We start from the raw sequence: 144179 nt of genomic DNA, 5'->3' as shown, positions 1-144179 counted from the left end.
CTATTGATCTTTTTTGGTGGCATAACATCATTCAATAAACAGTTTTAAGCTTTCATTAAACAGCTTTGAACTATTACTCACGAAAACATGCTGTTAATCTACTAAATTGTACTCTAGAAGTGTAAGTTCGTTTATTACTAATTTAATTTACTTCTTTAATCATGCATTTAACTACGTTAGCTATAGAAAAAGATAAGTTTACTATTTTAGCGTAAATCAAACTAAATGACTTTAGCGAAAAACAATTAGTTTAGAATATTTTACTTTACACTTAGTTCAAAACTTAGAATAAAATAATTTACCTAAAATTTCAATAATGTTTTCTATTATTCTCATGAGATTATAAAATCATCAAGAAATAAGTCTATTTCAAAATATTTAATTCTTTATTTTACATGCTAGTTTGTTTTGTATTTAATTTTTATACCATGTTTGGTTTTAATATTTTACCAAAGTGAAGAAAAATTTTTTACAGGTTCTAACTATAGAAGTAAGAAACCTCAAACATGTGTTATTAACTTTACAAATACTTTTTAGAAACATATAAACACATTGCTATAAATAACATTAACCTTTTAAAGTGAATTAAGAAAAATAAAATAACATTATCTTATTTAAAATTACAAGAATTGATATCTTTTAACTTTTAATGCTTTTTTTTAAACTTTACTTAACAGAACTATAAAATCAATTAAAGAAATGAAATTAAATTCAGCTTTATTTATACGAGTATTAAGTTTTATAAGTTTGTTTGAATTGGAAAAATATTTAACCTACTAAAATTTTCAAGGTAATCTGTTGTGTTGTATCTAGAAAAAAACAATTTTTTGTTGTTACTTAAAAGCACTTCTTCTAAGTACAAGAGCTTGAGAAAAATTTAAACAAAGTTAAAAAAGAGTGATTAATCTCATGTGTAGTATATAAAAAAAAGTTTTTGATTTTCAAATTATGTTATGAAAAACTATGTTAAAAATGTTGTACTATAGTTTAAGTTAACTAAATGGTGAAGTTTAAAAAAGAAAACTGTATACTTTAATTTTTAGCAACAGTTACTGACTTAACAAAGTTCGTACATTCTTAACCGCTGAATAATACAGTTAAGTTAGTATAAAAATATATTAAAACTTTTTTTTCATAGCTTTAAGTTTAAAAACTGCTAATAACAATTGAAGCTTAAAACCGTATAATAATTTTAGTGTTTGTATTTATTTAAAATACATTGTAAACACTTTGAAGAGAATTAATTTCCAAGCATCTATATTTATAACTGATTATAAAAAGCTTTAAAAATAAGCGTTTTTTTATCAACTTTGTTTAAGGTACCAAAAATATAAGGATTTTATTAAAAAACTGTTTTTAGAAACACAAAAAAAGAACCTTTATTGTGTAAATAAAACACGCTGCTAAGTAGCAAAGACCTGCAACCGTTCAAGTTTGTGTTGAAGTAGCAGCTGAGTCAACAACATCGAACGAGAACCTCCTACACCTCACCAATGATCAAAATATTTCCTCTTTATCGTAACCAACTTACGTTCGAGTGCATGTTATACAAAACATTCGAGCTTCTAAAGTGTACTTAAGCTCGAACAGATAACATTTCATGACAGCTCTATGCACTGCTGCTTGGCGTTTTTGTGATGTGGTAATGTGTTTTTAATTAAACAAACCTGATGGTTTTTTCTAATGATTGAATGCTGAAGCTCTAAAGACATTTTATTAATAATTGAAACTTACGGAACTTTTATTTACGAAAATTAGTTTTAATGCTTAATTTAATAAAAAATATATTTTAGTACTTATAATTTTATACTAATAGTATTAAACTACTTATAAATACATAAAAGCAATTAATACGTTTTAAAAAGAAAACATAATATACTAAAACCTTTGTTTTTAATAACTAGTAACTTTTTGCTAAAAAATACACTCCCTATTTATTTTTCAACAACCTTAATTTATATGAAAGTATTTTAACTTAATAATCTGAATGAATTAATCAAAGATTAGCCGAAAAAATTCAAAGTTTAGATGTTTTCATAAAGCACAAAGCTCTAAAGAGTTTTGTTTATTTTCAATTTGGATTAACTAATGTTTTTGGAAATTATGTAAAAGAGTGAGAGATAAAATTTATTTTAAATTTGTTAGGTTAATCTTATTAATCTTAATAAACTATGTTGACTAAAAAAAGTGCTAAAATAATTTTAAAAATGTGTTAGTTAATTTTTTAAATAGATTTTCAAATAAGCTTCAACTTTTTCAATGTTCCACTTTTAGTACGAAAAATTATTAACATCTAGAGATTTTTCTAGATTCAAGTCTTTTAAATAGTTTTTTTATTATACACTCTCTATAGAATTGTTTAATTTTTATGCTTATTATCTTATTTACGACAAATAGTATGTTAAAGCCGTTTGAGCTCGAAACAATTTTACAAATGTTTAGTATTTTAAAAAGTATTTATTACAACTTAGTTTGATTAGTGTTTTGTCCCTTTAGTTTAGTTAGAAAATAAACTTTAATTTCGCGGTTATTTAAGTGTTAGAAAAATATTGTTCTTGAAAGTTGTGACTGAACAATTTTTTTTTTGCTTGTTAGCTGGCCTAGTATGAAAAAAGTTTTTGAAAATTTATAAATTCATAAAATTTCTACTAATTCACAATACTTACTAATGAACTTGTTTTACTTAAAATTTTACATAAATGATTATTTTTAGCCATCAACACTGCTTACATAAGATTTAAATAATGACAAAAAACTGTTAATGTATTATAATCACATAATGGTTTAAACTTATGATTTATTATGTTAAATGTTTTTTAATGTGTGTGTCTAAAACAGTTAAAATGAATGAATGGTTTTAAACTCGATAAACGAAAGATCTGTTTTTACATAAGGTTTATAAACTATATTTGTTTAATTATATTTTTGAGTTATTTTTATCTTTTTTTTTAAATAATAATTTTCTTTCTTTTAGTGTTTATTAGCATTAGTTGTTTAATAAGGTGCTTCTAAAAAAGTTAAATAAAAAAATCTTATCTTGTTTTTCTAAAGAATTTTATTTTATGGTATAAAAATTTTAAGATTAAATGTTTTTGTGCGTTTTTATAGTATAAGCTAAGACACTTTTGAAGTTTTATTGTTTTGTTTTATGTATTTAATTTAAAAGATAAAATTTTTTGGGTGAAATCTAAGTTATAAAAAAATCAGATAAAATTACGACAAAACTTAATTTAGCTATAGTTGTCAGCTAACTATGTGGAAAAAAATCATATGTACAAAAGCTTCAAAAAGTAGTTTTATAATTTTAATACAGTAGTTTGTAAAATGAAAATATTTAAATATTGATGAAACTCACAAAAGTTAGTAAATTAGTAAAGCAATCGATATATGCTATTTTTCAAATCTTTTTTTGCTTAAATTGAAACAACCATAAAACTTTTGTGTATTTTGTTGCACAGTATTTTATGACTGAAAACTAATATTTTTATATCTACTTGTTTTGAATAACTTTTGAAGGACTATCTCTTTTTTTACAACAAATATTAGTTTATGCGATTAGACAATTTGTAACATTTTTAGTTGTAAAGAGTAAATGAAATTAAAAGTTAAGCAATAAATAAATTTAATTTTTTATACAGTATAAATTAAGTTCTTTACGTCACGTGATAAAGTTACATGTGACAAACACGTGTCTTATGTGATGTTTTTAATTTATTTTAAAATAAAATATTTTATAAGCAAAAAGTTTATAAAAGCTTTCAGCTATATTAGCCAGTTTACTTTATTTTAAAAGTTTATACTTTTAGTTATAAAAAACATGTATAATTTTATTTATATTTATTTATATAGCTAAGTTAATCTTAAACGTTGCTAGTACTGGCAAACGCTAAACACAAGTACTAACAATTAGTTAATGTTTCATGTATAACAGTAGTTTTATTTTAGGGAAATATAAAATAAAATCATACATAAAACATTTAATCTTAAGCTGTAAAAAAATATAATCAGAAATTTGTAAAACAAACAACTGTTTAGGATATAAGCAGTTTATTAGGCAGTGAAATGAAATATAAAAGTAAGAGAAAACTAAATATGATTTGTTTATATCAAAATAGTATGTCAAACGATTAAAAAAAAAACTTTTGTATCTTAAAATCGAAAAGTACTTTTAGATATATGAAACTATATTTTTCCTGAACTACATACCTATTGAGATTTAAAGCTATTATAAATAGCTTATCGTTTGCTTTAAAGAAAAAACTTTTTCGAAAACTAATTGAAGAAACTTAAAAAAAAAGCTTTTTTTAAGTAGCAGCAAACTAAATAAATAACACGAGTATATTTTAAATCTAAATTAAACAATTAACTAATTAGGCCTATAATACTTTTAAAAACTAAAGGCAGTTTCTATAAACTTTAACAGTTTAACTTTCGTCAGAAAATAATATTTAAAATATGTTGTTAAAAATTTTAGCAAGTTTTGATACTTTCAGTATACAAAAGGCTTAAAGTGTCATAACTTAAAACTACCATCTACAGTTTCATGCTATCTAAGTAAAGTAAAGTGAAGTTATATAAACAAAATATGCTAACAATATTTTTGGGTCAGTCCTATAGAATAAAAATTAAAACTAAAAGTAATTAAAATTTTCCCTGCACCCTCACAAGATTTTCGCTGCAGGGGATTCTGTTGCATGGGGCGGAAACTGGAGGCCGTTCCGTCGCTAGGCAACGCCCCCTGGCGGTCTGCTTCGGCCTGCCCTTGTAATAGCAGCCAAGAATTCTCGTTTTTATGCCATGACTGCCGCAAGTTGCCGAGCAAACGGACCAGGGACTCGGTCTCCAAACTGGCTGACATCGGAAATTTGGACAGCTTTGTTTTCTGGTGAAAAATGCATTTCTATAGGTTTTTTGGTTATAAAAGTAATGTATTAAGAAGAAATTATGTAGATGCAATGAATTAAACTCAAATTGTCTAATAAATTATTTTTAATCGTTAATAAATGACAAGTTGCTTGTGCAGCTTTATTATCAAACTTTTCTAGTCTCGGCAGGTTTTTGCAGTGGGACTTTTGGACGATTGTGCCGTTGTTAGCTACGCAAAGGACCTGCCTCAGTTGAATTCCAATTCCGTTTCCGTAACACTTCTTGCTACACTGTTGGTTTGTTACTTACGTTTAATAAAAAAGCTACTTAGTTTGTTTGTTGAAAAAAATAGAACATAAAAATGATTTTAGAGTTTTTTACTAAAACTGTATTAAAATTTAATTTGAGACAGCAGGTGAGTACATTATTTAAAATTCTTCAAAAAATCACCGAATCTAACCTGTTTCCATGGTTTTGGTTTCCACTCAGGGCACGAGTTACTGAAGCAGGTTTCTTTTCGGGGCGGAAGTTGCTGGTTGCTACGGCAACTTTCCATGGCAACCTGACGAACAGTTCCGTCTGACATGAGAACCACGCAGGATATTTTTCTGAATCTTGTTCCATTTCCGCAAGCAACTGAACATTTGCTCCATTCGTTTGCGTAATACCTGTTATAATATATGTTAAAGTTAGATCGTTTCTAATAAAGTGGAATCAAACGGTTTTGTAGTTATTGTTAAAGATTTAATATAACAAATATTGATATAATTGCTGAACACAAAACTTTTAGATTAAAATAAATAAATAGTTATGCAATAATGTAATGCAATAATTATGTAACTAATTCTCTGCATTTTGTAAAAAGTCTAAAATTGGCTATAAAGTTTAAACTTAAATTTTAAAGATATTAAGAAAACTTTTATTCAAAAACTTCTAAAAATTAGTTCAAAGACTTTGTTTAAAAAGGAAAAGGGTTTAAAAGCGCTAAAAGTAAAATAAAAGTCAGATATGAGTGATTAAAAAGACAGCACTTGACATTAAAAACCAATTATTTCCTGTAAAACTTTTAAATAATATGTTTGAACTCTAATCCGCCTAATCTAGGTAACAATTTCTATGACCTAATTTAGCTGAAAAATGTACAAAATGCTTTCATTGTTTGTCTAGCTTCTACTTTACTTTTCATAAATGTTTTTATAGTATTGTAATCACAAATGGCACAATGCAACCGTACGTAACTTTATACATACATATTTATCGATTTTTTATTTAAACACAAATAAGTTGTTTAGATATTTTATTTCACGACGAAGAAACGCTAAAAGCTTGGTCTAAGAACCTGGTGTACAAATAATATTTCGGTAATCGAGTCATACAGCTTAATGTGTTGCCTAAGTTTTGCCTTGATTTTTGTTAATTAACCAACAACAACATTAAAGTACTAACTGTGGCGGACAGTCTTTTCTGTTGCAGGACCGGGTTTCAACTTGCGGCTTGGCCACTCCTTTGCAGTACCAATCGTCCACCGTCCTCAATCCGTCTTCTATGCACACCAGCTTGTCAGTGATGGTTCCTGCGTTCCCGCACTTTGCACTGCATTCCGTCAACCCCTCCTTTCGGTACTTGTATACTAAAAATAAATAAAAAAGCTGATAGCAAAGCTGTTTTGAGACTTTTTCATAACAATTTGTGTTTTTGATCGAAAGTTTTATAGTTTTTTACAGCTAATTTAAAACTTTAAAAGCAAAAAGTATATGTACGCATCTTAAAATAAGAAATAATTTTGTGTGTTATAAAGCGTACCATGAATGTTTAATACTATCAACAAATTTTACTGTTGTTTTTATAATTTTAATTTACTACATAAATAGAAGAATACTTTCATATGTAGCTTTAAAAGTATGAAGCTTCAAAGTAAACTTACTGGTAATTTTTAGCTGAAGACTGGCATCAGCCGATCCTGCCATGTTTGTTCCCTTGCAAGAGTAATCGCCAACTGAAACGTTGTTGAAATTGCTGATTGAAAGAACTTTGTTGTTGTGCATCAGTCTATATTTTATCGAATTGTTTGTTGTTTCTATGGCGTTTCCTTTGAACATCCATTCTATTGTTAGTTCCGGATACCCAGTCAATGGACAACCTTTATGTGTCATTAACTAAATTATTTATCTTTATTATTTGTTTAACAAGTTTAGTGAATAATAAAACCTACCCATCATTACAGTGGTGCTCGCTTTAACTCTGTAAATTGGGCTATTATAATCGCTTAATAAAAGTTCTGGAAGTCCACTCATTTCATTTGAGTTTAAAATTACTCCATCAATTGAAATATGAGGCGGGTCTGTATATTTTATTTTAAAAAATTTGAAGAAAACTTTAATTTTATTTTGAAAATTTACTAAAACTTAAGCATATTAGAATGAACTTTAACTTTTACAGTACTAAAAGAGACGAAATACTCTACATATACAACAGACTCTATTTTTTATTTAAGCGTACATTACGTGCTCTTAATAATATAACTATACAATTGAAACTAGTAAAAGAAAATTGAGAGAGAATTATTAAGTCATAAAAACTTTATTCATATCGAACTACGGTTTAATTTCTGACAATTTGTTTTAGTAGAACTGTAATTAGATGTAGCTATTCAAAATATAAGCTTTAAATATTTTCTTTTTTTAAAATAAATTAATTTCAGTTTAGATTGTGAAAACTAATAAAAACTTATACTTAATAATGGTTTTACTTTATAGTGATTTTAAAGATTTCTAAACACTTACAAGTTTTAAGGTATTTAAAATTTATACTTACCTACAATTTCTAGTATGGTTGCTTGGTAAGAGCTACCAAAAGGATTTGTTGCTAAGCAACTGAAATGTCCCGTATCAGCCAAAGTGGTGGGAAATATTTCCAAAGAATTATCGATTAAAATTTGCGAGTTTCTTTGAAGACCGTTGACGTCTTTGTTCCATTGAACAAATGGTTCTGGTGAGCCTGTAATGTTTATTTATAATAAAACATAAAACTTGTAATGAAATGAAAATTTTGTCTTTTAGACCTTCAACAAATTTTAAAGTTAATCATTGTTTCTTCTGTATAAACTTAAGAAAACATCTTTGTTTGATAATTCAATGTTACATGCACAAATTAGATATTAATTTGATTTTAAACACCATAGCAGCTGCTTTTGGTGTAACTTTCATTATAGTTTGACGTAATGTAAAAAATGAAAACTCGTAACGTCTATACAATACAACTTGCATTATTTTTTATTAATTATAGTCTAGTGGAAGTTTTGTAATGCTTTGAATTAATTTTTAAATCTTGTAAGTTTGCACACGTAATTTAATTACGTGAAAGTATGATTTAAATTATGAAGTATTAAGTTTAATCAAAAGCTTTAAGTTAATACATATATTAGCAGTTGTTTGCATAAAAACATGCGGTAAATATTTTTTTAAATGAAAGTTTTTATCAATACTAGTGTATTAAAAAGAAAGATTAAATTCTTATGAATTACATAATTATTGATTTACTTTACTAACCTCTAGTGGGGCACCTGATAACAACGCGGGCCCCTAATCTCGCCCTGACATGGGACCCAACTGTCACTGTCAAGTCCATGGACACGAAATCGTCAACATCTCTGGTCGTGGACACAACTGTTGGTTTGTTGGTGACAGACAATGAAACCATTCGGCTGTCGTTTCCCCACTGATTGGTTGCCATGCAAATGTAGTTACCAGCATCTGATGTTTCAGGGTTAAAAATTCTCAGGGATCCATCACCGAGCTTGATCATTCTGTTTTAACATACAATATTTTCTTTCTATGTTAAACTCTGAACAATTGATATTAAAACAATTGAATACTAGTTAATAGACCATAACTTCAAAAATAAATTTCAGTTAAAAAAAAGCTTATTTAGTTATAATAGCTCTAATTGATAAAATTTTAGTTGCAAACAAATTGCATAATTATCAAGTAAAAAAAATTAAGCAACCCAACAAACATATTTTAGTAAACTCTAAAACTGCTTCTAGCCCTCTCTCAAAAATAAAATAATTTTAAACAAATCAAAATGTGCATGTAGGTCTTATTAATTACATTAAAACAATAAAAAAAAATAACTAAAATCTAAATTCAAAAAAACTACAAGTTATAAGAACTACAGATGTCGGAGTTTGTAATGTTAGAAATTGAATAGTCGTGAACTCATTTCATGTAGTGTAGATAAAATTTGAACAAAAAAGCTATGTAACTAATAAATCAAACCTGTCATTATTTATAATTTCTTGCCCGTCTTTCATCCATTTCATCTTAATAGGGTATTCCCCTATAACCTCGCACAAAATGGTCACCCGTCGGGACCCAACGACCACCACCGATCCTCCAACGTTGACTATGACGTCATCATTGTACTGAAGGGGGTCGATTGTCGGTGCAACATGGATAGATGGCGCCTTTTTCACCCCGTTTTCGTCGGTAGGGGGAGGCGTTGTCGTGACAACCACAGTAGATTGTTTCGAGTCCAACGGAAGGTGCTTTCGTTCTCTGTAGCCTGAAATTACATTTTAATTTAAGAAAAAGAATTAAAATAAATGCATGTCTTGTTAAATGTGTTTAATGAAACTGAGAGAAACTTAAAAAAGTTTTTCAGATTTTACCAAACTTATTGATTCTTCAGAAAGTAAATCATTTCAAAAGTATAAACAAAATACTTTATAACTTTAAATAGTATAAAGAATCTAATAGCATATCTACTTAAATAACCTAAAAAGTCAGTTTTAGCTGGCACAATATCTTGTAGTTGGACGACTTTGTAGTCGTTGACTATGTGAGGTTTCTTTCTAATTACCTTCTTGTTCACAGCTTTAGTTCCAGCTGCGAGCTTCAAATGCTGCAAAAGTTTAAAGTTGAAACGCGAAGTTGTGTGTATACTTGGAATTTTAATACAATTAACTTGTACAATGGAAGTCCCTCCTATGCTAAGTCTTTACTGAACAGATATTTTAATTTATTGGGTCGTGTTGTTACAAACTTTAAAAATAAAAATTACCTAATGATTTTTGAAATTGAATTAAAAATTTTTATTAGTATTTTGATGCAAATGTTTAATAATTCAAGGAAGTTTTTTAAGTTTGTATGTAAATTTCGTAAACGTAAAATGTGACAAACTTTTCTGTCTATGTACTTGGTAATGGATTGTTGAAAAGCTTGACCCCCTTCTTGCGAGTGGTTCTCTTTGACTTGCACTAAACCTTTATGTGGTCCGCTGGCAGCTCCTAAAGGTTAATTAGATACAAAGTTAATCTTTAAAGTTTTTAATTAGTTACTTTTCATGTTCATACACGCGTTGTCATGCAATTTAAAGCTGTTATATGTAAAGAAACATTATTATTTGCTTTTCAACTACAGCAAACTTTTATAAAGTTAAGCTTTATTATTATTTTTTGTCAATAATAGCTAAGAAAAATACTATACAGTTTATATTTAAGCCAAACGTTTTAACGGAATGTGAAAACTTTTACAACCATAAGTTTTTATAGACCTTTTGTTGAACTTGTGTTACAAATAAAGTTAATTTTTAAAGCTTTATTAGTCTACAAAGGGTTACGTAATTCAAAAGCTCATTCAAATCATGTTAAGTGAATGAACTTAAACAAAAAAAACTAGTAATGAATTTTTAAAAACGTTTTTACGAACCCGCTTTAAACAACTCTTTGATTTCAATTTATAATGCAGTTCTCATTAAAAACATTGTACATTATATATCAGATTATAAACTACGTTTTTAATTAAATTATTAAGTTTGAGAAATTGCTGTTTGTTTCAATTGAACACAAAATTACAATTGACGTAATTTATAAACACAAAAATATGTATTCAGAAAAATACAAAAGTCAAACTTTGGTTTTTCAAAATCTTTAACTTAATTCACTACTCAGTTTTCAAGCTGATTTTATTTTTACTTATTATACAACATTTTAACAACGTTAAAACAGTTTAAACTTTTAAAGTAACACATTGTATAGTAACAAAATTTAAAATTTAAATGAAATTTTATTTTACTAACTCAGTCCTAAAACGCTAAAACAGTCATGTTTTTTAATTAAATGTGTTAACATATTATTTTAATATTTAGAATTACTTGAAATAAAATAAAATTTAAACTTTTGTTGATGAGAACGAGCAGCCTGCTCCTGCCCTGTCCTCCCTGGCACTTCACCATCTGCCTCCTCCTCATCCTGATCTTGCTCATCTTCAGGTTGCCCCCCTTCGTCACCATCACCTTCCCCCGCCTGCTCTTCACCCTCCGCTTGTTGACAAACCACGCGTGTTTTGATGGCGCACCGCTGAGTAAAAATAGAACTAATTAGCTGAAAGAAATAACATTTAGGACCGCCGCAATGTAAAAATAGCCTTAATTAGCTTCGAAAAGAAGACTGATGTCCGAAAACATTAACGAAACATTACAAAATTCGCACAGTAATACAATTATAGCGCGACAAACTATCTGTGACTCTTTGAAGCCAAAATATAAAAATTGTTTGCAAATATTTGTTTATTTTTTAACGTAAAACTAGGCCATTGTCTGAAGTTTTTGGGCAAACAGGAGGCAAAACTTCCTCTGATTGATGTCACCTTGTTAGCCCACTTGCCATCAAATCATCAAATGAGCAAACAAAGCGGCAGATAATCAAAGCTAATTGCCTTCATCGTTCTCTCCCATTTCCCGATAAGCAAATTTTATTTTGTAGCGCATTGACCTTGTGCGTGACGGTGTTTATTGTTTGCATTAGAACTCACTTTTTGAAGCTGCACTTGGCGATGATGGTGGTTCCAGGAATGACGAAGGCCTTTAGCGGGAGGGTCAGTTGGAGGGGGATTTTTCTGGCCGATTTTTGCACGAATACTCTCAGCCCTCCGTTGATCTTGGTCGGGTTGGGCCTCCTTTGGATCGTGCTTTGCCCTTCTTGATTGGCAGCTTTAATTACAGCATTATACAAATTACTTAGACGTAAAAGACGTTAAAAAAATTAACTATTTTTAAATGTAACAAACGGTTGACTCACCCAAGCTGGACATACATTTCCTGTGCAGTGAGCAACTCCTTCTGACCGGAAGTGGTTTCAAGTTTTTGCAGTATTTCGAATTCGCACTAGTTTTGTGCCAATTTCCGTTTTTCATGAACATGCAGACAACTTTTCTTGTTTGCCAACCTTTTCGTGACTTTGTGCAGTCACCTTTACACTAAAAAACGAGTTTAGCTGTGCATTTTTGTATTTCAAAAAGTCATCAACAAAGTATATTAACAAAGATAATATTATTTATAAGTTATAGTAATAAATGCCTAGTAATAACGTTCTTATATACAAAATTTTAATTTGTTTAAATTGTTTTAATTGTTGCTAACTATGTCAATTACAGGCAAGATACTTATAAATTGAAAGATATATATACTTCACTCCAATCTTCCGCAGTGAATTTCGGTTCGCACTCATTAATTTTGCACTTTCTCCTTGTTAATCGATACGGTTTGTTCTGCGAACAATATTTTGAAGGCACCTGGATCAATTTGCCAGTTCCTATTCTTGGTTTGCACAAGAAAGAAATTTCACGAAACCCGTTACCGCATTGCTCAGAACACTAAAAAGTTTTTTTAATGAAAAAGTTTTCCTTAAAGTAGATGACTAGGCTCAATTACTAGGCTAAGCTCAATGAATGGTCTTAAGCTTATAAAATTGTTAAATGTTTAAACCTTGCTTAAATTGGTTCAATAATCTAAGAAAAAAATCTTACTATCAAGAATATATTTTGGTATGTCAATAGGTTTTTTAAAACTAACCTTCCCGAGACCAGACTTCATCCAGACAGGGGGACAGGTGGCGAACCCGCAAGGTTCAACCGACTGAGGTTTCGGGTTGGGGCACATGATTTCAGGCATGACGTCATTGTTGGTGACGTGGTGAGTGGAGTTTTCAGGCATGAACTTGCACGTGACAGATCTTTTTCTGATCCCTCTGCCGCATATTTTCGAACACGAACCGTACTGACCTATTTCCCATCTGAAATATTTTTGGATATTTTTAATTTTTTTAAGTTTTCGCTATAAATTTAATGTAAAGATAAGTAGAGCCTATTTAAAATACTAAAAATTGTTTTAAATCAACCTACATTTTTCTTCTACTTAGTAAAAATGTTACCGGAAAGGCTATGGTTTATACTGTCAGAGTTTTTAAAGAAACTAGTATAATACATAGTTGGTTTATAATAAAAATCTGTAAGTTAGCTTTTTTATATAATTTTCTAATCAAGTTTAAATATAACATTATAGTTATGTTTAGACAAAAGAAAAAAACCTACTTTGTATAAACATACCAATACAGAAGTCGTTATTTTAATTCGACTAAATGGGTAAAACAATATAGTAAAACAGCAAGATTTAATGATATAAAAATATACTTAGAACAGGTAAACTTGGTCTAAAATTATTAAAAACTTTATTACACTATCTATTGGCTTTTCTTTGTAGCTTATGCAAATTTTGAGTTTTTAATAAGAATTTTAAAGTTCAATGAGTTTATACGAAACAAACATTTAAAAGTTTACTGAAATTAATCTTCAATATAAACAAGTTGTGAAGTGTGTTTTTTCTCATGTACTAATTTACTGGTTATTATTATTTTTTGCTCTACTAAAGACTTGAAACTTTTATATTAAGCGTATAACCTTTCTCATTTATAACACTAGGCTTAAATGATATCACAGTAAAACGTTTTCACTTGATATTATAAAAACCTTGTAGAAATCATGTTTTCATTAGGTACAACATAACTATTTTTAAATTGTTTAGTTATGACAACTTTAAAAACTATTAAGAATTGCTTCTTAAAGGTACTAACCTAATTGGTATACTTTGACAGGGTCCAATAGCAACTAAAAATACTGCTAAGTAACAATAATAAGTACTTAAAAAGATTATGTTTGTTTTATACATAACATTCCGAAACTGTTAAATACAAGTAAAGTTAGTTTGTTTTATTTTCAACTAAAACTTTGATTTGAAGTAAAAAAAGTTGAAATAAGTTAAAAATTTGAATGGTAATCTGAGTTGAATAGTAGTTAGAAAACAACTTCTAATAATGGTTTTTATTCTAAACGTTTAAAAGTATCAAGCTGTATTATAGTGCGATAAAAAAGTAAAAATAATCAAAAACTTTAAAAAAATATTGCTTTAAATTATAAAATACGAACTTAAAATACAAACCAAAACAAACAAATTTGTTTTTAGTAAAAAAAGAATCATTTTTCTGATCTTGTTATCAACAAACTTAACAGTATTTAGTGTAAATATTAATTTTGTGTTTTTTTTCAGCTAAAGCTTCTTTGTTTACAATCCTTATATAGACTGACTGCATCTTTTACTGCAGAAAGCTTAAACTAAAGTTTTCATAAAATTTACCTTATATACTGAAATTGAATTGACATCATAATATGAATATGCTTTCGTGTTTATACAATTTTATAAACACATTCAAAACAAAATTTTATTGTCTTTAGTCTCGCGTAAACAGCTTACACCACTATGTTCATGTAGTTGTCATTGAAAAATGTATAAACAAAGATTTTCGTTAAAAAACGCGACAAAGTTTTGAAAAGGTCAGTTGAAAATATTATGAAATATGAGTAAGTTTTTCTAATTAGAAGGTATTTATATTTAGATTTCAAACTTTTCACACGAAATTGTAATGTTGACAGAAAACAAAAACATTGACGAATACAATGTGTTATTAAGTTTGTCTGTCATAAACTTCAGCTTTAAAGCAAATTGTTTCACCTTAAGTATGGTTCAAAGGGTAAATGCTATTTTTAGACCTGAAGCAATAAATTTGATTGAAAAATTTAAAAGTAAAACGTAGTTACTAAAAAAATTCTCTGATGAAGTTTCAACTTTTCATAATTTTCTTTTATATCTTGGAAACAAAAACAACTAAACTATAAGTATAATAAGCAGTATAAAGTTTATTTCTTAAATATGAATACACAAAATACGTTTACATTATACTAAATAGTCTTTTTTAAAGAACAAATTACCTACGAAACTTTTGAAGTGAAACCACTTCACTGCCTACGATTAAAATTTTCAAAGCTTTTCACGGGTTTCTGTAAACGGTTAATTCTGCGTAGAATCACAAGCACAGGGCTGTTTGTACAGCAAAGCCGTCTTGACTGGGCTTAATGCCGGAAACGCCTTTTTTGTTTGGTTAGGAAAGTGCGCATTTGGTGTCGTAAATGTGCCTTTTATTTTTGTTTGGAAAATTCGACGGGTCGCATTTATATGCTCGTGAAGCGTTTGTTGTATACGCTTTTCAATATGTAAAAGAAATTTACCTACGAAAACAATTTTTATGTGTAGAACTTAAATTCTCTGCTCATGAAAGAAGCTCTATTTATACTTTGGAAATGTCATACAATTTCAAAATTTAGTATGAGCGCTAACATTTAATAACCTTTCAGAAAGCACAAAAAGTTGAAAGAAGTTTTAGAGAAAAAAGAAGCAAAATCATATATTTAGTCCTAATTATGATTTAAGTTTAAAATTGTTAATAGTTTTAAATGACTTTTATATACTATATGCAAATAACTAAAATTAAACTGCTGTACCATCAGTTTAGTAAAAACAAAATTCATCATCAACAATTCGGCTTATTCATTCTTTATCCTGACAGTTTTGTACAGCAGTTTCAAAACTTTTTAGAACCGGAGAGCGCATTAGAATATTAGCGAGCGCAGCCAACCGAATCGAGTTGTGAAATCAAAAACTCTCACGTCGATCCGCATGAGCGGTCACCGGCGCAAACACAAAGTGGTGGTGATTTGCTCTCGATGGTGTCAGAACAGCGTCTCGTCGGTTGATTAAGCCGCGCTTATTCGTTGCACTGGAGTGATGGATTACATCAGTATAAATACATCATACCGTTTCCTATACAACCGAAATCGACCTTATATGCCACAATACAGTTGTAATACTGCCGTCCATAAACAGTATCCTGCGCGTGACAGTTTAGTGATAAACAAACTGTATTCGTAATAACTTAATGGATGTAATTTTGTTGCTGAGTTTGAAACAGATAAGAGCGTCGTTGCTGGCGATTTAATTGTGAATAAAATGATTTTATCAAATCAGTGGTTTTTAGTATTTTAAAAAGCAATTAAAATTCAATTTTTTGTAAAAAAATTGCACGACGATTTATCATTATCAGTAATATAAATATTTCTAATACTATATAACAGTGCGGTAACCATCTTTTTGGAAATTTTAATTATTTTGCTAGTATTTATAAACTTTCTTTTTTATGGTAGTCTTTATAGTATAATTTCGTATAGAAGTAAGCATCTTAAAAAAAGTTGCTTTACTTTTAAATGTATCACACTGGTATAAATTTTGAATTTCTAAGCTTAGAAATTTAGCTGTGAACAAGATATAATTTAAAGTATTCATTTATTCACCTACAAAATGCGAAAAAAAAAACTGAAAATACTTCTATTCATTATAAACAATTGACGTTATTTATTCTTATAGCTAAATAATAGATATTCAAAGTAAAGTATTATAAAAAATTACTTGAAACCAATCCCTAACTATCAAGATATTTTTTGTTTCAAAAAACTTGTTTTTAGTTCTAGCTATTTAAAATATTATGGATACTGGTAAAGCTTCTTATACTTGAAACTATATAACTATTGTTTAGTTATTTATTTATCATAATTTACAACCTTTAAAATAAACTTAAACATCTACGTGAAACAAAACAAAAATAAAACAGTTTCTAAATTTTAAACTGACTTAAAAATACCTCAAAAACCTGTTAACTTCCAATTACCTAAACCTAATCTAGTCTTTGCAGCGACTTAAAAAAATGTGAACACAAGTTGTTTGAGCTCGTGTCTTTTGTCGAGTAGCTACTGTAAACACATAGCGCAGCCATCGCACTATTGTGCTACAACAGAGCCTGCGACAAAAACAAAAAAGAAAAAAGGTTTTTGTGTGTCGGGGTGGTCGTAGTACAACAAAATGTTGAAGTGGCACAGAAGTGCAACTCGTTGTTTTTTCATGACAATAGACCACCAATGAGTTTTTATACGAACTTGTGTGTATTATTGTCGCAACACGATTAATTTACTACGAGTTGGTCTATGACGTAACTTTTTTAAAAATTTGGGAGAAATGAGACTTTTTTTCGGTTTTTTCGCACAAAAAAGACGCTTATTTATCAATTTTTTTTTACTATATTTATATATTTAGTTATAAACTTTTCATAATGTAAGCATTGTAATGATGATGCCTGCTTTCTAAGTTTGGAATTGTCGAACCAAGGTGCTTTTGATCAAAAAAGAAGATCCATTAATTAAGTCTGCTTTTCATGTTATTAATAAATATTTGTAACATCTAAGAGCCTTGTGAAAACACATAAAAAACTTTTACAAATGCAAGGTTGTTTAGCCGAAAACTTTAGTGTATTAGCAGCACAATGCGTTATGGGATTAATGTCGTTTTAAAACAACATAAATACAAATTTTCATAAGATCTGACACCGGGCCATATTAAATGTGTGCCGACGATCAAAGCTAAAAACCTCAAAATTTAATAACCAAGAGAAACTTTCGCGTTATCACTAAACCCTTAAATCATCATTTTTTGTTTTCGCTTGGGGTTTTAGAGTTATTAACTTGTAACTTTCTGTTATGTTCTGAAGTTAGCAAAGGTCTTTAGTGCTAATTTCGATACAAAACCGTATTATTATAAAATCTTGATAAAGTTGTTTAAAGATAAATGCTTTAATAGTTGTTAGCAGTTTATTTGCTGTTATTTATAATCGTTCTTTTACTTATTCTCATTATTATAGTAAGATCTTAAAAAAATACACAACGTTCTCATTGTTTAAAAAAATCATCAATAAACTTTGGTGATTAAAGAATTAACATTTAAATAAATTAGTGTCTAAAAAGTATTACCAGAAGTGATAAAAGCATTTAAAATTTTAAAAACTAATAATCAATTAATGTTTATTTTTAGATGATCTGTATCAACTTTTAGCTTGAGATACTTTGAAAACTAAGTTATATTGTTAATCTCACATTTCATTATATAGTGAAATAAATAGCTTACGCAATCATATTACATAATCTTTTATTATCCAACGATGTTTTTTGTCAAACACAATTAATACTGGTTTAGGGTTGTAAAATAATGTTGTTTCATCTCATAAACATTACTTTTATTAGATAAAATAAAACTTAAGCTCCTAAAAACTTCAAAGAAAGGTTTATTAACGACTATTAAACAAAAACCTCAAGCTTTTATTTCATTCAAAAAATACTTGTCAAGAAAAATTTATCTTTGATCTTTAATAAAAAATAAACATACTATTAGCGAACAACTAAATAACATTTTAAAATAAACTTGATAGTTTATAGCTCTTTGTAAACAGAGACTATTTTTTTATAAAGATTGTATCGAAAAAAAAATTGTAGTATTTCATTCTAGACATTACAAAATATAGTACCATATAACTTCATAATAATAGTAATAGTACTTTTAAGCTATGAATTTATGAAAAGACAACTATTTTAGGGTCTATTATCAGTATGATATTTTTTTCTAGAACTATTTAAAGTTTAAAGTTTTAATGATTTATTGTAACTTAAAGGCTTATCATTAACTTGTTTTTGAAAACTGTTTTTGTTACTAATGTGAAAAGTTTTTACACTTAATTTTACTTAACAACAAAGATGATACTAGCTTTTTGTTTGTAGAAGTCCTTTTGAAGTGTTAACTGACAAAATGCAAATAAAAACCAATAAGTTATCTTGACAGTTATAACTAAACAAATAGTACTAATCTATTTCTGCTTAGTGACAAAAAAATATTTTGTTTAAAATAAATGTTCGCACATTAATGAATAAGCAAACACAAAATTTTCACAATAACTATTTTTAAACCGTGTAATTTTAACTTCAAATACGTTTCTTAGGAAACAAATTCTCTTGCACGTGTTAAAAATTTAAACAACAGTGAAAATTTACTTACTTTTTTATAACATCATAGATTAATTTTATTTATTTTTGTATTATTAGACTTATTAAGAAAATTAAATATAAAGTTTTAGACTAATTAAGTAAAAGCAAATAAAATTACTACAAAAAGATCACGTAAGCATATTAAAATATTTAAAATTTTCATCAAAGTAAAATCACAAAGTTATCTCAACAATTTAGCTCTCAAAAATTTCCACATCTTATTTTGCGTTACTTTCAACCGTTCATATCTTTTATGATATTTTTAAACCAAACTTTGTAATCGATAGATGTCAATTATAGAAACGTGTTAATTTGATTATAACACTCTGCCGTGCAGAGCTAATAGATGATATTGACGAGTGTTTAAGTGTTAAATGATAGAAATAGACCAAAAAGCAAAAACACATAAGAAACGCTGTGCGAAGGCCAAGTAACCCGCTTTAAAAGGTTTTGTTATGCAAATATTTACATTTTGCTATCTGTTTGCAAGGATTTGTAGCTAAAGCTCGCTCTAGTAATCTAATCACAAAAAAAATGCTCTTTGTTTTTTTAATTTTTTGTTGCAGTTTGTTAAACCATTTTTTTTAACATACAGTAACCTCCCGCTTATTTACGCACATTGTGTCCACAGAAAAAGTGCGTAAAGATATGAGAGATCGTAAAGATACGAGAGGTACCAAATATACTTACTATAATGGCTGTTTTTTGATATTGCTTCTAGTTAAAAACAGACTGGAGACTTTTCCACTTTTAAAAATTTGTTTACTTTATTTATAAATATGAAAATGAAAGATAAAACTATACTTATACTAAAAAAAAGGATTTAAATCTATATAAAATAATAAAACTTGTAGAAAATTTTTACTAATTTTATTAATAATAATAAACAACTGAGATTTGTGTTAATTGTAAGCTCTATATTTATTAAGTATCACTGCTACTTTTTGCTAGGAAGTTTCATTAGATTTCTTTTTTAAATTTTTATTCATATATAGGGCAAAAGTGCTGTATTATTTATTTGTGTTTTAAACTCTCATTATTTCATTATACTTTCATTATTTAACAAAGTCATATTTTTTAAGGATTTTAATTTAATCTCTTGTTGTTAACAAAATTTCTGATATACTGAGATATTATAAATGTTTATTAGTTAGTCAAGGAACATAATTTTACAAAGTCTAAAGATAAAGAGAGGTGAGTTAGCATTTAAAAACATATTTTAAGTTAAAAATATACAATATACCTAATTTGTGCAATATTAAAGCTAATTAATATTATATTTTCAGAATTTTTTAGAATTCTAAAATGCGTAACTAAACGAGAGTGCGTAACGTCATGAGTGCGTAAAGATCCGAGAGGTTACTGTAATTGTCTAAATTAAATATTAGAAAAGCAGTCTATATTCAAAACTTTTTATGAATCGACCAACCTAAGTAAATTTTAGATAATTAATAAGCAAAAAAACAATCAGACATTTTCAAATGATATATTTCAACTTATAAGTTCAATAACAAGTTTTTTTGTAAAAAAATTATTTAATTTTTAAATATTTTTTAAACTAGTCTTAAATTTACTGTTTTGTAACACCATTAACGATAATTTTTTGTAAACATTTTTTTCAAGCAACATCGAACTATTTAAAACTCGGTTATATTTTTTTTTCTTATTTAGAAAGTGTTTCTTATAGTATTTCTTTTTGAACGTAAAACAATAATTAATAAAAACAAAATATATTTTTCATCTTAAAAACAACAAACTAACTGGGCTCTGACTTCACGCGATGCCTCGTTAACAAATTCAACAGACCTCCTTTTATTATTAAGCGGGAAACTACTTTCTAATGGAAGCCTTGTACCTGCATTCCCGCTTTCAACCCCCGAGCCGTTTGATAGCGGCTTGTTAGCCGTGGAACAATCGCCGGTTGGTTGCCAAGAAACGACGGCGACAATAAGGTTGCCGTGGAGACGCGGTTCGAGCGAAATGACAAAAACGATGACAAATTTGTGAAAGAAAATTTTGCTGCTACTTCTAGCTGTTTACATTGTTTTCAACTTTTTGATATCATCTGACTACTTGAACAATTACTCGGTGCTCTGCTTTGCTGGAGCTCTGCCTCATAATTTGTTGATAAGCATGCTCGTATACTTTTTTACATTCAACAAGGTTTTAATCGTTGAAATGGTGATTTTGATTGTAGATAATTAATTAGTAACCAGTTGGGCAGAGTCCAAGTTTTTATGCTTTTTTCTAATTATGTTACATTGTTAATAGATTTGATAAAGCAGGAAGCTAATGAGATTAAAATTGACTACACTTTATTCTTTGTTTATTGACGTCTAGTCGTTAATCTACAATGGAAAATTTATTAATTGTTTAATTGTTTTTTGTACCTCGCTTTGCGATCGGTTTTAATAAGTGCAAAATTGCACATTGTCTAATGTACACTTTCATAGGTATTGATGTGTCAGCAGTTATTTGTACTTGATGCTATCAGTTCTACTTAGATTTACAAAAACTTTTATTGCAAGTAAAGCTTGCATATAAAAAGGTAAATTAATTTACTTTTAAACTGTAGTCAAACACACTTAAAGTAAAAAAATATAATTTAAGTCATTCTAGGTAAAAAAAGGTCTAAATTATTAAAACTTTTAATAAAAAAGCTTACTAACATATTATAAACTACTTGTGTTTTTATTTTGTCTTACTGTTTTTAAACAGTTAAAATCTGATAAATACATAATTTGATAGAAAATTTTACTGGTGTTGTGATTTTACCTTTTTGGTAGTTTTATTAATATAAATTCGCCTTAAAGTAGTTATAAGAAAGTTTCTTAACTAATATTTATTTATCCGGCTTTACTTAACAAATAACACTAAAACAATACTGGTTTTGTTTGCACTATATAAACATATTACCGCCCCTAAATTTCATTTACAGTCTGAAATAAACTTAAAACAAAAATGCAATTATCAGCTGAGAAAAAAATGTTTTACTCGAAAATTATCTTGTCTAACTCGGCTCGTACACAAATTCCTATGCAAAGCCTTACATACTCAAAATAATTTGTGAGCAAAGAAGTTCTAGCCTTTTTCCTTTACATGGAAAGTTATCTCATGAGCAATATTATCCTGTACTACTACAAATGCTGTGTTTTTTCTACAACTTTTCGTCAAAAGTTTTAGAAAGTTTTAATCGTGTTGTTGAATTATAAAGAAACTTTTGTTCACAAAGTTGTTCTGTTTAGTGTTTTTAGAAAAATTCTATGTACTTAGCTGTCTTAGTATCATAAAAAAATAGTTTTAACACGAAAGTAATTCAAGTATACCACTAAAATCCGTTACATTATACAATGTTAAAATAAAAGAGTTAATTATTTACTATAAAAGGATTGCCGTTTTAATTTTTAATTTACAAAAGTTTTTTGTTTTGTTAAATAGCTTTTATTACTCATTAAAATATCTAAAATTTTAGTTTGTCTTAAATATATTTTTTTACTTCTTTTTTTTTATTTTATCAAGTCAATTAAGTGAATTAAGAATATATATTTTATTGTTTACTATTTTTTTTGTAAACGTAGTGTTCTTAAGCAAAGTTGAATGTTTTGTATCGAAAAACTTTAAGTTCAGCATTAATCCTCTTGTCAAAGATTAAAGTGTTAGACTTTAGTTTATAACTATTATAACTGGTTACGTTTTTCAAAATAATTTTCCTTGTTAAAAACTTTAAACGTAAAAATAAACATAAAAAACCCCGCTAAACTGGTGTAAATTAAAAAAAAACATCAAATAAATTTTAAATTGCCTTCAAAACCTTACCAGCAGCTTTTTAAACATTATCAGCTGACTCAAGTGAAAACTGTTTCAAAAGAAAACCTTTATCCCTGCTTTGCCGAACAAAAGATATCTAAATTGCCTACATAAAAGGTATCGTTTCGAGGCATGAATACATTGAGGTGCAACACTTCAAAAGGGTGCTTGAGAAAAGTTTTGAGTGATTGAGTTTTACCAGTTTTGAACTCCTCTTGGCGTTGACAGATTCTTACGTATTAGAGGTGCTCGATAAGAGTCCCTAAAAGAGCGAGATAAGATCTCAACAACATCAATCATAAGAGTTGAAAGTCCTGATCAAAGAAGCTTTACTCAAGCATATTAACGTCTATACTTCATCATGTCTAAAAGTCAGTAAATTTCTAATACAAGTTGCGTACACTTTATAAATATTTTTATCAATATTTGTTCAATAGTCTTTAAGAGCTTAGTTTTACATCTTTTTTGCTAATTCTAGACTTAGCTAAAAATAGTATTTGTTAGAATTTTCGATAAAAACTAATGAGTGTGTCAAAGTAAAGGTATTTTAACTTGATTTCATATGGTTTATTCTCACTATTTAACTTTTGAGTTACTTTTTAAAGAAATATTCGTGTTGCTTTCCCTTGCTTTTTATTGATTCAACTGCGTTTCACTTGAATTAATTTGGTCGTAACGAAAGCTAATTTAATTTTAGTAAGGTTTAGAGTGATATATGATACCTGAATACTGTTACTTAGGCAGTGCGCGTTGAAAACAGGCCAATTACACGGCTCTTTTGTTCCCATCAGAACACTTCTACAACAAATTAAGTCATATTTTACCAAATTTCAATTTTTGACAGGCAACCCAGTAAACCTTACTAACATTTCTCATGCAATTTTGCTTTAAAAAACAGAAAAACCGCCATCAAATAATAAATTCAACGCAAATAAAAGTTACCTGGTCTCGTTTTCAGTTTTGGGTGGAACGGGACAGGGGTCCCTCTTGCAGGTGGCCAGCTTCGGAAGGGGATGTTTAGATTGGTCGCATCTGCTGTCTGCTGCCAGGCGATTTGTAAGGTTGTCGTAGCAGAACGGTATTGATACGGACATTCCTGAGAAAATACATTAAATGAAATTTTATAATTTTTGATAAAGCTGTTTTTCAGTTAGACGTAATTTAAACATTATTTCAAGTTCTAATATTTGCATATAAAATATTTAATTTTTTTACAGCCTAATGCATGCTCCTAAAAACTACAACTTTCGTAATGCGTTGTTTACAAACAAAAACTTTTTAATAACGCTGTAATTTCAGATAAAACCTTCAATATCCAAGTAAAATTGTGTTGACAGTGTCAATTCACCGTCATTCCTAGCATACTTTTACGGTATGAAAACAGGTTATGGGCTTCATCCTTTTAAAGTCGGATCAAAGCCGCGATGTGTTTGCAACCCGATACGATGGACGTATTTTTGCAGGTGCCGGCCCAACAACAAACAGGTGCCAGCGTATCGAGTTGTGCCGAAAATATCGAATTATCCGCTCGTAATTGCCTCGCTCCATGCCGCCAAAAACGCCAATTTGTCCGAACGACAAACGTTTTCGAATATCTGCAAATCCCTTTTCGCCCGCTCTAAGCTCTTAAACTAAGGTTTTAATTTCACGTTGCCGGGGAGTGTTTGTCTGAAATTGTGCTAAAGTTTAAGTACCACAGTCGACAATTCGGTGTCTGGATACGCAAAGTTGGGTACAGACAAAAGGTGATGGCGCGAAGAAAAAGTGATAATTGTATAATTTGTTGGCTGTTAGAAAAAATTGCTGGCTTTCTATCTTTTTTTACAACTAATGGCGCAATAAACTTTTTTAAGTTATAACTAAAAATAGCATTTAAATGTCTTGTAGTAGTTTTCATAGTGCAAATTTACATAATAGAAAACAGTATTTATGTATAAATTAAAGTTTCAAAGCTAGTCTTCATCATAAGCTTAAATATAAAAATTACATTTTTATAGAACAACACAAAATAAAGTTTGAGATAGAATTATTTATAGTATTTAAAAGTGATAAAGTTTATGTTACTTATTTTTCTGATAAAAAAACTTTAAAGATAAATTTTTGGCCATACTATTCAAATTCAATTATGGTAAGAAAACGTTATAGAGTTTATAAGTGTTTACTTAATAGTTTTAGTTATACACGTATTTCTGATCAAATAAGTATTAGTAAGAAGTTTCTAGGTGATTAAAAGCTACTATAAAGTTAACTTAGTTTAAGGTTATCTCAACAAGTAAAAATTTACTAACAAATGCAAAATATTACATCTATAAAAATTTTTAACTAATATTAATTTCTAAAGTAAACAATTAGGGTACTTTAAAAGTTAAAATTAACCTATATGGCAGCTAAGTAGGCTATTAGTGTTTAATCTTCCAAAATCCTTTTTTAATGTGTGATAAAAATTAACAAGTTAAGCTGTATGCTACAAGCTAGTTTTTTAATTAACACTTGACTTTAGTCATATATATTGATGATTAACGATTACAATAAACTTAAGATCAAACAAGTTTTTTGCTTAGTAATTACAACTACTAAACAGATTTATAAAATCTAAATTCTAAAATATATGTCCATTTTAAGTATTTAAAACACTTGTTTTATTTAGAAACTAAATAAATCTAAAAAAACAAAAGTTTACAATGTAACACATTTACATATTGAACAGAAATTGCTAAAAAACAATTTTGTTGTTTTCTTATCAATCTTAATCAATTAAAGTGTGAACTATTTAAATATATTTAATTTACGCTTTTTGAAATTGAAATTTGATAAACACAAGTAAATAACTATTGTGTGTATACTTATGATATACTTACTTGTGTAGTAGTTTTATTTGTTACACCATAAACTTTTAAAGAAAATTTGTTAACTAATTCTTACCTAAGGAATATTAAACTCAAAACTTTTTTTGACAATTAATACGTAAAAATATTTATTGTCGATTACTCATATAAAATATTCCTATTTTATCCATACATATAAAAAAGATACACATGTAGTCATACTTTTTACATTTTTTTTGTTGGCTGTAATGAATAGTTGTGCTTTTTTTCGAAAAAACAGAGACAGACTATATTTTAGCAAAAATATTTGGTGGCCAAAATGAATTTGTTCGCAGTCAATAAGAATTAGGAAAAAGTTGACTTTAGATAAATTTAAAATAATGAAGTATATTTAATCTGTGAAAGCTTACAGAAGATTACTGATAAATATTTTAACTAGTAACACGCGTAGCTTGCACGCGAACAATACTAAAGTATTTTTATATCTTAATGATTAAATTTAACAGAACACCAGTCCACCTAATTTTGTTAAACCCATAGTGTTGAGAATAAAATTGATAAGAATAATATAAATAATACAATAACAATATGTATAGGACCTTTTCAAGTATTTACAAACCTTAAATAAATTATTTATATTTTTTTAGTTTAACTTACTTAAAAAAGAAAATGATGACTTAATTAACTGTTTTTAGAAAAAAAATAAAATTAAAAACAATTACCAAATCCACAAGTGACGCTGCAGCTTGTCCACTTGACAAACCTCCACACAAACTCCTCCTTGACGACCACCACCTCATTCTCGATCACCCTGACAACCGATATCGGCGACCCCATCGCCTCATTCACCCGTCGATGCGTGTCGAAGGGGCACAAACCCAAAAAGCATTTCTGCAAGTAAAAACATTGTACAAATTTTCTTTTCTGAATAAATTTCAAGAATTTTTTAAATATAAAACTTAAAAAAACTATCACTTTAAATTAATTTTCGAGTAAAGGAGTAACTCAGTCACATTTAGACTAAAATAGGTAGCATCAAAGTAATCTTTAAAGTACTTGAGCGGTATAAGCGAAGCCCCCTTTTCAACTTTTTGATGTTTAACTCGCGCTTGTAAAATCACCCTCGTTCGAAAAGCCGGCCACAAACTACAAAGCCAACAAAATGCGAAGCAAACATTATAAACTGTAGTTTGTTTAATCAAGAGGTCACAACCCAACTACAACACGAAAGAAACATTTGGGGTATCGGCTCTTATCGCAACAGATAATCCAAAGTCAAACTCGGATGACTTTTAAAATTCAACTTAACTCATTAATGCTACCGTTTATTAATAGGAAAAATTCTTTGTAACAAAAGTTTTTTTGTAATTAGATTGTTGCATTTCATTTGATATATCAGTCGATAAAATCAGTCAAAATACTCTGAACATTTTAGACTTAAATACGGCCTACCTAAAACTGTAGTTTATGTGTTATACTTTTTAGTACTACATATATTTTGAACTTTATAAAAACAGTTTATACTTGTATAACAAACTGTTAAGTCTATTAAATAAAAACAAAAGCTAAATTAGATAACAGTTTTACACCAGCAAAACAATTTAAAAATTAAAAAAACGAAAAGTCTAAAACTAGAAAATTCCGAAAAAGAGTAAGCAAAAATACTAAACTAGGTTATTTTTAAACTATAAATAAAAAATAAAAAGATTAAACCAGCTAATGTCAAACTAATTTAAAAATCTAAACTATATAATTTGTTATAGTAATTCAGTCTGTCCTAATAGAATATATACATTTACCAATAAGTACCTTTTTCCTAACAAAACTTTATTATATTTTTATCTTAACTTTCTGATAACTAAGTTTTAATTTTTTTATACAAAGCTATCATTAGATTTTCAACATCACAAATACTTAAAATTATATTTAATTTACTTAAATAACTTCTATTTTACAAACCTCGGTGTGAACGGGAGCCGGTCCCCTGCACCCGAGTTCGCTCTTGTACAATTCCTCCTCTTTAGTGATCCCCTCCTCCACGCATTCCACCCTCCTCGTCCTGAATCCTCCCATCCCGCAAGATTTCGAACATGCGCTCCACTCCCTCGCCTTCCATCTGTTTGTATTTAGTTAAACTTAAAAATTTATCACAGATGTTTGTGTAAAAGAGTTTTTGTTTGGTACCAAAAAAATAGTTAGTCAGGTACAATGTAACTGCTAACTTTTTTGTTCTCTGACAGCTAGCAAGCTAAAGAAGACTTAATTTGAATGAATTAAATAAAGTTTTCTTTTCTTCATTGAAATAAAGTTAACTTAAAGTCTAACTAATAGTTTAGTTTAGGTTTTAATAATAAAACAATCAATATTAAAAATACTTAACTTTAATCATTTAGTTTAAGAGCAAATTTCTAACGACTTAATTTTATTAGCATAATTAAACGGACTTTAAAATTTAAAACTTACTTGGCAACTGGAGTGAATTTCAGAATAGGTTTTTTTATTTGGTTTGTTTTCTGTTTCCTTTTCTTTGATTTAGTTTTCTTCGTGATTTTACTGCCGTTCTTACCTTGGAAAAATCATTCTATTTGCTACAGTAGAAGTTGTTTTTAGATAATTTCAAATATATTTTTAGTGGTGTTTAAAAAATAATCATTTAGAAACCTACTTTAATCCAACAAGCACAATAAGGTATGACTAAAAGAAAGCTATAAAATATTTTTATCACATTTTTTACTCACTTAGGCAAACGCTACATCCGCAATAATGCGTCATAGAAACAAAGTTAACAATTAAGCTATGAATGACTAGAATATTTTCTAGTTAAAATAACCTTTGTACGTTTAAACTGTATACTGAACTACCATTATTTATGTTAAAAGCAACAGACTTATTAATTTATAAAACACAAAACTGATTAAAAGTTAGACTAATCGAAATTATAATAAAGCTCTATAACTCACCAATTCTATAAACATGTTTCAAAAAGCATAATTTTACGAAATTATAGAAGTTACTAACTCTTCTTGCAGACTTTGTTGCACTCCATCACAGTGTTGGGTTGTCGTCTTGTGTCACAATTTATTGTAGGAGTCGCTCTGTTGTCGCATATGATGTACCTATTTCGCACTCCACTACCGCAACTAACACTACACTGTTCATTTAAGTAAATAGGCTAAGTAAAAATAGGATCTGTGTCAATAGAGTAACTAAAAAAAGTTTTGTGGTTGTTCAAGACTATATTATTGAATACAATTGAAGTAATCAACTAACAACTGTGTTTTTATAAAATGTCTATTTATACATCAGTATTGAAAAAAAAATTTAAGCTAATGCTTCTTCTTTTTAATTTGGTTTTTAAATTTTTTGAAACAATCTCAAAAATCTTATCTTAAAAAAGTGTGTAGTAAATAAAATCTCAGCCAGCTTACATCGGACCAGTTTCCAACGATCCACTTCGGGCACTCGAACGTGTTGCACGCTTCAATGCTTTCCGGTTTCACGAAGTTCCCGCACTTCGACTCGTCCTCATGGATCCTGATCACATCTCCGCTGTACTTCTCTTCCACGCATCTGATCGTCCTTTGCAGCGTCCCGTTCCCGCAACTCACGCTGCACGCTCCCTTCTCGATCGTCCTCCAGCTACAAAATTGAGTATTTAGCGCCTCGAAGCGGAAAAATAAAACGATTACACGCAACATCATGTAATATTTCGTTTTTGGTATTTTTAAAGAGCTATAGCGCGCCCTAGCGGTAAACGTAAACAAGAAATAACTCACGTGTGTATGCTCGAATATTCGTAGTGTTGCTCTGGGTACTTGTAAAATCTGTTGTGATTAATTGATAAATAACTACAACTATAGTTTCTAAAATGTATACTTTTTAAAAACGTTAAAGTAGACAACTGACAAGTTATATATAGTACTTATTTAGTTTACAATACTTAGACACTTTCATTAAGAAAATAACTACTTTAAATCTAAAATTAAGAATGTTGTTTATTTTTAAAAAAAAGATAAATGGCTAAGCTTCAGTTTATTAAAAAATGTCTGAAAAGGTATTTTTTATTTTTTGCATGTTTATTCATTCAAAAACCAGACTTTGTTAATAAAGTATTTTGAATTTTGTAATATAATATTTGTTTAAAACCCGAACAACTAGTAAGTAATAATTTATTTAAATATAAAAATTTAGCTTTAAGCAAACTTTCACCATGAGCAACATACCTGGTGCCATTGATAGAGGGGCGCGCTTCCTTGCATAGGGGTAGCACGCATTTCACCCGGCGAATTTTCGCCTCACCCAATCCCTCCTCAATGCATCTGGAATCTGGAAAAACTTCTGAGCTATTCGAAGATTTGCACACTGGCCTTATTTCTTTGTAGCCTAAAATATATTGGAGTAGTGTAAAAACAAGTATATTGACTTATTTTTTTTATTTTGATATGGAACTTCAGATAAATTTTGATCTAAAATCATTACTATAAGCAAAAACAGAGGAAAATTTTCAATAAAAGGAAAGTTTTTTAAAAAGCGCTTTGATTGTAAGTGTACATCAGGCAGGTTTTGTTTTTATGCAATAGCAGAAGTTTCCATATGCTTGTAAAAATTAATTAAGTAAATTAAAACTTTCAGTGAATTTTACAGTAAATACAAAAATATATGACATGATTTTATTCAAATCCAATTAATCCATTTTTTATGAAATATATTCTGCTTAAATTGAACTAAGTAGTTGAATTATAGGTTTTAGAGGTGCCTGCAGCTTTAAAACTTTACAAAATTTAATTTAAGCCACAATAGTTTTATATAAGTTTGGTTCACAAACCGCATTGACCATTTTCAACATTTCAGTGAAAATAATGTTCTTTAATTGAAACCGAAAGCAGAAATTAAACTTAATTTAATCAGGTTTTTAGTTTTCAGATTTTGTCTGTTGTTTATATCGAAAATAAAAACTAAAAATTAAGTTATAAACCTATAACAATGTTTTAACCGCTTTAGAGAATGAAACTAGAAAGATTTTTAGTTGCATTCATCTAATTTTTTTTTAAACTTGGCAATTGATTTCAACACTAGACTGTGATAAGTTTGTGATTAGCAGTTTTTATTTTAATTGTTAATATTTATTACTAATGAATAGTTTGGTTTTAATACCGGTTTTAACTAAAAAATTTAAACATAAGTTCTTCATTTTCAAAAAGGTTTATTAATTAATTTCGCTTAGCTCTTCATCAGAACATACTTTCTAAAAACTAATTATAATGTAGTTATAGACCAGGGGTCGGCAAACTGCGGCCCGCGGGCCAAATGCGGCCCGCGAGCACGTTTTTTTTTTGAATGGAATGCGGCCCGCGAAAGAATATTTTGCGGCCCGCGAGCATGTAAATGTGGCCCGCTAAGCAAAAATATATTTAAAGTTAAATTTGTTCGATAAATTTAGTTTTGAGTTTCTGTATAACATTTTAAAACAACTAAAAGAATTTGCTGATTTAGCTAAAAAATGTGAAAAAGACAGGTTAGCATTCTACCAGGTTTTTTTATCAATTTCATAATAACTTTCTTCTTACAACAGCAAATTATTTTCTAAAAAAACAGTGTAAAAAATTCTTTGAATTAATAAGATAGTTATATAATACCTATTTGGTAAAAACAAAAAGCAAATGTTTTCCGTTCTGTACAAAAGTAATGCACAGTAATTACGTAAAATGTTATTTTTTTACTGTTTAATTTTTTTTATTCGTTTTTTATACCTAAGTTTCTATTACAGATGTTTTATTTCTAAATGTTAAATTCTAGTTTACACAAAAACATTTAAAACAAGATAATAATAATAACAACAATAATAATAATAATAAGAAGAAGAAGAAATAAGGTTAATTTTATTTTAGTATTGACACCTTTGATTTTTTAGAAGTTTTCTTTGCATTTTGAATTAATAAATTAATTCCTATGCACACCAATGAACAAAGATGCTCATATTTTAAACCACTTTTTATTTAATACTTAACGAGATATAATTTTGTTTATGCATAATTTTCTAACATTATTGTTTCTACATGTAACATCTAAGTTTGTACAGACACATTTAAAATATATATTACATAAATTAAAAAAAGTTTTTGTTAGTATACTTTTTGATTTTTCAAACCATGTTTTTTAGCAAAATAAGTTAATTTTTATGCGTTGCATACTAATATAAACAGTTGCTGTTTTTTGGAACTACCTTTTTAATACAAACTAGATTGAGAAATGGTAATTTATTAAGTTGTACATTTTTTATCAAAATACTTCAAATTCGATCAAATAAACAAGTAAAAATTTCCACACACTCAGACTATGACTATTTGAAGACTTCAAATCTCAGGCCAATTAAGTTACTTCCAGTTTTTGGCTTAAAATGCTTTTTGTATGAAAAAATATCAGGCTAGTTTTGGTCACTCGAACTGACTTTTTTTCTTTAAAGAGTGGTAAATTGAATTTATGGTGTATGTTTCGTTCAATGCAAGTGTTGGTTTTGAATTAAAATATATTTTTAATTTTACGTCTTTCAGCTGATATAATTTGAATTATTATTTATACTAATTTATACATATAAGAGTGAACAATTAGTGTTGTCAAACAATCACGGAAAAGCTTGGAATTTAACAATTTATACTTAAAAATCTGAAAAAGCCTTGAATTTGAGAATTATCGAAAACACCTGGAATTTTAAACAATTTTTACATGTAAAGTAATGAAATTTCGCTTTGACAGAAAAAATCAATCATATAAATATATTTTATTAAAAAACACATTTAAAGTATCTTAACTTTATCTTTTAAAATTTTCTACATTATTCAAGACGTTTTTTTACCTTTAACTTAATTATATACTAAACATAGAAGCAAAAAGTTGTACTTTTGAAAACTTCATATTGGTGCATTGCAACTTTGCTTTTAAATTGTCTTTACCTATTGTTGTGCTTTGTATTAGGACTAAACCTAAAAATTCTTCTAAAATGTCAAAATTAGTAAAATCACCCTTAATAAAAACTCTAAAATTAGCAATATCTATTGTTTCAGTTCTCGCATCTTAACAGATTGATTTAAATCCTAATTTGGTTTATGCGGCTTTATAATCTTTCAGAAATTTCCTAAATACGACTTCTTGTTGATATTGTAGAAATAAACAAACATATTTTACTAATGCAAACACAATTTATTTAAATAAGTTTTCAACTTTCAACGGTATCTTTTTTTATTAATTACTTTTGCTACTTTATAACTTGCCTAAACAGTTTTTTCTGATCAGTCTGTAGTAACTGAAAATAATTACATGCGTTGTTGTAACAGAATTAAGCAATTTGTTTTTTTTGTTTCTTGCAATAACTCCAAACTAACGTATTATAGTTCTTATGACTCGTCTTTTAATTCACATTTGCTCTTTTTAAATGCAATATTTTTATTGCAAATAAAGAATTGCTATAATGCTCAATAAAAAATAGGTTTTTATAATTCATTAATAGCTTAATAATTTTATATACATTTGTTTAAAGTTTTAAAATAATTTAATTGTCTATTCAAGCTAAATTACAATAACATTTTGAGTTATGTAATTAATTCTTTGTTAATAAACTTCTGTATTTCTTTATTTCGTGAACTTTATTTTAAACAGGGTTGCCAAACAATAAGGCTAGTTTAAATTTTTTTTAATTAAGACTAGGTTAAAGTTGTTTAAGAAGTTTTTATAAAACTCAGGTGTATCTAAAACTTTTATTTCAAACACTTTGAATAAATTTTTAAATTCTCAAAATATATTTTTTGACTGTTGTGTAGTTTATCAACTGTATTTTTTGTTTATTTACATATTGTGCTTTTTATAATATTGATATTTTAGTTATCTATTTAAGCGTGATTAACAGAAAGGTTTAGATTTTTAACTTTTGGTAAACTTTTTAGTATAATTTAGACATTTTTGCTTTAAAAGTTGTAACCTTGTAAAAGACTAATTAATTACTAATAAGGTATTTTATTAAAGTATTCCAGCATTAAATATGCTAAACATTTTGATTTAGCTTATTTACAGTATAAATAGGTACTAATTTTATTTAATTAACTAATTACTGAATTAATAGTGTAAGCTATTTAAGACGCAAAAAAAATTCTAGAATTAACATTTTTTAAGGTATGAAAAGGTGGTTCATAATATAAAAAATGTCTAAAAGTGACCCATAAATGTTCTTCAATTTCGGTTTTTAAAGACAGTTAGGTTGTAAATAAAACATTAAAAGTATTTTATTAAGGTTAACTTATTAAGTATCTAAGAAAGTACATATTTTGCTAAGACTTAAGTATATTAAACAATATAAATTCTATTACAATAGATATTTATATATTAAACAGGCATTTTATGTGTAGCTAAAAGTCATTTAAAGTAATTAAGTGAACAAAAGTAAAACTATCTCCGTTGTGACCAAAACTAAAGCCAAAAGATTATTAAAACATCACTAAAACTGTGGCCCGCGAAGATTTTGAAAACTTGAAATTTGGCCCGCGAGCACCAACTAACTGCCGATCCCTGTTATAGACAGTAATTTTGAAATACGTAGCTAAAAATAGTTACGTCATAAAGCATAAAAGTCTGTAAAAAATGTTTGAATTAGAATTGAATTATACTTAGCTGATTTGAAGTTGCCTGTAAACAAAACTATTAAAACAAAAAAAATTAAGATAATAAAAATTTTACCTGAAACAAAATTAAATAAAAAGTACATTACAAAAATTAGACAATAAACGACAACAATAATACTAAAATAATGCTATTTATAAAGTTTTAAATTGTAAAAATCTCTTTGTTTGCAAATTTTCGGCTCACGAGTTCTAATAAACAAAGAATCTAGAACTGAGAGATGGTAAGTGTTTCTCGCTCTATAAAGAACTTTGAACCTAGTATCCAGGTAGTTCTCAGCACAAACAGGGTTGTTGAGGAGGTGCTCTTGGATAGATGACTGTTCACCTTTCGGCATAACGTCGTCATTAAAAATATTTTTTATTAGTTTTTTCATGACATGCTGCTCTCGCCTGAGGTGGAAATGCTGAGATGTTCGACCTACGTAGTCATTTCCGCAATGACATTTAAATATGTATACTACATTACTTAAATCATGGATAGGTGTGACATCTTTCACAATTCCGTTAAGAGGGCGGTTGGTGTTGTACACAACACGTAGCGAAACGCTATTAAAGGTGGATTTTACAGCTAATGAAGCTTGCTTAGCCAGTCTTATTGAGTTTTCACTCCTATAAGGTGAAAACTCGTGAGCCGAAAACTTGCAAACAAAAAGATTTAAACAAATAGCATTTTTTAGTATTATTGTTGTCGTTTATTGTCGTATTTTTGTAATGTACTTTTTATTTAATTTTGTTTCAGGTAAAATTTCTACTATCTTAAATGCTTTTGTTTTAATAGTTTTGTTTTACAGGCAGCTTCAAATCAGCTAAGTATAATTTAATTGTAATTTAACATTTTAAACAGACTTATATGCTTTCTGACGTAACAACTTTTAGCTACGTATTTTAAAATTAATGTTTATAACTACATTTATACTACATTATTATCAGTTTTTAACAAGTATATTCTGATAAAGAGCTATACGAAATTAATTAATTGATTTATGTTTAATTTTATTACTAAAAATTACTGGTTTTTGGAAATGATACTGGATGTTTTATTTTCAAAGGTTTGCATATTTTTTTTGTTTTTATTAAAAGTTTAACCATTTTTTTAGGCAGCTGAAAATATACTTTTTGTAATTCATAGTTGCACAAAATGATTAATGTTACATATAAAAACTAAAATACTGGAGTGTTTAATTTTGAAACTTAGTTAAGTGGTAGAACGAATTCTTAAATAATACATGTATATATCATAATCTTCAAATGGTATGCAACATAGATAACTTAATTAAACCGCAAAAAAAATCATTCTTTTTAGTATACATTTTTCTATTTTTGGCCTATGTTTGTAGAAATTGTTTAAAAGTTGTTTAAAACTATGTTAAATTACTTTCAAACTACCGTATAAAGAAAAAAATATTTTTCGTAAAGTGTTTTTTACAAAATTTTCTGTTCAAGGTTTAAATATATGCATATATATTACAATTGTCAACTAAATATTTTAAAAATACATTTATTTGTATAATATTTTTTGTTTTGTTTTTTCGAAAACAAATACAAAGATCTCAACTTTTGAAGAAGAAAAAATACTTTTTCGGTCAAAGACCTCGTCAGTAATTATATAAAAAACCTTGTTCAAATAGAATCTTGTGTGTATAATTTAAAATACTTAAGTAAGGAGAAAACAAAATATTTACTATTTTTTAATCGGTTTGTACAGAAGTTTGCAATGTTACTTTAAACTCAAATGTAAAAAGTAAAAGATAATTAAAAGTGTTTAAAAGCTTCTGTAAAGAAACAAATTTACTAACAAAAACAACCAATATAAACAAACTGAAAAACAACAAGTTAGTTACTAATTGTTACAACTGCTAATTATTAAAACATGCAAATGACTCACCATCGCCGCAAGTGGCCGAACAAGGAGCGTGGTTGCCAGTAGCAACGGGCAGCGACCAGATGACAGGTTTCAGTTTGTAGTATTTGTATCTGATGGTTCTGGCGCCCTCGTGCGGATGCTTGCATCCCTGAATGAACGGGCACATTCTGTTGACCAACATCGTCTGTCGTTTTACCTACAGTATTTTTAAAATTTTAATTCGTTTTTAATTTTTTTTAAAAAGCTTTGATAATTTACTCAACCTAAAATAGAAAATAAAGACACTGTAGCAGAGAAACAACTTGCTTCATTGCAAGACTCGAATTTATTGTATTTATTTTAAATACTTTGTTAGTAGTTTGTAAATGTTAATTTATTTCTATTGAACTTGTTATAATATAACTTTGATTATTTTTGAATAAAAAGTTCAACATATTTTGTTGTGAGACTGTTAAAACAGTAAGTACAAATAATATTTACAAGTATGAACACAAACTATATTCGTACTGCTCTTTTTCTACATTTATAAAAAATTATTGACAAAATTTTTTTCTGCCTTTTGTGGGTACACATTTATTAATTTATTTTAGTAGTAAAACTATTTTTATGTGGACTTTTTTGTATGAAAATGCATGATAAACTACAATTATGAAATGACACGAGCTCGTATTATGCTTGAACATATTCTTTAAAATTTGGCTATTGTACTGATAAATTTACTTCGTAAGGCTTATGGGAGCTTGTACAAAGTATGAATTATTCAATTACTGGTTTTTGTTGGATAATCTTTTTGGCATTTTACATTCAACCTACAAAATATTTCTACAATTTATTGTCTAGAAACTTGTGCTTTATTTTTTTAAATAACTTGAGATTTTTTGAAATTCTAGCGCAAATACTTAAAACTAATATACCTAAAAACATATTTTTCATGTGTTAAATCTTATTAACTTGTTTAACTTGTTAACTATTACCAAACAAAGTATACTAACAGCTTTTAAAACAAATACCTAGTTTTGTTTATTTTTTAATAATCGTTGACAGTGAAACAACATTTAAGAACTTATGTAATAAAGTTTATGTAAACTTTTTTTTTTTAATTTTATACTTATAAGCTGATTAAGAATAAAAGGTTTCCTAATAGAAATACTTTATTTACATTTAAAACTAGTTTTTTGTATGGTTTAACAAATAATCATATCAGCTGAAGTTTCTTAAAAAAAAGCTATTTTAAATTTAGTTAAATTAATTTAGACTAAAATTATAGAATTTCAAATACTCAAACATAATTTTACTTTAGGAAATTAACTATTAACTAATCATTTTAAAAGCAACAAACATAAAAATTTTATTTATTTATTTTTTATTTCAGATGTTCTAAAGTTTAACACTTGCGATGTTTAGTAAATTTAAAAACTAAACAGCAAGTTTTATGTTTTCTATAGTTTAAGTTTTCTTTTTACTTTTATTAATATCTTTTGTGTTTTTTGTATGGGTATAAGTATAAGATTTGTAGATTTTGAAAGGAAAACTTATACTTAGTTTATTGTTGTATAGATATTTGCCTTAACTTAAAAAGTCTATCTGTTTATTATTATATAAATACTTTTAAAGTAAAAATAAGTAAAAACTTAACTTAAACTAACGTTTTTAAAGATTTAAAATTTACAAATAAAAACAATTGTTTCACAAAATTCAGGTGATATTTTAATTACCTAAATGAAAGAGTGTTTATTAAAAATGGAAAAAATATAAAGAACATAAATTGAAAAATTGTGAAAGAGAAAAGTATTAAAGTTACTAGTAATACATCATGCAAACTTACTACAACTTTCGCGTTTTCTTTAATCGGCCCTGCGAGAGAGTAAACAAAGTCGTCTAAATTTGACAGCTCTTCGGCGTCAGCTAGCGGTTGTTTTACTTCTTCGTTCACTTCTATCAAGCTGAGGTTTTTCTCCTCAGATACTATATCTGCAATGAAGTTTGTTATGTAAGCCGAACATAGTTGTCATGTATTTGTAAAATCAAGAAGCATAGATTTGTTGTTTTTGGTTTTATTTATGACTACGTATTTTAATTAAATATGAACATAGAGCTGTTAAAAAATTAAAACGTAATAAATAGTATTTGTAATGTAAGTGAGCGATAAAAAATTTTTTTTTAATTTTAATAACGACAAGAAGCTTAAGTAAAATATAAATTGCTATCAATATAATATTATGTATAAAAATTAAACTAATTTACCGAAGCTAACATCCGCGGAAACTATAATGTTTGTGCTTGATGCTGGAATCTCAGTAATTGTTTCTGAAAAGTTATTGATTTACTTAAATTAAAGTTTATAAAATGTAACAAATAGTTACCTCTGGTTATTTTTTTTTATTATTTAGCAATATAATAGATTCTAAGAAAAACTAGCATCTGAACTACTGACGAAAAGTTATAAAAAACTATAATTGTATTCTAAAATTTTTGTTATAACACATGATACTAAAAGAAATAAGCAAACTATCTAATTCTAAGTACTTATGATAGGTTTTTTTACATATCAAAGTTTCAATTTCAATAAGTTATAACTGTTTTTTTACTAATCTGTTTAAATATTTACATACGAGTAAAATGCAGTGCATTAAAAAATAGAACATTGTTTTAATTTTGTGTTAACTATATTTAACGGGTTGCTGTCAAATTTGCACGATGGGACCAAGTTGCACGAGTGCACAAAATTATACGAGGATTAATATTCACCACGATGACACTTTTGCACGAGGGGGTAAAATTGCACGAAGATGAAATTGCACGAAGGGTCACTTTTTCACGAGCAGAAAATTTTGCACGGAGACTTTTTTAAATGGGTTAAATATTTATTTTTCAGTTTTTTTATTTTTTTTAATTTTGTTTTTGTTTTTTAATTTTTTTTTTTTATATTTATTTTACCTCTAATCTTTACCCTCGGTCGGTAAGTTAAATATTTTTTATTTTTTTATTTTATTTTTGTGTTTTATTTCTTATTTTAATTTTATTTATTTTTATATTTATCTTATTTTACTATCACTGTTACCCCTAACCCTTACCCTCGGTCGGTAGCTTTTTTATTTTTTTTAATTAGTTATTTTTTTTTTAATTTTACTATCACTGTTAACCCTAACCCAAACCGCGGTCAGTAACTTTAATTTTCAATTTTTTTCATTAAATTATTTCTCAGTTTTTTTTTTTTTTTTTAATTCTTTTCTGTAGTTTTTTACTCTCGTGCAAAAATGTAACTTGTATAATTTTGTGCACTCGTGAAATTTTGTTCTCGTGCAATTTTGTCCCCTCGTACAATAAAGTAACCTCGTGCAATATTGTATTCGTGTAGTTTAGACCCGTTCCCATGTTTAACAGCTATAATTCATAAAAAACAAAAAAAATAGTTTGTCAACTTAAACGCGTGAAAACTGAATTTTTGGTATTTTTAAATTTAAAGCAGCGATATAACGTATAAATTCATTAAATGATCAATCTTTAGATTAAAATATTTTTGTAAATGTCAATTGCAGTAACGTCCACAATTTAATATATATATGATTTATTACAGATATTAAGTCAGCACAGATAAAATATCAACTTTATTTAGATCTAAATTAAAAAGGTATTAAAATATTTAGAAAACTATTTACAATTAAAAAGTGCATCTTACGATTATTAAGGAGTTGAATACAGTTTAATAGCCTTTTAAACTGATTCAAAATTCAACTTAAGTATTTTCTCAGAGAGCACTTCGTAAAACATTATTAATCATTAGATTTATAATTTTTATACAATTGTAAACACATTAACTTTGCATTACTGTCTCAGTGATTTAGCAATAAGTGTTTTTTTAGTTTATTATCTGTTATAACTTTTTATTTTTTAAGAGACTGAGAAAAATTGTTTGCATTTGCAACTTACATATATTGTTTTCTATTTTTAGCAATATTACGCTCTTTTGATATTTCAAGTTACATTTGAAAAAATAAAGTTAATTAAATCCATGCAAAAATTGTCTTGCACAACATTTAAAAATATTTCTCTGTAACTAACAATTATAATAAGTACTAACGATACAGTGTTTTTTATTTTCAATACTGATAAATAGGCTTTTATTGAATACTTGTTTTTTTTTTCTAATTTTTGATCACACTTTCTTTTGAAACCTATGTACATAAGAGCAAGAACGTTTTTCCAAGAACAACAAGCATTTTTTTATAATTAGGTACCGTTATCACTTGATGACGTCACAATACCGCTGATCAATCTGCATGAACTTCCGTCTCCTCCGCAAACTCCGCATTTGTCATAAACTTCTCCTCCGTACAACACTCCGTCGCATCCCGCTCGCTGTGGAGTAGAAGGATTTTGCTTTGTTTTTTTTTTGTATCAAAAAGTTTTAAGCGTGCTATAAATAGCTTGTTGTGTTAATTAATGTAAAAAACAAATTTACAAATTAATTAGAGATTTTTTTTAACTTTTATGTTCTAAATATTTTTTTAAAATAAAAACTGATAAAATACAATAGTAATTAAACTTATATTTATTTTCATACTTTAACTTTTTTCTTATAAATTTTATATATTTTGCAAAAATAATTCCTTGAAAAAAACATCCTGAACACAAATGCTCAGAACATTTGTTTATGGCTATCAAGTTTCTGTGTGATTCAAGATGACTACAACAGGAAAGTCTTCAGCAAACAAACTAGAAGACACAAACAAAAATATCCGATTATGCTATATTTTAACAACTTGCGCAAATAATATTGTTTGAACAGCATTCGATTTTGTTTAGTTAGAATTACTCAGAAACAGCTTCTTGCTAAACTGTGCTTTTTTCTCACTGTATTTTTTACATAATTTTTTCAGCTACTACTGAAGTTATACACAAGAATAATTGCGTCTTGTGATTACAAAATGAAAAAACATGACATCGGTATGTATGATAAACACACACCAGTAGAAATGTTTTTTTTCTGTTCCCAACTTGGCTATGGCTTATTCCGAATAATTTAATTTCGACCTTTGTAACACGTTTTAAACCGTGTTAAAGCGAAAAAATCTCAACTCAATGCAATTGTTTCTGAATTTCCGTATAAGAGAATTTCAGTTCACGACTTAATAAAGCAAACATTTACATTAACAAATCACATATGCAGACCACATAGACATATAAATTGCAAAATAACATGATTATTATCCCATTTATGTAAAACAAACGATTTAGCAAACGAGCCAAAAAAGTTTTGTTTTAATTACAGTTTTTCATTTGTTTTTTGTAATTTTCGCTGAGAACCGAGTTTTACTTTTTGTCATTTGTTTAAAATTGTAAGTTACTACAACTCTTTTCGGATATTTCTATAGCGTAATGATAAAGTAATGTACTACTTTTTTACTTTGTGAACCATATAAGGTTAAACAAATCATATGACAAACAAAAGTTAATGATGGGAACAGTAATCACGTGAATGAAGCGATTTATTATATTTATAACTTTCACCAAACAAGATATAGCAATCTCCTTATGAACGCTGTATTATTGCTCATTATTCGCAACCACAACTTTTTTCAAACAACGAAAAGAAAAGGAAATCTAACAATGGATATTACAGTTGTCAAGTTTATTTAAAGCAAAGATGCACAGAGCAGGCTAATTAAACGGATGGAATTTTTGGCAGAATTACGAAAATCCAAACGTTGATCAAGAAAGTTGCGGTTTTGTGCTTTGAAATAAAACCCTCAGAAATTTCTCACACCAACCCAACTTGATATAAAAAGACGAATTTTTTGTTTCAAGTGCGCAAGGAAATTTCAGCGTTTTAAAACAAACTGTTTTCATAATTGATAAAGCACTAAATGCCAAAGGAGAAAATGTGAATTTTATACTCAATTTAATCTAGACAATTAAAAATTTAGATGGAAATATGTTGGTTTCTGTCATGAGGCTGATTAAGAAACTCGTTTGTCCTTTTACTATTTCAAGTTCAAGAAAAAAACAAACCACACAATTTAAAAAAAAATATTTTCATCCATTGTTTAATGTTTTCATGAGAAGCTTTTTTGAACCTATATTAAATTATTTTTAAAAAGAGAAAATATTAAAGCCTATCCTATTTATTCACTCACTTCACATTTTCCTTCGATGCAAACCCCCAGACTCTCTTTCGCCTGGCAACGGGTTCCGTCAACTACCTTTTCGGTTACCATGGCAACCTTGCCCGTCACGCTCGACCTGCAGTGGAGGGAGCAGTGGGAATTGAGGTCATTCTGCAGCATGTGGTCGATGAGGTCGGAGGCGGTCAGCACGGGAAGCGTCCACTTTTGAGTTGCCGAGTTGAAACTTTCGCACTGGCGTTGTCTGAAGCTTACAGAGAACTGCGGGCAGTCCTGCAATTTATTTTTTGATAATGAAATTTGCTTATGTTTTTTTATAAAAAATATATAAAAAATGATTTTTTGTTCTACATGTAGAAACTAAATAAAATGAAGTGTTTTAAATAAGATGGTCTTTTTAATTGTATGTTATACCAATCCAGCTAATAAAGTTAATTTAGAATTAAAAGTAGCTTCCTTTTTATATATGTTTTCTTTAAGTTTTGATAAAAGAAGACTGCAAATTTAACTTTTTTGTCTGCATGTAGTTTATAAGATTTTTTTTATAAGAATTTTATTTCTTATATGTTATTATATCAACAACCTCAAACTATTTTTATGGTATTTAACTGTATCTTAACAATTATTTTTTACAACTAGTTAATACAAAAAGACTTCATGATTTAATTACATTTTTCAACTATTACCTTAAAATAACAATTAACTTAAAATTTTTCCTCAATCTATGTTTTTACATTACGAACACCATGACTAATTAAAGAGTAGCAGTGTAACAATTACGTTATAAGGCTGAAAGCTTGGCAGTTTGGCACCATTATACATAAAACTAATCTGGTAAAAACTTCAATGGACGCCAGCATAATAAACTTTATTGATGCAAGGATTTGGTAAAACTTCTACAAACAAAACGTTGTGAAACTTTAAACTTTACTTAAACCCGGCTACTGTTTTCAAGCACCGCAGTTATCAAGAAACTTGCAAATACTTTAATACCCTTATTGGGCCCCAACACACTGGAAAGTGTTTGCTTTGTGCTTATGAATGCTTTTCTACAAACAACATAACTGACCTTATTATGACCAAATAGTTTATATTAGTAACTTGTTGGTAAAATACGTACCTCAGTCGAGCATAGTTTGTATCTATAATTTTCTCCAATGCATGTTCTGCAAAACACTTGCGTTAAATAATTTTAAAACTAAATAAAAACGAACCTTTTTAAATCTTAACTTATTTTATTAAAAATTTTATAACATAACAAGCAAACCTATTTAAAGCTTTCATTTTACAGAATAACTTACGTTTTATGATATTTGAAAACATTGCAAAATTTAAAGTGTTGCATACAAAATGTTTTATTCAAAAATTACACCAAACTTTATGTTTTTAGATGAATTTGCTTTTTTCTTAGATCAAACAGTTTGTAAAGATCAAACACTTTTATTGAACGGGAATTTTATTGTTTTTATTGTATTTTGGATCTTTAATTACGGAAAAAATTTTCTAAAAAAAGTTTAATAATTCACCACAACTAAAGAAATTTAAAATCAAAAAAAAAACTAACCCATTCAAACAAGATCTTGAAGACTTAGAAATTCCAAAACCACAGGTTTTTGTACAATCTGACCAATTTGACCATTCTGACCAAAGAGTGCGCACCTGTTGGTGTTTAACATTTAAATTTAATTAATTTCTAAAAATTTTAATAAAACTTTAGTTTATAGATATAATTAAAAATTTGAACAAACTTTCATGACTTTATAAACGTAATTGTCAACAATGTTGTATGAGAAACTAAATACATGAAATATAATTAATGCAATTTACAAACACTATAAACATTTCAATTAAAATAAAATAATAAATACCTACTAGTAGGTCAATAAACAATTTCTGAGTGCTCAAAAACTAAACAATAATTGATATTTGAAATTAATTAATCATAATAATAGATGTGTTACAATGATAAATCGACATGTAAAGATCCAATTATACGAAAAACAACAAATTATAAAAAAGAAAAACATGTTCTTAGATACTTTTAAATCATTTATACTTCGAAAAGTTTTGAAAATTTTCAATCTTACATGTTTGACTGCGCTGTGCCACGATTCGTCATCGCCGCTTCCCCCTGTCACGTCATAATCCTCGTCGTCTGACGTCACAAATTCATCTGCCTTGACTAATATCTGCAAAAAATTAAAATTAAAATACAAGGGGTATCATGATCACAACGATTCGTCTCGAATGGATTAATAAAAACTTGCCATTTAAATCAAATAAAATTGAATTCGCCGCTAAGCTCATGTTACACTTGCCGAAGAAAATAAGTTTTGTACTTTAAAACATTTTAATTGTTTATGGTCAGTACTATAAGTTTATTTTCTATAAAAAACCATCACTTATAAGCTATCAAAAAATACCTTAGCTTTGCATAAACCTTCTTGTAACTCAGTTATAAGTTTTTTAATTAATTTAATTTATGGTTTTAAGTAAAGTTTTTATTATTTTAATTTTTTTTATAATTCTAGTTTAAAAAATGTGCAAAAATATTTAAACAAGGAATTTTTATTTCCCTGTCGTTTGAAAAGTGGTCATTTAAAACCATTCAAACGTTATAAAACACTTGAAATCAACGTAAACAACAAAAAGGAAAGTTGCACAGGCACACAATAATCTCATAAATTTCAAACTTATCAAAATTAAAACAAATTGCTGAACAAAAGGAGCAAGTGGCAAAAATAAAAGCTCTAACAAACAAAAACTTGCGTGACTGCGCGCACAAACCTCCACTGCTGCTGGGGTTTGGCGAGCAAACAGCACGTGGTGAGAAGTTGTTACGTCACAAAGACCTGCCAAAAGTCGCTGTTTGTGACGTCACTGTTTTGTATCGAAGACGGTAGGACTTTTTATGTGTACTATTTTATGGGCACTATTTTATGTGTAGAATTGCTGCAATCAATTCTGCCTATAATTTTATGTGATGTCATTAACATTATGTGTAGTATTTACATGTTGCTGCAATTAAGTTGCTGCAATTAAATGAAAAATAAAATACTGTCCAGGCCTTGCTTTATATAAATATTATGGATAGATTTTGTAGTTTTAAATTTATAAACAAACAAATAAAAAAAACTTGAATACACATAAACCAATAGTTTGATTTATTTGTACATTTATTTAAATTATAATTTGTAAACTAAAAAAAGTAGTGGCTAGACTTATTAAAAGATTATGGATAATTTTTTTCTAAGATTTAATAAAGAAAAAAAAAACTTGAATACACTTAAACCAATTGTTTGATATAAAATTATATTTATGTAATTTATATTTTTTATATTAACAGAAGCAATGGCTTGGCATATTATAAATATTTTGAAATTTTTATTTATTTAACATTTTGTAAACAAAATAAAAAAATTACAACTGAACGCTCATAAACCAATAGTTTGATTTGTAGTTGTATATATGTAATTTATATTTAGTAAACTTATAAAAGTAGTGGTATGCTCTTATGTGTACTATTTTATGGGCACTATTTTATGTGTAGAATTGCTTCAATCAATTATATTCAATGGGTAGTATTTAGATGTTGCTGCAACTAAATGAAAAATAAAATATTGTCCAGGCCTTATATAAATATTATGGATAGTTTTTGAGTTTTAAATTTATAAACAAACAAAAAAAAAAAAAACTTGAATACACATAAACCAACAGTTTGATTTATTTGTACATTTATTTGAATTGTGTTTTGTAAATTAACAGAAGTAGTGGATAGACTTATTAAAAGATTATGGATATTTTTTTTGTGTAATATTTAATAAAAAAAAGCTTGAATACACTTAAACCAATTGTTTGATTTAAAAGTAGACAGTATCTTATTTTTACTTAATTGCAGCAACATCTAAATACTACCCATAATTTAAATGAAATCACATAAGTTAATTGAAGCAATTCTACACATAAAGAGTGCCCTTAAAACAGTACACATAAGGCCAAACCACTACTTCTATAAGTTTACTAAATTAAATTACATATATACAACTATAAATCAAACTATTGGTTTATGTGTGTTAAATTTTTATTTTGTTTTCAAAATCTTAAATAAAGAAATATCCAAAATATTTATAATATGCCAAGCCATTACTTCTGGTAGTATAAAAAATATAAATTACATAAATATAATTTTAAATCAAACAATTGGTTATTTGTAATCAAGCTTTTTTTTTCTTTATTAAATCTTAAATAGAAAAATTATCCATAATCTTTTAATAAGTCTAGCCACTACTTTTTTTAGTTTACAAATTATAATTTAAATAAATGTACAAATAAATCAAACTATTGGTTTATGTGTATTCAAGTTTTTTTTATTTGTTTGTTTATAAATTTAAAACTACAAAATCTATCCATAATATTTATATAAAGCAAGGCCTGGACAGTATTTTATTTTTCATTTAATTGCAGCAACTTTATTGCAGCAACATGTAAATACTACACATAATGTTAATGACATCACATAAAATTATAGGCAGAATTGATTGCAGCAATTCTACACATAAAAGAGTGCCCATAAAATAGTACACATAAAAAGACCTACCCTATCGAAGACAAGTTTTGTTTACGGCGACGTTGACCGCGCAACCGACTTTGTTTTGTTTTTTGTCGGGCAATTAGCGACATAGTGTTTACCTTCAATAAACGAGCAAATTACGCGCGAATTACAAAATTAAAATTTGTGTGTTTATCTGCGCGCTTTAACTTGATTTAGCGGATTATCTTGTTTACTGATTGTTAATTGTTTATGAAGATTAATGACTTGTCTGAATTTAATTTTGCGTTTCAATGTAAACTAATGCTTGCTTGTTATAATTAATCACGCAATGTTTTATTTACACCATGCAATAAAGTACATCAATCTACTGAGCCAGTTCATAACTTAGAACCCAATTAATTTTGTTTACAAAAACTTGATGTGTTTGATAAATTTTTTGTTTAGGGTCCCATTAGTGCAGCATTAAATTTCTGCAAATGAGCACGAAAAATTTCAATTATTCAGACATATAAAATCAGGTACCTTTTAACAATCTATCAATCATTTAACATGTACTGACAGATGAGCTTATGATACCACAAAGATATTTTAACATATTTACTCTTTTAAAACTGATGTAAATTAAAGATACTTTCAAGCTTTTAAGTATGAAAACATCGAAAACCGAAACTTTAACTTTCAATTTTCTGAACTGTGGTTATTTTTAAATTTAAAAGCATTAAATTAATCCACAAAGAATCATTTTAGTGAAGTTAAAACAAAAATTTTACCAATTCAAGTTATTACTGATAATTACCGATTATTAAAAGACCTACTTTCAAACATAACATAATGTGTATTATCTCATCAAAGCATGGGAACATGTCAAAATTTCACCATTGTCTTTCAGACTTAAGCTGTTTCACTATATACAACAAAGCGAGTGTCATGTAATATCTTGTCATTTTGCTCAGTCACTAAACAGCAGACGCTGTTATCTTGAACACAGTTATTAGATGCTGTAATTAGGAGCACGTTTTATTTGAAGAGCAATTACTTTCGGTTGGCTTAGTCGCTACAGAAAATTAAGATAGCAGCTAATATACAGCTGTTAGTCATTAAGAAAAAATGAGAAACTCAAAAATTAATAAATAAAATTAAAAAAAGTTGTAAATTATTACTTAGATGTAATTTTAAGTGAGTATGAAAAAAGAAGTCTTATCCGTTGGAAATTTAATCTGAATTAGTCGTTGTAAAAATATTTCTAAAGAAACAAATTCCAGAAACAAATAAATTTTATTTTAAGCTCGACAGAACTTTTTTCCGGTATACAATATGACAAGCGTAGGCGTTACACGAACAGTCACAAGTTTACAGCGAAATGACAAATGTTTATTTGAACTTTATTTGAATTTTATTTGAGTTTTATTCGCTTGCAACCGCACAATCCTTCTCTGTTACAACTCGAGTGCCTTCTAAACAGTTCACTTTTTATTTTTAAAATTTTGCGTTTAAGCCCAAAGAACGCCAGCAGTTTACATTATAAATTACCATCCAAGCACTTAAGATTTTTCCCATCAGAGATTTTTTTTGTTTTGGGTTTGTCTGCCTCTGCTTGGAAAACATGAAACGTCTGGGAAATGTTTTGAAGCAGAAAAATATTCTTTGACCCTGAAAGAATCTTAGAAAAAGTTTTTGAAAGATGGCGTTGTGAAAATTTTTAAGAAGCTGTTAAGCGAAATTTGAAAGAATGGCGTAAATTTTTCTTCGAGTAACGCCCCACAGATAAATAAAAAAAGTTTTTGAAAAAACACAGAAATGAGTGCACTTCAAACCGTACTACCCACTAAAATGAACAATAAATTTAAAAGTTTAATCACGCCATTCCTTTCGCTTTCGCCGAGAGCTACTTCACAATATGCTAGTGTTGCAATTAAATACAGATCAAAATTATATCTGGCATTAAGAACCGTTTCGAAATAAAGTAGCTAAGTAGCACAACAGAGAGTTAAAGCGGTAGAGTTTATATGAGGTGATGAGAAAAAGTTAGCTCGTAGGTGGCTCGCTGATTTAATCACTGTGGAAAGTAATTGTAAATAAAATCTGACAAGCAGATAACCTTGGCTGACTTGCGTGGTGCTAATAACACGATTTCACTGCAAATTTCAGCGTAATTAGCTGCCAAACTGCTGTTTTGTAAACATCAGGCGTCCTAGGTGGCTTTGAAGTTGCTGTGTTTCCAAAGAAAAGTATTTGTTTAATTGTGGTTAATTGTTTAGAAATAGCTTTAAATCTTTTAAAAAACTCAGAAACAATTCATGTGAGTGCACAAAAAAAGTAATTAATATCAAATTAAACTTGTTTGCCCCTAAAAATTCTTTAGGTAAGTTTTTTTTTAAGACTTGAGTACAAGGACAAATTTTTTATTTTATCAAATAGAAAAAAATCAAAATATTAATAGAAAGCCAACAACATGCTAGGCATGAGCTCGGGATTAAGCGAAATCCGGAGCACGGCAAAAATCCTGAATAAAATTATACCTTAAAAAAAAAGTAAAAATAAACCAACTTAAAATTGCGCGCGTGCCTTGACAGGCAACTGCTGCTCATGCTGCTGAATTTTAAAATTAAGTTAGAAATTCGTGCCATGAACTTGCCGCGAACGGAAACATTCGAAGGTCGAGTATCACGGAGTGAATGATTTTTGACCAGAAAAAAATTAAACTTTGCTTATAAAGCGCGCTGTAAACAAAAAGCGTGGTATGAATGCGCGATGCTAAAAATAAAGATTTCTTTGTTTTATTGAACTTCTTACTATGTTTTTCTTTCAACATCTGTTGTATTTTTTTTTTGTGTTTTTGTAACCTGTGCAGTTTCATTCACTGTTAAATATTTGCTTGCTACCTGTTTAAGCAAACAAGTTTTCGGGACAAAAGCGGTTTATATATAAAACTGTTCTTTTATTTCTCGGCAAAAAATTAATTTGCATGCAAATAACGTTTATTCTTATTTAATCCCTGTGTTATGCATTTGTTTCACTCAAACCGCAGTAGGCAAGCTTGAATTTCGAGCAATGAAAAAACTGTAAATATGCTCACATATTGCACGTGTTTCGCTGTATTAACGTTCAAACTGCAAAACAAGTCAGCTGAGCACAATGGGCTCCTTTACATCAGTTTAACCTGGCAATTTCTCTTTTGTGAGCGAGATACTACGGCCTCAATAAAAATCAACACAATCAAATACTTTGCATATTTTTATCTGTGTGTGCTTTTTTTATAGAAAAAGACATATGGCATGATCGGTTTTTCGTCGTGCACACACGAAGAAATGAAGCTTTGTAACGAACTTTTTAAGTGTTCACGAGCTTTTTGTTTCAGCTAGGTGTTTGTTAATTAGAAAATATTTTCGTACGCTTTTGTTTACAAAATAGTTAACACAAACATTTAATTAGCTTCTCGTAAAAGCCGGTTAGAAACTCAAAAATTTCTCGAAATCCATTTAAGGTAATGGTAATTTGATTTTAACGAAGATGCGCAAAAGTTGAAATAAGATCTTAAGTAAGTGATAAATTCGATATGAAATGCTTCTGAGAGGTAAAAGGGTATACTGTGAAACTGAATACTATAATTTAAAATGTCTGAAACCAGTTGGTATTAAGGTAACAAATATTTTTGTGGTATCTTTTTCTAAATTGTTTTATAGCACTAAAGTGTGTTATGAAACTTAAAATATTTGTATGAGGAATACATTTACTATTTATTTTATTTTACAAAATTCAATTATGAAAATACGTATTTTAAGCATTTCGTAAGTTTTGTTTTAAACTTTGATACAAAATATAGTCGTCCATACTTAACCATTAAGATGTTTAAAATATTTTTTTATAAACGTGTTTTACAACTTGTACGACATATTTATAAAACAAAATCTAGAAAAAATAACCATAACAATTTTCTGGCACTTTTAAATGCAATTACTTTAGTAATGTAAAATGTTTTAAAGCTATAATTTTTAAAGATTAAAGTTTGAACACAGCTTAGAAATGTCCAATCAGAAATCGAACCTTCCTTTAAAACTGTTCTCAATTATTCTTGTACTTTTCTTATTTATCTAATAAGTTCTTTTATTGATAGAAGTTTTCAAAAATAATTTTGTCTAAATACAACCAACAAAAACTATAATTAACTTTTTTATCAACGAAATGCATATATTTGAATGAGTCTAAAGTTTTTTGCAAGTTTTATAATTTATAGTTTTAGTTTTATATGCGAATTTTCTTTGTTTTTATTTTCAACTAACATGCTAACTTTTCTTTTTTTTTTTTGTTCCCAGCCTAAATGTTTGTATTTATGCCAATGTTATCAACACTTAAAACTGAGTATTCCATAACACAAACTATTAAGATAAGTAACCACTTGTTTAAAAGTATTTTTTGGAAAAACGTCAAAATGTTTGCAGCAAACAAAACATGAGTGAATTAAACTGTAAAATAAATTTATTGCATAACACATTTTTATAGCAGCAGATTGTGAAATTCAAACTGCTTATAAATTATTTGTGTGTGCATACTTCAATAAGATTTTCAATAAAATTGTTTCAAACAAAGTCACTTTCAGGCTTCATTTATTGATTAAAACTTGTATATGTTAAAACTTAAATCTGAAAGCTTTACTGATTAGAAAACAATATTTGTTTATAAAATATCAAATCTGACTTTTTAATAAAAACCCAGAGCTTAATCAAAAGTACTAAAACAAAACTTATCGGCCACAAAAGCCACTAAAGGCATTAAATGAGATTTGATGTTTACGTTTCAAAGAATAAAAACTTCGACATTGTTCATGCGTAACGCTTTTAATTGATTTATGTTTGCAGTTACCATGTTTTAGAATTCTTCAGCACAAAGTTGAAGGGAAAATAAGCAGCGTTTTTATTTTTTATCTTATTTGTGCTGTTTGTACGCACATCAACAAAAAACGCAAACATGCAAACTGTTTAAAAAAAGTAATTGTTATCAGCTTGCTGTTTACAAAACAAATAAGAGTGTTGCCGAAACAAAACAAAAACATTTCCTATTTTGTTCCGATCACGTCTTTGTGCAGAATTTCGCTGGAATTCGTTAATTAATTTGCCATGCTTAGTCGTTTAAGTTTAACACAAGACTAACCACGCAAAAGACAGTTTTCAGGTTGAATAATTTGATTTTAATGTTTAGAAGCATTAATTATTCGCCGTTAAATTCGCTGTTTTGACGGATTTGGAACTTCCTTGAACCTGAGTGTGGAGGTTCAACGTCAGTAAAGAAATACCGAAAACAAACGGAATGTATTGAGAAACGCTCTCACCTTTTTCGACCCACTCTTAACATTGAACGGCTTAACATGCACCTTCTCAGTTAGCGATTGTTGCGTCATAAAGTTTGGACAAGAGTTTAATTCCTAAACCTCTCAGCGTTCTGAGAAGTTGACCGGTGGGTGCAATATGACACTGTTCCACATGATTTCAGGGTAAAGGGCAAAGTGCTTGGTTGCCAAGCGACCAGGGGATTTGCTGACGTCTGAGAGACTTTTGAGAGCAATTTGTGATGCGATTTGAATGGATTGTGATGTAATTTCGCCGTAATCTTTATCCCTCTCAAGCCCCCATTAAAACAAAAGCAGAGGAGATAAACGACAAAAGTGATGTTTGCGACTGAGGTCGGGAAATTCTTCAGACATGCAGATCTCAGAGATTAAATTACTGGCGAAAGACAACAGTCGCTTCAATAAAGAAAGAGACAGGTTAAGACAGTTTTTATATTTAGCTTGTTCGTTTAAATATTTAGTACTTTCATTGTATTTTGAGCATCTTGATTTTGTATATAGTTTTTATTGTGAGGACTGTGCTTATAGTAATATGTGTCAAACATAAACCTTAACGTAACTTTAAGCTAGCTTTAGTTAGACACAAAAGTTGATCAAAGTTTCAACGTAGTTTTAGTTTTAATTAAAACTTTGATGGATGTACAAATAAACGGGTATTAATTTTATGTGTTATTTTAAGTATCTTAATAAATCTATAAAAAAAGTTTCTGATAAATACGAAGTTTTGAGCTCTTTTGTAGATGATAAAGTTTGATTAAGTAAAATATATTTCACTAAATTAGTCTATACAAGCACTGTTTGAGAGTTCAACTTAAAACTCTAACAAGTTATATCAAAAATATACTCAAAAAATTTCAAAATACATATTTTTACCAAACCATTTCAAGCTGTTAAAATTTCTCAGAAAGAAATCAGCATTACAAAGTGATGACAAATAAATCATACCAAACTCGCTATTACGAAGAGTTATTTCTACACACTGTATGTAATTAGAAACAAGCCAGGCAGGCCACATGAAAAAAGGCTCAGCTGTGCAGCCAATAACAAGCAGGCAGAGCTGCCTGTCAAGTAACAATATAGTGGGCTCTTTGTTCTGCCATCTCGCCGAATAGCCGGTGCTTGTGACTGACGTTTGATTACAAGATAATTGTGTTGGATGGCGAGTGTGTTGAGAAACTATCAAGACGACGCAAGCGGACGTCAAATACAAAGCAACAGTGTTTTGAGGACCAGGGGTCAGCCAGGGTGCAAGGCGACGCCGAATAATTTACCGAGGGCCGCGCTCTGATAGGAAGGCTTAACTCGCTTGCTACATAAACATAAAAGTGCTACTGTTCGCAGCAGATTACCATTGTGATACGAGGATAACCATCAGAAAAACTAACTAAATTCAAATCGCGCTCGAGCTCAAAACAAGATAAAAGCTGTCGAGTATTGAACAAACACCTCACAGCAGCGGTGGCCACCTCATACAAAGTGAAACGTTTAAACGTGCAAAAGCGACGCCGAGCAAACTTTCAGCAGCAGAGAAAAACCTTTTCGCTTTTTCTTTTCAATGTGTGTGTAAACGCTGCCTGCCCGAAAGAATGCTTCCAAGATAATCGATTAAAGTTGAACTTGAAGCTATTTGCTCGCCTCATGTTATGCCGCTATATATATATTTGGTTGCTAGGTGTGACTTTTATTAGAGCAAATCGGTGGACTTGGCCTCGTTTTATGATATTGATATAGCGTTGCAGAATTCGCGTGGACTTTCACTGACCTGTTTTCCAGTCTTTCCAGATATTCTTAAGCCAAGTTTTTTATCTTTCCCCTGGTAAACATAGAAGAGGAATTTAAAGTAAAAAAACTTTTTTTATATTTTTATTAAAATAGATAATTTGTGAGTTTTGTAAAGCACTCTTAAAAAACTTATAACCTATATACTTATAAAACAACAATTTAATTTTTAACTTTTGTCTCAAATGTTTAAAAATTAGTGTTTAAAATTAATGTTTAAAAACCAACACAGCAATAGAGTTCAAGTTTAAATTAACATTATGGCATACGTGCGTAATCAATTCTAATGTAAATATTTACCAAAACTAATCGATACAAAAGGGTAAAAATAGACGCTGGAAAAGTTTGATAAGTCATTCCACATTGGCGGAGAGTTTAACAGCCAGAAGTTTAAATTACTGCGTATTTTTTGTATATGTTTTTGTTAAGTAACGGTAAAATGCAAGTTGTTGCGACGGCTGTGCAAGCAATTTGGTTGCCATAAAAAGCGCTGAACAAAGTCTGCGGTGTTTTGTTTTGCATTCAAATGTGTGTTTTTATTTTATTTTAATGAGCAACTTTTGTTTAGGTGTTTATTCTCAGTAAAAAAGCAAAAATAAACATTTGTGCTTTCTTCAACCGTATTGTACTGAAACTTGCACACAAACTCTCAGCTACTAAATGTTACTTACTGTTACAAAACTTGGGAAAAGTCCCACGTGAATTAGTAATGAAGCACTTACCAGCAGCAAGAGGAGGCAACAGCAGCAGTGATGTGTTTTCGTGTAAATACTCGCAACCCGAGTCATTCCAATTTATCAACTTAACTCTTCGTGTTCGTCTTTTTGTTGTTTTCCACTGCACAAATTTTATTCCCAGCAAAAAAGTTTCAGTTTCCAGTTTGATAGCTGTTAATCTCTTTTATTTCAAAAGTTTAAATGACTACACGGCGTCTGAAAAGTTGATAATAAAGCGGTTAATCTGTTAATTCGCGTGCCTTCATGACGGGCTATTTGGGACGCGAAGGCAATTAATAACAATGATATAAAATATTTTATTGTCCAATAAAAAACAATGCGGTGACCCGTGTTGCGGTCATAAAACATAAAATTGATATTTTAATTTGTTTTTATTGCATTGTGAACCTAGAAATAATGTTTGCAACTAAGATAACAAAAACTAGTGTGTTACGAAATTTTTCTTGAAAAAAAACGTAAACGTTATTACGGACCGCATTAACTTAAGCTTATTTTTAATTAGTTAGCAAATGAATAAAGTAAAGCAAAAAATTTTTTTTAAACACTACTGAGTTTATAAAAGTTTAAAACAATAAGTAAATAAACTCACAAGGATAGTCTGCAAAAACTTTTATTGCTTTTTAAACCAAACAAACTTTAACAACTGAGCTCTAAAAATTTTAGCTGCAACTCAAAACGAGATCTTGAAATAAACTGTTTAAATAACTAAACAACTAATAAAACTGTAAACAAAAACGTAATAAAACAAAGCTCTGCATAAACAACCAAAGTTTTCTATTTAAAAAACACTTCAAACTTCACTTCAAGCAATGAATCTTAAACAGCTCACACACACGTTACAAATCTTATTAAAACTAATAGCCTGCAGGTTGTCATACATTGCGGGCAATTAAGCGTTCGTACAAAGTATAAACGCACTACTACTACTATGTGCTATACTTATGCCTTAATAACATCTCGAGCTGCTATACGCGTTTCTTTTACTTTGTTTGAAAACTTCTCTCTTTTTGTTTTTACCCCGAGCAGCGTTCTCTCGTTTTAGATTTGAGCTGACCGAAGCTCAGTGCGTTTAATATATATTTAGCAAAAAATGTTTTTCTTTCGGTGCTAAGTAATTGCTGGTTGTTTTTTTTTTATGGCGTGACCACTTTGTTTTATCGCGGCTTTTGTACTTTTTAAGTTGACTGTAAACAAAAATTGAAATTGTTTTTCTATCGCTGTATCTTTACGTATTGAAAAAAAAAACAGAGATTGACTTTCGTTTCAGAAAACTATCATAGTGTTTTTAGCTAAACAAGTACTGAAAAATGTCACAAACATTAAATAAAAAAAAGTAGTTTATTGCTTTATTTAGATTTTTGATCTATGAATTCTTTTAAAAGTACAATACACGTTTAAACTCACAAAACTTGAAGTATAAAACGCTGTTTAGAGAAGTACTAGAACCAGGGGCGTCTAAAACTAAATATTGACTTCAAAGCCCAATAGCTTAAAAAATAAAAAGTAGTTTTGAGTTGACATTGCAAGTAAAATTAATATATGAACTAATTTCTTTAATTGAAAGAATATATACGCACTGCTAAAAATAAAATGCAATTTTTTTAATCTGCTTTAATTGAACAATCTTTTTTGGTTTAAAAACATTTTCATGTCTGCTTGTTTATTAATGATTGTAATAAACAAGCAAGGAAATTTTACTCAAAACTTGACATTTTATACTTATTTTTTACTTCCTCATTGCATAAATGATTAAAATAATAAGCACGCTTTTAAGATTTCAACAGACACAATTGAAATTTTATTTCCTTATCAAGCGGTATTGATCGAAAATTTCGAAACAAAAGAAAGCTTCTTTTTCAGACCAGGTTTACAAAACACACTGAAATAATTAATCAAACATTTCAGACTGGAAAAATCATTTATATGTGTCTGTAACGCGTTCAATATTTCGCTGAATCGACGGCATGACATTGACCTTATCACCAGCCTGTTCGGCTAATTACCGCTGAAATCCTCTTGAAATGCCATCGCTGATTAGCGACTTTCCGCGAAAATCCATCAGATTTACAGCAACAACAGCGTGTTCATGGAGGCTGTTTCGGCAAGTGGCAAATTGAAACAATGGCCTCGTTCTTATTCGCCATCTGAATAAACTGGAAATCTCGGCAACCGCCATGGCGAAAAATAGCAGACTGCCGCAACACCTGCAAAAAAAAGGAGCTTGTTTGTCGAAACAAAACAATTTAATAGCGGCACGTGCTGCTCATGAAAGGGGTTTCCCCGACCAAAAACCGTTATTCTTGCCACCATCGGAGTGTCAGTCGCGCTAACGAGACCTCTAACGCGTTTAAAACTGAGTAATTGGGTGGAAGCGGTGTGGAAGTTTGTAGGAATTAATTTCTAATTTGATTTTCAGCTCGTAACTACCTTCTACAGTTTCATATTCAGACGTCTGAATTCACAATATGCAAAGTTTCGTGTAAATCAGCTTTGAAAAAGTTTAAAAAGAAATTCAATTATAGTTGCTTGTCATTTAACAAAAGTTGTATAACGTTTGCTCGTATAAACTTTTGTTTATTAAGTGAATTTTTAAGGACTTTTTTTAATTACAGTATAGTAATCTTTTTTTTATAATGGAGTTATTTAAAATTAGTTAAGAATGTTTAGTAATTGTGTTTTTAGAACTCTGAATAAACTAAATTATAAAATCAGCCTAGAGATAAAAAGCTAAAAATATTTCATTAGAAAAGAAGGCTTTTGTTATTATGCACTTAATTACTTATCTATATATGAGTATACTTGTAAATGGTAACATGCCTATATATAGTATTTAAACCTACAGTATATATGATAATTGTCACTCTATTTGTGCATAGTCTGTTTTATGAAGTATATTAAACCGCTAATTAGCTAATTGTGTTATTAAGATTTTATGGTAAGATAGTCTTATGAGCATCAATATTTTTGTTTTAATTAATCTTAGACTATTAAAATTTCATATAAAATGTTCGGATAAACGTTTGGACCGTTAAATCTTTCTTTTTTGTATGGAATAAATAATTATTGGAACGTTTTTTAATTAATGATTTTTTTTCCTATAATTTAAAGCTAAGCAGTCTAAATGTGTGAAACTTTAAATTATAATTAAATCAAACCATTATTTTGGTATTTAACTTTTGGTTATTTTTTTCTTGATAATTATATAATTTTTTGTGTTACGAAAAAAAAAAATTAAATTAATTTTAATTAAGTTGAGCGAAGCTTAAAAACGAAATATAGTTCAAAAGTTAATAAAGTTATATCAAATTTACTAATAAGAATTTTTCGGTCATTTAATTCTTTCACACTCACACAATGAAGTATGTGGAATTTTAAAAGCACATATTGACAAATATGATTAAAATTCACAACACCACTTGTTTGCACAATTCAAACAAAATTATTAGTGATATAAATGTCGAATTTATTTATCTTTATGCCATTAAGTAAATAGTTCGAAGGCTAATACGTTTTAACGAGGCTATTTTCTACTAAGTTTATTTATTTGAACAATAAAAAAGCTATGTATAAATTTGAAAGCTGTAAATTTTTGTGTAAAACTTTATCTACAGTTGTTTATGCGTTCAACAATGGCTTGCTTGTTCGACAAATTTTCATTTGCACTTGTCAAATATAATTTAGAATTGTTAGTGCTATTGTTAGTGGTCATACTAATGATGAAATTATGAACGAAACCTAACGTAAAGAACATAATTTAATTTATTTATTCTAACAAATTATCCGAACTAGATCGTTTAAGTACGAGTTGATTTAAGTTTTCATTTGTATAACCTGTCAAACAAAGTTTTTTGAGCATTCTTGATGTGTTTAGTGATACTTGAAGTTGTTTGCAATACTTTAATTTGCTGTCTGCACGCCAAAGTAAACGTGCAAGTTTATAAATTCAAAATCAGCTGATTAAAAACACATTGTCAAAGGGAAACAAACGACTTTCAGAGAAATCAGAAACCACTAAAACAGCTGAAATTTCATACTTGTTTTTGTTGAATTCCATTAGAAAGTCTTATTTAGCACTGCCAGTGTTATTTCGGGCATTGTCTGGAATAATTGTTTGATTTAATTTAAAGATAAGGAAAGCGCCTCGTGAGTTGAACGTACGAAATATTTGTCACACATTCGTGCCTTTAAATGGCTTAAAATTTTAGGGTTTAAGACAATGATCTTAATAAAGATTCTTGGCATTCTTATTGCAAGGCAGATAACTTGCTCTTAAAATAATTTACATAGAAATAAAAAGCGTTCATTTAATTTGTACGGTGTTGTTGTCGCAAAAAGTTTTAAAATGTTGAAAATGTTGTATAACTTTTATAGTAGGTTTGCTTTGAACAATACTAGTTTAATGTGAGCTTTTAAAGCTGCTAAAAATAGAACTTAATGAGATTTTATAAACAGTAATGGAATCAACTTTTGCTATGTTTAGAAGTATATAGTAGTAGGAAAACAACAGTTTTAATCTTGTTAAAACTATACCAGCTAGTATTATAATTTGTGTACATGTTTATTTTGTTACCAAACTATTTTTTTTTACTACTTAAAAATGCTGTTTAAATTTTAAATATATAACCATAAGTAGTGAAAAAAGTAAAATGTTTGTAATAGAAATCAAAAACTGAAATTGGTTTTCAGTTATTCAATACATTTTGTTTTAAGTAGCAGTAATTGATTAAATAAAAACAAAACAAACACTATCTTAAGACCGTTTTTATGATAAAATCCAAACTGCTACTAAGTTGTAAAGAATCGAAATACTGAAAATTTTATTCTAGAAGGTAATAAAGCTTCAATAATTTAAAACTTCAAGCTAATAAACTATTCTCATAGTAAAAAGATTAAAACAATTAAACACTTTCTTAAAACTTGTCTTTAAAAACAATACAAATATTGTGATTAAAATTGCCAGTATTACAATATTATTTGAAATTTAAATAAAGAATACAAATATTTTATAGTTCACATGAGCTTTTATTTTAAGACTTTTTTTGTTTATTCAAATACAAAAACTTGAATTTTTAAGGTAATTACGTGACAAACACATGTACTGTCATTGTTGATTAGCTTTAAATAAGATTTTAAATACATTTGTTTATTTATAGATTAAAGTGTTGTTTACAACCTTTCAATTCAGAATGAAAGTAATTGTTATTGCTTATTAGTTTGATAACAACAACATTTAAAGAAAAGTTTGTTCAAAAAGTAATATAAATCGCTTTAATCTAATTTGTGCTAAAAAAAGCTTTATAATAGACTTTTTGTCTTTAGAAAATAAAATGTATTAAATTAAGTTTATTTGCTTAAATGTAACTGAAATAGTTTTACTGTAAAGCTTTGTATAAAGATTTTTGATTTGAATAAGACTAAATTTTAAATAATTTTATTGTTTTATGCTTGCATTTATCCTAATTAACAGGTTTTGAATAAATCTATTTTTATTTAAAAGAAGAACTTACAGTTTTCCTTTTCAACTTATATTTATTTAACAGTTTGAATTTATACAAGCTCAACTTAAGAAACATACTTATTGGTTAATCAAGCAAGTTTTAAGTTGTGCTGTACCAACAAAAGAACTGTGTAGGAAATTTTTAAAATTTTGCAAAAAAAAAAAAAAAATTTATCGACTAACAAACAAACAAAACTTTCGTTTTTGAAAGACCTTAACAATAAAAAAAGTTTTTTATTTATTTTATCAAGAATCTTTACAATAAGTTCTGAAAATGGAAAACTTTTGTTAAAATTAAATTATTTTTAAATGTTATGTAGTATGTTAGGTTATATACATTTATAGCCAAACAACAGTTTACCAAGTGCTTTATTTAAAAATCTTAGTTTAAATAAAATTAAGTTTGTGTTTTAAAACTGCAATGTTTTAAAACAAAAAGTAGAAGTTTTTTTTAAGTACTACTGTATTTAAAGTTTACAATAACTTTTTAGAAAATATTACAATGAATGGTTTTAATACAACACTGTTTTTGTATATTATGTAAAGCTGTTGTGAAATTTGAAAATGTTTTTTCAAAAAATCTTAAATGATATAGAAAGTTATTTGTTTGAAAAAATCTAAACAACAAGAAAAGTGTTTTTAACATTATAAAAAAGCTTATAAGTAATAGGTACTGTAATACAAAAATTTAAACACAAGAAACAATGAACAAAACAAATAGTGTCAGATAACGGATGTTAAAACGTTACTCTTTAAGGCTTTGAAATCAGAATGCAAATGAGTTTCAGGAATTTAATTGTATCGTTTCTTTATTTGATAATTTTTAAATCGTTATAATTAACAATTTTACAGTAATTAATACTATCGGTTAGTGCTTTTATTATTATTAAGTTTATTGTCCAACGAAGGACCTAGGCATTAAAACCTAAGCCACTTAAACTGAAAGACATTAACATAAAAAGAAATAAAAACAAATTACAGTGATTAAATAAACATAAACATAAAACTTATACAAGACACAAACTAAATAAATTAAAACTTTCACAACCAAAATATTCAACGATTCCAAAGTCACCAATCTCCAATTATACATTCCAAAGCAACAAATCCCTGTAACAAGCATCTCCTGTCAAAATTCTTCAGAACCTGTCTTCATCTTGCAGAACATTGATCTTAGCTACTATTTGCCATTCGTCATGTTTTCAAAGTTTCACCACGGCAAATTCAGTCAAAAATCACTTCAAAAATGTGGCAGCAACAATTCACAAATCTAGCTTAGGAATCAACTGAGTATCTAATAATTTCAAAATCTAAAGCCCCAAGCACATTAAAAGTAGACCTTTCAAAAAATCAAAATTGAAAAGTACCTAAAACCTAAAAGGGGAAGGTGTAGTTTACAGATTAAACTACCAATAAACTACATACCACACAACAAATCAATGGCTAAAGAGATGAACAAAACTAATTACTTATAATTTTTACTGGTAAATATTTTATTTAAATCAAATCTTTTTAAGTTTAATCGAAAATGTTTAAGATTTTTGCACGATACTAGTTCATTTGGAAGCTTGTTCCACATTTTTACCGAATGATAGAAAAAATATTTGTGCCAACCAACATAGTTGGAATGATATTTGCATGTATATTTTCTATTATTACCTCTGAGTGAGTAATTATTTTTATAAGGTTTAAAGAAAGTTTGAGAATCAATATTAGTTTCATTGTTAATCAGTTTAGAAAAAGTAATGAGATCAAATTAAAGTCTTCTGTACTGTAAAGTTTTTATATCTAACTTTACTAGTCTGTCTATGTAAGACGTATATGAAAAGTTGCACCGATTAAAGATTAATCTCGTAAATTTTCTTTGAATAGATTCTAGTTGGTTGATGTCTTTTATAGAATATGGAGACCATAAAGGTGTGTTGTATTCCATCTTAGGACAGTTTTAAACTAGATACAGTTTTTTAAGAATTACCAAATCCGTAGATATAAAGCTTTTTAGAATTTGAAAAGATAAAATTGATGCAGTACGGTAAATATAGTTAATATGATGGTTCTATTTTCAATTATATGATATAAAAATTCCAAGGTCTTTGAATACTTCAGTTTTAGGTAAGATTGCATTGTTTATTTTAAAATCAAACGTTGGAATAGGTGTACTTTTGCGAATATTCAAAACATGACATTTTCTGGGATTTAGGTTTAATCTCCTTTCTTTTAACCATTTTTTTTGTTAAATTAAAAAAGGCTATTCTTCAAACTAACTTATAAAGTATTTTTTCTTACTGTCATAAGCAGCCCAAACACATAAGCAAATTTTACCCTGAATTATGAAACTTTACAGTACATTATTCAAAACAACTATTTAATCTATAACTAATAGTGTTTAGACTCCTTAAACACTAATACATTAAAATTAGTATTAAAAATAAACATTAGTCACCTAAAAGCTTATTGTAAGCTTATTGCGAGGTAAACTTTGAAAACTTTAACACAAAACAAGTTTGTTTACACGAATATTTTTCTTTTCAATTTAAAAAGAACAATTCTAAAAATATTAGTTTTAGGTTTAGAGCTAAATTTTTGTAAAACTTTCGATATGAAACAAATGTACTTACTTAGGGTTTCACTAAAAGGTGACATGGTCCATTTTAGATAGTTTTAACACGTAAATAGAAAAATATGGAGAAATTTTTATTTTATAGGGAATAGCGAGCAATACTTACGTTTGATTTATTAAAACACTATACACTTTAGTTTGATAAGAATTTAAAAAAAATATTTAGAATTATTAAATGTTAAAACTAATAATATATCTTATTAAAAACCTTTACTGAAGTTCCTTTTTAAGTAAAAGTTATTGCAACTGTTAACGATTCACTCTATAGTATAAGAATGGGAACGGGTCTAAATTGCACGAAGACAAAAATGCACGAGGTTACTAAATTGAACGAGAAAAAAATTGAACGAGTGCACAAACATGCACGAAGCCAAATTTGCACGAGGGCACACAATTGCACGAAGGAACAAAATTTCACGAAGACGATTTTGCACCAACAGTCAATTTTTCACTTGTTACATTTTTCACGGGAGTAAAAAATACAGATAATAGAAAATAATAAAAATCAGTAAAAAAAAAAAAAAAATTACTGACCGACGGTAAGGGCTAGGGGTAACGCTGATAGTAAAAAAAAAAGCTACTAATAAAATAGTTATGAAAAAAAAATTAAAAAAATGCTACCGACCGAGAGTAAGGATTAGGGGTAACAGTGATAGTGAAAAATAAAAAAATTAAAAGATTTTTTTATTAATAAAAAAAATAACTTACCGACCGAGGGTAAGGTTTAGGGATAACAGTGATAGTAAAAAAAAACTAAATTAAAAAAAGACATTAAAACTAATACAGAAACTAAAAATGTAAAAAAAAATAACCCGTGCAAAGATGTCTCCGTGCGAAATTGTCTGCTCGTGTAAAAGTATCTTCGTACAATTTTATCTTTGTGTAATTTTGTGCCCTCGTGCAAATTAGTCTTCGTGCAATTTTTTTCCTTCGTGCAATTTTGTACACTCGTGCAAATTTGACATCTACCTTATAAAAATATATACAAATAACAACAATCGTAAACGGTTGTTAAATTACTACACTGCTGTAAACTTATATTAAAATTTAACTACTAATTTTTTACTATAGAAAATTGTTCTATAAGTATGCCTTGTGTTTCAAAATTTTTAAAAAATGGTCTTTAATTTGAAAAAATAATAAGTTTTTTGTATAGATTATTTTTATGTCTCACCACTTATGCTAACCAGGTAGTGTAATAGCTAAACTTTTAAACCTTTTTACACTTCTTAAACTTCGTTAATTTGAATTTTTTAAGCTTTAAAATTTTAAATAAAACTTATTGATAGGATAAACTCAAGTAAAGAAAAAGTAAATATTTATAATAAAATACCGTTCATAGCATTAAGAGAATATGCTAAAAATAAACTATTGACACTACTGCTTTAGACATGAAATTGTACAATATTTTTCAGAGACTTACTTTTGAAAATGTTTTCTACAACAATATGGAACATAGATTAGTTTTTCACTTATAGTTAATATTTTCTTCGAAAATTATAACCATTAATTTAACCCCATGTAAAAAATTTCCCCTAAAGTTATATTCGGAAACTACTGTTTCCATAACCAGACTTTTATCTTTAACTTAATATGTGTTATAATAGAAACTTTAATCAATACTTACCTTAAAAATATTACTAAATTTGTTTAGAGCGCAAACGTGGTATACTATAAATACAGGACGACGAATACCTACTGTTGTTTAGGTGTATCAATATTGAAATTTTCAATAATTGATTAAGTATACTTTATAGTCACTTTAAGTTTAAGCCTCAAAAATGTTTTGCGCTTTCAAACTTTAGACAAAAGGGAACCCTCTTTTTTATTTGTTTCATCATTATCTAAACAATACTTAATCAAAATACTTTAGTTTTACAATTCGTTAGTAGGTTTCAAATGTTAAGAATACTTTCTATAGAAATGTTTCTACTAAATAAAAACAACTTTTGAAAAGCAAAACTAACAAATAGGTACATAATCAGTTTTAACTTAGTTTAAACTATGATTCTTAAAGTATTTTACAAGAACAAACATTTTTTTTTCTTGTATAAACCCATTTAAAAAAATAATTTGATAATCTTATGATTAGAAATTTCCTTCAAACGTTTTATAAAAGCTATATAATTTCCAATAAACTTTATTCTGTGTTCAAATTTAAGGAAATATAATGGTTTAGTATAGAAATAACGCAGCACTGATAGCATTACAAATTTTCACAAATTACCTAATCGCTTAAAAATGAGATACATTATAAATCATAAACTTAAGCTTATTTTAAGATTCAAACATTATCATCTAAATTAAAAAAAAGGCAGGAATAACAGTTTGTGTAAATGTATATAGGTGGTAAATTATATGAATTTGTATTAATGTTAGAAATAAAGTATAAAATTCATAGTTTTAGAAAAACTGAATTATTCTTAAAACAAAATTTTGTTGTCTATGATAATAAATAAATATTTAATAAACAAACATTTAAAAATAGTTTAGTTTTTCCATTAGTAACTTCATATATAACAAATAAGCAACATTATCGTTCAAAAGAGTGTTAATGAAATGAAAAAAACTATAAAATAAGTTTCAAAAACTTTTTTTTTCTCAATACAGGTAGACCAGTTTAAATTACTTAACTATATGTGAGTTTTAATAGTGTGTGATAGAAAATACCCAAAACTAGCTCTCAACTAGCTAATTCAAACGTATAATCAAGAACAACTTGTTTGTCTTTGAATGTAAATATTGTTGGGACTTACTTTAGATTTCATATACCTTTATAGACATAAAATTAAGTAGTTGTTTTCACTGATATAAAACTTTTCATACTGGTTTTGTATACTATTTTAATTTGTTTAACTCAATATTATAACTAAATTTCAAAGAAGATATTTAAATACACTTTTAATAAATATTTATCTGTATAATTAATCAGGGGACAAAATCGTTTCAGAACCAGACAAAACAGCGATTAGTAGATAAGTTTGAAAAAAGCTGTACTAAATGTATAATTCAGTAAAAAAATTATTAGAAATACTTTAAAAGTACAAAGCAAAACAGCATACACTTTATCAATGGTAAACAACATCCTTATTTTAAACAATTAACAATGAAATCTTTCGCACTTATGGTGTTTTATTAAGATATACAAACATACGTTTATGTGTTTACACATGTGTTTATGTACGAATAAAATGAGGGGGATGTTGTTTTTATTTGTACCAAAGCGTAGCTTTTGAACAAAATTTTATCAATTTATCACGTTTTCACTTTACAAAAAGTTTTGCTGTTTTTAAAACAGATGAATTTTTTAAGTAAATAAGAAGTGACAGTTTTCATAAATCTTTATAGAAGTACTTTAATCTATATCATTATTTTACCAAAAAAAACTATTTAGTTTTTATAACTTATACGTTTATGCATTTCACTAACCTTAAATATATTTTGATTTATTAGCAACAAAACTTTGTTTTTTTTATTTTGCTTATATTTAAGATGACATATTCGAATAATTCAAATCTACATAGTACAAGTATTCTGTAAGATGTATAGATTTACATACAAATATGTTTACTTTTTTCTCAACCAATATTAAGTATTTAATTTATATATACAAATTGTTAAATTAAAATAAACTTGATTAATATTTAAAATTTAGAAATCCTTTAAAAGTTTTTCTAAGTAATTCTTGTGATAAAAGTTAAAAAAAAAACCAAACCATAGATTCACTAATCATGTTAAAACAAAGACTTTAATTTTTAAGCAATATTATAAAACAAATGTATAATCTTAATTTGTACCAAAACTAAAGCTAATTTAATCAACTTATTAAAAAAATCGAAAGTTACACTGTATATTTTAGTTCCGTTATGAAAAGTAAAATTTAGAGCATCGGCCCGCGAATACTTTTTTTTTACAAATTCGGAACGTGACCACCAAATGCCTACCGATCCCTGACTTACTGTTTTTGAGTTAATTTTTAGAAAAAATATTCACTGAGCTTATTAATAATAGCAAAAGCATTCAATAAACTAAAGTATTTCATGACTCTAAATATTTGCGTCAATATTTTATTTTTTCACTCTATATAATTTTTCCACCATCAGTCCATCCACCGATTACGTAGACGAGGTTTTTGATTTTGTAAGAAACGAATTCAAGCAGCTTTTACTTAAGTCATCTTAAAAAGGTGTGAATATTCTATTAAATTTTATCTACACATAACTTCAACAGCTATATTTTCGATCAGTGCGTTTTACTTTCTTTAATCAAGTTCACAATTAAACCATAAATGCAAAAATTTTTATTATAGTGATCATAAAAAATGAAAAAAATTAGCTTTTAAATCAGGGCAAATTTGTTTAAAAACCTTTTTTAAACACGAAATCAAATAAGTCTAAAAATTTTATTTTTAAACTAAGTTATATGTAGAAATTTATTTTTAAACGTCCAAGAGTGTTTAATAAATTAGAAGCAAGTCAAAGAATTAAATTTAAAAATTTTAACTACGGATATCTGCTTAAACACACAAAAAAAAGTATGTTTGAGGTTACGTCTAATAAGTATTAAGACTAAAAATAAACTACTTTTGCTCATTATTATTGTGACTTATACTTTGAATAAGAATTCCGAGTTCTTTGAAGTATGACTTGACAACTAAAAAGTTTTCTCGTACTCCGGGTCTTTAGACAAAATTTTTTGAGCGCCTTTTTGTCGTAAGCCGAAAAAAAATAGTTAAAGGTGCTTGTACTAATATTTTAATAAGTTAAACGGTTAAAATTTAGTCTAATTCAATATAATAACTCTGGGAAAAAGCATTTTTTCGGCACTGCACAACAAAAGTGCAGAATAAATACTTTTTGTATATCTTTGAGAAAATTACAACAAAACTAATTGAGCAGTTATTTAGAATTCTTTATTTATGCAATCCTGCAATCCTGCTACTCAAATGCTTTTTTATCAAAATGCTACCTTCACGTTAATACAGGATACAACGTTTATAGATTGAGAATTAGAGGAATTTGCGGTTACGACTGACTGAAAAGTCTAGAAACGAAACTCGAGTATTAGTCTACCGAGAGCTTGTAGTCTGATGAAATAAGTGGTATGATCAATCCTTTATGTTAATTTTATAATTATAAAGAGTCAGAAATAAGCTGAATATGGTTATTATAAAGTAAGGTTAAGTTTTGATGTTACGTTGATTATATTTAAATAATCTAGCTTAAAGTTTATATTTGTGCTTAGTTTTTGTTATTTTATTCTGTTTTTTAAACTAATTGATTTTTTCAAAGCTTTGTATAAAGTTTTACTAGTGTAGGTTTAGCATTTGGTAAATCAACTTATAAAAACTTTGCTAAATTTCGTATTAGTACATGTAATTTAACAACAAAATACTTAAACATACAAAAACAGTTAATTTATTGTGTAAAAATAATAATATTCTATAAAGAAAAAATTATTTAATTAAAAACAAGATGAATTGTCAAAATTAGAATGCTAAAGTATGAGTAAAAACTGTATACAAGGCAATTTATGTTGCTCTTGACTCCTGTGCCACTTGTGTAAATCGATAAAAACTTTGAATCTAAATAAGTATAAGAAAATCATAACTAAACTCAAAAATAAATATGATAAGTCTAAAAGTTTAAATTTTTTATAAAATTTCTCGCAATTCAGAAGTAATTTGCAAAATTTATTACATTTATTTGATGAACATTTTAAACTTTTAGGACTTTACCAAAAAGCAGAAGAGATTTACAAAAATAAAGTTCAACACATTTATTGATACTGTTTAATTTATAACAACTTAAAATCTTGACATTTTCAACAAATCTTATTTCTGATTTTTGCCTCAATTTTACTAAACATTTAAGTTTTAAGCAGTAACATTGTTAACTTTACAGCACTCAGAATTTGTAGAATTAAAAAAAATCAAACATTTAAAGTATTCAGCACAAAAGCATCATTAAATTATGCAAACTTTTGTAACTTATAGTTGTATGATTTTGAAGAAAAGACTAAAGATATTATTAGAATAAAACTTGTAATTCATAGCTTTTTGATAAAATGAATCTACATGAGATAAATGTATACAATCGCTTAAAAAGTTTGATCCTAAGACCCGGTGCACGAAAAAATCTTTCGGTTATCTGGTCGCACACTACTCGGATACCTTTTAACGTTTTGTACAGGACAAGTTAGATGTGTTTACTTCATTTAACTTTTACGACACTAAAAGTGCTAAAGAGGAGATATATGTCTAAATTATCTCTTAGGAGTAAACGAGTACTAAAAGCTGATTTCTGCAGATTTGCAGACATGTACCAAGCTACGTACCTAGCTCTTTGTGTCTAAAGAATAATTCATATATTACTAAAAACCATAACTTTAAGCATTATATTTAAACATCTAGAAATTGTTAAATTTTTCAATTCAACTTTTTTTTTCATTTTGATGATTAAAAATTTAGAAGAACACTAAAAAATTACCAACTAAAATAGATAAAACCTTTAAAACTTTGTAATACTATTTGCAATACAAACAACATTTAAAGGTAAAAAAATAGACAACATAATAAAAATAATACCATAAAGATAGCAACAAAATTTTCTCATTTTAATTTATTTTAACTCATTCTAATCTCTTTGTGAATCTGTTTTAATTGTTTATTTTATACTTGATATAAACAAAGAGACTCTTTGTTAATTGAAGATTGGATTTCTGCAAATTTTGAAAAAGCTTGCGATAATTTAAAATGCTATCAACTAACTTGTATTTCATTTTAATTATGGTAATTATTAAGTTATTTTATAGTATTATACACAAAAATCGAATTCAAGCATATTTAACTTAAATACAATTGTTTTAAATAGAATAACTTTAAAATCAAGTTTTAAAGTATTAGCGGCTATCTTTAAAATTCAATTTAACTTTTTTATACATTTTGTAAGATTTATATACATAAACTGATTTAAAAATTTTAGTAAAAAATCGGATATTTTAGCATATAAACAGATAAAAGGTAATATAAAAAGTACCATAAGCATTACAAATGTTTAAATTATTAATAATTACTGGCTAATCTAATTTGTTAGAGGATGAACTAGTTACAAAGCTCCTTTTGAAAAACCTAAGAAACCCATATAAAAATAGTACTCATTTAATACCAACGTTGTTATCGATTTTCAAATTGTTAAACTCTTCCGCAAGGTGGCGGTTATCTGCATGTTTTCCCGCCAAAGTTGCGGTGAGCCGCCTCATTTCCTTCTTGTTGCTTTTAAGTTCAAACTGTAGCTCTTCTTATTCTGAGTTCAATTTGCTGTCTGCACTACACGAATCTTGTTTCCATCTGTGATAGTGAAATGTAATAAACTAATTAAAAGTGTGTTGTAGTAAATAATAAATTGATAACTTACGGATATCGTTTTAGTGTATTGACATAATAATCAAGTTCAGCTTTTTTTACTAAAGATAGATTTACTGATTAAAACAATGTGTTTTTGTTTTAATACAAAAAATGTTCACTGTTTTTCACATAAGTAAACTTTAAGAGTATTAAAGACAATAGCTTTTAGACAATAAGTTATTTTGTAACCAAAATGTTAATTTTGTTGTTCTAAAATGACCGACAGGGTGCGTTCGACGATTGTTTATCAAATCAACACAATAAAACTATAACAATGTTTGTTATTGCGCTCAGTTAAGCCACAAGACCGTGCGAGAGGCACACTAATTAATTATAAGAACTTTTTTATTATTTTCATTTAACAAGAATTTGATGTTTATTTGCATTATTGAACTATATTGTGCTTAGTTCAACCATAAGATCGTGCAAGAAGCACATAACAATTTAAGACTTTGAGTAACTAGTAAGACCTATTTTTGTATTTAAGATTGTGACATTCAAACACTTTAAGAACATTTATATTTGTAAAACTTTGTGTTTATTTGTTGTGTTTATTTTCGCAGTTTTATTCTGCTGATATATTGGCTGCTTTATCACTTCTACTTTCTTTTATATTAAAATCACATGTTCAATAAACTCACTTCATTAAAGAAATTATTTATATTAAGTTTATTAAATACTTAAAAATTATAAATTTAAAACAAATGAGTGAGGTAAATTCAGTAAAAGCTTTAAGAGCTAAACGCGGTAAGCGTTTAGCACAAAAAAAGGACTTCCTGCTATTAAAGTTGTTCCTACCACAGGCCCTCGAGGACTACATTTTTTTGTATACAACTTAGAAATGCAGTATGACAAACATAAAAAAAATTATAGTTGAATTTTATCTTGTTTAAAAATATAACCTTTAATTTACTTTTCTGAGTAAAGTCAAACTTTTCTATGAAATATTTTATTTTTTTAGGGAATAAAATTAATTTTTAGGGAACTTAGTCTTTTTCTTTCTTTTCTAAAATATAATTTCAAGATTATCTAGATAATAAAAGTATGTTCATTAGCGAAATATAACTATTCTTTTAAATCAACACCATTTCAAAAAATATTGTTTAAGCTAGTAAAAAATTGTAAACTATTTGCTTTGATATAGCTTAATATTTTACGTCATATAGTTCGACTTCCTATTTTTACTATTTAATTTACAGTTGTAAAGAAAAAAAAAATCATTCAATTTTTTTCAATTGAATTTAGGTTATCTACTGTAATAAAGTTTTTAAACTTTTAATACTTAAAAAGTTTAAACAGTTAAACTAAAAGTTTTTAATTTTGTTTTCGTTTTTATAGGTTAGAGTTAACACGAAAAAATGTATAACTTTGTTCATTTTCACATGTTAATTTCAGAACAATAGTTTAAAGATTTTAAGAATATTTTTATCTAAGATAGCACTATTTAAGATATTATTAAAAGTATAGATGTATAATTTATAACCAATAATATTTCAAAAATGTAGTTTGATTTCTTTGAGTTTAATCACTGTAATACTCAAAGAAGTTTAATATAAACTTGTATACATAATAGCATTAAATGTAATTTTAGAAATTAAAAACCAAGTTGTTGCTACGTTCAGTTTAAGTTTGTTTAGAGTTTAATACAAAATAGAACACAATTGTGGTTTAGTAAGGTTTTATTTTCATTAAACTTTAAACTAGTTTTCATCATATTTTTTAGGTTTTTTATTTTTCAGCTTCAAAGTATTATCTAATATAAAAAAATTATTTAAATTCGCAATTACTCTGGTTATTTTTGTATTATACTAATTTGGTTTTAATTTTAGATAACTTTAAAATAGGTTTAATTTAGATTCAAATAAATATTTATTTAAGTTAAATGTACGCTGGCAAGTATTATGTATCAAACAAAATATATTTGTCTACAAATACATAGTAATAATGACCTTTAGATTTTAGTTATGTATGACGTATTAATGTGAGTTTTAGTTCACGAAACAAAAATATTTGTTTTTCCCAATTTTTTTTAAATTAAACAACAAATTTGTTTAAATAACTTTAAGTTAACACTATCATTAAGACTCTCTAAGTTATTTTGAACTTATTAAAAACTAAGCTAGTTAGTTCATTGCATATCCTGGAATTTAAAAGGTTACTAAATTGCTTTAAAATAAAAAAAAAATGAAACGTTTTAGTTTGGACTTTAAAAATATGTTTTGTTGTAAAAAAATTAATTTCTTATTGATAAGCTAAAAAGCTTAAATGATAATTACTAAGCAAAAATAGTTATATAACTTGTAATGTAAGTAGTCAAATTGAATAAATTAAAATTAGATTACTTACTATGTATTTTACTATAAACGATATAATGATTTAACTCTAAATTATGTTATATGATATTCAAAATATATATTAAAGTTTTTTAAACGAAACGGATAATTTATAAACTTTCAATTTATTTACAGTATAGTAGTTTGTCATCCCTTAAGATGATTGATAATAACAAGATTTCACTTATTTTTAGAATAGTGTATTTGTTGACTTGGTAAGAAACAAGACCTAGAGAACCGTTTACCAGAACGTGTTTCGGGTCTAATTGTGAACGTCACTTAGGTTGTAATTTAGCTAACATATGCGCTCAGCTTTCGGTGTTATTGGCGACTTTTACTAAGCATTGCACTTATATTATAGTCCACTGATTTCAGTAAAATCGCTAAGAAACGAAAACAAGTGTATCTCAATACACTTTTTAGCTTTCGTTGATCGCTTACAACCGTTTTTTCGATTAACCCTGTAAGACCGCCGAAAAACTAAAAAAAAAGTGTATATTGATTTGTATGTACGTCCAGTTTTCGTTTGTTTTTTGACAGCTTTTTCTAAAGTAGAAACTTCTATTGTAGTTCAACCAAAGCAGAATTTTAGACTATTTTTACGCTTCAGGTCTTAGCTTGGCTCGGACTTCAGTAAGAATTGCTGAGAACTGTAAAGAAACGCTAAGACTTTTAATAAAAGTTGCCCTGCAAACAAACCGTCGAGCTCTGACTTGCACGTTTGTGAATGTTATTTTTATTGTTTTATGGTAGAATTATAAAATAAATTTTTAGTGCTGAATCTATATTTTTAGTATTATCGGTAGAACGTAGTTAAGTAATTTTTTTTTATATTGATAGTATCAGTATTTAATCCACTGGCAATGCATTCCTGATAATAAGTAGTTTCTTGAATATCAACATGAAACTGAACGGCCAATAATTAATCAAGAAGTTTGGTCACTTGTAATTAATTTTTAAATGCGTTGTTCCTGATGTAAAATAATTAATAAAATTCTATTTTTATACTTGCAGTCAATTCACTGTTTATTGGAACACAGGTTGTAGACTTGGCTTTGAGTAGTTAAAGCAGTTCACTTATAACTAATTTGTGTTTGATTTTGCTGCTTGTTTGAACACAGGTTGTGCATTTGGTTCTGAGTGGTCGAAGCAGTTCACTTATAACTGATTTGAATTTGCTGCTTGATGGAACACAACTTTTGTATTTTACTTTGAGTAGTTGAGTTGGAACCCAGCAGTTTGTTTCTGTTTAACCTAAAACAACATTTCTAACTTCTTTTATACAAATTTCAATTATTACATTGCTAAGTTTTATATTTGACTAATTTGCCAATTTTCTAGAATTGTATTTATTTATATTGATTTTAAACCTGAATAAAATCAGTATTTAAAATTGCTGCTTGTCTTGATTTTTTTTATTATTTGAAGTTATCTTCGACTCAAAGCCATATCTAACATGGACCCTAATTATAAAGCCCCTACAGTCTAGATGTAGCTAAACTACCTTTTAGAAAACCTTCATCGCGGTTCAGCATGGCAATTTATGTGACTACCACTCCGGGGCATTCCCCTCGTAGTTTTAAAGTACATGGTATTTTGTTCTGTATTAAGTTTATAAAGTAAGGTGTACGTTGAAGTCAATAAGGTTAAATTAAAGATTTACTTTCTAGGCTATATTAAGATAGTATATCCGGTTATTTATTACAATTATGATAGATATATATTAGACGTTACATTAAATCATATCTTGACCACTAGTTAAACTTAAATATCTACTGCCAATCGGCTGAAAAGACGTCAGATAACAGTAGGCATGCTCGTAAAAGTACTTACCAACACAATGTGTTATCAGACGATAATGTAATAGCAGAAGATTTTAACATTTTATAAAATTCTTAAAAACTAGTAAAGTTGCATTTGGGTTTTCAAAGCTCATTTTCATAATTGCCTCTTTGACATAAAAAAAAAATTATTAGATATCGCCTATTTACTGAGTTGCTTGGTTCATATTTATTTCCACCGAATGACAAAAAGCCCCAAAAATGGATAATATTTATTACTTTGGTTAATTCAGTAACAAATGACTGCTACAACTTTGTTTTTGTTTATTTACACATAAAGTCTAATCATTGCTTTTTTTTACAGTTGCTTTACTTGTCTTAAAAGAAATACCAGTGAAGAACGTCCTTTGTTTGGATTAAACTTCAGTAAAAATGAAAGCAGAAAAACATTCAATAACAGAATTGTAGATAGCTGTAAAACCGTAAGCTTCAAAAACATATAGATACAATAGACTATAAAAATCATTAGCTAGATAATAGTAGAGTGCTCAAATAAACGTGAGCGATTATAAAATGATATAAATTCTTTACGGTTGAGTGTCTCTTTTATTGTGTTTTAAAGTTTATATAACTAAAGTTTTTGATCTTTTTTGATTTTTTTTTTTTCAATTTAAGCTAATTAATAGATATCAACAACTAGTTGCAACCCCAAAACTGAATTTGAATGCACATCTGGCAGTATAAAGTGCATTCTAAGAAGTTCTGTAAACGACCACGTGAGAGATTGCAGTGATGGATCAAACGAAAATGTTACAAACTTTGACAGTTTTGAGTTGGAGTTTAAGTGTAGAATTAATAGATGTATTTCTTATGATAAGGTAAAAGATGGTAAACAAGATTGTTTAAGTAACAAAGACGAAAATACATAACTGCTCTCATAGTCAGTTATTTTTGTGTTTAGACCAAAGCAGATGCTTACCAAAAAGATTACAGTGTAATGGAGTTATAAACTGCATTGATGGATCTGATGAAATAGAAGTGTGTAAAAACTATACAACTTTTGGACGATATTTTTTATTAAACGGAACTATTGTATACGATTTGTCTAATTTGTAGTTATTTTTACAAATGAAAGCTTCACTGATATAATAAATGTCGACCAAAGTAAAATGTTAAAGAGAAGTAAATTGTTTTTAAAAGTAATAACTTTGGTTTAAAATGCAAAACAATGATGTTTAACGAATTATTTTCAAAACGTGAAGCTGACTTTATAACACCCCACCTTAATATAGTACCTCAACCAACTCAAAGACTATCTAATAAATCGTTCTGTACTAATGAGGAAGACAAGTGTTTTGATAAAACTGGAAATTTCTACTGTTTTCGATGTTTTGATGGCGTAATTATTCTTAAACGTCAAGTATGTGATGGAGTAATAGATTGCCCTGACTTATCTGATGAATGCACTTGTGAAGCATCTGAAGTTAAACAGCAGCTATGTGACGTGTTTTACAGCAACAACAGGTTGTACAACAAAAATTTGATTTTGATATCATTTTTAATTTAGAGATTGTTTTGCCAGGTGGTATTGATGAAAAATTTGCAATACCGCAATTAAAGTTAAAAGGTCGAGTGTGGTAAAGTGTGCTCATGGTAAAACAGCTTTTAATAGTTCAGTAAAAGTTTTATCAAACAATTATTTTCTTGAAGCTATATTTTTTTCCGGCCTTTTTTCAAATTCTGGTCCAAATCGTTGCTATCACTCAAATAAAAACAAATATATGTTTAAAAGTCAAAAATTGTATACTTTATCAAATGAATACGGATCCTCAAATGCTAATTTTGAGTGCCCTTACTTAGAAAATGAGTGCTCACAGGAACACTTTCTTACTTCTATATTCGTAAAACATAAATGTTATTACACTAAGTTGTATCGTTTCATTAGGTGTTTTAATTTTCTTTTCAAAAACTTAGAAGTATTTTCTATTACCGGTATAACTAAACGAAGATGGTTTAGCTTCTGACAAAATATTTTATTTTAATAATTTAGTTTTGTACAATATTCCTCTGAGTAATGCTAAAATAGCAGCCGATATTAAAGTATCTTTGAATAAACAAAGTTTCATGTTTTCATTCACAAACAAACTACGAAACTTGAGTTTTGTATTTGATGAAAAAGATTTGTACGGAACATGCAAAAATAACTTACTGGACTGCCCATGGTTTTTCAGGTGTGAATCTAACGAACTTATTGACATTCAAAAAGTATGTGATTTAGTGTATGACTGTAAAGATCAGTCTGATGAAAAATGTTGTTCTAATTTAACTCATTTTAATTGTACTGAAGGCTTTTCCGTTTCAATAGACAGAAAAAAAGTCAATGATGATAAGTTAGATTGTGAAGATTATTCCGACGAGTGTAAGGAAAATCCGATTAGTTCATTAAAAGAAATGATAAAAAACTCAGTTTTTAAACAAATTTATTTGGTATACTTTAACAGGAATACTTCTATTTTATACAGTAGTAATACTTGAAAATTTAAAGATATCAAGTTGTATTGGTAATAAGCTTTCAGCAAAGTATTACAATTTGGTATTTATTTTAAACTTATCGTTTTCTGACATTATTTTTGGATTTGTTCCTAGTGCAGTAGCAGTCTCATCACACAAGTTTTCAGGAGTTTTTTGCACAAAAGATCTTGAATGGCGATCAAATTTAAGTTGTAACGGAATAGGGGTTTTAACATTAATCTCTTTTCAGACTTCTTTAAACATTCTAGTAGCAATGAAAGGCTTTAGGCTGTATACTGTTTATAAACCTGTTAGAATTTTAGACGTTAGAAATACCAGAGTGATATTTATCATGATAGTTTGTCCAGTTTTTCCAATATTTATATCGTTAATACCAATAACTTTTAAAAAGGAATTGACGCAGGATTTTATTATATCAAACAATTTATTATTTCCCAACAAATTTGTTAACCGAATTATTAAACCAAACGAGTTATTCAAACTAGCTGAAAACATTGAGAATGTTTGGACAGCTTCCCATACAAACGATAAACCACCTTTAATAGCATTTATAAAATCAGCGATTTGAATAAATTGTATTTCAATTCAGAAACGTTTAAAAATCAGTATCCAAACACCAGAATTGATATCAAAAAAGTTTTTTGATTTTATAGCTCTTATGTTGTGTGCCTACTTGACTTTTAAATACATTCTTCTTTTATTTCAAAGTTTAATGTAACTTTGATGAATTTTAATTTGCTGCTAGTTACTTTTATCTCAATCGGGTACGTCTTGATTTTTATAAAAATAAAGTAAACTAACACTGAGAAACTTTCTAAAAACAACTCTAAAAAAGAAAAAAACTATGCTCTGGAGAGTATCTCTAATTGTAGCAACAGGCATAAATTGCTGGCTACCTATAATTTTATTTTCTTTTAGAAGTTTTCTTGGATACCAAATTCCTGACATTGTACATTCAATTACATCAATAGTTCTCCTACCAATCAACAGTTTACTTAATCCGGTTATCTATTCAAAACTAGATGTTCTTTTGGTCAAAACTGTTAAGAGTCTGATTACAAAATTTAATACACAAAAATAAACAACTAAAAAAGTAAACAAGTTCTAGTGAAAAAGTTACAACTGTTTCAAGCTTATAATATTTCAATAAAGTTCTAAACTTTTTTGTCATAGAGGTATATTTCCATACGTGTTATTCTTATTTTGAAATTACTCTAAAAATTAAGCTGAAAACTGTTAAGAAAAACTTTCATAGTAGTTAGATTTTTACCTTGGCTTTTAATTTGTATTACAATTAGTAATTATTTTTTTGATTTATTCTTGTCTTACAAACTTATGTCTAATAACTTAAAATGAAAATATTTTATTAAAATACTAAGAGTTTTTTTTTTTGAAAATGTTTAAGGATTTTATTGTTTAAGTTGGAAAGAAACACTTTACAAAAAATAAAATTTAGTATTACAAACATTAAATTAAATCAAATAATTCTATTATGATAACATAATTTTTTTTAGTAATTAATTTTTCAAATATTTTCAGTCATTGATTGTGTTAAAGTTATGAATTGTTATAAAATGAGATCATTTTAAACGATATAACTTACGTTTTTAGTGCTTTACAAATAACAACTTAACCAAGTTTAAAACATGTTAGAAAAAAATTGTAAATAAAATACTTTAAATTATAGTACGGTATTAAAATGTAACTTTTGTACTTTTTTCTGTCAGACGTTTATACTCTATTTTAAAAACCTTTTGAAATCGTTAAATGTCATACTTTTAGTTAGTTTAATTATGTTAAAATTTATGTTATATTCAATTAAGCACTTAAGTCTGATCTTAACAATAAGTAAAAAGATTAAAATAATTTATAACTGTATTTTTAAATAACATTATTTATTGCTGTTTTTTCCTACCTTTTTCATTGAAATATAAATAAAGTTTAGTAGTTGACGCTTTTTTTGACTAAATATCAATACTAAAGTTATTAAAAAAACCTTACTGATGTATTTTTTAAAGTTATATTGCAAAACAAAACTAGAAATGAATAAACATGGTAATTTTTAATTTCCTTTTAACTAAAAAAACGCAACAGCAAAGTGTATTTTTTTATTTAAAATTGAAATAATAACTAATACTTCTAAATACCAAATGAAGTAAATAGGAAATAAAATGCTTTTTATCATTTCGAATATGTTAATTAAGGTTGATATAAAATTAAATTGCAAATAACAGTTTCGATAAATTTCCTTTAACAAATTTATAATTTAGCTATCAAGCGTAAAATAATATTTTTTTTCTTGTTTACTCTAGCAAAAAGTTAAATATCTGTGAACTAAAGCTTTAAATATTTTTCAACTTGTTGAAAACAAATAAAACATTATTGATAAACAAAGTTTTTTTCGGTACTTAAAAAGTAACCAAATGTAATTTTTTTGTTTAAGTCTTAAAATATATTTTTTATTTAAATTCTTCTGGCTTTAAGTATTTAAAAAGTTATTAGTATTATAGTTCAACTTGGTTAAGGTTAATTTGTATAAAGCGCGTTATTTAATCTTTTAATCAAGTTTTTCAAAGCCATTAGCGTTCTTTAAATGAATTTCTTTGTTTCTTATGAGGATGTATAAACATTTTATTGTTTAAAAATTTAAGATGTACAGTATAACAAATTTTGAAGTTTAGTTGTATCTCAACAAAATTTAAACTAATTTTAATTAATAAAATAATCTTTTTTTTTTAAATACATATTAATAAAAGAACTTTTTTTTCAATGATAGCACTCCCAAAAAACATGACTTTTGTTTCAAATCTGTCAAAAAATTCGAAATGTAAATTAAAATTAAAAAACATGGAAAATAGCATATAAAGCTTTAGTTTCAAAGTTCGTTAACTAATTTTTACAGCACCAACATATATACAAAATTAATATTTTTGTTCTGTCCAAAAATTTACTTTTAGTACAAATTTTACTAACCTTCAATAAAAATTTTTATAGATTTTTAAACGTTGTAAATTTTTTTTTCTAAAGTCATGTTTTAAAACAAATATTATTAACAAGTTTTTTGTGATTTAGTTGAAAATCGTTACAAAAATTTATAATTACCAATAACATTAGTTATATTTTCAAGCAACTTGTACTTAAATTTATGAGTACAATATGCAATTTTAGATCTATAACTAATTATTAAAAAATTTAAAGTCTGATATTTAAACAAGTGTACAATTAAAAAGTTGTAGTATTATCAACATCAAATTAAAACTTATGTTTTTTTTAATACTATAAAATTAAAAATATTACGATATTTGTTTTTTAATTAGATTTTGTCTGGGCAGCATACGAACAGGTAAATTGAAAAATAAATTGTGTGTAAAAATCAATAAAAACTCACCTTAAAAATTGTTTGTAAATATAAATAAAACATAAGTAAACATAAACAAGACTTCAGTTTAAGAATAACTAAAATCTGATTAATTGTTCATAAAATCATCAAAAGCAACTTCACTTTTCGTTTAACATTTTCCTCTTAAGATTTATTATTGAATAAAAGTTTTAGAAACTTCTTTCTCTTTAAATTTATAAACTTGCTTTCATCTTGAATAATTATGCGCATATAAATTTTAAAAAATTTCAAGTTTTCTTTTCTTATTGTTTTACTTCTTTGCTTTACACTAGCACATCAACAATTTTTGAAAAATAAATTACTAGCATTAGTATAATTATGAGAATTAGCAACATAATTTGATTTAAGTTTGTTAGTTGATAAATGCGTAAATTTATAAAGTATTCATTTTAGATAGTTACATGTAGTCGTAGCAGTGGCGTAGCGTGGTATTTTGATCAGGGGATGCGCAAATTTTTTTCTCAAAAAATCCCCTAAAATAAAAATTTTGTAATTAGCTATAAAAAGATCTTTTTATAAGTAATATAATTCAATTAAATTCATTAAGTAAAATAAGTAAGTTCAAAGTAACTGTTTCAAAAAATACTTATATATTACAAATTAAACAATTTAAAAATACTATAAATTTCATTAAAATTACTTATACTTGCACAAATGTAAACTTACTAAATAAAAATTGTTTTTACTACTTACAATAAACTTTATATGTTTAAAAATGAATATATTCAATAAAACGAAAATATCTGCTTTATTTATGAAAAATTATCAATCTCTTTAATATACAATACAACAGTGATAACAACACCTCATTGCACATAAGTTAAATAAATTTACACAGAAGTTGAAATAGACCGATTTTATAACTATTATTAAAATTTATTACAACTTTTAAAAATAGTTAAAAGTATACTTTTCAAATTTAATTCATCTGATTGTATTTGTTTAAAATAAAAATCACAAACAAAATTTATTTTCATTGGCCGAAACGCTTTTTCTTGTATTTTTACAAAAAAAAGTTCAGAAAACTAGCAGTTGTCTTAACATTTATTGTAACATAAAAAAGAATTGTAAAATTGTTTAATTTTCCTTTATGCGTGACGTATTTTTGTAAACTTTTTGTACAAAAATCTGCCATAAGGTTATACTACAGCGGTGCACTAATTAGTTGCGTACTTTTTGAGTCTAAATTCTTATGAAATCAATAAAGTTATTAACTTTTTCCTTATGGAGTTTTACATCAACATCAGTGCGCACTTTCGTTTGCGCACCGAATCAGTACATTGAGAAATTTTCCTAACTTGTCACTAATTGGTATTCAAAATTTCGTTTAACTTTTTCAATACTAGATAAACATACTTGAAAAAAGGCAAGTTAAGCAAAAAAAAAAAACAATAAAGGATAAAGATATTACATTCTTTTTTTTTACTTCTTTTCTTTTTTTGGGTAGCACGCATGCGCCAGTGTCCCTCCCCACGCTACGCCCCTGAATCGTAGTGATAACCAGGTTGGTACGTTTCTGCAAATCTGCCTTACGTTGGTGTCTTGCAAATACATGCTTTTATACGAAAACTACTCTATCCTAGAGCTGTTCCTCGAATTTTTAAGAGACGGAGGCAGTTGCTAGACTTTTATAGCTATATATTGCCCTTCTATCAGTTTTATAGGAAGTTTAACGTACAAAACATTATAATCGTTTAGTGTCTCCACAGAGTTAATTTTGACTGTCTTTGACTAGGCATAGTTGCAAGACTTTTATAGCAAATGAATTACCAAATGATTTAGCTACAGTTAAAAGATGTAGTATAGTAATTTTCCCTTATTTTTTAGTTTAAAAAAGTCAACATTTTCATAACTTTATATTTAAACTACAGCTTTTGCAACCGAGCAGAACTGATACTGTTTTTTTAGGTAATTGAAAAGTCACTTTCAAAAACCGTTTTTTTTTATTAAATTGCTTATGATTTCCAATTGCAGTAGACTGTCAGTTGGATTCATACTTCGTGAAGTAGCACAGTCGGTTAATTTTGCAAAATATGAGTTCAGACTGCTGCTTAAGCTCGCATTTTAAACAAAAAGTTTGTGTTCAAAATATATAACTAATTTTAATTTTAAGTAAGGTAAACTATTCTTATTATATATATTACTTTAAATATAATTATTTCTTATTTATTAATTTTTGTTTAGTGTATGTAAATTAAATTATATTAAACAGTCAAATCAACAAAACTATTCGTTAGTTGCTACTTTTAGTGGCTTTTTGTAAATTCTATCTCATTAAAAAAGTAACGAATACTTAAAACTATAAAAATAAAAGTACACATTCTGGTTTTAAAATCTTTATTAAAAACTTACCCCATCAAAAAGCTGTGAAAGATATTGTATCCAATGTTTAGATTATATTTCATACTAAAGTAGTTTTACAGTAGTTATAACATAAATAACTTTTTTATAAAAACAATTTTTATTTCAATTAACATGTTTAAAACATATTAAATTCTATATAAAAGTTAGAATTAGTTCACTATTTAAATCATAGCAAAATTAGAAAGCGTGAATTTAATGTATAAACAGTAAAATTTACTTCAAAACAAAAAAGTAAATAAAAGCATTTTTATTTAAATTTAGCTGGTCTTATAATCTTTTTTGTTAATCATAATAATAAAAATGAAAACGATTAAAGCTATCAAAAGTACAATGCTTCTATTGGTACTTCATAAAAATAATTTATAAAAAATAGAAGTTAATGTTATTTAACTTTATTTATAAAAGTTATTTAGTTATTAATTTAGATATAAATTTAAAAAAAAAAATCATAATCTTTATGTTTACCACTGTTTTTACAACATACAACTATTTTGCGATTAGATAATTTGTATTATTTTCGGTTGTTATGTGTTAATAAAAATAAAAGTCAAGCACTAAACAAATTTAAGGTTATGTAAACGTCACGTGATAAAGTTACATGTGACAAGCACGTGTTGTATGTGTTGTTCTTAATCTATTTTATAATAAAATATTTTATTATATGCTTTGGTTTAAAAAAAAACAAATAAAGAAATCTTAACTACTCAAGGAGAAATAATGAATTTATTCTTTCAAGAATTTATTTTACAAACTAAGTTTTGGTCAAAGACCTCGTCAGTGCTTAAATAAATCTTATTCAAATAGATATTTTTCAAATTCAAATAAAATATTTTATAAGAAAACAGTTTATACAAATTGATATTTTTTAAATCTATTTCAGTCAAAACATTTGACTTTTAATAGTTTATACATGTAGTTATAACAAAAATTTACAACCTTATTTATAAGATGTAACGTTATAAGGCGTTAAATCCTGGAGATCCTGATAAGCTAAGCTTATCGGAATGTATATCACAGATGTTCTTGTGCTAAAACTTTATTTCAACTAACGGCGTTTCACTGCTCTCAAATAAATTTAAGAACAGATCTACGGAGTCTATAAAATGTTAACACACATTAGAAAAAAAGCAGAAAAAAGCATGTATAATTATGTATAGTGTTTATCTAGGTAGTAACTATAAATGGACTTTATGGTTTAAAAACAAAGTTTGGGATAAAAGCATAAAATTATAAAATTATCTACAAAAAAAACAAATTTAATAAAAGTAGGCACTAACCTCAAAAAGCTCTAAGAATAGGCAGGTTTTAAAAATTAAAATTAAATTGAGTTGTGCAGAAATGTTACGTCATAATAATTTTAAGAAATTGTTCAATAATTTATACAGCTTGAAAACATGAAGTATTAAACTTGCAAGTATATGTAAGTTTTGTGAAATAAATTAGTACATAAGCAATACAGAAAGAGCAGTAATTGCAGCAGAAGATAAAGACCTACTTCTGAATAAGCGGCAAGATTTATCGAATATCTGTCCCCATAACCGACGATTCTACTTTAAATAACTCTGTCTACTTATGTACTAATTTATTTCACAAAACTTACATATACTTGCAAGTTTAATACTTCATGTTTTCAAGCTGTATAAATTATTGAACAATTTCTTAAAATTATTATGACGTAACATTTCTGCACAACTCAATTTAATTTTAATTTTTAAAACCTGCCTATTCTTAGAGCTTTTTGAGGTTAGTGCCTACTTTTATTAAATTTGTTTTTTTTGTAGATATTTTTATAATTTTATGCTTTTATCCCAAACTTTGTTTTTAAACCATAAAGTCCATTTATAGTTACTACCTAGATAAACACTATACATAATTATACATGCTTTTTTCTGCTTTTTTTCTAATGTGTGTTAACATTTTATAGACTCCGTAGATCTGTTCTTAAATTTATTTGAGAGCAACCTTATTTATATCAATTTATATAGCGAAGTTCAGCTTAAATGTTGTTAATACAGTAACCTGCAAAATAAGTACGCACTTAATAGGTACGAACTGCCAATACGGTACGCTTTTTTAGCCGAAAAACGCTATGTTCAAAACACTTATTGTATTTTAGATTTTAAAAATAAACCTAAGACTACTAAATAAGATTATTAAATCATAACATAAACTATACTGAATAAAATTAAATTCAATTAAAACTAAATTAGCCAGAAAAATATTATAGACATAAATGTTGTATATCAATTCCGAATTTTAAACCAAACATACTGCAGTCATTTTATTTAGCAACAATAACGAACAGGGCAATCTAATCTTTCATACCCCATGTAAAGTTAAGGAATAAAAATAATTAAATAAATGAAAATAATGAACACTTCAATTGGCATTTACATATCCAATGATTAAAGCATAAATGTAAAAAACATATAAAAATAAAACCTAAAATAAAATCTAAATAAGTCAAAACGATGAACAGTGCAATTTGACATTTATTTACCTATGATTACAAAATAAATGTAAAAAGCGTATAAAAAGGCGAAGTTAACGAATATAAAGAACACACCGATTAAAATTTTTATAACTTATGATTGAAATATTTAGTTTCAAAGATTTTGCTTTAGTAGTCGTTTGTAAACTTCAGTGGTTTTAAACATGTTTGTATAAGGCTTAATGTTAGTAATTAAAGAAAAAAATTTCCTAGGTACGCATTTTTGCGCTGTGTTCAATACCTACTTAGTTGGCAAACATTAATGTTTAAAGTATAACAGTAGTTTGATTTAAAAAATATAACATAAAACAAAATCAAAGTAAAACCTACAATTGTATGTTTTTCAAAATCATAAGAAGTACTTTAAACAATACACAAATGTTTAGGATATAAGCAGTTTATTAGGCAGTGAATGAAAAGTAAAAGTAAAATAAAACTAAATATGATTTGTTTAAATCGAAACAGTATGCTAAACAAAAAAAAAGATTTTTTTTTTTCGTAAAAAAAAAAGTTCTTTTAGATGTACGAAAGTAAATATTTTCCTAATTCCATAACTACTTAGACTTAAAGCAAATTTAATTAGCTTATCGTTTGCTTTGATAGAAAAGGCTGTCTCGAAGAAGGAATTTGAAAAAAGATTTCTTTTTAAATAGCAGCAAGCTAAACATGAAAAACAAGTAAATTTCTAAACTAATTAATATAAGAAACTAATTAGGACTATAATACCTTTTAAAAATTAAAAGCAGTTTTTAGAAACTTTTAAAGTTTAATTTTCGTCAGAATAAAATCCTTAAAATGTATTGTTATAAGTTTCACCAAGTTTTAATGCTTTCATTAAATAAAGGCTTAAAGTGTCATAGCTTAAAACTACCATCAACTACAGTTTCATAAACTTATGTAAATAAAAGTCAAGTAAATTTATATAAAAAAATTATGCTAAGAAGATATTTTTGGGTCTTTCCTACAAAAAAAAAATTTAAATAAAATCTAAATTTTTCCCTGCACTCTCACAAGATTTTCGCTGCAGGGGATTCTGTTGCAGGGGGCGGAAACCTGAGGCCGTTTCGTCGCTAGGCAACGCCCCCTGGCGGTCTGCTTTGGCCTGCCCTTGTAGTAGCAGGCAAGAATTCTCGTTTTTATGCCTTGGCTGCCGCAAGTTGCCGAGCAAACGGACCAGGTACTCGGTCTCCAAATTGGCTTACATCGGATGTTTAGACAGCTTTGTTTTCTGGTGAAATTTTTAATATAAGTACAGTGAGATCAATTAGAAATAAAAAATGCTTTGTGATAACATTTTCAATTATTACTTATAAAAATAATGTGTTATAAAGAAAAATGTGTAAATTCAATGAAATAAACTCAAGTTGTCTGATAAATTATTTTTAATCGTTAATAAATGACAAGTTGCTTGTGCAGCTTTATTATCAAACTTTTCTAGTCTCGGCAGGTTTTTGCAGTGGGACTTTTGGATGATTGTGCCGTTGTTAGCCACGCAGTGGACCTGCCTCAGTTGAATTCCAATTCCGTCTCCGTAACACTTCTTGCTACACTGCTGGTTTGTTACTTAAGTTTAGCAAAAATGTTTTAATTTGTTTGTTGATAAAAAAGAAAAAAACAAACATACTTATATGATTAATTAACCAGATTTTTAGAACTTTTATACTGAAGCTTTAACAAAAGTAGAATTCTAAAAATCTTGTGAGTACAATAATTTTAACCCTCCAAAAAATCACCGAATCTAACCTGTTTCCATGGTTTGGGCTTCCACTCAGGACACGAGTTACTGAAGCAGGTTTCTTTTTGTGGCGGAAGTTGCTGGTTGCTACGGCAACTTTCCATGGCAACCTGACGAACAGTTCCGTCTGACATGAGAACCACGCAGGATATTTTTCTGAATCTTGTTCCATTTCCGCAATCAACTGAACATTTGCTCCATTCGTTTGCGTAATATCTGTTATATTATTTCTTGTAATTAGTTTGATTCTAATATAGAGGTTTTTAATGGTTGTTATAGTACTTGTTAAAGACATTGATATGATGAATTTTTATGTTACTGCTGTTTACAGCATTTGTAAATTAAATTAAGTTAAAAAGTACACAACAATATACAGTATAAATTTTTGTGGTTTAAAAAACTTATTGTATGTAAATTTTCTGTAATTTGTGAAAAGCCTAAAATTGGTTACAAAATTTAAACGTAATGCTTATTGCTTAAATTTTTTTTTTTTTATGAGACAAATTGTAGTTTTAGTTCAAATTCAAAGTATTCTTTTTAATATAAGGATTTTAATGCGCTAAAAGTTAAATAAAAGCCAGATATGAGTGATTAAGAAGTCAGCACTTGACATTAAAGACCAATTATTTCCTGTAAAATTTTTAAATAACATGTTTGAACTCTAATCCGCCTAATCTAGGTAAAAACTTCTATGACCTAAATTTGTTGAAAAATGTAAAAAGTGCTTTTATTGCTTGTTTAGCTTCTATTTTATTTTCATAAGTGTTTCCATAATTCAGTATTGATATAGGCATAAAGAAATCGCTTACATTTACTCGTCATTTTATACGTATTGTATAGGCATGTTTATCAAAAACTTTTATCTAGACATAAATAAAACTTGTTTGTATACTGTTGTAGAACAAAAAATAAAAATATTTTTTTGTAATGTACTTGTTTGTATTTTGTTTTAATAAATTTAAAAAAGTACCAACTGTGGCGGGCAGTCTCTTCTGTTGCAGGACCGGGTTTCAACTTGCGGCTTGGCCACTCCTTTGCAGTACCAATCGTCCACCGTCCTCGCCCCGTCTTCTATGCACACCAGCTTGTCAGTGATGGTTCCCGTGTTCCCGCACTTTGCACTGCATTCCGTCAACCCCTCCTTTCGGTACTTGTATACTGAAAATAAATAAGAAGGTTGAATGCAAGGCTGTGTTTTAAAAAGCTAACACAAAACTTTAAAAGCAAAAGTATACATTGATGTAAGTTAACATCAGAAATAATATTGAGTGTTATAAAGTTAGTCATGAATATTTAACACAATCAACAAATTTTACTGTTTTTTTATAATGTTTAATGTACAACATAAATAGAAGAATACTTTGATATATAGCCTTAAAAGTATGAAGCTTCAAAGTAAACTTACTGATAATTTTCAGTTGAAGACTAGCATCTGCCGATCCTGCTGTGTTTGTTCCCTTGCAAGAGTAATCGCCAACTGAAACGTTGTTGAAGTTGCTGATTGAAAGAACTTTGTTGTTGTGCATCAGTCTGTATTTTGTCGAATTGTTTGTTGTTTCTATGGCACTTCCTTTGAACATCCATTCTACTGTTAGTTCCGGATACCCACTCAGTGGACAACCTATATGTGTCATTAACTAAATTATTTATGTTTTTTATTTAATTAATAAGTTTAGTTAATAATAAAACTTACCCATTATTATAGTAGTGTTTGCTTTAACTCTGTAAATTGGATTAGTATAATCGGTTAATAAAAGTTCTGGAAGTCCGTTCATTTCATTTTGTTTGAGTATCACTCCATCATTTGAAATATGAGGTGGGTCTGTTTGTTTTATAAAGTATAACTTTTACCTTGAAGGAGCAATTCTTAAGTTAAATGCAATCAAATTACATTCAAAATTTAAATTATTTAAAGAAATAAATACTCTACAGGTATTGTACAGAGTTTATATATTGTAATAAGTGTTGTAATCTATTGTTTAAGGTTACAACATGAACTCTTACTGACATAAATACTTAATTAAAAACTTGTTAAGTGGAAGTAAGAGAGAAGTTTCGGGCCATAAAAAACTTTGTTCAAACCTAACTACTATTTAATTTGTGATGATTGATGCAATGGTTTAACAATATTTAAATGCTTCATTTCTTAGTTTAAAATATAACTGCTTTTTTTTAAATTAATTAGTTCTCGTTTAGATATTGTAAAACTTATAACAACTTACACTTAGTTATGGTTTTACATTTCTGTGTTTTAAAAAAGTTATTAATAATTACAACTTTTAAAAGTTAATTTAAGAGCTAAAAATTTTACGTACCGACAATTTCTAGTATGGTTGCTTGGTAAGAGCTACCAAAAGGGTTTGTTGCTAAGCAACTGAAATGTCCCGTGTCAGCTAAAGTGGTGGGAAATATTTCCAAAGAGTTGTCGATTAAAATTTGCGAGTTTCTTTGAAGACCGTTGACGTCTTTGTTCCATTGAACAAATGGTTCTGGTGAGCCTGTAATGTTTATTTTTAATAAAACATAAAACTTTTCATAAATGAAAATTTTATCTTTTATACCTTCAAAAAACTTTGAAATTAATCAATGTTTCTACTGTGTGATTTTAATAAAACACCACTGTTAAAAATTCAACGTTGCTATACATTCAATGTACAAATTAATTAATCTAATTTTAAACTACAGTAGCAGCTGCTTTGGGTGTAATTTTCATTATTTTTGACGTAATGCACAAAATAAAAACTCGTAACATATATATATTACAACTCGCGTAATTTTTTTTATTAAATATAGTCTGGCGGAAGTTTTGTAATGCTCTGACTTAATGTTTAAATATTACAAGTTTGCAGACGTAATTCAACTACGTGAGAGTATGATTTGAATTATGAAGTATTTAGTGTAAACAGAAAGCTCAAAATTATTGTAAGTTTTAGTAGTTGTCTGATTAAAACATGTTGTACACACTATAAAAAAGATAATTATTATCCGAATTAAAGTTAAAGATGAAATTTTTATGAATTATAAATTAAATACTTCACTTTACTAACCTCTAGTCGGGCACCTGATAACAACGCGGGCTCCTAATCTCGCCCTGACATGGGACCCAACTGTCACTGTCAAGTCCATGGACACAAAATCGTCAACATCTCTGGTCGTGGACACAACTGTTGGTTTGTTGGTGACTGTCAGTGAAACCATTCGGCTGTCGTTTCCCCACTGATTGGTTGCCATGCAAACGTAGTTACCAGCGTCTGATGTTTCCGGGTTGAAAATTCTCAGGGATCCATCACCAAGCTTGATCATTCTGTTTTAAGATATAATATTTTCTTTATGTGTTTAACTATGAATGTTTATAAACTAGAACCTATTTCAAGTGTCTACATTACTGTTCAAATTTCGACAACGCTAGTTTTTACAAAAAATGTAAGGGGCCATAACTTCAAAAAATATTTTTAGTTAAAAAAAGGCCAACTTAGTTATAATAACTCAAATAAATAAAATTATAATTGTGAATAGATTGAAAAGTTGTTAAGGGAAAAAAATTAAGTAATAAAAACAAGTATATTTTAATAAAATCTAAAGCTGCTTTTAACCCTATCTCAAAAATTAAATAATAAAACAAATAAAATGTGAATGTAAGTCTTATTAATTACATTACAACTATAAAAAAATAAAAATCAATCTTCATTAATAGATATAATTTGAAATAACTACAAGTTATAAGAACTTCAGTTGTCGGAATTTGAATTGTCAGAAACTAAACAGTCGTGCACCCATTTCAAGTAGTGTAAATGAAATTTGAACAAAAAACTATGTAACAAATAAATCAAACCTGTCATTATTTTTTATTTCTTGTCCGTCTTTCATCCATTTCACCTTAATAGGGTATTCCCCTGTAACCTCGCACAAAATGGTCACCCGCCGTGACCCAACGACCACCACCGACCCTCCGACGTTGACTATGACGTCATCATTGTACTGAAGGGGGTCGATAGTCGGCTCAACATGGATAGATGGCGCCTTTTTCACCCCGTTTTCGTCGGTAGGGGGAGGAGTTATCGTGACAACCACAGTGGATTGTTTCGAGTCCAACGGAAGGTGCTTTCGTTCTCTGTAGCCTTAAAGTACATTTTAATTTAGGAAACAGAATTTAAAGTACAATACATGTTTCGTCGAAAACTTGTTAATGAAACCAAGATTTTTTTTTAAACTACATAACCTTGATTTTTTTATGAAAGGTTGTTAACGGATGTTATATTAGCATAAAGCTATTAAGTCATTAAAAAACAACTAATTCCTAAATTTAATAAAATAAAATATATAAGCAATCAATAGTTTTGAAAATATCTATGTATATTACTAGAAATACCTAAAAAGTCAGTTTTAGCAGCCACAATTTCTTGTAGTTGGACGACTTTGTAATCGTTGATTATGTGAGGTTTCTTTCTAATTACCTTCTTGTTCACAGCTTTAGTTCCAGTTGCGAGCTTCAAATGCTGCAAATGTTAGAGTTGAAACGCGAAGTTGTGTGTATACTTGGAATTTTAATACAATTAACTTGTACGATGGAAGTCACTCCTATGCCAAGAATTTACTGAACAAATATTTAAACTTATTCGGTCTTGTTGTTACAAACTCAATTAAAAATTACCTGATGATTATAAAATTTTAAATAATTTAATAGTAATTTAACTAGTTCAAGTCTTTTAAAATTAAAGGCAGCTTTTTATATTTTATGTAAAATTTGCACGTGAAAAATTGACAAACTTTTCTGTCGCTGTACTTGGTAATGGATTGTTGAAAAGCTTGACCCCCTTCTTTCAAATGGTTCTCTTTAACTTGCACTAAACCTTTATGCGATCCGCTGGCAGCTCCTAAAGGTTAATTAAATACAAATTTAATCTTTAAAATTTTTAATTAGTTGCTTTTAATGTTCTTACACGCGTTGTCATGCAATGTAAAGCTGTTATACGTAAAAAGACAGTATTATTTGATTTTGAACTACTTCAAACTTTTATAAAGCTAAGCTTTTTCATAATTTTCTACTAATTATAGCTGAGAAAAATACTATACAGTTCTTATTTAAAACAAAAGTTTTAACGGAATGTGAAAATTTTTACAACCATATATTTTTTTAAAACCTTTTGTTGAAATTGTGTTACAAATAAAGTTAAATTTTAAAGCTTTATTAGCCTACAAAGGATTACGTAATTCAAAAGCTCATTCAAAACATGTTCAGTGGATAAATTTAAAGAGAAAATAAACTGGTAATAAATTTTCAAGAACTCTTATTTCGAACCTGCTTTGCAAAGTTTTTTGTTTTTTAATTTTTAATGCACTTCTCATTACAAACATTGTACATTATTTATCAGCATATAAATCACGTTTTTAATTAAAAAATTAAGTTTGAGAAATTGCTATTTATTTTAATTGAACCGTAAATAAAATTAAAAGTGACGTAATTTGTAAACACAAAGAGCTGTATTCAGAAAAACACAAAAATCAAACTTTTTTTCCAAATCTTTAATTCAATTAACTACTGAAGTTCAAGCTGATTTGAATTTGTTACTTATTACACACACATCATCTAAACAGCATTTAAACTAATTGAACTTGAGCTTCAAAGCAACACATTGTATAGTTTAGTATTAAGGTTGTATAGTAACACAATTTAAAATTAAAATAAATTTTGTTTTACTAACTCAGTTCTCAAACGCTACAACAGTCTTAATTTTTAATTAAACCAGTTAACATATTCTTTTGGTAATTAGGATTATTTGAAATAAAATAAAAATTAAACTTTTGTTGATGAGAACGAGCAGCCTGCTCCTGCCCTGTCCTCCCTGGCACTTCACCATCTGCCTCCTCCTCATCCTGATCTTGCTCATCTTCAGGTTGCCCCCCTTCGTCACCATCACCTTCCCCCGCCTGCTCTTCACCCTCCGCTTGTTGACAAACCACGCGTGTTTTGATGGCGCACCGCTGAGCAAAAATAGAGCTAATTAGCTGGAAGAAATAACATTTAGGACCGCCGCAATGTAAAAATAGCGTTAATTAGCTCCAAAAGGAAGATTAATGTCCGAAAATATCTCCCATTAACGAAACATCACAAAATTCGCACTGCAATACTCATTATAGCGCGCCAAAACTATCTGTGACTCTTTGAAGCCAAAATAGCAAAAGTTGTTTGCAGATATTTGTTTATTTTTTAATGTAAAACTAGGCCATTGTCTGAAGTTTTTGGGCAAACAGGAGGCAAAACTTCCTCTGATTGATGTAACCTTGTTTGCCCACTTGCCATCAAATCGTCAAATGAGCAAGCAAAGCAGCAGATAATCAAAGCTAATTGCCTTCATCATTCTCTCCCACTTGCCGATAAGCAAACTTTATTTTGTAGCGCATTGACCTTGCACATGACGTTATTGTTTGCATTAAAACTCACTTTTTGAAGCTGCACTTGACGATGATGGTGGTTCCAGGGATGACGAAGGCCTTCAGCGGGAGGGTCAATTGGAGGGGGATTTTTCTGGCGCTCTTCTGCACGAATACTCTCAGCCCTCCGTTGATCTTGGTCGGGTTGGGCCTCCTTTGGATCGTGGAATGCTCTTCTTGATTGGCAGCTTTAATTACAGCATTATACAAATTACTTAGACGTAAAAGACGTTAAAAAAAATTAACTATTTTTAAATGTAACAAACGGTTGACTCACCCAAGCTGGACATACATTTCCTGTGCAGTGAGCAACTTCTTCTGACCGGAAGTGGTTTCAAGTTTTTGCAGTATTTCGAATTCGCACTAGTTTTGTGCCAATTTCCGTTTTTCATGTACATGCAGACAACTTTTCTTGTTTGCCAACCTTTTCGTGACTTAGTGCAGTCACCTTTACACTAAAAAAAGGGTTTAGCTGTGCATTTTTGTATTTTGAAAAGTCATCAACAAAGTAAATTAACAAAGAGAATATTATTTATGAGTTATAGTAATAAATGCCTAGTAGTAACATTCTTATATACAAAATCTTTTAAACTGTTTTAATTGTTGCTAACTATGTCAATTACAGGCAAGATACTTATTAAATTGAAAAATATATATACTTCACTCCAATCTTCCGCAGTGAATTTCGGTTCGCACTCATTAACTTTGCACTTTCTCCTTGTCAACCGATACGGTTTGTTCTGCGAACAATATTTTGAAGGAACCTGGATCAATTTGCCAGTTCCTATTCTTTGTTTGCACAAGTAAGAAATTTCACGAAACCCGTTACCGCATTGCTCAGAACACTAAAAAGTTTTTTTAATGAAAAAGTATTCCTTAAAGTAGATGACTAGGCTCAATTACTAGGCTAAGCTCAATGAATGGTCTTAAGCTTATAAAATTGTTAAATGTTTAAACCTTGCTTAAATTGGTTTAATAATCTAAGAAAAAAATCTTACTATCAAGAATATATTTTGGTATGTCAATAGGTTTTTTAAAACTAACCTTCCCGAGACCAGACTTCATCCAGACAGGGGGACAGGTGGCGAACCCGCAAGGTTCAACCGACTGAGGTTTCGGGTTCGGGCACATGATTTCAGGCATGACGTCATCGTTGGTGACGTGGTGAGTGGAATTTTCAGGCATAAACTTACACGTGACAGATCTTTTTCTGATCCCTCTGCCGCACATTTTCGAACACGAACCGTACTGACCTATTTCCCATCTGAAAATTTTTTGGAATATTTTTAATTTTTTTTAAGTTTTCGCTATTAATTTAATGTAAAGATAAGTAGAGCCTATTAAAAATACTAAAAAATGTTTTAAATCAACCTACATTTTTCTTCTACTTTGTAAAAATGTTACCGGAAAGGCTATGTTTTATACTGTCAGAGTTTTTAAAGAAACTAGTATAATACATAGTTGGTTAAAAATACAAATCTGTAAGTTAGCTTTTTTTCGTCTAATTTTCTAATCAAGTTTAAATAAAACATTATAGTTATGTTTAGATAAAAGAAAAAAACCTACTTTGTATAAACATACCAATACAGAAGTCGTTATTTTAATTCGGCTAAATGGGTAAAACAATATAGTAAAACAGCAAGATTTAATGATATAAAAATATACTTAGAACAGATAAACTTGGTCTAAAATTATTGAAAACTTTATTACACTATCTATTGGCTTTTCTTTGTAGCTTATGCAAATTTTGAGTTTTTAATAAGAATTTTAAAGTTCTATGAGTATATACGAAACAAACATTTAAAAGTTTACTGAAATTAATCTTCTATATAAACAAGTTGTGAAGTATGTTTTTTCTCATGTACTAATTTACTGGTTATTATTATTTTTTGCTCTACTAAAGACTTGAAATTTTTATATTAAGCGTATAACCTTTCTCATTTATAACATGAGGCTTAAATGATATCACAGTAAAACGTTTTCACTTGATGTTATAAAAACCTTGTAGAAATCATGTTTTCATTAGGTACAACATAAGTATTTTTAAACTGTTTAGTTATGACAACTTTAAAAACTATTTAGAATTGCTTCTTAAAGGTACTTACCTAATTGGGATACTTTGACAGGGTCCAATAGCAACTAAAAATACTGCCAAGTAACAATAATAAGTACTTAAGAAAATTATGTTTGTTTTATACATAACATTCCGAAACTGTTAAATATAAGTAAAGACAGTTTGTTTTATTTTCAACTAAAAATTTGGATTTGAAGTAAAAAAAAATTGAAATAAGTTAAAAATTTGAATGGTAATCTGAGTTGAATAGTAATTAGAAAACAACTTCTTATAATGGTTTTTTATTCTAAACGTTTAAAAGTATCAAGCTGTATTATAGTGCGATAAAAAAGTAAAAATAAACAAAAACTTTTAAAAAATATTGCTTTAAATTATAAAATACGAACTTAAAATACAAACCAAAACAAACAAATTTGTTTTTAGTAAAAAAAACATTTTTCTGATCTTTTTATCAACAAACTTAACAGTATTTAGTGTAAATATTATTTTTGTGTTTTTTTTCAGCTAAAGCTTCTTTGTTTACAATCCTTATATAGACTGACTGCATCTTTTACTGCAAAAAGCTTAAACTAAAGTTTTCATAAAATTTACCTTATATATTGAAATTGAATTGACATCATAATATGAATATGCTTTCGTGTCTATACAATTTTATAAACACATTCAAAACAAAATTTTATTGTTTTTAGTCTCGCGTAAACAGCTTACACCACTATGTTCATGTAGTTGTAATTGAAAAATGTATAAAGAAGATTTTCGTTAAAAAACGCGACAAGTCTTTGAAAAGGTCAGTTGAAAATATTATGAAATATGAGTAAGTTTTTCTAATTAAAAAGTATTCATATTTAAATTTCAAACTATTTACACGAAATTGTAATGTTGACAGAAAACAAAAACATTGTCGAAAACAATATGTTATTAAATCTGTCTGTCATAAACTTCAGCTTTAAAACAAATTGCTTCAGCTTAAGTATGGTTCAAAGGGTAAATGCTATTTTTAGACCTGAAGCTATAAATTTGATTGAAAAACTTAAAAGTAAAACGTAGTTACTAAAAAAATTCTCTGATGAAGTTTCAACTTTTCAAGATTTTCTTTTATATCTTGGAAACAAAAACAACTAAACTATAAGTATAATAAGCAGTAAAAAGTTTATTTCTTAAATATGAATACACAAAATACGTTTACATTATACTAAATAGTCTTTTTTAAAGAACAAATTACCTACGAGAACTGTTTGGTAAATTTTCTATCTTTTTAATTTGTACAAATAAATGTCTGCTTTAATATTTTTATATCTGTAATCACTAATTCAGTTTAACCAAGTGCAGTACTTAAGTAGTCTTTGATTTAAAATTTCTGTAATAAAACTTTGTGCATCAAAATATTTCTGCAACATAATCTTACAACTTTATACACTTCGCTTTGCTAACTAAGTGTGCGCCAACTGAACGTTCAAACGAAACAAAAAACATATTTATTGCTGTTTAAAAACGTTGCAAACGCTTTCACCTTTTTCTGTGTCGAAAAACCAAAACAAACACGAGTTGACTGGCAAAGAACAAACATATTTAATAAATATTTGCTCACATTCGTTCTAATTCTCAACAATTTCTTATTTGCACTTTTGCTCACTTCCGAACTACACCACTTCATTGACTACGATTAAAACTTTCGAAACTTTTCACAAGTTTTTATACACGGGTAATTATGCGTAGAATCACAAGCACAGGGCTGTTTGTACAGCGAAGCCGTCTTGACTGGGCTTAATGCCGGAAACGCGTTTTGTTTGGTTAGGAAAGTGCGCATTTGGTGTCGTAAATGTCCCTTTTATTTTTGTTTGGAAAATTCGACCGGTCGCATTTTTATGTTCGTAAAGCGTTTGTTATATACGCTTTTCAATATGTAAAAGAAATTTACCTAAGAAAACAATTTTTATGTGTAGAACTTAAATTTTCTGCTCATGAAAGAAGCTTTATTTATACTTCGGAAATGTCATACAATTTCAAAATTTAGTATGAGCGCTAACATTTAATAACCTTTCAGAAAGCACAAAAAGTTAAAAGAATTTATGGAGAAAAAAGAAGCAAAATCATATATTTAGTCCTAATTATGATTTAAGTTTAAAATTGTTAATAGTTTTAAATGACTGTTTAATACTCTATGCAAATAACTAAAATTAAACTGTTGTACCATCAGTTAGTAAAACTTAAATTCATCATCATCAACTCCGCTTATTCATTCTTTATCCTGACAGTTTTTCACAGCAGTTTCAAAATTTTTTAGAACCGGAGAGCGCATTAGAATATTAGCGAGCGCAGCCGACCGCATCGAGTTGTGAAATCAACAACTCTCACGTCGATCCGCATGAGCGGTCACCGGCGCAAACACAAAGTGGTGGGGATTTGTTCTCGGTGGGGTCAGAACAGCGTCTCGTCGGTTGGTTAAGCCGCGCTAATTCGTTGCACTGGAGTGATGGATCACATCAGTATAAATACATCATACCGTTTCCTATACAACCGAAATCGACCTTATATGCCACAATGCAGTTGTAATACTGGCGTCCATAAACAGTATCCTGCGCGTGACAGTTTAGTGATAAACAAACCGTATTTGTAATAACTAAATATATTGCACTTTGTTGCTGAGTTTGAACGGACAAGAGCGTCGTTGCTGACGATTTAATTTTAAATAAAAATGCTTTTATGCAAATCAGTGATTTTGAGTTCTGAAAATAGTTAAAATTTAATTGTTCGTAAAAAATTTGCAAGTTGATTTATCGTTATCAGTAATATAAATATTTTTATTACTAAGTGTTAGTGCGGTACCTTTTTATTTTTAGAAAATTTAATTTAATGCTAGTATTTTAAAAACTTATTTTTTATTTTTATACAATTTTTAAGTTTACTACTGGTATAAGTTTTAAACTTCTGAGTTTAGAAATGTAGGTGTGAACAAGTTTATTACTTTAGTTTTTATTTTTGATCCCCTCCAAAGTGCAAAAACCAATCTGAAAATACATATATTCAATTAAATAAAACTAGTTGACAAAATTTTATCTTATAATTAAGGAATAGAGAATTGTAAACAAAGTATCATGAAGTATTACTTTAAACCATACTTTTCACTATCAAGATAAACTTTAGTCGAACAAAAAGTTTTTAGAACTAGCTAACAAAAATATCATTGGTACTGGTAAAGCTTCTTATGTTTACAAAATTACGAAACATAAACAATTTATTGTCTATAAGTTGATTTAAACTTTGAAACTTAGTTGAACATAAAGTCGAAAAAAAAACTAAACTGACTTATAAAAAACGAAAACCTGTTAACTTCCTACTACCATAATCACTTAAAAATCTAATCTAGTCATTGCCGCTACTAAATAAAATCTGAACACAAACTAATCGAGCTTGTGTCTTTTGTCGAGTAGCTGCTGTAAACACACAGCGCAGCCATCGCACTATTGTGCTACAACAGAGCCTGCGACAAAAAAAAAGAAAAAAGGTTTTTGTGTGTCGGGGTGGTCGTAGTACAACAAATTGTTGAAGTGGCACAGAAGTGCAACTCGTTGTTTTTTCATGACAAAAGACCACCAATGAGTTTTTATATGAACTTGTGTGTATTATTGCCGCAACACGATTAATTTACTACGAGTTGGTCTATGACGTAACTGTTTTAAATTTTTTTGGAGAATTGAGACTTTTGTTCGTTATTTTTGCACAAAAAAGACGCTTATTTATCAGTTTTGTTTTACTATATTTATATGTTTAATTTTTAACTTTTCATAATGTAAGCATTGTAATGATGATGCCTGCTTTCTAAATTTGGAATTGTCGAACCAAGGTGCTTTTGATCAAAAAAGGAAGTTACATTAATTAAATCTGCGTTGGATGATAATTAAGAAATTTGCAACATCTAAAAGCCTTGTGAAAACACATAAAAAACTTTTACAAATGCAAGGTTGTTTAGCCGAAAACTTTAGTGTATTAGCAGCACAATGCGTTATGGGATTAATGTCGTTTTAAAACAACATGAATACAAATTTTCATAAGATCTGACACCGGGCCAAATTAAAGGTGTGCCGACGAACAAAGCTGAAAACCTCAAAATTAAATAACCAAGTTGAAACTTTCGCGTTATTACTAAACCCTTAAATTATCATTTTTGTTTTCGCTTGGGCTTTTAGCGTTATTAACTTGTAACGTTCTGTTATGTTCGGAAGTTTTCAAAAGTCGTTAGTGCTAATTTTGATACAAAACCGTATTACAATAAAATATTGATCAAGTTGTTTTAAGATAAATGCTTTAATAGTTGTTAGCAGTTTTTTTGATGTTATTTTATAATTGTTTTTTCACTAATTCTCCATATTATAGTAAGATATTTAAAAAATATGCAACATTCTTTTTGTTAAAAAAAATCATCAATAAACTTTGATGATTAAAGAATTAACATTTAAATAAAATAGTGTCTAAAAAGCATTACCAAAAGTGATAAAAGCATTTAAAATTTTAAAAAGTAATAATCAAATAATGTTTATTTTTAGATAATCTGTATCAACTTTTAGCTTTGAGATAATTTGAAAATAAAGTTATATTGTTAATCTCACATTTCATTATATAGTGAAATAGCTTAAACAATCACATTAAATAATCTTTTATTATCCAACGATGTTTTTTGTCAAACACAATTAATACTGGTTTAGGGTTGTAAAACAATGTTGTTTCATCTCGTAAATATTTCTTTTATTAGATAAAATAATACTTAAACTCCTAAAAACTTCAAAGGAAGGTTTTTTAACGACTATTAAACAAAAAGTTCAAGTTTTTATTTCATTCAAAATATACTTGTCAAGAAAAATTTATTTTTGATCTTTAATAAAAAAAAAACATACTATTAGCGAACAACTAAATAACATTTTAATACAAACTTGATAGTTTATAGCTTTTTGTAAGCTGAGACTATTTTTTTATAAACATTGTATCGAGAAAAAAAAATTGTCGTATTTCATTCTAGACATTACAAAATATAGTACCATATAACTTCATAATAATCAAGTTTTAATCTATGAATCATAGTCTACAATTAATTTAGGGTCTATTATCAGCATGATATTTTTTTCTAGAACTATTTCAAGTTTAAAATTTAAATGATTTATTGTAACTTAAAGGCTGGTCTTTAACTTGTTTTTGAAAACTGTTTTTGTTACTAATGTGAAAAGTGTTTACAATTAGTTTTACTTAACACCATAATTAATACTAGCCTTTTGTTTGTAGAAGTCCTTTTGAACTGTTAACAGACAAAATGCAAATAAAAACCAATAAGTTATCTTGACAGTTATAACTAAACAAATAGTACTAATCTATTTCTGCTTAGTGACAAAAAAATTATTAAATATAAAAAAAAGTTTGTACATTAATGAATAAGCAAACACAAAATTTTCACAACAACTATTTGAAAGTTTTCAAACTTTGTAATTTTGACTTTAAATACGTTTTTTATGAAACAAATTCTCTTGCACATGTTAAAAATTTAAACAACAGTAAAAATTTACTTACTTTATTATAACATCATAGATTAATATAATTTATTTTTGTATTATTAGATTCATTAAGAAAACTAAATATGATGTTTTAGACTAATTAAGTAAAAACAAATAAAAATTACTACAAAAAGATCACGTAAGCATATTAAAATATTTAAAATCTTCATCAATGTAAAATCACAAAATTATCTCAAAAATTTAGCTCTCAAAAATTTCCACATCTTATTTTGCGTTACTTTCAACAATTCATTTTTTTTTTTGATATTTTAAAATCAAACTTTGTAATTGATAGATGTCAATTATAAAAACGTGTTAATTTGATTATAACACTCTACAGTGCAAAGTTAATAGATGATATCGACGAGTGTTTAAGTGTTAAATGATAGAAATTATCAAAAGCAAAAACACATAAAACACGCTGTGCGAAGGCCAAGTAACCCGCTTTGAAAGGTTTTTTTTTTATGCAAATATTTACATTTGACTATATGTTTGCAACTATTTGTAGTTAAAGATCGCTCAGGTAATGCAATCACAAAAAAAAAATTGCTCGTTGTTATTATTAATTTTTTGTTGCAGTTTGTTTATCCATTTTTTTAAAATATAATTGTCTCAATTAAATGTTATAAAAGCAGTCTATATTCAAAACTTTCTATGAATCGACCAACCTAAGTTTTAGATAATAAATAAGCAAAAAAACAATCAGACTTTTTTCATGATATATTTCAACTATAAGTTTAATAACAGTTTTTGTGTTAAAAATTTATTTATTTTTTAAATGTTTTTTAAACTAGTCTTAAATTTACTGTTTTGTAACACCATTAACGATAATTTTTTGTAATTATTTTTTTCAAGCATCATCAAAATATTTACAACTCGGTCATACTTTTTTTTTCTTATTTAGAAAGTATTTCTTAAAGTATTATTTTTGAACGTAAAAAAATAATTAATAAAAAAAAAAAATAATTTTATCTTAAAAAAATAGCAAACTAACTGGGCTCTGACTTCACGCGATGCCTCGTTCACCAGTTCAACAGACCTCCTTTTATTATTAAGCGGGAAACTACTTTCTAATGGAAGCTTTGTACCTGCATTCCCGCTTTCAACCCCCGAGCCGTTTGATTGCGGCTTGTTGGCCGTGAAATAATCGCCGGTCGGTTGCCAATAAACGGCGGCGACAATAAGGTTGCCGTGGAGACGCGGTTCGAGCGAAATAACAAAAACGATGACAAATTTGTAAAATAGAAATCTGCTGCTACTTCTAGCTGCTGACATTGTTTTCACTTTTTTGATATCATCTGACTATTTGAACAGTTACTCGGTGCTCTGCTTTGTTGGATCTCTGCCTCATAATTTGTTGATAAGCATGCTCGTATACTTTTTTACACACAACTAGGTTTTAATTGCTGAAATGATGATTTTGATTGATGAAAATTAATTAGTAACCAGTTGGGCAGAATCCAAGTTTATATATTTTTTTTTTAATTCTGATATAGTTACTAATAAGTTTGATAAAGCAGGAAGCTAATGAGATTAAAACTGACTACAATGAAATTCTTTGTTTAATGGCGTCTAGTCGTTAATCTACAATGGAAAATTTATTAATTGTTTTTTGTACCTTGCTTTGCGATCGGTTTTATTAACTGCAAAATTGCACGTTGTCTAATGTACACTTTAATATGTAATGATGTGTCAGCAGTTATTTGTACTTGATGCTATCAGTTCTACTTAAATTTACAAAAACTTTTATTGCAAGTAAAGCTTGCATATAAAAAGGTAAATTAATTTACTTTTGAACTGTAGTCAAACACACATAAAGTAAAAATAAACAATCTAAGTCATTCTAGGTAAAAAAAAGTTCTAAATTAATAAAGGGATTTACTACAAAAGCTTACTAACATATCTTAAAATACTTGTGTTTTTCTTTTGTCTTACTGTTTTTGAAAACTTTTAAAGAGTTAAAATCTGATAAACACATAACTTAATTGTGGTGATTTTAATTTTTTTTTATGAATTTGATTAATGAAAATTCGTCTTAAAGTAATTGTAAGAGAGATTATTAATCCACATTTAATAAAAAAAATAATATTAAAACAAAACTGATTTCGTTTGCACTATAAAAACATAATACAGAACCTAAATTTCATCTAAGCTCTGAAATAAACTTAGAAACAAAAATGCAACCTTTTAGCTTATCAGCTGAGCAAAAACTGTTTTACTCAAAAATTATCTTGTCTAACTCTGCTTTTACACAAATTCCTATGCAAAGCCTTACATACTCAAAATAATTTGTGAGCAAAGAAGTTCTAGCCTTTTTCCTTTACATGGAAAGTTATCTCATGTTCGCTATTTACCTGTACTACAAATGCTGTTATTTTTCTACGATTTTTCGTCTAAAACAATTTATGTAGTTTCATAAAGTTTTAATCGTGTTAATGAATTATAAAGAAACTTTTGTTTATAAAGTTCTTCTGTTTAGTGTTTTTAGAAAAAAAATTATGTACATAGCCGTCTTAGTATTATAAAAATAGTTTTTACACTAAAGTAATTCAAATATACCACTAATATCCGTTACATTAACACTTTAAATGTTAAAATTAAAGCATTAATTATTTACCATAAAACGATTGACGTTTTAATTTTTTAATTTACAAAATATTTTTGCTTTGTTAAATAGTTTTAATTACTCGTTAAAATATCTAATGTAAAACCAAAAATATTAGTTTGTCTTAAATGTATTTTTTACTTCATTTTTTTTTATTAAGTCAATTAAGTGCATTAGGAATATATGTTTTATTGTTTACAATTATTTTTTATAAATGTAGTGTTCTTAACCAAAGTTGAATATTTGGTAGCGAAAAACATTAAGTTCAGCATTAATTCTCTTGTCAAAGATTAAAATAATAGACTTTAGTTTATAACTATTATAACTGGTTTCGTTTTTCAAAATAAATGTTTCATGTTAAAAATTTTAAACGTAAAAATAAACATAAAAAAGCTGCTAAACTGATGTAAAATTAAAAAATAAACTTAAATGTTTAAAATTTTAAGTGTAAATATAAACATTAAGAAGCAGACAAATTGATGAAACGTAATATTAGAAATAAAAACTTCAAATTTATTTTAAATTGCCTTCAGAACATTACCAGCAGCACTTTAATTCTTATCAGCTGACTCAAGTCAAAGTTGTTTCAAAAGAAACCCCTTATCCCTGTTTTGCCGAACAAAAGATATCTAATTTGACTTCATAAAAGGTATCGTTTCGAGGCATAAATACATTGAGGTGCAGCACTTCAAAAGGGTGCTTGAGAAAAGTTTTGAGTGATTAAATTTTACCAGTTTTGCACTCCTCTTGGCGTTGACAGATTCTTACGTATTAGAGCCGCTCGATAAGAGTCTCTAAAGAAGCGAGATAAGATCTCAACAACATCAATCATAAGAGTTGAAAGTCCTGATCAAAGAAGCTTTACTCAAGCATATTAACGTCTATACTTCATCAGGTCTAGAAGTCAGTAAATTTCTAATACAAGTTGCGTACACTTTATAAATGTTTTTAGCAATATTTGTTCAATTGTCTTTACGAGCTTAGTTTTACATTTTTTTTTTAAATTCTAGACTTAGCTAAAAATAGTATTTGTTGGAAATTTTGATAAAAACTAATGAGTTTGTCAAAGTAAAGGTATTTTAATTTGATTTCACATGGTTTATTCTCACTATTTAAGTTTTGAGTTACTTTTTAAAAGTATTTGTGTCGCTTTTCCCTAGTCTTTTATTGATTCAATTGCCTTTTAGTTGACTCACTTTGATCATAACGATTGCTAATTTAATTTTAGTAAGGTTAAGAGTGATACATGATACCTGAATACTGTTACTTAAGCAGTGCGTGGTGAAAACAGGCCAATTACACGACCCTTTTGTTCCCATCAGAACACTTCAACAATGAATTAAGTCATATTTTACCAATTTTTAATTTTTGATAGGCAACCCAGAAAACCGTACTAACGTTTCTCATGCAGTTTTGATTCACAAAATAGAAAAATCGCCATCAAAGAAACTAAAACAAATAAAAAAAGTTACCTGGTCTCGTTTTCAGTTTTGCAGGTGGCCAAAACTGTTTCAAAATAAACCCTTTATCCCTGATTTGCCGAACAAAAGATATCTAAATTGCCTACATAAAAGGTATCGTTTCGAGGCATAAATACATTGAGGTGCAACACTTCAAAAGGGTGTTTGGGAAAAGTTTTGAGTGATTGAACTTTACCAGTTTTGCACTCCTCTTGGCGTTGACAGCTTCTTACGTAATAGCTCGCTCGATAAGAGTCTCTAAAGGAGCAAAATAAGATCTCAACAACATCAATCATAAGAATTCAAAGCTCTGATCAAAGAAGCTTTACTCAAGCATATTAACGCCTATATTTTACCAAGCCTAAAAGTTAGTTAACTTTAAATTAAGTTGCTTACACTTTATAAATATTATTGGCAATATTTGTTCAATAGTTTTTATGAGCTTAGTTTTACATTTTTTTTACAAATTCTAGACTTAGCTGAAAATAGCATTTGTCGGAATTTTTGATAAAAACTAATGAATTTGTTAAAGTAAAGGTTTTTTAGCTTAATTTCACATGTTTTGAGTTACTTTTAAAAAAATTTTGTGTTGCTTTTCCTTTTTCTTTTATTGATTCAATCGCGTTTTACTTGACTCACTTTGATCGTAACGATTGCTAATTCAATTTTAGTAAGGTTAAGAGTGATACATGATACCTGAATGATGTTACTTAAGCAGTGCGCGTTGAAAACAGTCCAATTACACGGCTCTTTTGTTCCCATCAGAACACTTCTACAAGGAACTATGTCATATTTTACCAAATTTCAATTTTTGACAGGCAACCCAGAAAACCGTACTAACGTTTCTCATGCAGTTTTGCTTCACAAACTAGAAAAACCGCCACCAAAATAATTAAAGCAAATAAAAGTTACCTGGTCTCGTTTTCAGTTTTGGATGGAACGGGACAGGGGTCCCTCTTGCAGGTGGCCAGCTTCGGAAGGGGATGTTTCGATCGATCGCATCTGCTGTCTGCTGCCAGGCGATTTGTAAGGTTGTCGTAGCAGAACGGTATTGACACCGACATTCCTGTGAAAATACAATAAATTATATTCTATATTTTTAAAGAATATAAAAATATAGAATATAGAATACATATATATTATTAAATTACATTAAATGAAATTTTATCTTTTTGATAAAACTGTTATAACTGTTTTTTTAATTATAAGTAACTTAAAAACTAATTTAAACTCTAATATTTGCATATAAAATATTTATTTTTTTTTACAGCCCAATGAATGCTCGCAATATAACACAACTTTTCTAATGCGTTGTTTACAAACAAAAACACTTTAATAACGCTGTAATTTCAGATAAAACCTTCAATATCCAAGTAAAATTGTGTTGACAGTGTCAATTCACCGTCATTCCTAGCATACTTTTACGGTATGAAAACAGGTTATGAGCTTCATCCTTTTAAAGTCGGATCAAAGCCGCGATGTGTTTGCAACCCGATACGATGGAGGTATTTTTGCAGGTGCCGGCCCAACAACAAACAGGTGCCAGCGTATCGAGTTGTGCAGAAAATATCGAATTATCCGCTCGTAATTGCCTCGCTCCATGCCGCCAAAAACACCAATTTGTCCGAACGACAAACGTTTTCGAATATCTGCAAATCCCTTTTCGCCCGCTCTAAGCCCTTAAACTAAGGTTTTAACTTCACGTTGCCGGGGAGTATTTGCTAAAGTTTAAGTACCACAGTCGACAATTCGGTGTCTGGATACGCAAAGTTGGGTACAGACAAAAGGTGATGGCGCGAAGAAAAAGTGATAATTGTATAATTTGTTGGCTGTTAGAAAAAATTGCTGGCTTTCTATCTTTTATTACAACTAATGGCGCAATAAACTTTTTTAAGTTATAACTAAAAATAGCATCTAAATGTCATGTAGTAGTTTTAATAGTGCAAATTTACATAATAGAAAACAGTATTTATATATAAATTAAAGTTTCAAAACTAGTCTTCATCATAAGCTTAAATACAAAAATTACATTTTTATAGAATAACACAAAATAAAGTTTGAGATAGAATTATTTATAGTATTTAAAAGTGATAAAATTTATGTTACTTATTTTTCTGATAAAACATCTTTAACGATAAATTTATGGCCATACTATCCAAATTCAATTTTGGTAAGAAAACGTTATAGAGGTTACAAGTGTTTACTAAATGCTTTTAGTTATACACGTATTTCTGATCAAATAAGTATTAGTAAGAAGTTTCTAGGTGATTGAAAGCTACTATAAAGTTAACTTAGTTTAAGGTTATCTCAACAAGTTAAAATTTACTAACAAATACAAAATATTACATCTATAAAAATTTTTAACTAATATTAATTTCTAAAGTAAACAATTAGGGTACTTTAAAGGTTAAAAGTAACCTATATGGCAGCTAAGTAGGTTATTAGTGTTTAATCTTTCAAAATCCTTTTTTAATGTGTGATAAAAATTAACAAGTTAAGCTGTATGCTACACATCTAGTTTTTTAATTAAAATTTGACTTTAGTCATATATTGTGATGATTAACGATTACAATAAACTTAAGATCAAACAAGTTTTTTGCTTAGTAATTACAACTACTAAACAGATTTATAAAATCTAAACTCTAAAATATGTGTCCATTTTAAGTAGTTAAAACACTTGTTTTATTTAGAAACTAAATAAATCTAAATAACAAAAGTTTACAATGTAACACATTTACATATTGAACAGAAATTGCTAAAAAACAATTTTATGGTTTTCTTATCAATCTTAATCAATTAAAGTGTGAACTAAATAAATATATTTATTTTACACTTTTTGAAGTTGAAATTTGATAAACACAAGTAAATAACTCTTGTGTGTATACTTATCATATACTTACTTGTGTAGTAGTTTTTTTTGTTACACCATAAACATTTTAAAGAAAATTTGTTAACTAATTCTTAACTAAGGATTATTAAACTTAAAACTTTTTTTGACAATTAATACGTAAAAATATTTATTGTCGATTACTCATATAAAATATTCCTATTTTATTCATACATATAAAAAAGATACACATGTAGTCATACTTTTTACATTTTTTTTTTTGTTGGCTGTAATGAATAGTTGTGCTTTTATTCGAAAAAACAGAGACAGACTATATTTTAGCAAAAATATTTGGTGGCAGAAATGAATTTGTTCGCAGTCAATAAGAATTAGGAAAAAGATGACTTTAGATAAATTTAAAATAATGAAGTATATTTAATCTGTGAAAGCTTACAGAAGATTACTGATAAATATTATAACTAGTAACACGCGTAGCTTGCACGCGAACAATACTAAAGTATTTTTATATCTTAATGATTAAATTTTACAGAACACCAGTCCACCTAATTTTGTTAAACCTATAGTGTTGAGAATAAAATTGATAAGAATAATATAAATAATACAATAACAATATGTATAGGACCTTTTCAAGTATTTACAAACCTTGAATAAATTATTTATATTTTTTTAGTTTAACTTACTTAAAAAAGAAAATGATGACTTAATTAACTGTTTTTAGAAAAAAAATAAAATTAAAAAAAATACCAAATCCACAAGTGACGCTGCAGCTTGTCCACTTGACAAATCTCCACACAAACTCCTCCTTGACAACCACCACCTGATTCTCGATCACCCTGACAACCGATATCGGCGACCCCATCGCCTCATTCACCCGTCGATGCGTGTCGAAGGGGCACAAACCCAAAAAGCATTTCTGCAAGTATAAACATTGTACACATTTTCTTTTCTGAATAAATTTCAAGAATTTTTTAGACATAAAACTTAAAAAAACTATCACTTTAAAATTAATTTTCGAGTAAAGGAGTAACTCAGTCACATTTAGATTATAATAGGTAGAATCAAAGTAATCTTTAAAGTACTTGAGCGGTTTAAGCGAAGCCCCCTTTTCAACTTTTTGATGTTTAACTCGCGCTTGTAAAATCACCCTCGTTCGAAAAGCCGGCCACAAACTACAAAGCCAACAATATGCGAAGCAAACATTATAAACTGTAGTTTGTTTAATCAAGAGGTCACAACCCAACTACAACACGAAAGAAACATTTGGGGTATCGGCTCTTATCGCAACAGATAATCCAAAGTCAAACTCGGATGACTTTTAAAATTCAATTTAACTCATTAATGCTACCGTTTATTAATAGGAAAAATTCTTTGCAACAAAAGTTTTTTTGTAATTAGATTGTTGCATTTCATTTGATATATCAGTCGATAAAATCAGTCAAAATACTCTGAACATTTTAGACTTAAATACGGCCTACCTAAAACTGTAGTTTATGTGTTATACTTTTTAGTACTACATATATTTTAAACTTTATAAAAACAGTTTATAGTTGTATAACAAATTGCTAAGTCTATAAAATAAAAACGAAAGCTAAAATAAATAACAGTTTTACACCAGCAAAACAATTTAAAAAATTAAAAAAACGAAAAGTCTGAAACTAGAAAATTCCGAAAAAGAGTAAGCAAAAATACTAAACTAGGTTATTTTTAAACTATAAATAAAAAATAAAAAGATTAAACCAGCTAATGTCAAACTATTTTAAAAATCTAAACTATATAATTTGTTATAGTAATTCAGTCTGTCCTAATAGAATATATATATTTACCAATAAGTACCTTTTTCCTAACAAAACTTTATTATATTTTTATCCCTTAATTTTCTTATAACTGAGTTTTAATTTTTTTTATAGAAAATTATCATTAGATTTTCAACATCACAAATACTTAAAATTATATTTCATTTACTTAAATAATTTCTACTTTAAATACCTCGGTATGAACGGGAGCCGGTCCCCTGCACCTGGGTTCGCTCTTGTACAATTCCTCCTCTTTTGTGATCCCCTCCTCCACGCATTCCACCCTCCTCGTCCTGAATCCTCCCATCCCGCAAGATTTCGAACATGCGCTCCACTCCCTCGCCTTCCATCTATTTGTATTTAGTTAAACTTAAAAAATTATCACAGATGTTTGTGTAAAAGAATTTTTGTTTGATACCAACAAAAGTCCTATACTGATTTAGTCAAGTACAATGTAACTGCTAACTTTTTTATTCTCTGACAGCTAGCGAGCCAAAGAAAACTTAGTTTGAATATATTGGATAAAGTTTTCTTTTCCTCATTGATATAAAGTTAATTTAAAGTCAAACTAGTAGTTTAATACTTAAATAATAAAACAATCAGGCTTAAAAATATTAACTTTAATCATTTACTTTAAAACCATTTTTTAAGGACTTAGTTTTATTAGCATAACTATACGGACTTTAAAATTTAAAACTTACTTGGCAACTGGAGTGAATTTCAGAACAGGTTTTTTTATTTGGTTTGTTTTCTGTTTCCTTTTCTTTGATTTAGTTTTCTTCGTGATTTTTCTGCCGGTCTTACCTGGGAAAAATCGTTCTATTTGCCACAGTAGTAGTTGTGTTTAGTTATTTCAAACATATTTTTAGTGATGTTTAAAAACTAATTATTCAGAAACCTAGCTTAATCCAAGAAGCACAATAAGGCATGACTAAAGGAAAGCTATAAAATATTTTATCACATTTTTTACTCACTTAAACAAACGCTACATCCGCAATAATACGTCATAAAAACTAAGTTAACAATTAAGCTATAAATGACCAGAATATTTTCTAGTTAAAATAAACTTTGTACGTTTAAACTGTATACTGAACTACCATTATTTATATTGAATGCAAAAGACTTATTATTTTATAAAACACAAAACTGATTAAAAGTTAAACTAATCGAAATTATGATAAAGTTCTGTGACTCTTCGAATCTGTAAACATGTTTCAAAAAGCATAGTTTTACGAAATTACAGAAGTAACTAACTCTTTTTACAGACTTTGTTGCACTCCATCACAGTGTTGGGTTGTCGTCTTGTGTCACAATTTATTGTAGGAGTCGCTCTGTTGTCGCATATGATGTACCTATTTCGCACTCCACTACCGCAACTAACACTACACTGTTCATTTAAGGATAAAAATAGGATCTGGGTCAATAGAGAAATTAAAAATGTTTTGTGGTTATTCAAGACTATATAATTGAATACAATTGAAGTAATCAATTAACAATTATGTTTTTATAAAATGTCTATTTATATATGATTATTGAAAAAAAAAATTAAGCTAATGCTTCTTCTTTTTAATTTGGTTTTTAAATTTTTTGAAACAATTTAAAAATCTTATCTTAAAAAATTGTGTAGTAAATAAAATCTCAGCCAGCTTACATCGGACCAGTTTCCAACGATCCACTTCGGGCACTCGAACGTGTTGCACGCTTCAATGTTTTCCGGTTTCACGAAGTTCCCGCACTTCGACTCGTCCTCAAGGATCCTGATCACATCTCCGCTGTACTTCTCCTCCACGCATCTGATCGTCCTTTGCAGCGTCCCGTTCCCGCAACTCACGCTGCACGCTCCCTTCTCGATCGTCCTCCAGCTACAAAATTGAGTATTTAGCGCCTCGAAGCGGAAAAATAAAACGATTACACGCAACATCATGTAATATTTCGTTTTTGGTATTTTTAAAGAGCTATAGCGCGCCCTAGCGGTAAAAGTAAACAAGAAATAACTCACGTGTGTATGCTCGAGTATTCGTAGTGTTGCTCTGGGTACTTGTAAAATCTGTTGTGATAAATTGATAAATAACTATAACTATAGTTTCTAAAATGTATACTTTTTAAAAACGTTAAAGTAGACAACTGACAAGTTATATATAGTACTTATTTAGTTTACAATACTTAGACACTTTCATTAAGAAATAACTACTTTAAATCTAAAATTAAGAATGTTGTTTATTTAAAAAAAAAAGATAAATGGCTAAGCTTCAGTTTATTAAAAAAATGTCTGAAAAGAATTTTTTTATTTTTTGCATGTTTATTCATTCAAAAACCAGACTTTGTTAATAAAGTATTTTGAATTTTGTAATATAATATTTGTTTAAAACCCGAACAACTAGTAAGTAATAATTTATTTAAATATAAAAATTTAGCTTTAAGCAAACTTTCACCATGAGCAACATACCTGGTGCCATTGATAGAGGGGCGCGCTTCCTTGCATAGGGGTAGCACGCATTTCACCCGGCGAATTTTCGCCTCACCCAAACCCTCCTCAATGCATCTGGAATCTGGAAAAACTTCTGAGCTATTCGAAGATTTGCACACTGGCCTTATTTCTTTGTAGCCTAAAATATATTGGAGTAGTGTAAAAACAAGTATATTGACTTATTATTTTTTATTTTGATATAGAACTTCAGATAAATTTTGATTTTTATTACAAATTGCTAATGATGTTTTAAAAATAAGATAATTTTTGATCTAAAATCATTACTATAAGCAAAAACTGAGGAAAATTTCCAATAAAAGGAAAGTTTTTTAAAAAGCGCTTTGATTGTAAGTGTACATCAGGCAGGTTTTGTTTTTATACAATAGCAGAAGTTTCCATATGCTTGTAAAAATTAATTAAGTAAATTAAAACTTTCAGTGAATTTTACAGTAAATACAAAAATATATGACGTGATTTTATTTAAATCCAATTAATCCATTTTTTATGAAATATATGTTGCTTAAAATAAACTAAGTAGTTGCCTTGTAGGTTTTATACGTTCATGCAACTTTAAAACTTTACAAAATTTAATTTAAGCCACAATAGTTTTATATTAGTTTGGTTCACAAACCGCATTGACCATTTTCAACATTTCAGTGAAAATAATGTTGTTTAATTGAAATCGAAAGCAGAAGTTAAACATAATTTAATCAGGTTTTTAGTTTTCAGATTTTGTCTGTTGTTTATATTGAAAATAAAAACTAAAAATTAAGTTATAAACCTATAACAATGTTTTAACCGCTTTAGAGAATGAAACTAGAATGATTTTTAGTTGTATTCATCTAAATTTTTTTAAAACTTGGCAATAGATTTCAACACTAGACTGTGATAAGTTTGTGATTAGCAGTTTTTATTTTAATTGTTAATATTTATTACTAATGAATAGTTTGGTTTTAAAACCGGTTTTAACTAAAAAATTTAAACATAAGTTCTTCATTTTCAAAAAGGTTTATTAATTAATTTCGCTTAGCTCTTCATCAGAATATACTTTCTAAAAACTAATAATAATGTAGTTTAAATGTAGTTATAAACAGTAATTTTGAAATACGTAGCTAAAAATTGTTACGTCATAAAGCATAAAAGTCTGTAAAAAAATTTTGAATTAGAATTGAATTATACTTAGCTGATTTGAAGTTGCCTGTAAAAAACAAAACTATTAAAACAAAATAATTTAAGATAATAGAAATTTTACCTGAAACAAAATTAAATAAAAAGTACATTACAAAAATTAGACAATAAACGACAACAATAATACTAAAATAATGCTATTTATAAAGTTTTAAATTGTAAAAATCTCTTTGTTTGCAAATTTTCGGCTCACGAGTTCTAATAAACAAAGAATCTAGAACTGAGCGATGGTAAGTGTTTCTCGCTCTATAAAGAACTTTGAACCTAGTATCCAGGTAGTTCTCAGCACAAACAGGGTTGTTGAGGAGGTGCTCTTGGATAGATGACTGTTCACCTTTCGGCATAACGTCGTCATTAAAAATATTTTTTTTTAGTTTTTTCGTGACATGCTGCTCTCGCCTGAGGTGGAAATGCTGAGATGTTCGACCTACGTAGTCATTTCCGCAATGACATTTAAATATGTATACTACATTACTTAAATCATGGATAGGTGTGACATCTTTCACAATTCCGTTAAGAGGGCGGTTGGTGTTGTACACAACACGTAGCGAAACGCTATTAAAGGTGGATTTTACAGCTAATGAAGCTTGCTTAGCCAGTCGTATTGAGTTTTCACTCCTATAAGGTGAAAACTCGTGAGCCTGAGCTTGCAAACAAAAAGATTTAAACAAATAGCATTTTTTAGTATTATTGTTGTCGTTTATTGTCGTATTTTTGTAATGTACTTTTTATTTAATTTGTTTCAGGTAAAATTTCTACTATCTTAAATGTTTTTGTTTTAATAGTTTTGTTTTACAGGCAGCTTCAAATCAGCTAAGTATAATTCAATTCTAATTTAGCATTTCAAACAGACTTATATGCTTTCTGACGTAACAACTTTTAGCTACGTATTTCAAAATTAATGTTTATAACTACATTTATACTACATTATTATCAGTTTTTAGCAAGTATATTCTGATAAAGAGCTAAACGAAATTAATTAATTGATTTATGTTTAATTTTATTAATAAAATTACTGGTTGTTGGAAATGATACTGGATGTTTTATTTTCAAAGGTTTGCATATTTTTATGTTTTTATTAAAAGTTTAACCATTTTTTTAGGCAGCTGAAAATATACTTTATGTAATTCATAGTTGCACAAAATTATTAATGTTACATATAAAAACTAAAATACTGGAGTGTTTAATTTTGAAACCTAGTTAAGTGATAGAACGAATTCTTAAATAATACATGTATATATCATAATCTTCAAATGGTATGCAACATAGATAACTTAATTAAACCGCAATAAAAATCATTCTTTTTAGTATACATTTTTCTATTTTTGGCCTATATTTGTAGAAAATGTTTAAAAGTTGTTTAAAACTATGTTAAATTACTTTCAAACTACCGTATAAAGAAAAAAATATTTTTCGTAAAGTGTTTTTTACAAAATTTTCTGTTCAAGGTTTAAATATATGCATATATATTACAATTGTCAACTAAATATTTTAAAAATACATTTATTTGTATAATATTATTTGTTTTGTTTTTTCGAAAACAAATACAAAGATCTCAACCTTTGAAGAAGAAAAAATACTTTTTGGTCAAAGACCTCGTCAGTAATTATATAAAAAACCTTGTTCAAATAGAATCTCGTGTGTATAATTTAAAATACTTAAGTTAGTAGAAAACAAAATATTTACTATTTTTTAATCGGTTTGTACAGAAGTTTGCAATGTTACTTTAAACTCAAATGTAAAAAGTAAAAGATAATTAAAAGTGTTTAAAAGCTTCTGTAAAGAAACAAATTTACTAACAAATACAACCAATATAAACAAACTGAAAAACAACTAGTTAGTTACTAATTGTTACAACTGCTAATTATTAAAACATGCAAATGACTCACCATCGCCGCAAGTGGCCGAACAAGGAGCGTGGTTGCCAGTAGCAACGGGCAGCGACCAGATGACAGGTTTCAGTTTGTAGTATTTGTATCTGATGGTTCTGGCGCCCTCGTGCGGATGCTTGCATCCCTGAATGAACGGGCACATTCTGTTGACCAACATCGTCTGTCGTTTTACCTACAGTATTTTAAAAATTTTAATTTGTTTTTAATTTTTTTTAAAAAGCTTTGATAATTTACTCAACCTAAAATAGAAAATAAAGACACTGTAGCAGAGAAACAACTTGCTTCATTGCAAGACTCGAGTTTATTGTATTTATTTTAAATACTTTGTTAGTAGTTTGTAAATGTTAATTTATTTTTATTGAACTTGTTATAATATAACTTTGATTATTTTTAAATAAAAAATTCAACATATTTTGTTGTGAGACTGTTAAAACAGTAAGTACAAATAATATTTACAAGTATGAACACAAAATATATTCGTATTGCTCTTTTTCTAAATTTATAAAAAATTATTGACATAGTTTATTTCTGCCTTTTGTGTGTACACATTTATTAATTTATTTTAGTAGTAAAACTATTTTTATGTGGACATTTTAGTATGAAAATGCATGATAAACTACAATTATGAAATGACACAAGCTCGTATTATGCTTGAAAATATTTTTTAAATTTGAATATCGTACTGATAAATTTACTTCGTAAGGCTTATGGGAGCTTGTACAAAGTATGAATTATTCAATTACAGTTTTTGTTTGGTAATCTTTTTGGCATTTTACATTCAACGTACAAAACATTTCTACCATTTATTGTCATGAAACTTATGCTTTATTTTAATAATTAACTTAAGATTTTTTGAAATTCTAGCGCGAAATACTTAAAACTAACATAACTAAAAAACAGTTTTTTCATGTGTTAAATCTTATTAACTTGTTTAACTTGTTAACTATTACCAAACAAAGTATACTAACAGCTTTTAAAACAAATAGCTAAATTTGTTTGTTTTTCAATAATCGTTGAAAGTAAAACAACATTTAACAATTTATGTAATAAAGTTTATGTGAACTCGTTTTTTTTAAATTTTATACTTATAAGCTGATTAAGAATAAAAGGTTTTCTAATATAAGTATTTAAATTACATTTAAAACTAGTTTTTTGTATGGTTTAAGAAATAATCATATCAGCTGAAGTTTCTTAAAAAAAACAATTTTATAGTTAGTTAAATTAATTTAGACTAAAATTATAGAATTTCAAATAGTCAAACACAAATTTACTTTAGGAAATTAGCTGTTAACTAGTAATTTCAAAAGCAACAAACATAAAAATAAAATTATTTTTTATTTATTTCAGATGTTCTAAAGTTTAAGACTTGCGATGTTTAGTAAATTTAAAAACTAAACCACAAGTTTTATGTTTTCTATAATGTAAGCTTTCTTTTTACTTTTATTAATATTTTTTGTGTTTTTTGTATGGGTATAAGTATTGTAGATTTTGAAAGGAAAACTTATATTTTGTTTATTGTTATATAGTTATTTGCCTTAACTTAAAAAGTCTATCTGTTTATTATTATATAAATACTTTTAAAGTAAAAATAAGCAGAAACGTAATCTAAACTAACGCTTTTAAAGATTTAAAACTTACAAATAAAAACAATTGTTTAACAAAATTCAGGTGATATTTTAATTACCTAAATGAAATAGTGTTTATTAAAAATGGAAAAAATATAACGAACATAAATTGAAAAAGATTGAAAGAAAAAAGTAAAGAGCAAGCACATAATTTTATAAAGTTACTAGTAATACATCATGCAAACTTACTACAACTTTCGCGTTTTCTTTAATCGGCCCTGCGAGAGAGTAAACAAAGTCGTCTAAATTTGACAGCTCTTCGGCGTCAGCTAGCGGTTGTTTTACTTCTTCGTTCACTTCTATCAAGCTGAGGTTTTTCTCCTCAGATACTATATCTGCAATGAAGTTTGTTACGTAAGCCGAATATAGTTGTCGTGTATTTGTAAAATTAAGAAGCTTAGATTTATCGTTTTTGGTTTTATTTATGACTACGTATTTTAATTAAACATGAATATAGAGCTGTTAAAAAATTAAAACGTAATAAATAGTATTTGTAATGTAAGTGAGCGATAAAAAAGTTTTTTTTTAATTTTAATAACGACAAGAAGCTTAAGTAAAATATAAATTGCTTTCAATATAATATTATGTATAAAAATTAAACTAATTTACCGAAGCTAACATCCGCGGAAACTATAATGTTTGTGCTTGATGCTGGAATCTCAGTAATTGTTTCTGAAAAGTTATTGATTTACTTAAATTAAAGTTTATAAAATGTAACAAATAGTTACCTCTGGTTATTTTTTAATTGTGTTCTATTAAATTTTTGTTAAAACACATGATACTAAAAGAAATAAGCAAAGTATCTAATTCTAAGTACTTATGATAGGTTTTTTTGCATATCAAAATTTCAATTTCAATAAGTTATAACTGTTTTTTTACTAAATATTTACATACGAGTAAAATGCAGTGCATTAAAAAATAGAACATTGTTTTAATTTTGTGTTAACTATATTTAACGGGTTGCTGTCAAATTTGTACGAGGGGACCAAATTGCACGAGTGAACAAAATTATACGAGGATTAATATTCACCACGATGAAACTTTTGCACGAGGGGGTAAAATTACCCTAATCTTTACCCTCGGTCGGTAAGTTAAATATTTTTTTTTATTTTTTTATTTTTATGTTTTATTTCTTACTTTAAATTTATTTATTTTTATATTTATCTTATTTTACTATCACTGTTACCCCTAACCCTCACCCTCGGTCGGTAGCTTTTTTATTTATTTTTTTTTATTAGTTATTTTTTATTTACTATCACTGTTACCCCTAACCCAAACCCTCGGTCAGTAACTGTTTTTTTCAATTTTTTTATCAAATTAATTTTCAGTTTTTTATTTCTTTTTTATTTTAATTTTTTTCTGTAGTTTTATACTCTCGTGCAAAATTGTAACTTGTATAATTTTGTACACTCGTGAAATTTTGTTCTCGTGCAATTTTGTCCCCTCGTACAATAAAGTAACCTCGTGCAATATTGTATTCGTGTAGTTTAGACCCCTTCCCATATTTAACAGCTATAATTAATAAAAAACCTAAAAAAATAGTTTGTCAACTTAAACACGTGAAAACTGAATTTTGGTATTTTTAAATTTAAAGCAGCGAAAATTAAATATATATATATGATTTATTACAGATATTAAGTCAGCACAGATAAAATATCAACTTTATTTGGAACTAAGTTAAAAACGTATTTAAATATTTATAATACTACTTGCAATATAAAAAGTGTATCTTACGATTATTAAGGAGTTGAATACAGTTTGATAGCCTTTTAAACTGATTTAAAATTCAACTTAAGTATTTTCCAAGAAAGCACTTCGTAAAACATTATCAATCATTAGATTTATAATTTTTATACAATTGTAAACACATTAACTTTGCATTACTGTCTAAATGATTTAGCAATAAGTGTTTTTTTAGTTTATTATCTGTTATAACTTTTTATTTTTTAAGAGACTGAGAAAAATTGTTTGCATTTGCAACTTACATATATTGTTTTTTATTTTTAGCAATATTACGCTCTTTTAATATTTCAAGTTACATTTAAAAAAAATAAAGTTAACTAAATCCATGCAAAAATTGTCTTGCACAACATTTAAAAATATTTCTCTGTAACTAACAATTATAATAAATACTAACGATACAGTGTTTTTTATTCTCAATGCTGATAAGTAAACTTTTAACTTTTTTTTTTTTGAAAAACTTTGGAACATACTTTTTTCACAGCTAATATATTTAAAACCAAGCATATTTTATTCACAATATTTACGTACCGTTATCACTTGATGACGTCACAATACCGCTGATCAATCTGCATGAACTTCCGTCTCCTCCGCAAACTCCGCACTCGTCATAAACTTCTCCTCCGTACAAAACTCCGTCGCATCCCGCCCGCTGTGGAGTAGAAGGATTTTTTTTTTGTATCAAAAAGTTTTAAGCGTGCTTTAAATAGCTTGTTGTGTTAATTAATGTAAAAAACTAATTTAGAAATAAATTAGAGATTTTTTTACTTTTATGTTCTTAATATTTTCTTTTAATAAAAACTAATAAAATACAATAGTAATTAAACTTATACTTATTTGCATACTTTAACTTTTTCAAATCATTTTTATACATTTTGCATAAATAATTCCTTGAAAAAACACAACAACCGAAGGTATAGTAGATCAAAGGTTTAGTTATAAAACTCTGTTAAAGTATAACTTTGTTAAAGTAAAAAACATCCTGAACAGAAATGCTCAGAACATTTGTTTATGGCTATCAAGTTTCTGTGTGACTCAAGATAACTACAACAGGAAAGTCTTCAAAAAACAAATAACAAACAAACAAAAATATCCGGTTATGCTATATTTTAACAACTTGCGCAAATACTATTGTTTGAACAGCATTCGGTTTTGTTGAGTCATAATTAATCAGAAATAGCTTCTTGCAAAACAGTACTTTTATCCGACTGTTCCTTACGTAATACTTTCAGCTACTTCTGAAGTGATACACAAGAATAATCGCGTCTTGTGATTACAAAACGAAAAAACATAAAATAGGTATGTATGATAAACACACACACTAGTAGAAATATGTCTTTGCTGTTTCCAACTTGGCTATGGCTTATTCCGAATAATTTAATTTCGACCTCTGTAACACGTTTTAAACCGTTTTAAAGCGAAAATATCTCAACTCAATGCAATTGTTTTTGAATTTCCGTAAAAGAAAATTTTAGTTCACGATTTAATAAAGCCAACATTTACATTAACAAATCACATATGCAGACCACATAGACATGTAAATTGCAAAATAACATGGTTATTCTCGCTATTATGTTAAACAAACGATTTAGCAAACGAGCCGAGAAATTCTTGTTTCAATTACAGTTTTTCCTTTTTGTTGTTTTTTAGTTTTTAATGAGAAACGAGTTTCACTTTTCGTCATTTGTTTAAAATTGTAAATTACTCCAGCTCTTTTCGGATATTTTTATAGCGTAATGATAAAGTAATGTACTACTTTTTTACTTTTTGAACCATATAAGGTTGAATAAATCATATGACAAGCAAAAGTTAATGATCGGAATAATAATTTCGTGAATGATCGATTTATTATGTTTATAACTTTCACCAACAAGATACACGCAATCTCTTTATTAATGCTGTATTATTGCTCATTATTCGCAACCACAACTTTTTTTAAACAACCAAAAGAAAAGGAAATCTAACAATGGATATTACAGTTTTCAGGTTTATTTAAAGCAAAGATGCACACAGCAGGCTAATTAAACTAATGGAATTTTCGGCAAAATTAAGAAAATCCAAACGGTATTTTAATCAAGAAATTTGCGGCTTTGTGCTTTGAATAAAATCCTCAGAAATTTCTCACACCAACCCGACTTTATATAAAAAGACGAACTTTTTGTTTCAAGTGCGCAAGGAAACTTCAGCGTTTGATAACAAACTGTTTTCATAATTAATAAAGCACTAAATGCCAAAGGAGAAAATGTGAACTTTGCACTCCGTTTAATCTAAACAATTGAAAATTCAATGGAAGTTTGTTGGTGTCTGTCATGAGGCTGATTAAGAAACTCGTTTGTACTTTTACTATTTAAAGTTCAAGAAATAAACAAACCACACAATTAAAAAATTTCATACATTGTTTAATGTTTTCATGAGAAGCTTTTTTGAACCTATATTAAGTTATTTTTATAAAGAGAAAATATTAAAGCCTATCCTATTTATTCACTCACTTCACATTTTCCTTCGATGCAAACCCCGAAACTCTTTTGCGCCTGGCAACGGGTTCCGTCAACTACCTTGTCGGTTACCATGGCAACCTTACTCGTCACGCTCGACCTGCAGTGGAGGGAGCAGTGGGAATTGAGGTCCCTCTGCAGCCTGTTGTCGATGAGGTCGGAGGCGGTCAGCACGGGAAGCGTCCACTTTTGAGTTGCCGAGTTGAAACTTTCGCACTGGCGTTGTCTGAAGCTTACAGAGAACTGCGGACAGTCCTGCAATTTATTTTTTGATAACAAACTTTCTTTATTTTAAGTTAATTTTTTGTTCTACATGTAGAAACTAAATAAAATGAAGTGTTTTTAATAAGATGGTCTTTTTAATTGTATGTTATACCAATCTAGCTTTTAAAGTTAATTTAGAATTAAAAATAGCTTCCTTTTTAAGTATGTTTTCTTCAAGTTTTTGATAAAAGAAGACTGCAAGTTTAATTTTTTGTCTGTATATATTTATGTGAGTTTTTTATTAAAAAAAAGCCTTTCATTTCAAATAAGTTGTTATATAAACAACCTCTAACTATTTTCTATAGTATCTAACTGTATCTCAAAAGATATTTTTTACAATTAGTTAATACACAAAGAGTTCATACTTCAGTTACATATTTTCAATTATTACCTTAAGATAACAATTAACTTTAAATTTTTGCACAACTCCTTACGAACATGACTAATTAAAGAGTGGCAGTGTAACAATTACGTTATAAGGCTGAAATCTTGGCACCATTTTACATAAAACTAATCTGGTAATAACTTCAATGGACGCCTGCATAATAGACTTTGTTGATGCAAGGGTTTGGTAAGACTTCTACAAACAAAACGTTGCGAAACTTGAAACTTTTCTTAAACCCGGCTACTGTTTTCAAGCACCGCAGTTATCAAGAACCTTGCAAATACTTTAATACCCTTATTGGGCCCCAACACACTGGAAAGTGTTTGCTTTGCGCTTATGAATGCTTTTCTCGTGTCTGCGGCTTTTTATGACTCGCAACAACATACCTGACCTTACTATGACTAAATAAGTTTGTATTAGTGTTTTTAACTTTATGTTTAGTAAAAAACGTACCTGAGTCGAGCACAGTTTGTACCTATGATATCCTCCAGTGCATGTTCTGTAAAAAACATGCAATAAAATAATTTCTAAACGAGAATTGGAAGAAGCTTTTTTAAAATCTAAACTAATTCAAAACAAAACTTTATACTAAACAACGAACGTATTAAAAGTTTTTATTTTACAAAATAACTTTTCTAATGATTTTAAAGTTTTAAAAATGAAAATGTTACAAACACATATAATACAGATGTTTTATACAAAAATTACACTGTTACTGTAGAACTAAAATTTTATGACGAATTTGCTTTTTTCTTACATCAAACAGTTTTTAAAGATCAACGAGAATTTTATTAAGTTTATTGTAGTTTTCTGATCTTTAGTTAAAAAGAGTTCTTAAGCTAATTTTTATTAACTATCCTTAAAAGAAAAAGTTGAAAACTGTAAATTTTAAAAAAACTCTAACTTCTTCAAACAAGATCTTGAAGACTTGGAAATTCCAAAGCCACAGGTTTTTGTACAATCTGACCAACTTGACCATTCTGACCAAAAATTTCGCTTCTATTAGTATTAAAAATTCATATTAAACTAATCTTTAAACGTTTACTACTACATTAGTTTGTAGGCTTGTTTTAAAACTGAATAATCTTTCACCTACTTTACAAGCGATGTTATCAACAGTGTTGTATGAGAAACTTTATACATGGAATTTTCTTACAACAATTTACAAGCATTAAATATATTCAATCTATGTAAAATAATAAAAATCTACAAGTAGGTCAAAAAACAATTTCTGAGAGCTTAAAAACAAACCAATAATTGACATTTGAAATTAATTAATCATAAGAACTGATGCTTTACAATGATAAAACGACAAATTAAGATACAATTATATGAAAAACAACAAATTGAAAAAACTAAAAACATGTTTTTACATATTTTTAAATCATTAATACTTTTTTAAATTTTGAAAATTTTCAATCTTACATATTTGACTGCGCTTTTCCACGCTTCGTCATCGCCGCTTCCCCCTGTCACGTCATAATCCTCGTCGTCTGACGTCACGAGTTCATCTGCCTTGACTAATATCTGCAGGAAAATGAAAATTAAATATAAGGGGTATCATGCTCATAATGATCACTTTCTAACCGATTAATAAAAACTTGCCAATCATTTAAATCGAATAAAATTAAATTCGCCGCTAAGCTCATGTTACACCTGCCAAAGAAATTAATTTTATGTACTTTTAATTATTTTAATTGTTTGTGGTCAGTTCTATAACTTTAATTTCTATAAATAACCGTCACTTATAAACCATCAAAAAAAATTTTGCTAAATCTTCTTGTAACTCAGGTATATCATTTTTATTTAATTACGCTTGTAATTTATGCTTTTATTTTTTTAAAGTTTGTTATATATTAAGTTATCAAAATGTATGCATTAGAATTATACAAAACTACTTAAACAAGGTATTTCTATTCACCTGTTGTTTGAAAAGTCAGCTTTTAAGGCCATTCAAACGTTGAAAACACTTAAGATCAACGTAAACAACAAAACACAAAGTTGCACAGGCACGCAATAATCCCATAAATTTCAAAATTATCAAAATTCAAACAAATTGCTGAACAAAAAGAAGCAAGCGGTAGAAGTGATTGCTCCAACAAACAAAAGCTTGCGTGACTGCGCGCACAAACCTCCACTGCTGCTGGGGGTTGGCGAGCAAACAGCACGTGGTGAGAAGTTGTTACGTCACAAAGGCCCGCCAAAAGCCGCTGTTTGTAACGTCACTGTTGTGTATCTAAGAGAAGTTTTATTTACGGCGACGTTGATCGCGCAACCGACTTTGTTTTGAATTTTGTTGGGCTATTAGCGGCAGTTGTGTTTACCTGTCTTATCAACGAATTACGCGCGAGATGTGTTTATCTGCGCGTTATAATTTGCAATTTATTGAGCGGATTTACTTGTTTACTGATTATTGTTTATGATTGATTAATTGTTTATGAAGGTTATTGACTTGTCTGGTTTAAATTTTGCGTGTCAATGTAAACTGATGCTTGCTTGTTATAATTTATCACGCAAGGTTTTTATTTACACCATGCAATAAAGTACATCAATCTACTGAGCCAATTCTTAATTTAGAACCTAATTAATTTTGTTTACAAACACTTGATATGATTGATATACTTTGCGCTTAGGGTGCTATATTAATGCAGCATTAAATTTCTGCAAATGTGTTCGAAAAATTTTAATTATTCAGACATAAAAAATCAGGTACCTTTTAACAATCTATCAATCATTTAACATGTACTGACAGATGAGCTTATGATACCACAAAGATATTTTAACATATTTACTCTTTTAAAACTGATGTAAATTAAAGATACTTTTAAGCCTTTAAGTATGAAAACATCGAAAACCAAAACTTTAACTTTCAAGTTTTTCAATTAACGGTTACTTTTAAACTTAAAAGCATTAAATTAATCGACAAAGAATCATTTTCGTGAAGTTAAAACAAAAATTTTACCAAATAAAGTTATTTCTGATAATTACCGATTATGAAAAGACCTACTTTCAAACATAACATAATGTGTGTTATCGCATCAAAGCATGGGAACATGTCAAAATTTCACTATTGTCTCTCAGACTTAAGCTGTTTTACTATATATAACAAAGCAAGTGTCATGTAATATCTTGTCATTTTGCTCAGTCTCTAAACAGCAGACGCTGTTATCTTGCACACAGTTATTAAATGCTATAATTAGGAGCGCGTTTTATTTGAAGAGCAAATACTTTCAATTGGCTCGGTCGATACAGAAAAGTAAGATAGCAGCAAGTTTACAGCTGTAAGCTTATTTAAAATTAGATTTCTATGAAATAAATGTTTTTTTTTTCAAATTTAGTTTTTTATTTGAGAATCTAAACATACGAATAAGCATTAAATTTATTTTTTGTTAGATTAGATTTAAGTGTAAGTGACCATATAAATAAAAACAAGTATTATTTCTCGGAAATTTATTCTGAATTAGTCGTTGTAAAAATATTTCTAAAGCAAAAAAATTCAAGAAGCAAGTAAATTTTACTTTAAGCTCAACAAAACTTTCTCCCGGTATACAATATGACAAGCGTAGGCGTTACACGAACAGTCACGAGTTTGCTGCGAAATGACAAATGTTTATTTGAACTTTATTTTATTTTTATTCGCTTGCAACCGTACAATCCTTCTCTGTCACAACTCGAGTGCCTTTTAAACAGTTCACTTTTCATTTTTTAAATTTTGCGTTTAAGCCCTAAAAACGCCATCAGTTTACATTAGAAATTCCCTTCCAAGCACTTAAATTTTTTCCCTTCAGAGAACTTCTTGTTTTGAGTTTTTCTGCCTCTGCTTGAAAAAAAAAGAAGCGGTCGTCTGGGAAGCGGTTTCGAGCAGAAAGAAATTATTCAACCCTGAAAGAATCTTGAAAAAAAAAAGCTTTGAAAGCTGTCGTGGTGAAAATTTTTAAGGAGCTGTCAAGCGACTTAATCTCATTCTTCTTCGAGAGGCGAGTAAAACGCCCCTCAGATAAAAAGGAAAGTTTTCGAAACAAACACAGAAGCGAGTGCACTTCAAACCGTGCCACCCACTTAAATGAGAAATAAATTTAAAAGTTTAATCGCGCCATGCCTTTCCCTTTCGCAGAAAGCTACTTCACAATATGCTAGTGTTGCAATTAAATACAGATCAAAATTAAATCTGGCATTGCCGTTAAAATCCGTTCAAAATATAAAGTAGCTAAGTAGCACAAGAGAGTTGAAGCGGTTGAAAATGTCTGATGATAAGAAAAAGTTAGTAGGTGGCTCGCTGATTTAATCACTGAGGAAAGTAATTGTAAAAAAGATCTCACAAGCATATAACCTTGGCTGACTTGCGCTGTACTAATAACACAATTTTACTGCAAATTTCAGCGTAATTAGCTGCTAAACTGCTGTTTTGTAAACATCAGGCGTCCTAGATGGCTTTGAAGTTGCTGTGTTTCCAAAAAAAAATATTTGTTTAATTGAGGTTAATTGTCCAGTAATAGCTTTAAGTTGTTTCAACACTCGAAATAAAATTCATGTTAGTGCAAAAAAGCAGTTAACAATATATTCAAACTTGTTCGTTCCTTAATTAGCGTCTTAACTGTAAGTATTAACAAGCCTGTTGAAAAATATTTAACAAAATTTTACACAAATTCAAAATTGTTAATAGAAAGCCAACAACATGCTAAGCTTAAGGTTCGAGATTAAGTAAAATCCGCAGCATGGTAAAAATCCTGAGTAGAATTCTAACTAAAAAAAAGCTTGAAAAAATAAACTAAAATTGCGCGCGTGCCTTGACAGGCCACTGCTTCTACTGCTGCTGATATTTAAACTAAAATTAGAAATTTGAGCCATGAACTTGCCGCGAACGGAAGCATTCGAAGTATCACGGAGTGAATGATTTTTGATTTAAAAAAAATGAATTTTGCTTATAAAGCGCGCGACGTAAACAAAAAGCGTGGGATGAATGTGCGGTGCTAAAAATAATAAAGTTTTTTGTTTCATTGTGCTTTTTTAATAGGTTTTTTTTCAACAGCTGTTGTATTTTTTCGTGTTTTTGAAACCTTTGCACTTTCATTCATTGTTAAATATTTGCTTGCTACCTGTTTAAGCCTTGAAGCAAACAAGTTGTTGGGACAAAAGCGGTTTATACATAAAACTTTTGTTTTCATTTCTCGGCAAAAAAAGAATTTGCATGCAAATAACGTTTATTTATATTTAATCCGTGTGTTATGCGTTTGTTTCACTCAAACCGCAGTAGGCAAGCTTTAAATTCGAGCAATGAAAAAACTGTAAATATGCTCACATATTGCACGTGTTTCGCTGTATTAACGTTCAAACTGCAAAACAAGTCAGCTGAGCACAATGGGCTCCTATACATCAGTTTAACCTGGCAATTTCTCTTTTGTACGAGATACTACGGCCTCAATAAAAATCAACACAATCAAATACTTTGAATATTTTTATCTGTGCGTGCTTTTTTTATAGAAAAAGACATATGGCATGATCGGTTTTTCGTCGTGCACACACGAAGAAATGAAGCTTTGTAACGAACTTTTTTAAGCGTTTACGAGCTTTTTCAGCTAGGTGTTTGTGAATTAGAAGATATTTTCCTACTCTTTTGTTTACAAATTTTTTACACAAACATATAATTGGCTTCTCGTAAAAACCGGTTCGAAATTCAAAAATTGCTCGAAATCCATTTAAGGTAATGGTAATTTAATTTTAACGAAGATGCGCAAAAGTTGAAATAAGAGCTTATTTAAGTTGATAAATTTATTATGAAATGAGGTAAAATCTGAGAGGTAAAAGGGTATACTGTGAAACTGAATACTATAATTTAAAATGTCTGAAACCAGTTGGTATTAAGGTAACAAATATTTTTGTGGTATCTTTTTCTAAATTGTTTTATAGCACTAAAGTGTGTTATGAAACTTAAAATATTTAATGAGGAATGCATTTACTTTTAATTTATTTTACAAAATTCAATAATGAAAATACACATTTTAAGCATTTCGTAAATTTTGTTTTTAATTTTGATACAAAATATAATCGTCCATACTTAAACATTAAAATGTTTAAAATATGTTTTTTTTATAAACGTGTTTTACAACATGTATGACATAATTATAAAATAAAATCTAGAAAAAATAACCTGAACAGTTTTCTGGAACTTTTATATGCAATTACTTTAGTAATTTAAAGTTTTTTAAGGCAATAATTTTTAAATACTAAAGTTTATACAGAGCTTAGCAAGTGTGAGAAATGTCCTAAGAGAAATCGAACCTTCCTTTTAAAACGATTCTCAATTATTCATGTACTTTTCTTATTTATCTCATGTGTTCTTTTATTGATAGAAGTTTTCAAAGATAATTTTGCTAAAAACAACCAACAAAATCTGTAATTAACTTTTCTATCTATGAATTGCATATATTTGAATGAGTCTAAAGTTTTTTGCAAATTTTACAATTTATAGCTTTAGTTTTATCGAGTTTTCTTTGTTTTTATTTTCAACTAACATGCCAACTTTTCTTTTTTTTTTGTTCCCAGCCTAAATGTTTGTATTTATGCCAATGTTATTAACACTTAAAACTGAGTATTCCATAACACAAACTATTAAGACTAGTAGCAACTTATTTTAATGTATTTTCTTGAAAAACGTCAAAATGTTTGCAGCAAACAAAACATGAGTGAATTATTCTGTAAAATAAATTTATTGCATAACACATTATTATAGCAGCAGATTATAAAGTTCAAACTGCTTATAAATTATTTATGTGTGCATACTTTAATATGATTTTCAATAAAATTTTTTCAAACAAAGTCACTTTCAGGCTTCATTTATTAATTAAAACTTGTATATGTTAAAACTTAAATCTTAAAGCTTTACTGATTAGAAAACAATATTTGTTTATAAAATATCAAATCTGACTTTTTAATAAAAACTCAGAGCTAAATCAAAAGTACTAAAACAAAACTTATCGGCCACAAAAGCCACTAAAGGCATTAAATAAGATGTGATGTTTATGTTTCAAAGAAAAAAAAACTTCGACATTGTTCATGCGTAACGCTTTTAATTGATTTATGTTTGCAGTTATCATGTTTTAAAATTCTCTAGCAAAAAGTTGAAGGGAAAATAAGCAGCGTTGTTATCAATTTACTTTTATTTTTATCTTATTTGTACTCTCTGCACGCACATCAACAAAAAACGCAAACATGCAAATTGTTTAAAAAAATTAGTTGTTATCAGTTTGCCGTTTACCAAACATGTTGCCGAAACAAAACGAAAACATTTCCTATTTTGTTCCGATCACGTTTTTGTGCCGAATTTTGCTGGAATTCGTTAATTAAATTACCATGCTTAGTCATTTAAGTTTAACACAAACCTAAACACAAGGACGTACGTAAACACTCGGAAGGCAGTTTTAAAATTGAATAATTTGATTTTAATGACTAGAAACATTAATTGTTCGTCGTTAAACTCGCTGTTTTGACAGATTTGGAACTTCCTTGAACCTACATGCAGAGGTTCAACTAGAGTGAAAAATTACCAAAAACAAACGGAATGTATTGAGAAACGCTCTCACTTGTTTCGGCCCATAGTTAATACTGAATGGCTTAACATGCACCTTCTCAGTAAGCAATTGTTGCGTCATAATGTTTGCACAAGAATTTAATTTCTGGCCACAGCTTTCTGAGAAGCTGTCCGGTGGGCGCAATATGACACTGTTTTACATAATTTCAGGGTAAAGGGCACAAACACAAAGCGCTTGGTTGCCAAGCGACCAGGGGATTTGCTGACGTCTGAGAAGCTTTAGAGAGCAATTTGTAATGCGATTTGAATGGGTTGTGATGCAATTTCGCCGTAATCTTTATCCCTCTCAAGCCCCCATTAAAACAAAAGCAGAGGATATAAACGACAAAAGTGATGTTTGCGACTGAGGTCGGGAAATTCTTCAGACATGCAGATTTCAGAGATTAAATTACTAGTGAAAGACAACAGTTGCTCTTCAATAAAGCAAGAGATAGGTTAAGACAGTTTTTATATTGAGCTTATTTGCTTAAAAATTTTCAAAACAAATGTACTTGCATTAGCTTTTGAGCATCTTGTTTGTATATATAGTTTTTATTATGAAGACTGTGCTTATAGTAATATATGTCAAACATAAACCTTAATTTAACTTTAAGCTAAGTTTCTATAATGTTCTCAACATCTATTAAGAGTGTTAAGAGTATTTTTATATATTTCAAGTGTCTAAAAAAATCAAGAAAAATAGTCTAATGAATACGAAGTTTTGAGATCTTTTGTAGATCTTAAAGGTTGGTTAAATAAAATGATATTTTACTAAATCAGTCAAGCACTATTGGAGAGCTCAACTTAAAACTATAAAAAGTTATATTAAAAATCAAGTCAAAAATTTCAAAATACATGTTTTCAACAAACCCTTTTCAGCCGTTAAAACATTCACAGAAAGAATTTAGCAATCCAAAATGATGACAAATAAATCATATCAAACTAGCTATTAGCGAGAGTTATCTCTACACGCTGTATGAAATTAAAACAAGCCAGGCAGGCCACATAAATGAAGGCTCAGCTGCGCAACCAATAACAAGCAGGCAGAGCTGCCTGTCAAGTAAAAATATAGTGGACTCTTTGTTCTGCCATCTCGCCGAATAGTCAATGCATGTGACTGACGTTTGATTACAAGATAATTGTGTTGAATGGCGAGTGTGATGAGAAACTATCAAGACGATGCAAGCGGACGTCAAACACAAAGCAACAGTGTTTTGAGGACCAGGGGTCAGCCAGGGTGCAAGGCGACGCCGAATATTTTTATCGAGGTCCGCGCTCTCTTAGGACGGCTTAATTCGCTTGTAACATAAAAACAAAAGTGCTACTATTCGCAGCGGATAACCGTTGTGATACGAGGATATAACCATCAGAAAAAATAACTAAACCCAAATCGCGCTCGAGCTCAAAACAAGATAAAAGCTGTCGAGTATTAAACAAACACCTCACAGCAGCGGTGGCCACCTCATACAAAGTGAAACGTTCAAACGTGCAAAAGCGACGCCGAGCAAACTTTCAGCAGCAGAGAAAAACTTTCGCTTTCTCTTTTCAATGTGTGTGTAAACGCTGCCTGCCCCAAAGAATGCTTCCAAGATAATCGATTAAAGTTGAACTTGAAGCTATTTGCTCGCCTAATATTATCCCGCTGTATATATGTTTGTGTGCTAGGTGTGACTTTTATTAGAGCAAACCGGTGGAATTGGCCTCGTTTTTAATATTGATATAGCGCTAAAAAATTTGCATGGACTTTCACTGACCCGCTCTCCAAATTACTAAATATTTTTAAGTCAAATTATTCAATTTTCTACTGGTAAACATATAAGAGGAAATTTAAGTAAAAAACATGTTGTTAAAATTTATAAAGAAAAAATTAATTCAATGTATTTGTAAAGCATTTGATTTAAATTTATAATCTAAAAATAACTATTTATGTTAAAACTGTGTCTCATATTTCTAAAAAACACAAAAACACACACAGCAATAAAGTTCAAGTACAGTTTTAACATTATGGCATACGTGCGTAATCAATTCTAATGTAAATATTTACCAAAAGTAGTCGATACAAAAGGGTAAAAATAGACGCTGGAAAAGTTTGATCAGTCATTATTCATTGGCGGAGAGTTTAAAAGACCTTAGTTTACATTACTGCGTATTTTTTTGTATATATTTTTGTTAAGTAACGGTGCAATGTAAGTTGTTGCGACGGCTGTGCAAGAAATTTAGTTGCCGTAAAAAGCGCTGAACAAAGTCTGCGGTGTTTTGTTTTGCATTGAATGAGCAAACTTTGTTTTGGTGTTTATTCTCAGCACGAAGCAACATTAAAAGTTTGTGCTTTCTTTCAACCGTATTGTACTGAAATTTTCACACTAACTCTCAGCTACTTACTGTTATAAAACTTGGGGAAAATTCCCACGTGAATTAGTAATGAAGCACTTACCAGCAGCAAGAGAAGGCAACAGCAGCAGTGATGTGTTTTCGTGTAAATACTCGCAACCCGAGTCATTCCAATTTATCAACTCAACTCTTGCTGTTTTCGTCTCTTTGTTGTTTTCCACTGCACAAATTTTATTCTCAGCAAAAAGTTTCAGTTTCCAGTTTTATAGCTGTTGATCTCTTTTATTTCGAAAGTTTAAATGACTAAACAGCGTCTGAAATATTGATAATTCAACGATTAATCTGTTAATTTGCGTGCGCTCATGACGGGCTGTTTAGGACACAAAGGTAATTTATAAACAGTGATGATAAATTTTATTGTCTTATAAATAAACACTGCGGTGCTCCTTTGCGGTCATAAAACTTATAATTAGTATTTTAATTTGTTTTTATTATATTGTAAACCTTTAAATTATGTTTGCAATTAAAATAAGAAAAACCAGTGTGTGACGAAATATTTCTTGAAAAACATAACTGCTATTACAAATCGTATTTATTCAACCCTAGTTTTATTTAGCATATAAATAATGTAAAGCAATAAATTTATTAAAAAAACATTGTTGAATTTACAGGATTTTAAAAACAAAAAGTAAGTAATTAAACTCACAAAGTAAGTCTGCAATTACTTTAATTTCTTTAAAACCAAACAAACTTTATCAACTAAGCTCTAAAACTTTTAGCTACAATTCAAAATATGATCTTAAAGTAATCTGTTTAATAACTACTGTAAACAAAAACGTAGTAAAACAAAGCTCTGTATAAACAACCAAAGTGTTCTATTTAAAAAACATCACCTCAAGCAATGACTCTAATGCAGCACACACACGTTAACCGATCTTATTAAAACTAATATGCCTGCAGGTTGTCATACATTGCAGGAAATTAAGCGTTCGTTTAATTAAAAGTACAAAGTATAAACGCACTACTACTACTACTAAGTGCTATACGGATACCTTAATAACATATCGAGCTGCTAAGCGCGTTTCTTTTACTTTGTTTCAAAAATTTCTCTTCTTTTGTTTTTACGCCGAGCAGCGTTCTCTCGTTTTAAATTTGAGCTGACCGAAGCTCAGTGCGTTTAATAAATATTTAGCAAAAAATGTTTTTCTTTCGGTGCTAAGTAATTGCTGGTTGCTTTTTTGGCGTGACCGCTTTGTTGTATCGCGGCTTTAGTACCTTTTAAGTTGACTGTAAACAAAAATTCAAATTGTTCATTTCTGCTATGTTAACGTTTTAAAAACAAATAACTGAGATTTCGTTTCAGAAAATTATCATTTTGTTTTTTGCTAAACAAGTCCTAAATAAAATGTTTAAACTTTTCAATTTTTTTAAGTAAACACCAATTTTTTTGTCAGTCGTTTTGTTAAACTGAAACATTGAATATAAAAAAGTCGTTTATTGCTACATTCCGACTTTTTATCTATAAGTTCTTGTAAAAGTACAATACACGTCTAAAATCACAAAACTTGAATTATAAAAAGTAGTTTAAAGAATTACTAGAACTAAATATGTACTTCAAAGCCCAATAGCTTCAAGAAAAACTAAGCAGTTTTTATATTGCAAATAAAATTAACTGTTTAATTAATTGCTTTTATTGTAATAGTAAATACGCGTTACCAAAAATAAACTGCAATTTATTTTATGCTGCTTTGATTCAGCATCTAGTTTTAGTTTAAAAGCGTTTTCATGTTTCGTTGTTTATCATCGATTTTAATAAACAAGCAAACAAATTTTTATTGAAATTTGACACTTTATACTTATTTTTTACTTCCTACTTTATAATTACTAATTCAATTAGCACGCTTTTAAGAATTCAACAGACACAATTTTAGTTTTATTTCCTAAAGCAGTCTTGAACAAAAACGCAAAAGTAGTTGTCTATTCCAGACCAGGTTTACAAAACACCGAAATTATAAATTAAAAAATATAGGCTGAAAAAGTCTTTTTATTGTGTCTGTAACGTGTTTGATATTTCGCTGGATCGACGGCATGACATTGACCTTATCACCAGCTTGTTCGGCTAATTACCGTTGAAATCCTCTCAAAATGCCATCGCAGATTAGCGACTTTCCGCGAAAATCAGTCAGATTCACAATAAAAACAGCAGGTTTATGGAATTGCTGTTTCAGCGAGTGGCAAGTTGAAACAATGGCCTCGTTTATTCGCCAATTTTAATAAACTGGAAACCTCGGTAACCGCTATGGTGAAAAATAGCAGACTGCCGCAACACCTGCAAAAAAAAAAAGTTTCTTTGTCGAAACAAAAAAATTTAATCGCGGCACGTGCTGCTCATGAAAGGGGTTTTCCCCGACCAAAAACCATTATTCTTGCAACCATCGGAGTGTCAGTCGCGCTAACGAGGCCTCTAATGTGCTTACAACTGAGTAATTGGGTGAAGGCGGTGTGGAAGTTTGTAGGAATTAATTTCTAATTTGATTTGCAGCTCGTAACTACCTTCTAAAGTTTCATATTCAGACGTCTGAATTCCCAATATGCAAAGTTTCGTGTGAGTCAGCTTTAATAAGTTTTGAATGAAACGCTATTATATTTTTTTTAAATCAAAAACTTTGGATTTTCAAGACATCTTCCTCTAGCTTTAAGCGTTTTATATTATCAAGGAGACACTTAAAATTAGTGAATAATATTTAGTTACAGCATTATAAAGCTTTGAATAAACTAAAATGTATAAACAGCCTGAAGATAAAAAGCTATTATTAGCATTTATATGAACATCAGGCTTTTATAATTTCGCATAAAATAACTTATCTATATATAGAGTATACCTGTAAATAGTAGCATACCTATATATAGTAAATAAACCATGCTAGTAGTCAGTTTATTTGTGCTTAGACTAAATTTTTTATTAATGTTTTAAACCGCTAATTAGCTAATTGTATTATAAAAATTTTATTTTAAGCTAGTCTAGTGAGCATTTATATTTTGGTTTTAATTAATTTTAGAATATAAAAATGTAATCTGCAAATAAATAAAATAAAAGTTGAATTTGGTAAAACTTCCTTTTTTGAAAAGAGGAAAATATTTATTGAACGTTTTTTAATTAATGAATTTTTTCCTATAATTTAATGCTTAATAGTCTAATTGAGTGAAACTTTGAATTGTAATTAAATTAAATCATTCCTTTGGTATTTAATTTTTGTCAATTTTTACCTTCATTATTATATAAAATTTTCTGCGGCAAAATAATGAATAAACTTTATTTAATTAATTTGAAATAAGGTGATCACAACCTAAAATTTCTATATAGTCCAAAAGTTAATATGATTTAATCAAGTTTACAAATAATAACTTCGGTCATTTAATTCTTTCACACTCACACAAAGAAGAGTGTGGAATTTTAAAAGCACATATTGACAAATAAGATTAAATTTCATAACACCACTTGTATGCACAATTCAAATAAAATTATCAGTGATATAACTGTCGTTTTTATTTATTTAACTTTATCCCATTAAGTAAATAGTTCAAAGGCTGATACGTTTTAGCAAAGCTATTTTCTATTAAGCTTATTTGTTTACACGATAAGAGGCTATGTATAGATTTGAAAGCTGTAAATTTTATGTGTAAAATTTATCTACCGTTGTTTATGCGTTCAACAATAGCCTACTTGTTCATTAAATTTTTAATTGCACTTGTCAAAAATAAATTAGAATTGTCGGTGCTTTATACTTATCATGTAATGATGAACGAAACCTAACGTAAACAACATAACTTAATTTGTTTATTCTAGCAAATTATCCGAACTCAATCACTTTAGTACGAGCGGTTTTAGTCTTTAATTTATATAACATGTCAAACAAAGTTTTTTGAGCATTCTCGATGTGTTTAGTGGTACTTGAAGATGTTTACAGTACTTTAATTATCTGTCTGGACGCTAAAGTAAACGTGCAAGTTTATAAGTTCTAAAAAGTATTATTAAAAACACTTTGTCATAGAGAAACAAACGACTTTCAGAGAAATCAGAAACCACTAAAACAGCTGAATTTTCATACTTGTTTTTGTTGAATTCTATCGGAAAGTGATTTTGAGCACTGCCAGCGCTATTTCGGGCATTATCTGGAATAATTGCTTGATTTAAACTAAAGATAAGGAAAGCGCCTCGTGAGTTGAACGTACGAAATCTTTGTCACACATTCATGCCTTTAAATGGCTTAAAATTATAGGGTTTAAGACAATGATCTTAATAAAGATGCTTGGCATTCTTATTGCCAGGCAGATAACTTGCTCTTAAAATCATTTACATAGTAATAAAAAGCGTTTATTTAATTTGTTAGGTGTTGTCGTCGCAAAAAGTTTGAAATGCTCAAGCTTTTGTATAACATTTATAGAAGGTTTGCTTTGACTAATTTTGGATAAATATAGTTGTGAGCTTTTAATGCTGATAGAACTAAAACTAAACTATTTTCGCTAAAGATAATAAAGATAACCTTTGCTTTGTTGAAAAGTATATAGTAGTAAAAATGCAACAATTTTTATCTTGTTAAAATTATACAAGCTAGATTTTAAGTTTATTTTCATATTTATTTTGATACCAAATTGAAATATTTTATAACTACTTTAAAGTGCTGTTTAATTTTTAATTATAAGTAGTAGTGAAAAATAAGCATAAGTAGTGAAAAAGTTAAATATTTTTTGAAGAATCAAAAACTGAAAACAGTTTTCAGTTTATCCAATTATATTTTGTTTTTAGTAGCAGTATTTATTTTAATGAGAATAGAATATATAGTATCTTAAGGTCGTTTTTATCATAAAATTCAAAATATTATTAAGTTACAGTGAATATAAAAACTAATAATCTAATTATATAAATGATTAAAACTTTAACAATCTAAATTTTGAAGTAAACAAACTTTTCTTAAAATAAAATTTATAGAATTTTATTTTTAAACGATACAAAATACTGTTAATAAAATTGCCACTATTATAGTATCATGTAAAATTTAAATAAAGAATACAAATACTTTATAATTTTTAAATTTTAACTGGATGTCCTGATTAAAGATAAACCACATGAGCTTTTATTTTAAGACTTATTTTGACAAACATTAACTTTTAAGGTAATTACGTAAAAAACACATGTACTGTTATTATTAATTAGCTTTTAGTATGAACCTAAATACTTTTGTTTATTTATAGGTTGTAATTTTGTTTACAACTTTTCAATTCAAAAATTAAAGTAATTGTTATTGCTTATCATAATGAAAACACAAACATTTCAAGAAAAATTTGTTAAATATATTTACTTTAAATCACTCTAATCTAATTTATTCGATTTTTAAATTTTATTAACAAAATAATGTTTCACTTGCTTGAACCAAATCAAACGAGATCATCAGTTGAATAAAATCTTGTTCAAACAGAAAATATTCTAATTTATGCTAAATAAAGCTTTGCAATAGATTTTTTGATTTTAAATGATATAATGTATTAAAATAAAACTTGTTCGTTTAAATGTAACTAAAGTAGTTTTCCTGCAAACTTCGTATAAAGCGTTATGGTTTGAATGCAGCTAAACTTGTTGTCTTTTAATCAATTAAGTTTTTACAAAACACACAAATTTTAGAAGCATATTCTATTTATTAATGAAATAAGTTTAAAGTTTTTGTTGTACTAAAAAGAGAATTGTATAAGTTGTTTTAATATTTTTCAAAAAACTACTTTCTTAGGACTAACCAATAAACTAAATTTTCGTTTCTAAAACACCTTACATATAAAAAAACAGTTTTTTTTATGAAAAATCTTTAAAAAAAGTTGTTAAAATACAAAACTTGTTCTAACTATATATCTTTAAATTTTTGTGTAGTATATGATATACATTTATAGCCAGTCAACAGCTTAGCAAGTGCTTAATTCAATAAAAGACTCAGTATTTCTAATAAACATATGTTTGTATTAATAAAAGGCAGTGTTTAATAACAAAAAAATAAAAAGTTTAACTATTATTTTAACTAAGTTATACAATAATTCTACAAAAAAAAATATTGTTTTAGAATAACATTGTTTTTGTTTATAGTTTTTATAATTTTTGTGAAATTTAAAATTGTTTTTTTTTTAAATATTAATTGATAAAGAAAGTTATTTGAAATTTAAATTCTTTAAGCTAACTAAAAAAAATAAAAAGTAGATTAACCTATTCAAAAAAGTTAAAAAACTATGAATAATAATAACTACTGTGAAACAATAACTTAAACACAAGAAAAATAAAACAAACATTTAAAAATAACAAAGTTTAATTTCCTCTAAGGCTTTAAGGTCACAATAAATTTAAGAGGTTTAGTTGGTATTTGTTTTTTGTTTGACAAAGTTTAAGTATTTATAAGCAGTAATTTAAAAGGTAGTTAACACCATCGGTTAGTGCTTTCGTTATACTGAAGAATATTTAATTAAAATTTATTATTGTTATTAGCAGATCCAATACATTGATAAAATCCGTAATAAATAAACTTTCAATTGTTCAAAACACGTCCTAACCTATAACCAGTAGTTTTTAAACTCCTTAGACATTAATACATTTAAAATAATCCTGAAAATAAAAAAACTGTAACCGCCTAAAAACTTATTGTAAGCTTATTGCGAACCAAATTTCAAAACTTTTTACAAAGAATAAGTTTGTTTTTACGAACTTTATGCTTTTCTATTAAAAACATAAACTCTTAAAATATTAAGTTTCGGTTTAGAACTAATTTTCAAAAATTTTCGGTATAAAACAGGGTAATATATACTACTAACTCATTGTCTTCCCAAAAGGTGGTAACACCTCTTTTAGACAATTTAACAGGTAAATAGAAAAAATTTGGAAAAATTTTAATTTTTGTGGTCAGGGTGAGCAATATTTACGTTTTTTTATCAAAACACAATACAGTTTTGATTAAGAAGAAAATTATTTTATTTGTTAGTCTTTAATGCATAAACTAATAATCAACTTATTAGGAAAACTTATTGAAGCTTCTTTTCAGATAAAAGTAACTGCAACTGTTAACGATTCACTATATAATGCAAAATAGTATGACTATTAACAATCGTAAACGAATGCAAAAGTACTATACTACTGTTAACTTAAATTAGAACTTAGCTACTAAATTCTAACTTTGAAAGATTTTTCTATAAATACGCTTTGTGTTTTAAAATGTTCAAAAAAGGATCTTACGTTAGATTAATAGGCTTTTTATTAATATAAATATTACATATTTTACCACTGATGCTAACCACGTAGTGTAATAATTTAGTTTTAAATAAATTAAAGAAGTATTTATTATTTTTATTTTTTAAACTTTGTTAATTAGAAATGTTTTTAAAAGCTTAGTTAAAAATATTTATGAGAAAATCTTAAAATAAATTTATAGAAAGGCAAAACTTTAAATAAAATAAAAATCAAATCTTATTATTAAATACCGTTTATAGATTTAAGAAAAGATGCTATAAATAATTCACTGAATCTATTGTTTTATCAGAAACTTTTATAATACTTTAAGAGGCTTACTTAAGAAAATTATTAAAGTTTAGTTGTAGTGATATGAAATATAGATTACTTTTTCATGTATAGTTTACATTATCATTGATACTTAAAACCATTAATCTAACCCCAAGTAAAACTGTTTGCCTAAAGTTATACACGAAAACTACTGTTTCAATAACCAAACGTTTATCTTCAACTTAATATGTCTTATATGATACCAATTCTAATCAGTATTTACTTTAAAAGTATTATTAGATGTATTTAAAGCGCAAATTTGGTTTTCAAAAAAGACAGGACTAAAAACATTTTACTGCTGTTTTGGAATATCACTAGCAAAATTTTCAATGATTGATTTAGTGTACTTAATAGTCACTTTAAGTTTTAAACATCAGAAATATTTAGCGCTTTTAAATTTAGACACAAAGGAACCCTGTTTTTTTTTCACCATGTCCTAATCAGTACTTGACAAAGATATTTTAGTTTTACAATTTATTAGTAGTTTTCACTTTTTAAAAATACATTCTATAGAGATATTTGTACTAAGTAAAGATAAGATTTAAAAAACAAAACTAATACGCAGGTATGTAATCAATCTCTATTTTGTTTAAACTACAATTCTTAAAGTAATCTACAACTACATTAATATTTCTAACTTCCTATATTAAACCCATACTTAAAAACTTTTTGAATAAAATAGACCGGTTATGATTAGAAATTTCCTGCATACGTTTTATAGTAGCTGTATAGTTTCCAACAAACTTTATTCTGTGTCTAAAACTAAGGAAATTTAGTGGTTTAATAAAGAAATAACAAAACAGTGATATACATTACTAATTTTCGCAAGTTACATAAACACTCTAAAGTTAGATAAATTATAACTTTAAGTATATATAACGACTTAAACATAATCATTTTAAAAAAAGTAAAAAAAAAAAGGAATATCAATTTGTATAAATGTGTTAAACTGTCAATTATATAAATTTGTATAAATGTTATAAATAAAATATTAAATTCCTAGTTTTACCAAACTTAAAATTTTCTTAAAACATTTTTATTGTCCTTGATAATAAATAAATACTTATTGAATAAACACTTGAAAATAACTTAGTTTTTCAATTAGTAATTTCAAATTAAACAAGTAAGTAACATTATCGTTCAACGGCGTGTTAATGAAATGGAAGAAACTGTAAAACAAATTTCATAAAACTTTTTATATTTTTACTCAATACAGGTTAAATTACATAAAAATATTTAACTATTTGTGAATTTCAATAGCTGGTGATAGAAATTACCCTAAACTAGCTCTTAGCTAGCTAATTCAAACCTGTAATCAAGAACAACTTGTTTTTCTCTACACTTTAACTGTAAATACTTATTTAAACTAAGTAACGAAACAAATATTAATTTTATCATGAAATAACAACATTATGAATTAAAACTTATTAAAAATGTTTAAATATATATTTACGTAAATTATATGTGTAACAAACCAGTAAAACTGTTTTTAATTATAAATAAAGCAGTTATTGATACTCTTTACTTTTTATAACAACTAAAATTATGAACAAAATAATTCTTATACATTAATGCTTTTTTAAATAGGTTTTCAATGACAATTATATGGTGTTTAATAACTTTAAAACACACTATCAAATATGATACTTATCAAAAGGATGCTAAATGGAAAGTTACTTTCTTTTATTTATAAAATGATTAAGTTTGGTATATTTGTGCTGCTTAAACACATTAGAGGGTTTGTTTCAAATTTCATAAAAATTTATATACACATGAAATTAAGTAGTTGTTTTCACTGGTATAAAACCTATCATACTGTTCTCATATATTAATTTAACTAGTTTAACTTAATATTGAAATAAATTACAAAGAAAATATCGGTATGATAATTAATTACATTTAAGAAAAGTATTTATCTATATAATTAATCAGGGGGCGAACTCGTTTCAGAACCAGCCAAAACGGCGATTAGTAGACAAATTTCCATAAGGGTCCACGTTGCAGCCTATTGCAATCAATACTGAAAGTGGCAGAGAGCTTGTTTGACGTTCAAAAGAGCGCGCTTAAAAGAATTTATTGTATTGAATAGCCTTGTTATTATTTATAACTCTGAAATTTTTGTCTTTTCTTTTTATTAGAAGAAACTCACTTAGACCGCAGATGGAGGCTGTTTACAGGCCACTCGTCAGTTCTGCTGCAAAGTAAAAGATTTATTTTCTTTCTGACGTCTTCAAGATACAATTCGTAGTTGTCAGCGGCGCAGGAAGTGTAGTTGACAAATGTCGTCAGAAATTACTGATCATTTTAATGATTGTATTCATACAAAACTCCGTAATCAGCTGTTTTAAGCGGTTCGGAAAATTCTGTATGAGCTTAGTTGTCAAAAGTAGCTAAAAAAAAAGTGTTCAAAAATGCTTTATAAAAAGTACTTACGATTTAAAAATTCCAAAACTGTGGTTACGACCTATAAAGCAGTTTATATCGTGTTACTACTTTTATTGATTTCAAACAGAAGTATACTATTTTATCTCACTTTTTATGCAGATTCCTTCTGCTGAGTTACAATGTACCGTTGTCCAAACACTCGTACACGTATTCAACTTTACTGTCATAAAAAAAATTGCCGTCGCATTTTATTCGCACAAATTTTTCAGGCAAACGATAACTAGGGGATGTTAGTGATCTAAATATTCTACTTAACCGTCTATCACATTAAGCAAGTAAAATTTTGTAAAGTTTCATAAAACTTAAAGCATGTGTAAATACTAAACTTATTGTACAATTTGAAAAACTTTTTACTGGTAGTTACAATACACTAAAACAAAAAAATTGAAAACTTTGTTTATTTACTTCTAATACATCTAACAGGTTCAGGAGATACCCATAATCCAGTTTTGTCGCAGACAATACCGTCAAAAATAGGTAGAATCATCAGAAAGCCGTCGCTGCAAGTGTAGTCTTCTTTGGTGCCTTGCAAGTACAAGCTTTCCTCCAAAAACAACTCTATTGTATAGCTGTTCCTCGAATTTTCAAGAAACAGAGGCACAGTTGCTAGACTTTATAGCTATCTATTGTCCTTCTATCAGTTTAATAGAAAATTTGAAATACAAAACATTTTAATCGTTAAGTGTCGCCCCAAGAGCTAAGTTTGACTGTCTTTGACTATCAAAATATGATTTAGCTTACAGTTGAAAAGTTATAGTACAGTGTTTTTCTCTAATTTTTTTTAATTTCTGAAAGTAAATTTTTTCATAACTGTATACTAAAACTATAGCTTTTGCAACCGAGCACAACAAATTCTGATACTTTTCTTTAGGTTATTGAAATTTTACTTTCAAAAATTGTTTACTTTTATTTCATAAAAAATACTTGTGATTTCTAAATGCAGTAGACTGCCAGTTGGATTCATGTTTTGTGAATTTGCAGAGTCGATTAATTTTAAAATACTTGAGTTCGCACTGCCATTTAAGTTTGCATTTTATAAAAAAAACTTGTGTTCTAAAACATATAACTTTTTTATCTAAGTTAAGTAAGCCATAGTTAAATACAAATATTTTTAAAATAAAGCTATTTCTTATTCACTGATTTGTTTTTAATATAATGAAACAAGATATATAAGTTTCGTAATGTAAAAATTAAATAACATCAACTAAAACTATTCGTTAGTTCCTACTTTTAGTGGTTTTTTGTAAATTTGATAACATAAAGAATAAATAAAAACTTAAACTTAAAAAATTAAACAAATGACATATTATATTTAAATCTTTTTTTTAACAATTTACTCCATCAAAAAGCTGTGAAAGATATTGTATTCAATGTTTAGAAAAAGTAGTTTTACAGTAACTTTAACATATATAACCTTATTAAAAAAAAGCTTTATCACAATTAACATATTAAAAACAAATCAAAGTCGGTACAAAAGTTAGAATTAGTTCACTATTTTAACCATAGCAAAATTTAAAAGAGTAAATTGAATGTACAAACAGTGAAATTTACTTAAAAACAAGAAAGAACATAAAAGCTTTTTTATTTTAAACTGAAGCTGGTCTTATAATCTTTTTTGTTCATCATAATAATGAAAAACAATACGATTAAAGCTATTAAAAATAAAATACTTCTATTGGTACTTCATAAAACTAGTTCATAAAAAGATAGAAGTTAATGCTATTTAAGCATATTTCTAAAAGTTATTTTTTTATTAATCTAGATACAAATTTAAAAAAATATTAATCAATATCTTTAAGTTTACCACTATTTTTACAACATATAACTGTTTTGCAATTAGATAATTTGTAATATTTTTGATTGTGTAAATGAAAAAAAAAGTCAAGCACTAAATAAATTCAAGTTTTTGTAAACGTCACGTGATAAAGTTACATGTGACAAGCACGTGTTGTATGTGTTGTTCTTAATCTATTTTATAACAAAATACTTTATTAGAAAACAGTTTCTACAAATTGGTCATTTTTTAAACCTATTTCAGTCAAAATATTTACTTTTAGTTATAAAAACTTTACAACCTTATTTATATCAATTTATATAGCGAAGTTCAGCTTAAACGTTGCTAATACAGTAACCTGCCAACTAGGTACGCACTTCATAGGTACGAACTGCCGATATGATACGCTTTTTTAGCCGAAAAACGCTATGTTCAAAACGCTTTTTTTAATTTAAAATTTTTAAAATAATCCTAATATGACTAAAAAAAATTAATAACTTATAACATAAACTATACTGTATTAAATTAAATTTAATTAAAACTTAATTAGCCAGAAAGAAATTATAGCCTTAATTGTTGTATATTAAATCCTATATTTTAAACAAACATACTGCAGTCATTTTACTTAACAACAAACAGTGCGATTTAAACCTTCATACTCTACGATAAAAATGAAAGAAAAAAAGTTAAAATAACGAACACTTCAATTGGCATTTACATATCTAATGATTAAATTATAAATGTAAAATAGGTATAAAAATAAAACCTAGAGTAAAATTTATTTAAGTAAAAACAATGAACAGTGCAATTTGAAATTTATTTACCCATGATTGCAACATAAATGTAAAAAGCG

General features: G+C 27.9%; 2 protein-coding genes across 3 annotated transcripts; both read right to left on the bottom strand.

Annotated features, from left to right (window-relative positions):
- Positions 1 to 4120: 4120 nt before the first annotated feature.
- LOC145849573 (ADAMTS-like protein 1) lies at positions 4121 to 54813 on the bottom strand. The gene is made up of 33 exons (XM_082954533.1): positions 54641 to 54813; positions 44331 to 44432; positions 43808 to 43902; positions 43364 to 43409; positions 42256 to 42516; positions 40357 to 40477; positions 38363 to 38425; positions 37944 to 38089; positions 36140 to 36314; positions 29809 to 29968; positions 29362 to 29409; positions 29014 to 29224; positions 28604 to 28736; positions 28049 to 28151; positions 27545 to 27701; positions 26308 to 26476; positions 23703 to 23856; positions 12718 to 12937; positions 12333 to 12518; positions 11945 to 12122; positions 11679 to 11856; positions 11043 to 11224; positions 10047 to 10153; positions 9642 to 9768; positions 9144 to 9429; positions 8415 to 8671; positions 7681 to 7863; positions 7079 to 7207; positions 6791 to 7006; positions 6313 to 6496; positions 5327 to 5534; positions 5038 to 5156; positions 4121 to 4882 (listed from the first exon to the last, which is right to left on the bottom strand). Exons 1-33 carry the CDS (start codon positions 54704 to 54706, stop codon positions 4642 to 4644), a joined length of 5211 nt encoding a protein of 1736 aa, XP_082810659.1. The 5' UTR covers positions 54707 to 54813; the 3' UTR covers positions 4121 to 4641.
- A 30753-nt stretch (positions 54814 to 85566) lies between these two features.
- Positions 85567 to 131822, bottom strand: LOC145830175 (ADAMTS-like protein 1). Of its 2 annotated transcripts, none has more exons than XM_082938079.1 (33): positions 131623 to 131822; positions 123047 to 123148; positions 122526 to 122620; positions 122075 to 122120; positions 120967 to 121227; positions 119009 to 119129; positions 117347 to 117409; positions 116927 to 117072; positions 115110 to 115284; positions 112012 to 112171; positions 111565 to 111612; positions 111217 to 111427; positions 110820 to 110952; positions 110267 to 110369; positions 109759 to 109915; positions 108517 to 108685; positions 105837 to 105990; positions 94290 to 94509; positions 93905 to 94090; positions 93523 to 93700; positions 93256 to 93433; positions 92614 to 92795; positions 91581 to 91687; positions 91183 to 91309; positions 90646 to 90931; positions 89861 to 90117; positions 89129 to 89311; positions 88507 to 88635; positions 88219 to 88434; positions 87788 to 87971; positions 86822 to 87029; positions 86509 to 86627; positions 85567 to 86306 (listed from the first exon to the last, which is right to left on the bottom strand). In XM_082938079.1, the coding sequence occupies exons 1-33, from the start codon at positions 131686 to 131688 to the stop codon at positions 86066 to 86068; spliced, it is 5211 nt and encodes a 1736-aa protein (XP_082794205.1). In that variant the 5' UTR covers positions 131689 to 131822; the 3' UTR covers positions 85567 to 86065. The 2 variants fall into 2 exon arrangements, with proteins under 2 accessions (XP_082794205.1, XP_082794204.1); XM_082938078.1 differs by having other exon boundaries at positions 85568 to 86306; positions 86509 to 86630.
- Positions 131823 to 144179: the final 12357 nt, after the last annotated feature.

This window comes from Thalia democratica, chromosome 2 (genome assembly GCF_965202585.1).
Source record: "Thalia democratica chromosome 2, ktThaDemo2.hap1.1, whole genome shotgun sequence".
NCBI classification, from domain to species: Eukaryota; Metazoa; Chordata; class Thaliacea; order Salpida; family Salpidae; genus Thalia; species Thalia democratica.
Note: the sequence above shows the minus strand (reverse complement) of the source record. Positions and strands in the feature narration are given on the sequence as shown.

Coding starts and splice junctions, on each gene's coding strand:
- LOC145849573 (XM_082954533.1), bottom strand. CDS start 54,706: ATGACTCGGGTTGCGAGTATTTACACGAAAACACATCACTGCTGCTGT. Junction 29,225..29,361: donor GAATATTCGAGCATACACAC/GTGAGTTATTTC, acceptor TCAATTTTGTAG/CTGGAGGACGATCGAGAAGG. Junction 28,152..28,603: donor CAACAAAGTCTGCAAGAAGA/GTTAGTAACTTC, acceptor GATTTTTCCAAG/GTAAGAACGGCAGTAAAATC.
- LOC145830175 (XM_082938078.1), bottom strand. CDS start 131,688: ATGACTCGGGTTGCGAGTATTTACACGAAAACACATCACTGCTGCTGT. Junction 93,434..93,522: donor GAAATGTATGTCCAGCTTGG/GTGAGTCAACCG, acceptor CTGTAATTAAAG/CTGCCAATCAAGAAGAGCAT. Junction 89,312..89,860: donor TATCAGGTGCCCGACTAGAG/GTTAGTAAAGTG, acceptor TAAACATTACAG/GCTCACCAGAACCATTTGTT.